The sequence below is a fragment of the Xiphophorus maculatus genome, chromosome 21 (assembly GCF_002775205.1).
Source record: "Xiphophorus maculatus strain JP 163 A chromosome 21, X_maculatus-5.0-male, whole genome shotgun sequence".
Classification (NCBI taxonomy): Eukaryota; Metazoa; Chordata; class Actinopteri; order Cyprinodontiformes; family Poeciliidae; genus Xiphophorus; species Xiphophorus maculatus.
The window spans coordinates 22,676,627-22,820,805 of NC_036463.1; the positions used below are offsets into that span (position 1 = coordinate 22,676,627).

The 144,179-nt window shown below is 39.3% G+C and overlaps 1 protein-coding gene across 1 annotated transcript; it reads left to right on the forward strand.

Moving 5' to 3' along the window:
• Positions 1–26,905: 26,905 nt before the first annotated feature.
• Positions 26,906–101,127, forward strand: LOC111606287. The gene is made up of 6 exons (XM_023326801.1): positions 26,906–27,025; positions 27,649–27,714; positions 31,298–31,469; positions 31,647–31,774; positions 31,993–32,265; positions 100,810–101,127. The coding sequence occupies exons 1-6, from the start codon at positions 26,906–26,908 to the stop codon at positions 101,125–101,127; spliced, it is 1,077 nt and encodes a 358-aa protein (XP_023182569.1).
• The last annotated feature ends 43,052 nt before the right edge of the window (positions 101,128–144,179 follow it).

The following is a 144,179-nucleotide window of genomic DNA, read 5'->3' on the forward strand; positions in this document are numbered from 1 at the left end:
ATTGTACAAGCTAGATTTGAGGGGTTCTTTACATGGAAGCTTAAATTAATTATTTGGATTTTTTTTAGGACACAAGCTGCCCCTCAGTCCTGATGCTTTACACCTTAGACCTTTGAATCTCTGCCAGATGGTGTGAGAGCGAAAAGGCTCTGATGTTCATTAGTGCCATGTTCATAGATGATGAGGATGGTATGTCCAGAAGTTACATTAATTCTGTTTTGAAAACCACACAGGAGTGCAACCATGAAGCTTTGCCAAAAAAAAAAAATGTTGCAAAATAAAATTGATTTAAACTGAAGAACTATTAATAGAACTCAACTCTCAACTAACTTCATAAGACAAATTTCTTTTTAAACAGCTGAAAACGTTCAATTCTGGGCAAACTGCCATTTGAGTGAGCCATCTTGGTAACCCATTCTATAAGCACCAAAACGAACAACTAGGGGTGCACTGATTGTACCGTAGTTTTTTGACCAATCGTTGATTACGCTCTTTAAAGAACCTGACCTGCTGATTGCAATTTTAGCCACCACTGATTTTTTGTCTGAATATAGTGAGAAAGTGGCTGAGCTGGCAACAGTGGGGTGACTATTGTTAATTTCAAACATGCAGACATGAACTGATGAATTGGTATGTCTGTCCAACCTCTCACCGCAGAGCAACAGAGGACGGTAGTTGATCTTTAGACCTTTGTTGTGGTAGATAAGATCATACATAAATCGGCTTCACATGTAAATATCTGCCAATCACCAATCTCCCAAAATAAAGGAAATCTGGGCCAATTTATCAGTGCACCCCTGTACACTTGGTGGTGTTCCACATAGAACACAAAATAGTACCACTGAAAAATGTATTGCTTTTACTAAATACTTATCAGAACTGAATAGAAAATTGTATAGGATGGGTGTCTCAAATTCCGAAAATTCTATTGTTGATATGAGAAAATAGCATTTGAAAACGGTATTTTGTTATTAATCAGGTTGTTATTAAAATTTGTTCCAAATACATTTCATTGTGAGAAATTAGCAAATCCAGAAGAAATCTATAGGTGGCAAATACTATTTTACTTCAGGTGAAGCATGCATTCAACATTTACATTTTCCTCAGGTCTTGTTATCAAACTTCATGGTAATATATATCCTTCCAATAAATCGTCATAAACAGATAAGCCAATCTCCATTAAAAAGGTCCTACTTGATGGCAGGAGTCCAGTTGATAACACATCGTCTGAGGGCGTTATTTACCAGGGCGTTGCTTGCTTTATGATCAGAGGTCACTCACACTTCCTGTGTGTGCTTGCCAGATCAGTGAATAGTGCTTTGCATGTTAAGCAGTAGACTATTTGCTTCTACAGATTGTAATATTTACAAGCAGGACTGGGCAGCAGCAACACTTCTAAACTGGGATTCAAAACAGTTGCCAGTGGGGTTGATTTGTTTTAGGTCCATGCAGGGTTTAAAGGACAGCCACGACAAAAACTTTGTGTCATTATAGACAAACACGCCCCGCCACCCATGTCGTCTTTACTTCAAAATTTTAATTTAAATGATTTTGTCCGTTCTTGTCGGTACGTCCAGTTTCAAGAGCAAGGGAAGTGTCCTTGGAGCTTTATAGGTGGAATAAACTGGCGACAATGAAAAAGGAAGAGGCTTAATTCATGAATCCACCGATCCAGACAAAGAAAGCTTTATTATGAAAGCCAGAATGAAAATGAGGATAAACATAATGTTTACAAATACAGCTGTCCTCAATAAAGATTATTCTGCTAATTTCTAATATGTTAGACTGTTTGTGTAGGTGTATGTCATACAAAACTGTGATGTTCACATTGTACTGTTTTCTGTTTGAGCCAATCCTAGTCACGCCCCTCATTTCCGTTATTCCTCGCACCTGTGTTGCTTCCTGATTGTCTCCCCTCTTAAGCCTCTCTCAGTCGCAACCACGCTGCCAGATTATCGAACGCTTTCAGCAAGTAGTTTTCCAGCACTTTTACCTCGCCCTCATAGCCACGACCACGCTTTGTTCCTCAGACCTGCCCCTTTTGCCTTGCCCTTGTCGGACTGTTACTATCGCACTTCTGGATCTCGACCCACGCCTGTTTCAGTTACACCGCTCTCGCCCACTCCCTCGGATTCTGCCCTTAGTCCCGATCGTGCATGACCTCGGCCCGTCTGACTAAGGATTCGGATCTGGATTTGGTTCTTCTGCTGCCTAACTAGTTTGTACGCTGCCCTGCATCAGCGCTTCCCTCCCCAGGCTCTTCCTGCCGAGCTCTGCGTCAGCACAGCATCTGCGCTCCTCCTGGTTCCTCAGCCGATCACTTCAGTTACTGATCGCCAAGCCAGGTTAGTGTTCCCTTCACACACACGCAGTAACAGATCCTTTTGTTGCTATTTGTCCAGTCACCGATCTCTCCTCTCCGCCCCCCTTCGCAGTGCTGCAGCGGACGATCCTGCGTGCCCGGTTTAAGCTGCCTTTTAATAAATATCAGAGTTTTCTGCTCACTCCTGTGTCGTGGCTGATTTTCTGGGTCCCTCTAGTGAACCATTACACAAAACCTGTCTTTTATTTTATGTATGCTCATTATTTAAGGAGCCTAAGAACACCAGTAACTTTCTTTACCAGTAGCATCAAAGTGGACAGACGTCACATGTGGAGTACCCTAGGGTTCAATTCTAGAACATCATTGTGCTCCCACTAGCTTAGGTAATAACAGGAAAAAAGATTAGCTACCCTACCATAACTACGTGGATGATACACAGCTCTACATTACAATGTCACCAGGTGACTTTGAAACCATTCAATCACTGAACAGATGCGTAGAAGAGATAAATGTGTGGATATGAAAAACTTTCTCCAACTAAATGAGAACAAAACTCAAGTTATTATCTTTGAACTTACAGAGGAACAATCTAGAGTCAATGCACAGCTTCAGATATTACAGCTAGAATCTAGAGATCAGGCCTGAAATCTGGGAGTAGTGATGGACTCTGACCTGAACCTTCAGAGTCACATGAAAACAGTTTCAAAGTCGGCCTTCTATCACCAGAAGAACATTTCCAGGATTAGAGGACTAATGTCTCAGCAAGATCTGGAGAACTTCATTCATGGGTTTATCTTTAGTCACATTGCTTACTGCAACAGTGTATTCACAGGTCTGCCTAAAAAATCAAATAGCTGCAATTGATCCAAAACACTCTTGCATGGGTTCTGACTAAAACTGGTGTGATGTGCTCTTTCTAACTAGGTTTAAAGTACCTACACTGGCTCACTGTTGCTCAGAGAATAGACTTTAAAATACTGTTGTTAACTTATAAATTCTTGAACGGTTTAGCACCACAATACATTAAAGACCTGCTGTTGTTGTATCAACCTTCCAGACCTCTCAGGTCTTCTGGTTCTGATTTTGCTCTGCATCTTCAGAACCACACCCAAACACGAGGAAGCAACATTCAACTTCTATACACCACAAATCTGGAACAAACTTCCTGAAAACTGCAGAACAGCTGAAAAACTGTTCCTTTAAATTCAGACTTAAAACACACCTGTTTAGAGTTGCTTTTGAAACCTTACATATGAAATATTGATAAACATTCAGATGTGTAATAATGCCATTAGACGAAATGTTTTGCTTCAGTTTTTGACTGTCTTCATTGGCTGTATTTTTGTGTGTCTCTCACAGTGGACACGCGCCTAAGATGAAAATTTCAGACCCTTCATGATTTCTAAGTAGGAAAACTTGCAAAGTAGCAGGGTTTCAAATACTTATTTTCCCCACTGTGGTCTTCCTGATTTTGGGTTAAACTCTTTTTTCTTTTTCTTGACTAGTTTTTTGACTCGATAAGAAATAAGCTGTTAATTAACCACCCAAACATTGTCACACTGTTGTCACTATCTTCCTTGTGTTTTGTTAGCACTGTAAAATAAGCATTCCTATGCAATATTAAATAACATTCCACAGTCTCATATGTGAAGATGCTCGGTCTGCAGTGCACCAATGAAGATTTACTCATAGCAACATGATGGCAGAATGTTTGAAACTAAAAGTGATTCTGACAGCGTGTTCTACATTTTGTTTAATTAGGTTGATATTTTTATGAACACCTACAGGCTGTCATAAGAATTGAAATTTTATTTGCAGATAGACGGTTGATCATTACAAATAAAATAAATTAGATATTATAAAAGAATATCCAAAGTAACATTCTCTAACCATAGTTAATCACTGTGTATTCCATACAATTGGGCCCAATTCACATGCACTGTTCAAACAAGGAGTGCAATAAAAATGTCCATTCACTGTGCAGAGTTACACCAATGTACGTTTGAGAAAGTCCTCCTCCTTTCCTCACATTTATACCTGTTTGACATGTTCTGTTTAAACTCTGCATGATTTGCAAATATGTTTTAATTATTAAAAACATATTTTGAGTTATAAACTCTAGAGCTTAATGGTGTACAGGACAACATAATTAATTCTACATCCATATTCTAATCTTGTTTTAATAAGGCTTTTGCTTAATGAAAGACTTTTAAGCAGGCAAGGCAATGCAGATAAAAACAAAAAAAAATCATTTATGTCCACAGATGCTCCAAGGAATTATGTAAAACCATAAATCTAAAAGATAAATTATGAAAAAGACCTACTCTGCGCATTCAGTCTGGTCTTTAACTGGGATAATGAAATGAAGGTGATGTAAGCTGAAAAAAAACAAAAAAAAACGGGAGCCTTTTAACAAACCAAAGCGCTAATGTTCAAACATCATACATTCTATCCTAAACCATAATGGTCATTTTCAGATTTAATGTTTGTAGAACTACTTGATGAAACCTTTCTTAATACCTTTAATTGAATTTCTGTCTGTGTATTTTTTCTTATATGACATTTTAAACATGATGGAAAATGAGCCTTTCAGAGAAACACATCTTGATTTCTTCCAATGACGTTTCGCAAAAGCAAAATGCTGTAATGCTTTTTGACAGTGCAGCTGTCTCATGGTTACAAATGAACAGTGAGTAGATAACAGGAGCAGTGGTCTGGACCATGTAGTTTGTCATTGATAACATTTAATTATGATGCTTTGCTTTACAGCGCAATGCACAACCTGACACTGGATTTCAACCTTGAGATTCTAAACACTAAAGGCTTCTCACATTAGCCAACTACTGTGAGAGAAAATTACTGATGTCGTAAAGAAATGATAAAACTACTTTGCATTTCATACACAGCAACCACCGTTACATCTGCAGTGTATTGCTGGGAAGTTTTGAAGGACAAATTAAGGTTGTCTCCATGAAGTCACATAGCTGCATGGCCACTAGCAGAGGGAAATAGGAAATATCCAAAGGCTATCAGTCTGCACACCCATGATAAAATGTCATGATTTTGCGATGTAAATTTAGTTAGACTTTGTTAAATCATACATTCTGGATACACTGTATACATTTATCTATACAATTCAATTGGAAAACATTAAAGTTTAAAAACTAAGAAAGAATATGCCATTATATATGGGTCATTACTGAATATGTAATGACCCAGGAATGGTCAGAAAGGAAACAGAAAAAAGCCAAAACACAAACATCCATGGATAACTTCCACGTCTTTATTCCTGGGAGTTATCCATGGATGTTTCAGATTCATCTGTCTGCAGCTTTGCTGCACAATTGTGCAAATTGATAGCACCATGGTGGCCTTGACCTCTGGTCAAAGATTGGTCCTCCAAAGATCGCCCAGTACTTGATCCACAACAAGTCCATTCTCCTCGACGTCCTCCTCCAGCAATCGCCAGCATCTGAAACCCAGTTATTCTGCTCTCCTTGTGTGTTTGCCAACACAATTTAGCAGTAAGACAAACTCCAATGAAATGAACACTTGAGTCTGGATGCAGGTTCTTTACTCCCACTTTATTTTGGTGACCCAAGTACTCGTATGACATGGAGTAAACTGTAACATAAATAAAATAGCTGCATTTATTATGAGCACAAAAAAGTCACAACAAAGAACACACTCCTGACTAATAAGGCATTAAATAAAATCTACTCTTAAATACTAAATGAAAACTTACAGACGGTGATGTCGATGGCATAAACAATAGGCGGATTGTGATAGATTCACCTCCTCATGTGTGACTGAGCAAACAATCCCAACAAAATGGCTCACTTCCTGTCCCAGACCCACCTTGACCTTCAAAATAAAAGCCTTACTACTCCAACACAAAAACCAAAACTCACAACAAATTGAAGAGCAGAACACTCCCTGCCTGGTATCTCCCAAGATGCCACATAATACTTAAAACTTATAGACCTGTTAATCTTCATTCTTTAAAAGCATAACAACTTCTGTAATATGCCTGAGAAACCTTTTGGCGATTCCATCCTTGATGACCTTGACCTCAATCCTGCGGACCTTGCCATCGTTGCCTGGGAAAGTGTCAGTCACGAGAGCCATGGGCCAATCATTGCGACATGTACAATCATCCTTCAGCAAAACAACGTCACCCTTTTTAATATTGGGACTTGACTCCTGCCATTTGTTGCGGAGTTGTAGGGTGTGAAGGTATTCGTGTCTCCAACGATGCCAGAATTTGTCGGCCAATCTTTGAACTTGACGCCACTGTTGCTTATACAGATCCTTTTCAGTGAACACCCCTGGAGGAGGTAAAACACTCTGCTTCTGAGTGAGAAGCATTGTTGGGGTAAGTATCTGTGGAACATCTGGATCTGACGAGACAGAAACTAGAGGTCTTGAGTTGATGATGGCTGTCACCTCTGCCATAAGGGTGCACAGGTCTTCATGAGACAAGCTGGAGGAGGGAGTACGAATCAACATAGAGTCTAAGATTCTCCTTGCGATTCCAATCATGCGTTCCCACACACCCCCCATGTGTGAAGAGTGAGGTGGATTGAAACGCCACATACATCCTTGATTGTTTGCATACCTCTGGACTTCTGATTCCGTCACCATTTTGTGTAAATCCAGCTCTCTGCAAGCACCAATGAAATTGGTCCCACAGTCTGAGTGTAGCTGCTTAGAAGGACTACGGATTGCAAAGAACCTTCTTAAAGCGTTGATGAATGAAGAAGTGTCTAAGGAGTCAATGACTTCAATGTGAACTGCACGTGTGCTCATGCAAGTGAACAATACAGCCCAGCGCTTGCTCTGAGCCATGCCTCCTCTTGTGCGCCTAGCTGTCACACTCCAAGGACCAAAAACGTCCAGACCAGTGTAGGTAAAAGGTGGTGAAGTGCTCAGTTGTTCTTGAGGGAGATCTGACATCTTCTGCTTCTCTCTGTTTTTACGTAGCTTTCGGCAGATGACACATGCATGAAGAACAGCACTTATACAACGCTTGCCACCAACTAACCATATGCCAGCAGCTCGAATGGCGCCTTCAGTGAATGTCCGACCTTGATGCTCAACCTGCTCATGATAGTGTCTGATGAGCAACGTGGACACCTGGTGTTTTCCTAAAAGAATGACTGGATGCTTTTCTCTGTCGCTTAAATCAGAAAGTTTAAGCCTTCCTCCAATCCTTAGCAGGCCTTCGGAATCAGCAGTCGGATTTAGCTTAGTGTTAAGGAGAAAAGTTATCATGTTAGCTTAAATTTTGGAAAAGCATGGCTCTCCTTTTCCTCCTGTTAACCGGGTCGAGCGGGGTTCTCCGCCAGCGTCCTGCAACCGCGTGCTGCTAAAAACGAAACAACAACAAAACGTGTTGACGTCACAGATCACGGAGTTTTAATCTCAAACAAAGCAATCGACAACAAAGTTGCAGAGATACAGAGATATGCATTTTCTCATGAAAATAAAAACACACAAGGGGAAGACAGACAAACACAAAACACATAAGACAGACAAAGGCGCCCAACGTGGAGTAAAAAGATGGAAAAAACTCTAACTCCGTTTTCTGGCCTGGAGTTTTTAAACAGAAGAGGAGTTTCCCTATTTAATATATGCAAAAAAGGCGCTCCGTTCTTCGTCCAATTAGAACTCCCTCAGGCCCCCTGATTTATAGCAAAGGTGCCTGTTTTTTATCTAAGCAGAGGGCGGACTACCCCGTGGTCATCTCTGCCTGATACGGAAGATCCCTGGAGCCAAACGTCCTAAGATGAGATTTCACAGACACCTGCGTAGCCCCCACTCCCATTGGAATGCAAATTTATTGCTCTGTTGTGTCAATGGGGAAGAAAAGGCCCTGTTTTGTTTGAATGTCTGCTGTTGTGAGCTCCCCCATGCTCCACAGAAAACTGTTCCAAATAAAGTGTTGGCTATCCCTTTACACATGTTGTAAGATTAAGTGTATTTTTAGCATTAAATAATCATTTTCCTTAGCAATCCCCCTTTTGAGGTCTTTTTCAAAAGACCTCAATAAAAATTGAGTAAGCCTTCTAATACCGAACCAAAACTATGTATGAAAAAACGAAAAAAACGAAAAATAAAAAGACAAAAGAGTAACGTACCCTAATTACATACAATCCCCCTTTGAAACAAAACCCAAGGTGTAGAAAGACTCAACCTAAAAAATATAAAAACATAAAACAAAATTATCACAATACAACCAACACAAGACAAACCAAAAACCCAAAGTATACAATAAAAAATAAAGCAGGGACACACATATAAAAAACTAGTAAGAAATGCTCTGCAACTTCAAAGACAACATTCATCACAAAATTACAAACCATCGAAACAAGAAACACACAAAATTACAATCTGCTGCACGTCTTTTCTGTTTTTTTTTTTTTTTTTTTTTTTAAATGTCCATCGACAGTCTCTCAAAAAAAAATATGAAGTCTTCGTCAGGAATCGTTCAAAAAATGCGCGCAAAAAACAAAACGACAGTCCTTGTCAGAGTTCACAACGAACGAAAAACACGCAATAAAAGTTTATGATGATCCTCTTGCAGCTTGATCTTCTTCGGTCAGAAACCTCAGGCTCCCACCTGAGCGTCCGTTGCTCACTGAAAATTGGATTATTATGCCAATATAACCGTGAGTTTCAAAAAAGAAAGTGAAATCTCCTCGTGAGGAAATTAGATCCTAGGAAACGACCTGTCACAGGTTATTAAAACAGACATTTTGTTTTCAACATGAATTTCATTAGCATCAGAAACACAATTACAACATTCTTTAATATCATCTGCATTACTGTCAGCATAATCAAACGATGGTTTCACCTAAAAATAAATTTGTCTTGTTATTTTCCATCCGGGGAAATTATTTTAATCCTTTTTATCAAAGAACGCAGAGTTTGAATGAGACCACATCCACAGGGCACCAGGAAACCAAACTGAAACGACAAAACAGAGATCAGATTTTTCAAAAGCATCATTCATTTGTGTATTTAACACAAACATCTGCAATTCACTGTGTGTTCAAGTGAATCCTCCAACGCTCGTGGCTCTGTGGCTGCTATCTTCGAAATAAGTGTGAAGCCGCTCCTCCAAGCAGCCCCACCCCCGCCTCGCATGACAACAGCTTGTGTGACAGAGTCCAAAGCCCCACCTGGAGCTCAAAACTCCAGGGCAGTCTGCGTGTGCAAAAACCACGAGCAACTCATCCCGTGAGGCCTTATCTCCTACTTTGTCCAGTTCTGTTCATCAAATGGTGGATGTGATCCCTTCAATTTACGTTTCTATTATGTTAAACTATTGTTCCTACCCGATGGAAAACAGCAAAACCTTGTAATCACCCGCTTCAAAAGACATGTTTCCAAAGTAACGTTTTGCCAGAATATTAAACAAATGCAGATCTTTTCTTAAACCAATCTTGTAAAAATAGGATCAAACAAACGAAACAAAACAAACACAAAAACCTAAAAAATGTAGTTGTAAAGCTTACATTTACCATCAAAAATGAAAATCGCCGTGAATTAAACCGTCCCATTTAAATTACTTTTATAGAACAAACTAGATCCTATCGGTTATTTGTCTAAATCATTTTACATGCGTTTCTCAAATAAAATTCAAAAAATTAAACCTGGAGAAATTATAATGTAAATGTATGCCTTAACAAATCCAAACATTTTCAAAATATATCAATTTTCACCTCGGCTTTTACTCGTCGTCGAATTTAAAGTTTTATTCAAAATCGTTTTAAATGGATGCAAATCAAAACAAAAATCAAGTTTAGAAAAACCATTATAATCCCACCTGCGTACTTTCACTGATTAGTGATAACTTTAATCAAGAACAGATTCTTCAAAACATTTCGTAAAACATTCATGCTCCATTAAATTAATGCTCTGAAAATGGCTGACACATTAATATTTGTAATTTCTATAATTATTTTCCCAAGTTAATTAACCAAAATATGCTTCATTATCACTATAAATTTTCCTATTGATTTCAAAATACTTTAGCCCATAATCAGAACATCTTTTAATGTAGAACAACTCAAATCCATTTAAAATAAGCACATATTTCACCAGACAATATCTTTCCTTTCACTTTTATGTGTAGCACAGATCAGACATGTTCCTCAAAAATTTGTTTAAGTATTATAAAAGATAACCCATAACATATTCTCCCCCTTTTTATGATGCATTATCAGCTAATGCATCATAATTCCTATGATGTGAAATAACGATGTTGATGAAACAGGGTTATTATTTTAGCCGAGAAAAATCCACCCATATTCAATGCTGCCCCCGTCCTAACAGGCAAACATTTCAAAACAAACAGAACAATTTATGTTAGCATGCTTCAAACCTTCAAGATTGCTATTTTCAAAAAACATTTCACATTACAGTTTTAAAACTCAGTATCCAATTTTACTCTCATGATTATCAAATAAGTCGTTGTAGAAAACTTCTCAAAAAATTTCAGCAGTGTTTGACAAAACATGTGTACCAATTAAGACTCTGCGAAGGTTTTGCATAAACGAACCAGAGAGACGTTGAAAAAAAATACAAACACAGTTAACAAAGAAAATCCAAAAATAATAAATTGGGCCCCTACTGAAATCAACAAAACAAAAAACAACACAGGTAATAACAGAACGACGTAAGCACAAACTGACCTAACAAGACATGAGGGGAACTTAGATAACGGCTGATCAGACCATTAACACACTAAGGGGTAATTAAACACATAATCCTAAAATACTGGTCAGTATATCACTAAATCTACAAATGAAAGAAATTAAACTAAAGACCAAATTTCCCCCTCCCCTTTCGAACGGGTCAAGAGGAAACTGGTGACTCAAAAGAAAGACAGTAAGTTGTTATATTTAACAAATAGACAAAGAACTGACACAAATAGCTAAATAAAAAATCAGACTAATGAAAACAAATTTAAAGATAAAATCTAAACCACTCACTACTCAATATATAAAGTAATATGAGAGGAAAACAGAAAATCATTACCAAGAGTGTCAGCGTGTGACAGTCGACTCAGTGTTTTGACGCTAAAAACTTATATTTAACATTTTCCACATTATTCCTTACTCACTATGTATTTGCTTGTTTAAACTATCTACTTTAAAGAGAAAATGTTTCACTAAAGCTAGGAAACCAAACTGCATCAAAAATCCTGTCTCATGTGATGAGAAAAGACTCTCTACTCCTACCTATAATCTATAATGTGAAACAATACCCTAAAATTTAAACAGCCAATCTCTATGTTCCTTAGGAAAAAGAAAAATTAAATCCTTTTGAATTTTTAAAGTTTATAAGTTGTATTTTTAAAGTCACTACACTTATCCGAGCAACGTCTTCTGCCAGAGCACAAAGCAAATCTATAACCCCACCATAAAACCCCTCCCTCACCTCTTGGAGGGGCTGATTTTATGGCAGGAAGAGAGCCGATAAGGATTTCAGGAGGAACACCTAATTCTTTATTAGGCTTTGGCACTGGAATCATCAGATATGTTTTAGTTCCTCCTACTTTTAAAAATGAACTTACATGCAGATATTTTGTCAGGAAGTACTGTAAACGATGGGAGAGAGTATAATTTGCCTTACAGCTGCTGGTGCTCCCTTGCTGAACTTCTGTGAGCAGAGGTTGCTTCGCACTTAAAATTAGTGGTATACAAAGAGGCTTCACATGTTAATTAGTTGAATCTAGTGGGGGTAGAGGTTACAGCACAGCTGTAGCTCGTTCTCCCGTGCTGAACTTCTGTGAATGGGGTTATAACTTCTCCTTGAGCTCCATTAGTCTCATGTCTAAATAAACATACTTGTCGCTTCTTCTTGTTTTGTTCTATTTATTTATTTTCCTTAATTTTCTTATTTTATTTGCAGCCCCCTCGTCTGTCAATAGGCACTATTTAACCATCTCTTATTACAGTTTAATATTGATTCTCTACAATAGTTCCATATAATGTGTTTTATTAACCAATAAGTTATTTTAAACTTAATGTTATCCTTCAACAACAAATCTTGTAAATTTTAGCAAACATTTCTATATTTAACCAATTTCTATTTAACAAGAGAGTGACTTCTAATTTATCCTGTCTAATTATCCGTAAGTCCTGTAGACTTAACAATATTTTATCCATCTTAAAGTTTTGGTCTGTTTGAAAAAGACTGATTGTGAAAATATCTAGAGTCAGTTGCATATTGCAGTTTGTTGTTATCTGAACAATTACCTCTTACAGTTAGAGCCTGTTTCTCTAAAAATCTTCGTTTTTTCTTATCCTCAACTCATGAAAAAAAAAAGTCCTATTTTACTCATTGTAATTTATTCCATTTTCCTACTACCTTCACAGCCTTAGAAGGAATAATTAACATTATATCCACTATGTAGTTCTCAAGTCTATATAAATTTTTATTTAATTTATTTGATTGCTGTACCTAATCAGTTATGTATTTATCTATTCACCCATTCACCATATTTATGTATTTAACTATTAATTTGCCAAGACAGCATTTCTAGAATCCTCTGTGACCTCATATTCTTGGCTCATTCTTTCTTATTTTATTTATTTATTTATTCAACCTCAGAACCCATAATTTATTTTCAATTTGTGCAGATGATGTATTTTATCAAGATTCTATCCTTTAATCGCCTTCCAAACTGTACACTGCAGGTCACATTTTACTGCTGTTATCGCTTAATTTAATAATTTAGTCCAAGTTAACACAGAGGATGTTTGTAAAAACTGGAAATTTTGCACCACATAACAGCACTAGAAAATTGCTCTGTATTTTATATGACATGAAATACCCAGTGGTATTTTATCTCCAATCACACACTCTCTCACACCAACATGAATTGCAACACAATACAAAAACACAAAACATGTTACAGAAAACACAAAACACACATCCGGCCAGGTTTCATAGTCAGTCAGAATTTCATCAGTCCCCAAGTGTCAGTCTGTGGTCATTATTCTATCAAATTTTACTGTAATTTATATCAATTTTACTAAAGTTTATATGAAATTTACTGAAGCTTCAGGAATTGTCCAATGTTTTATTAACATATTTTCATGTGTCAATTTAATTAATTTTAAACTCCAATCGTCAGGAACCTTTTAATTCCCCGTGCACGTTTAAAAAGAGAGATCTCAAAGTTATGCTAAAATCAAACCACAACCAATAATTTTGTTTTCTGGTACCAGTTTAGTTTACTTAACTGTTATTTTTATTTTTAGTTATTTATTTATTTTTAAACTAAAAGACCACGTGTCGCCATCGTCCTACTTTCCCGTTAAGACTCTTCTACGAACCATAGCGTATAGCACGTGTCGCAACTCAGTGTCCATAATAACTTCACAATAAAACACAGCAAAATCAATGCAAATTAACACAAGCAGCGCTATTTAAACACAGCTTCTCACTCTGCACAGACACACAGCCAGCCCGAACTCGCGCACGCACACGGCCACATACACACACACACACACACACACACGCAGATACACACATGCACACATACACACATACACACACCCAGAGCTCTGGAGCAGACAGCCACGTGTCGCGGCAACAAGCACAGATCGCCACACACAGGGAAACACAAAGAAACACAGAGAAACACATAGACACAGAACACAGTTTTTGAGAAAAAACAGGGGGGGAAATAAAATAGAAAATATAAACCCGGCGCCGGTTACAAAAATATAAGATGCATCATTTTACCCGGGTGCACTCAGTCCTTAATTCTACCACAGAAAAGGTGATTCAACCTGCTTTTAGTCCTTAATTCTACCACAGAAAAGGTGATTCAACCTGCTTTTAGTCCTTAATTCTACCACAGAAAAGGTGATTCAACCTGCTTTTAGTCCTTAATTCTACCACAGAAAAGGTGATTCAACCTGCTTTTAGTCCTTAATTCTACCACAGAAAAGGTGATTCAACCTGCTTTTAGTCCTTAATTCTACCACAGAAAAGGTGATTCAACCTGCTTTTAGTCCTTAATTCTACCACAGAAAAGGTGATTCAACCTGCTTTTAGTCCTTAATTCTACCACAGAAAAGGTGATTCAACCTGCTTTTAGTCCTTAATTCTACCACAGAAAAGGTGATTCAACCCAGACACAAACTTTCCCAATTTTTTCGAAGGGACAGAAATAAGCCTTCAGGAAAAATTCACTTAAAACCTAGCCTTATAACAGCGGTAACGTTAATCCGACTGCTTGGACCTGCCATGGTCCTCTGTTCCTGTGTCTATTCAAATCTATTAACAACAAAGTCTTTTAGAAGTACCTTCATACATCTGCAGTTTTCCATCCCTGTAGTCACACACCAAAACAGTCAGCACCGATCGTCCACGTGTCGCAGACACGGAAACAAATCAAAGAGTCTTACCCGACTGTAGCGTTCGAGCCGAACCGGGCCAGCGCGTGACAGCTCCACCCGCTCAGAATCCGTAACCGAACGAGCCCCCAAATTGTTAAGGAGAAAAGTTATCATGTTAGCTTAAATTTTGGAAAAGCATGGCTCTCCTTTTCCTCCTGTTAACCGGGTCGAGCGGGGTTCTCCGCCAGCGTCCTGCAACCGCGTGCTGCTAAAAACGAAACAACAACAAAACGTGTTGACGTCACAGATCACGGAGTTTTAATCTCAAACAAAGCAATCGACAACAAAGTTGCAGAGATACAGAGATATGCATTTTCTCATGAAAATAAAAACACACAAGGGGAAGACAGACAAACACAAAACACATAAGACAGACAAAGGCGCCCAACGTGGAGTAAAAAGATGGAAAAAACTCTAACTCCGTTTTCTGGCCTGGAGTTTTTAAACAGAAGAGGAGTTTCCCTATTTAATATATGCAAAAAAGGCGCTCCGTTCTTCGTCCAATTAGAACTCCCTCAGGCCCCCTGATTTATAGCAAAGGTGCCTGTTTTTTATCTAAGCAGAGGGCGGACTACCCCGTGGTCATCTCTGCCTGATACGGAAGATCCCTGGAGCCAAACGTCCTAAGATGAGATTTCACAGACACCTGCGTAGCCCCCACTCCCATTGGAATGCAAATTTATTGCTCTGTTGTGTCAATGGGGAAGAAAAGGCCCTGTTTTGTTTGAATGTCTGCTGTTGTGAGCTCCCCCATGCTCCACAGAAAACTGTTCCAAATAAAGTGTTGGCTATCCCTTTACACATGTTGTAAGATTAAGTGTATTTTTAGCATTAAATAATCATTTTCCTTAGCACTTAGTCAGTGGGCTTCCTTTGGGAAATTCATCTCCCTTCGAGAGAATATCCAGTTCTTTAGAGAGGAGACTCGCTGCACAGCAAGAATAATTGCTGTTGTGGCTTTCAACAACTCATCAGTGGTAAAAGGTTTTGGACACCAGTGCCAACCACTACATTCTGTTGTCTTTCTTTCCTTCTTGAAGGAATCCTTAACATGAATGAGTGTTGCGACTGCTCTTTGTAAAGACTTCCAAGAAGAGAATTTTGTAAACCTCTGAGGATCCAGTTGGTTGATCTTTTGACTTGTGACACAGCTTGTTACTTGTGGTCGAATTTCCACATCAGAATCTGGATTGATGAGCTCAAAGGTCTCTTGCTGTTCAATGGTCGTCTGTGATTTGGGTAAGAACGCTGGACCTGTGAGCCAGCTGATCTTAGTGATCTTTGAGGCTTGGACTGACCTAGAAGCATGGTCAGCTGGATTATGCTCCGTAGGCACATACTTCCATTGGTTTGGTTCTGTAGACTGGCGGATTCTCTGTATCCTGTTGTGGACATACACATAAAAGCGTTTTGACTGATTATGAATATAACCCAGCACCACTTTACTGTCGCAGTAGAAGGTAACAGCATCAACTTGAATGTCGATCTCTTGAACAATTAGTTCGGCCATTTCCACAGCTGGAACTGCTGCACAGAGTTCTAACCTGGGTATGGTTGGTTCAGTTGGAGGTGCAAGTTTAGCTTTTCCAAAGACAAAACCCACATCTATCTGGCCGTTTTCGTCTGTAGTCTTCAAGTACACTACGGCACTGATTGCTTTGGTCGAAGCGTCTGAAAACACACATAGCTCTTTCCGATTTGCATTTGAGCAAGAAGTAGTATAAGCTCGAGGAATGTCAAGATGTTGCAATTGCTGTAGCGAATCCTTCCATGTCTCCCAAACCTCAGCTTTGTCTTGAGGGAGTGGGCTGTCCCATTCGGTTCCATCCATGGTGAAGTCCCTGAGCAACGACTTGCCTTGAATGCTTATAGGAGCAACAAAGCCGAGAGGATCGAAGAGACTATTTATGGTGGAAAGGACACCACGTCTGGTAAATGGTTGGTCACTGATAGATACTTGGAAGGTGAATACATCCCTTTTGACATCCCAACTCAATCCAAGGCTTCGCTGTGTGGGTACTACGTCTCTATCCAAGCAGAGGTCTTTAATGCCCTTAGCATGATCTTCAGTTGGAAAGGCTCTTAAGACTTGGATGCTGTTGGTTGTGATCTTGTGAAGTCTTAAGTTTGACTCTGAAAGAGATGCTTGGGCTTTCTGTAACAGAGAAATTGCCTCTTCTTCTGTTGATGTGGAAACAAGGCCGTCGTCAACGTAGAACTCCCGCTCTACGAAGCGTTTGGTTTCTGGCCCATACTGTTGCTCTCCCTTTATTGCAGCTCTCCTGAGACAATACGTTGCCACAGCTGGAGAAGGGCTGTTTCCAAATACATGAACCCTCATCCTGTACTCGATGATGTCCTTACTGGAGTCATTATCTCGATACCAAAGGAAGCGCAAATAGTCTCGGTGATCTTCTTTTACAACAAAACAATGAAACATCTGTTCTATGTCGGCCATGACTGCTACTCGTTATCTTCTGAAACGAATGAGAACTCCCAATAGACTGTTATTCAAGTCTGGTCCGCTGAGCAGCACATTGTTTAGGGAGATGCCATTGTATTGAGCACTTGAGTCGATGACAACCCTGATTTGGTCAGGTTTCCTCGGATGATAGACTCCAAACATTGGCAAGTACCAGTACTCTTTTCCTTTTGGTAGTGGGGATGCTGGCTCTGCGTGATTGTTGTCGAATATCTTTTGCATAAAGGCAAAAAACTGGTCTCTCATTTTTGGCTTACACTCTAATGTGCGCTGAAGTGAAGAGAGGCGATTCATAGCTTGTTCACGATTGTTAGGCAACGGCGGCCTAGGGGACTTGAATGGAAGTGGGGCCACCCAACTGTTGGAGCCGTCCTGAAAAACCTCATTGTCCATTATTTGCAGAAACTGTTTGTCTTCTATTGAGAAAGCCCGCTTATTATCATCTGCTGTTCTCTTAAAGACTGTGAGGCCGAGTGAGTCGTGATCCACCACAGCAGTGTGGTAACTGTGAGATAGTCCATTTACTGGACTGAAGTTGACCGTTTGCTTGAGATAGATGTGTTTCTCACAGGGTCTGAACAGTGAGGGCCTTCCATCTTCTAGAATGTTTGTCTTACAGTTATGGACAATAGGCTTATGGACCTTTCCCAAACAAACATCACCCATTAACACCCATCCGAGGTCAAGCTTTTGTGCAAAAGGAGCATTGCCTGGACTATTGATCTGTTGTCTCACCTTGTGAACCCGGAGAACATCCCTACCAAGGAGGAGAAGAATCTGTGTGTCATTATCCAATGGCGGAATTTCACTGACAAGGCTCTTTAGGTGCAGATGATGAAATGCAGCCTCTGGCGTTGGTATTTCATCACGATTGTCCGGTAAATCATCACATTCGATCAGTGTTGGGAGTGGAAAACTAGTTCTGTCATTCACTGCCTTAATTTGGTAGCCATTTGCTCTCCTGCCAGAGGTTGACACTAAGCCAGCGCAAGTCTTCAGGGTGTAGGGATATGAGTCTGCTTTGATTTTAAATAAGTTGAAAAACTCTGACCTGGCCAGAGATTTGTTGCTCTGGTCGTCAATCATAGCATACATTTTGATAGCTTGTTGTGGTTGTTCTACTGGGTAAACCTTGACTAGACAGATTTTTGAACAGGATTTTGAAGTGAAGCGGTCGCCACAAACTTCAGTGCACAAAGGATTTACAACTGGTGCTGGTATAGTGTCCTCCTTTTCAGGCTCCCCGCCGTCATCTATCACAGGCTTGATGGACCAGTGGGAAGAGCTGCGATGTGCTTGTCGCTGTCGCATTCATCACATTTCAGTGCGACTTTGCAGTCACGAGTGAGATGAGTAGTGGACGAGCAGCATTTAAAGCAGATTCCTTGATCCTTCATGTAAGCCTTGCGTTTTTCTATGGTTTTTAAGCCTGAAGCCACGACACTTCTTCAATGGGTGAGGTTTGTTATGGATGGGGCAATGCTGGGCCACATCACCTTTAAGTGGTACTTCGTTTTGTATAACTCCAGAAGAGACTTTAGTCTTGTGCACTGAAACTGGGGTTCTGAAATTAATGTGACGTGAGAATGGATTTTCTGTCACAGAACTGCTTCCAGAAAGGGCAAAGCTAGGATCGTTTCTAGTTTTTGCTTGGTAGCAAATGAAGGAGGTGAAAAAGGAGAAGGGTGGATAACCAACCTTGTAGTCCTCTTTATACTTTGACCCCTGAGTGATCCATTTTTCTTGCAGGTTGTATGGCAACTTTTCCAGAATGGGTTTGATGCCGCGAGCTGTGTCCAAGAATGCCAAGCCGGGCGGGTAGCCATCCTCTTTTGCTGAGAGTAGCTCCATCAGCAGATCCCCAAGCTCTCTTAACTTATGATTATCTTTGTTTATTATTTTAGAAAAGTTATCTAACTTCTTGAAAAGAGCACTTTCTATGACTTCTGGAGCACCATAATATTCATCCAGCCTGTCCCAGGTCATTTTTAGTGCAATGTTTGGGTTGTCAATATGAACAGCTCTTAAGCGTTTGACATATTCAGAAGACTCCTTACCAAGCCATTTTGAGATTAAATCCAACTGTTCACTGGCAGTGAGATCCAAATCTTTGATAGTGTTTGAGAAAGAAGATTTCCATGCTCTGTAGGACTCTGGACAATCATCAAAGTGTGTTAAACCAGTGCTCACAAGCTCTTTGCGTGCCAAATATTTTGCCATGTTCATCATTACTGAAGACTCTGGCGGGTTCGTGTGAGAAGTGTCAGAGTACTGTGGAAAAGCTAACTTGGTATTTGGCCGAAGTATATTGGACTTTGGTTCTTGTAACTGTACCTCACTTTGAACTGGGAAGCCATCTTCTCTAGTTAGCTGAGCTGGTGTAGTCTAGATGCGAGCGGTCCGATATGGGTTAGATGCTTCTGAACTTGGTTGTGGCTGAAATGGTGGAGGCCAGCAGTCTTTCACAATATACTCCTCTTTATTGATGTTCTTGGTTGGTGGTTGTGGGTTGTTTTCAATGGGATACTCTGATATCAACGACATGTTGACAGATTCAGTGTGTTGGTTAAGCTGCATAGATTGGTCTTTGATGTAGTCACTTACACGTTCATGTGTATTCTGGACCACGTTGGGAAGGCTTTTCCAACTATGGTGTTCTTCATTCTCTAAATCTGCTGCTGCTTCCAAAACTTCGGCTTGGGCTATAGCAGCAGCAGCTTCTTTTTCAAGATTAAGAGCTTCAAGGTTGGCTTCTAGTCTAGCTTTGTCAACTTTAATGCTGATCTCTCTCTGTGCGTATGAAACACGTGCACGAGCTGCTTCAGCTTTAGCCTGAGCATATGCTGCTGCAGCACCAACTGATGACGTACTTGAGCGTTTTGAACTGGAACCACCACTTTTACTGCTTTTAATCGACGCCCCATCTTGAAAAGGCTTTATGTCTTTTGGTCTTGCTCCTTCGAGGTGTGCTTCCTCCATATTTTTTAACGTAGCCGCTTTAATGCTGTTCAGCCAACTGCGCACCGTCTTTTACTATTCTGCTCTCCTTGTGTGTTTGCCAACACAATTTAGCAGTAAGCCCAACTCCAATGAAATGAACACTTGAGTCCGGATGCAGGTTCTTTACTCCCACTTTATTTTGGTGACCCAAGTACTCGTATGACATGGAGTAAACTGTAACATAAATAAAATAGCTGCATTTATTATGAGCACAAAAAAGTCACAACAAAGAACACACTCCTGACTAATAAGGCATTAAATAAAATCTACTCTTAAATACTAAATGAAAACTTACAGATGGTGATGTCGATGGCATAAACAAAAGGCGGATTGTGATAGATTCACCTCCTCATGTGTGACTGAGCAAAACAATCCCAACAAAATGGCTGACTTCCTGTCCCAGACCCACCTTGACCTTCAAAATAGGGTAAGGGGTAAAATAAAAGCCTTACTACTCCAACACAAAAACCAAAACTCAGAACCTACTTCACTACCACCTTGTTACCATTGTCAACATTCTCGTGCCATTCCCTCACCCAACTAGGTGCTGCATTTAGAAAATCTTCCAAATAGCCTCATGTCCAGTTCAGTGAGAGTCATTATCATGTTATTCTCTGTCAGTTGGCACAGTTGTAAATCTATATGAATTAGAATCAAACTCACTAAACTGCACCCAGTGAGTTTGGTGCAGCTCGGCTTGAATCTGTGAAATTTAGAGTCAAACGAATGATAACAGCGTCTAATGTGACTTCGCCACCACATCCACATCCTTCATTGAAATGGGTCAGTGTTGGAAACTAGGTCAAACCAACATGACACAATTTCATGTTAATTAGGTCAAAGGGGTCAGATTGGGGCCGATCAGGGTAAAACATTGCACTTCCTATTGTCATTGGGCGTCATCATGTCATTATGTAATCATTTGACCACTGGGTGTTATAGGGGACTGGATGTTGATCAATTACTGAAGGCTTGGTGTCTCTAAGATTTTGTGTAGGACTTATAACAGCTTCATGTTTCATGGCAAGCAGTCAAATTTTGAGGCTTAGCCTCGCCCCTCCAGCATGCATGAAAGCTTGTTTTTGATAACTTTGATTTGGCAATGCCTTATGAACAAACTGACCAAGTTTGAACCCGATCAATTAAAATCCCTAGGAGGATTTTGATTAACTGTTGACCTGGAAAATGTTTTACAACTAAGGTCAATATGTCAGCGAAATTGATATGAAAAACACTAACATAATGTTTCAAGGTGCTAAACATAACACTAAAAAAAACATAAATAGTTATTGAAATAATGTTCCTTGACAGAAATTACAAACATATTAACATTACTGGCAACATTGTTTTGCATGCCACATAAAAAAATAAAAAAATAAATAATAAAAAACTTCAAAAGAAAAATCATGGGAATGTCGCAGAATGATCAACTTCAATAGCATGTGTACCTTTCTGTCAAAGTTCTTTACTCGTGTGTTGTCAGCCACCCTGATGAGTGGCCTTTATTTAGGCAGCTTTCCTAAAACAACAAGACAACTCTTTCTTACTTTAAGGTAAGACTCCATAGATGCAATTAGGTATCAAGTGGAAAGCACATATCTAGCACATATTTAGGACCTAAGCATTCATATTTCAGCACATCACAGTGGGCTTGTTAGACACCACATCATGAAACTACTGAAAGTTAGGCATGTTGCTTTATATGTCTTGACAGTGTATTTAGGCAGCAGCATCAATTCTTTAATAGCAGAGATGCATGGAAAATTGAGCTTAACTTCAAAGTATAGCTTGTGGGTTTTCCATGTGTTTCAGTTGTCCATTATTATTGTTAGTAAAGATGAAAGGAGAGTTTGATCTGAAGAGCTTTTAGGGTCTCTGCTCTTATCAGAGGGTTTCTCTCTTTAGCTGTATGTGGTGAAAAATCTTATGTTTTAAGTAATACTTTTCATTTTGCTTAAATATAAAAGAAAAATGATATTTTCCACAGAAAAAAGGAAATATAAGTATTCTTAAATGCCTTCTTTAACCAAATAGTTTTCTTATGTCCATATTTTGGGCAGTATGCCTTTTTCATGCAAAATTTCTTTCTAGCCTCTAGGGTGAACATGTGGGCTTTTGTCAATTTTGGTAATAGGGAGCTAATTTATAATATTGTTATTATTGTGGTAGAAAACAAGCTTGAAGCTATTTTTAACCTTTTATGGAAAAGAGAATCAAGTCAACTAGCAAAGAGGGGAGGGGCAAAAATATTGTTTATTCATTGTAATTTGACTAGGTTTTTGATTTATTTCACTCACTGAAACAATCTGGATTTTTTTTCAAATTGTTTGTTGTTTTAAGTTACATAAAGTATTTGGGATTTTTTTTTTCTCGTTGCTTAGGCAACTGGTAAATGAAAATAACATGGATGATGGTGACTGGCCTAAAGATTTCATATCAGACAGTGAAGAACAGATTCAGTTTTTTAGACAGTGCATGTTTCAGCTTTATGTGTAAAAACCATGTATTCTCTTGCTGGTTTCAAAGTCAGGTCAGAACTGGTTCTTAATGTTTTACCTGGTAAAGCAAATGAGGAAGAAATGAGTTCATAAAGATCTGTGTTAACATAATGCCAATAAGGAAAGATATCAGCAATAACCAGAATAAAGTGACTGCTTCATATTAGTGTGACTCTGTGTGCAAGTGTAAAACATTTGAGATATTTCATAATCCAAAGGTTTAATATCAAACTCTAGGCCTCAGCTAGTGTGTTAAATGGTCAAATTTATGACAGGAAGAAAAAGACTCAAAATATGTTTTTTGTAAGGAACGGTCACCAAGTAAAAATCTCTCCATTTGTTAGTACCAAGAAACCTTTGGACAGATAAGAATACATTTTTGGCTATAATACACAGCAAGACATTTATGAAATGTCTTATTTCATAAATTGTGATTGTGATTTAGAGCTGGCTTCCTCACTGTCTCTGGGTCTAGTTAGAATATCTAGAGCAGGGGTCTCAAACTCCAGTCATTGAGGGCCACTGTCCTGCAGTTTTTAGATGTGCTACAGGTACAAAACGCTGGAATCAAAATGGCTTAATTACCTCCTCCTTGTGTAGATCAGTTCTCCAGAGCCTTGCTAATGACCTAATTATTCTATTCAGGTGTGGTGCAGCAGAGGCACATCTAAAAGTTGCAGGAAAGCGGCCCTCGAGAACTGGTGTTTGAGACCCCCGATCTAGAGGTTGGTAAGATGTGCCTGCAAAACACATCCACATGATCATCCCTCCACTACCAAGATAAGATGTTTGTGTGAGTTTATTTTTTTATTATTTCTTTTTATTGGATTTATGCAGCATGAACTTTATCTGATAAAATGGTAAGTTTAAATGAAACATCACAAAGGGCAAATATGAACACAAATGTTTTGTTTGTGTTTTCTTTTACTAAATAATATTTTATGCTGTTGTACTCTGATATCCGATGTTGTTTAGCACAATCCTTTTCTTTTTTCACTTTCCTCCACTGTATTTGATCAACACACACCTGGATGCTTTTGCAGTTTTGACGTTCTTCATATACAGGAGGATCAGCAACTACAGAATTATCTGACAACACTCAAATATAGCGACCTAATACAATTTGGATAAATCTATGAAGATTTATCCAAATTGTATAAATTTGGATAAATTTATACATATGATATTTGCATATTCACTGATAACAACCTTAAAGTAAACTGCAAGGGTGATTTACTGTTCTAAAACATGTCTTACTTCTTCTTATCTCCTCAGTGGAGGAGTGCAACAAACTACAGGATTAATTCCTATAATACTGAGACTGGATTGAGAGAAGAGAGATGATCAGGAGGACACATAAAAATTATGACTTGTGGGGTATATAAATATTGCCAAAAGTATTCACTCACCCATTCAATTACTTTCATGGACACAAGTGGATAAAATCTAGCATCATACTGTTTTAAACTGACTGTTTTAAAACATTTCTGAAAGGACGGGTCGCTTTCAGCAGCTCCATTCAAATTGAGTTCCAATTAGGCCTGTCACGATAGCAAATTTTGCTGAACGATTACCGGTAATTGTTTCAAAAGTTATTGTGATAAACGATAATATTGTTTGAAGACCTTTTTACACTGATTTAATGGAAATGACATAATAATGCATGCGATTTCCTGCCAAAGATAGATACACTTTATTTTCAAAAGAATATTTAACACTGGAACTGATCAACAAAATAAACAAAACAACCAAAAACAAAAATAAAATGGATTCTCAGTCTCCATCAACAAAAAACGCACTTGGAAAAAAACTAAACATAAAGCCACAGTGGAAATAAATACTGCATTCAACCAAAAGAGTACAGATTATGAAGTCTGTATACTAGATTGCCCTTCAGTAATCATTAGATTTAAATAGAGAAAATGGGCACATCGACTACCTGATGCAATAGTTCACACTACACGATTTTTGCTCCTATTTTTCCCCTTACAACAATCTTAGAACGTTGGTCTTTCTAAGATTGTGTGGTGTGTTATGGTAGATCGTCGTTGCCGCTCCGATCCAAATCAGGGGTTTTCCCCGACTGGAAGCGTTAACTCAGCCTGTTGTATGTGACAGGCAGCCAATCAGAAAGCGTGGATTCTCCTCCGTGCTTTTTGAGGGGAAATTACAGAGGGGAATCCCAAACAGCTGACATGTGGAAACAACATTAATATTTATTCAACATGCAAAGAATATAGAAATGACAAGAGGAGGAGTTGGAGCGAAATTGCTACCGCAGTAACTTTTCAGCTGTTCTTCGTTAATGTGAGTAAATAGGTTATAATGATTTTTCATTCAGTCAGGACTGACACTAGCCACATGCATTGCAGGTAGATTGTAGTAAAGCATGATTAATGCCTGGTTTTAAAATTGGTTAACTGGACTTGTAGTCATTATTTTGTGCTAGGGTGGCCATACTTTACTGTGGGAAAACCCGGACAATGCATTAAATACAAAAATAAGACAATCTTTTATAGAAAATGGTTTGATAGGGGAATATTACTTGTAAGCCAATTATTAAATCCAAATGGTTATTTATTGTCTTATTCTGATTTTATGTTACATTTCCAATTTCCTGTCACCCCTAAAGAATATGCTGTGGTGTTTGACGCAATCCCCAGTGGGTCATTAAAGCTTTTATCATCTTTACCTCCAGATCCAATTCACACAGTGCCAAATTTTGATCCATACTCCATTTATGTTGATTATGATTGCCCTTTTTTAAGTAAGAAAACAACCAACAAAATGTTAAGAAAGATTCTATTATGAGATGTTGTTTTTTCACCAGCTTGTATATTTTATTGGTCCAACATTTTTGAAAATATAAATTGGAAGTGGACTTGGATACTCCTAAAAAAATACTTAATAAACAATAAAGTAAGAGAAATTTCTTATAAAATTATTCACAATGTTTATCCTGTTAAAGCATTATTGATAAATGGGATTTGGACCCTATGTGTACTTTTTGTAAAAATAATGAGGAAAAGCTTGTTCATCTTTTTTGGGATTGTAATTATACCAAAATATTCTGGAGAGATATGTCAATTTTTTTTATCAAAAAAATCTCAATATTATAAAGATATTTTGTTTGGGATGGAGAAATGTGAACTTGTCAAAACAGAATTTTTATATGTTGTCAACTTTTTTATTATTTATGGTAAATATCATATTCACACCTCCAAACATTTACAACAAAAACCTAATTTCCAGATTTTATTATCTTCTATTAATATCTATTTAGAATCCTTAAAAATCAGCTCAAATGCTAAAGCCATTCAAATCATTACTGCCCTTAAAGAACTGCAACCCTCGAGCACCGATTTGATTTTGACATTGTAAAATAATTGTTCTATGTTCTGTAAAGCCCATTTATGTTGTATCTGTTTGTAACTATTATTGTTCTATGTTGTTCACATATGTTCTTTGTTTGCAATAAAAAAAAAAAAAAAATGCAATGTAAGCTATTTAATGTGTTTTGAGGCAGTTGACCAAAATCCCGGACGATTTTTAAATTCCCCCCGGACATCTTTTTAGGTCTGAAAAGTAGGACATGTCCGGGAAAAAGAGGACGTCTGGTCACCCTATTTTGTGCCCATTGGACACCACACGGCAGGAACGAACCGATCGAACCGTTATACCTAGGATTTCTGTCGGCTGTGTGGTCTGTCAGGGTTTGAAAATGGGCCGACAATCGGCTGACAAGCTGTAAGATCGTGTCGTGTGTGCTGGGCTTTACACTAAGGAAATGAGGAAGGGAGAAGTCAGTGGAGAGCACCGGAGTTGAGCCTTTTTTCATTCAGTGTCATCAACAGAAAGAGAAAAAGGCTGGAAGAGACGATAATGCTGATAATTAAAATGAGGTAGATAGTTTTAATTTATCTACGATTAATTGATTTATCGTTTATTGCGACAGGCCTAGTTCCAATTAAATTTAATTGAATCCAATTCAGTTTAGTGCCAACTCACAAGAAATGTAGCCTTAGAGTACTTCTCACACACATATTTGCATGAATTCCGATCTGATCCTAGTTCAGTTTGTTACATTAACTGGTGATAAGTTTTCTGTCAAATTGTAGCATGTAGCAACAATCAACAGCCACTTGCATTACGTTGTACAGCAATCCCTAGTGCATGCATCATGCATGTAGAGACGGCGACGCAAAGAAACCTTCCTCCAAACCAGGATCAGAGTAAGAGGTCATCAGCCTCACCTGGTGGTGGTCACCCGGTGAAGCAGATGCATAGCAGCCTCGCCTGTGTCAGACCGCCACAGTGCAGCTATTGCTACAATCCAGTAGCTTGCCAACATCACATACAAATGTGTGTGTAAATGATTAAATATAGTGTGAAGTGCTTTGGGGTCCTCTGGACATGACAAAGCAAATACAGGCCATTTACCACGAGGAAGAAATGGCAGGAGTAGCTCCTTTAGCGGCTTCAAAGAGGGAGGTGTAACAACTTTAGAAAATGTGCTTTATTTTTTATTATTATAATGTTTGAAATTTCACCAAATCCTTATTAACACTGAATAATCCTATTTCTTTGTTGTATTTTAAGAATTTCATTATGTTACTTATTTTGATAAGCACTAGTACCTGTACTGTCACTTTAAGAGAGAGTCTTATGACATCAGCACTGTACTACCTTCAGTTGGCGCTAGGCTGACTAAGAAGAGGTAGGAACTTTTCTTTGCTTTAGGTTACGCTCACGTTTTATGAAATATATAAAATAATTGTAAGTACATGCAGCTGTGAATGTTAATTTGTTTAAATCCATACAGAGGAGCATTCTTTTTGACAAGTTAAAAACATTTTTCTTAAATGTTAGAGCAGATATTGTTATTAGTTAGTCACAGGGTTTCTCCATGTGTTTGTCTGCTAGGGGAATTCCGACTCCTGTGAATGGAAGAGCTGCATGTTAAAGGGATTTTTATTTCTATTTGTGCAGGTATGTGCATTTGGTTCTGTTGTTCTACAGTGTTTAAGCTGGTTGTGTTTAGGGAACAAAACATCTAATTTTTATTTTTATTTTACAAGAAATCTACATTTTTTATTATTGTGGATTTATTTAGGAGAACAATAGTACTGTACTAGCTTGAGGTGGCGCTAGGCTGCCTGAGAAGAGGGGAATTCCAACTCCTGTGAATGGAAGAGCTGCCTGTTAAAGGGATTTTTAAAGCAGAGAAATTATTGAATCTTCCAAACAGCTGGAGGTCAGGAGAGTAAAGTCTCAAAGTCTCCATTAAACCACTATTATCTGCCTCATGTAAAATATCCACAAATAACCTTCTACAGAGGTTATCCAGTCGGGAACATGGATAACAACAGGATCAACTTTACAAATGATCTCCTCACTGATTTCAGTCGCTTTTTTGTCACATAATTCTGGCACAGCAGCACAGATGTGCACCCATACACACTGTATACCCTTCAATAGATGAGCAGTGCTGAATTGCCATGGCAATGCTGAACTAAAGAGATTTCCAAGTAGCAGCACGATGGCAGGAATTCAAAGAGAAGATAAATCCAGACATCTTCAGTAAAACAATCAGAAGCTAAAAATGCTTCCAGTAGTTACGGCAGAACAGGAACCGTGTCAACTAAACGCTGTTTCATTTCTGAAAGACTTGTGCAGTTCTTGTTATTTAAAAGGAACTCACCTGAGAAGCAAGTACATCCTGTGCTCTTAAGTTTACATGCCCTTGCTTAATTTGAGAATTTTGACAATGTTTCACAAAAAAACATATTTATAATACAAAACCTGTTTGTCACTCATGGTTTTAAATATTAATGGCAACTACCCAAACCACAGTGATCTAAACTTTACATAACCTAGATATTACTGCTTGAGACATGCACAGCGTCTGCGCTGATGAGTTTATAGTACCGTATTTTCCGCACTATAAGGCGCACCTAAAAACCTTCAATTTTCTCAAAAGCCGAGAGTGCGCCTTATAATCCAATGCGCCTTATATATGGACCAATATTGAGCCACAACAGGTCTCGCAACTACGGTAAGCAGCCGCCGACTTCATTTTCCCCCGTAGAAGAAGAATCGCGCTGTGCACACTGGGTTTTGTGTAAAGACCCCAAAATGGCTCCTATTAAGAGACACGCTTACGACGCAGAGTTTAAGCTCAAGGCAATCAGTCATGCAGTAGAACACGGGAACAGAGCAGCAGAGAGAGAATTTAACATGAACGAATCAATGGTGCGGAAGTGGATATATATTGTGATTGCACTAACGTTTGATTTACCGTAACAGTATCAGACTGTTTTTAACGTGTTTATTGAATCGAGGAAAAGTTCCCCTCCACTATATGTTACACCTTGCTGTTATTAAAAGATAAACTGTGTCACGAAAATACCACGTCACTTACTTTACCTCAGGGAAAATAATAAAACAGCTGTTTATTCATTTTGGGAGTGAACAGAGTTTTCAGAACGCTGGTTTGTAATTATTAATAAAGTTTGACTGACCTATCTGACTATTTTGTTGACATTCCCTTTAGCGCAGTTCCATCTAATGTATGCATAACGTAACCCCAGCCTCTACTGTAGCATCTATTCTATGCGCTTTATAATACGGTGCGCCTTATATATGAAAAAGGTTTTAAAATAGGTCATTCATTGAAGGTGTGCCTTATAATGTGGTGCGCCTATAGTGCGGAAAATACGGTAGTTGAATATTAATGTTGCATCAATCTTGTCATTAATTTTAAATGTAACACATCAACAGTCTTCCTCTGGGTTTTATGTCAGCAGTGATATACTTCTCCTTCTAGGCCTTGTTGACGTCTCTCCATATATCCCAAAATGACATATGGAGAGAAGTCAACCAGGCCTTTATGGCCACTTTTTGTGGCCATAAAGGGTAACTTTGTTCCAGACGTTTTCAGGCTTTTCTGCCAATAAAAGCCTATTTTGGTCATTGCTATTGGCATAGCAATGACTTTCTTATGACTTTCTTGATCAATTTCTTTCAGATGTCACCTTATTGTGCATCTTGAAACAACCAGACCACTCTTTTTTTCTCAGACTTCTGCATATTAACTGAGGTTACTTTACGTAACATGTAAAGTGTTTGCCTCATGAGTAATGTTGGAACAGCTGGGAGGTTAGAAGCCTGTTAGCGTATCTACTGTGACCTTTAGTAATAAGCAAGTCCAGCACACAATTCCATTTTATTCCTTTCAACATCAGTTAATGTCAGTTTTGGAGCCAACACATACTGGTGTGGTGCACTTCAAACTGGCTTTCAGAATCATTCTGATGAATGATCCCAGCACAGGGTCAGCAGTGGTTATCAAAATAATACCCTTGCCAAGGTAATGGTCTCCCGCTGGTGCACCTACAACTAGGAACTGAAAGATGACAAAAAGAGGGCTTAGAAAATGAAGTCAGAAAGAGGAACAGGATAATGCAGAGATGTGGCTACAACTACGGCATTATGGCAAGCTGTATGTCATGAGTTAGTTCTAGAATATTTTGTTGGATTTTATATACTTGTTGGAGTAGCTCTGTCACAGTCTTTGCTATTTCTTCTTTTTTCCACTCGTTTTTGCAGTCTACACTTTTTCTAAAAGAAACAATATTAAGTACACAGGAAAAATAGGAGAGTAATTTTTTCGGAGTTAACATCATTTTCATCTAAAAGAGTCCTGTTTATACATTAAAGAGTGAAATCATTTCCATTGGTCAATAGAATCGGAGTAAAAAAATAGAGGAAATTATATCGGAGTAAAACAAGAACACGCCCACTGAAGTTCCTTAAGTTTCGTTTCTTCCACCATCTTGTTATCCTGCAGTGGAAACAGAGGCAACGATTAGCTGTGTGCCAGGTAAGTCCCCAAATGGGTTGTAGATATATTTTACGTGGGGTTTTATGATTTTTTTTTTATTATTAAGACTAATTATGATGACGTGCTGCTGTATGGTAGTGGGGGACGGAGGGGTGCAGCGAGGAATTAACATGGTTGGCTAACTAGTTAGCATGTGTGCTTCAGCTAACTTAATTTAGCCGTTTACAACAATGTAAGCAGAAAAAAAAACATCAGTGTTGTACAATTCTACGTCCATTATTTTATTTTCACAAGTCAAGGCTGCCGCTATTTTTAAGCTGAGAAACGGAGTTTAAAAGAGGAGCGAGCTGTACTATCGGAGCTAGCTCTGCTAGCATGTGGAGTCAGTATTCCGCCCAGAAAATGGCGCGGGAGGACTATGCTAGCAACTTTTCATGAACGTAGAGCAAAGATTAAAAAAAAAAAGAATTAAAGTTGTGCTTTGTATGCAAACTGTGTAAGTTGTCAGTAAAACATTTTTGATTTACTATTTTGTCCATAAACCCCGTTTATATCGAGTTGTATGGAGCTGATATGTTTTTTTTTCTGTTTTAGTTGTGGTAATTGGCTAAATTCAAGTAAATCCTGCAACCAAACTGCACAATAAGTTCCCAAGCTTTATTTATTAAATCCTAAGATGGATGTGAGAAAGTTTAACAAAATGATTTTTAAAACCTTCACTTCATCTAGGTTGAGCAAGATTTTACATTGATGTTTGGGGAAGCCATCTCTGCAAAGTTCCTGGAGAAGTGGCCCACTGTCTACAAGCAGAAAGTCCTCAAACAAAGTCGTGGTCTCACACAGTCTGATGACCTTAAGAACCTTCTTGACAATGCTGAAGGCACAACAGAAGAGGAAAATGGTAAGTTGCAATGACTTATAAAGAAAGTGTTTACTGTAACAGAATTTTATATGAATTGGTTCAATATAAGTGCACCTCCTCCTGCCCTCAGTGTTTGGTAAGCTTACTCTGGAAGTATTAACATCGTTGCAAATAAGAAGTTTTGGTAACTTATGTTTATTTTACTTTTTCTTCTAGGATGGGACATTGACATGCCATCCATTTTGATCCTAGTGCACCTCCTGCCACCGTCACCTCATGGGCGCAAGAGACCAGGAAAACTCTCAGCCAGACAAGCCAGTGAACATCTTGTGAAGTTTGTCAAGGTAAGGTTACAGTAAAGGGAACATTTATGTTGATCAAAATTCTCTATTTTTCCCTTTTTATATATATATTTATTTATTTGTATTTATTTTGAAGTTGGTCTTAAATTTAATTTCAAGTGACATTTAAAAGATGCTGAAAAGTAATTTGCCTTATCTATTAGAACCCTCTCTTCTTTGAAACCCAAGACTAATCATGTTTTATTCTGTTTTTGCCACAGACAGGAACCAGCATCCAGGAGCACCTTGATGGCATCGCAGAAAGCCGTCAACCATACCTGCTTGCAGTAGGGACTCAGAGGAGCGTGATTCACAAGTACTTCATTGTGATTGACAAACATGCCATACCTTGTAAATCACAAGGTTCTCTTGCCTGTTTTGATGAGCTTTTTAAAGCTCACTTTGTGTTCGGCACTTCATATGATCATAATCTGGTCAATGTGTACAACTTTCTGCAGACCGCCATTTATGAGATAGATGTTGAGACAACCAAAGTGAATCCTAGGGTTGCAGAGTTGAGGGCTCGGATGCTGCGTTAAATAGTTGTTTTGCTATGATTCAGTTACCAATCAACACCAAGGTATTAAATGTAAAATGGGCCAAACATCATGGAAATATGTATCGTGCAGATTTAGTTGTTTGTAAAGACGTTTTTTGTGAAATGCCAGTTTTCCATAAGATCTACAATGTTGTTGTGAAAGATGAGAGGTTACTGTTTGTTACATTTGCTCTGCAAACAGTGTGTCTGAATGAGCATTTCAGTGCTTTTCAAGTTTTGTATACAAGAGACGGACCTCATGTTATATATGTAGAAGAGCTTTACTGTTACAAAGCTTTTGATTTACAGGTGTCATACAGTCATGAAGATGCAAATGTTTATATTGTTCCATACTGTTTCCTGTGAACAATAAAAATGGCTGTTCAAATACTGATTTCTGGTCTTTGCATTGTACTCTTACAAACTCAGCTGTGTATTATAGCTATAAAACAATTGCTTAGTGGGTGAAATAAAGTTAAATTTGGCACTGCTTTAGAATTTAATTAAATGTTTAACTGCACAATATGGAATTAAATTAAATTAGGAGTAAAATTTTATACTATTAAGAGCACAATTTTACACTATATGGAATAAAATGTTCTATTTTGTGTAAAATTTATTTTTAGTTAGACTAAAATTTTTCTCTACTTAGAATAGAATGCAATTCTCTTTAGAGTAAATTATATTCCACTTGGAGTTAAAATACGGTAGAGTACTTTTTCTTTTAAACAACTTGGAGTAAATTCTCTTGGCATTGATTAAAATTTTTGCACTAAATGGTGTTGATTTTAATCTGTAATTTCAACTCTTCCATGAGAGTAAATTTTACTCTATTTAGACTGGGACCAAATGTTGTCTTTTTTAGAGTAAAATTTTTTTCAAATTGAGTACATTTTAATCTGGAAATTTTACTGTGTATTTTCTAGACACAAAGCACTATTTTATAGCACAATATCGCTTTCTGCGATGCCATCAAGGAACTATGTTAACTTTGGTTGTTATAAAAATGCTGTATATTAGCGATGGGTCCGGCAACACCAATGCGTCGGCGCATGTGTCAAGCCCATAGACCAAAACCCGTGTCGATGCGCGTATTGATTTCAGCAAGTCACGTGATCGATACAGAAACTGTTTTGAAATGATGTTGATGCGCCAAACTGTGTTTATAAGGAAGCGAATCTGTCAACAGGATGCATTTACCAAAAAGATTCTTTCTTTTATTGTACGGCGTCAACTATGGAGCCTCAAGGCAAACGAAAGTTTTCCGCAGTGTGGGACCATTTTGAAAACATCAGAAAACAAGGTATTTGTTTTCATTTCGTTGTTTCATCCGGTTCTTTTCAGTTTGTACTTGATCTATCTGAATCCAAATTCAGCTGAAATTGAGTCTTACTTTATTTTCATATTATGTTCTGCAGGTTAAGTGTCACACATGTTTGACAGAAATGTCTTATTTAAATAAATTCACCTCCTCAATGCTGAGGCATTATAGGGCAAAGCATGAGAGTGAAGTCCCAGATACAACTAGGATAAATTCAGGTATACAGCCATTCTACAAATTACTCAGTTGCTTTTTATAAATTATTTCATATAAATGTATTGTTTACTAAATTTTTTTCTACAGCAGGAGAAGTTGTGTCAAAAAAACAGAACAGACTAAATTACAAAATGTTGGAAAAACTTATTTTTTTTAATGAAAATGTGTGAAAAAAAAAAAGTCCACAAGCATCCTCATTCCAAACATGTTCACTTTCATTTTCATCACTTGGTACATGTTCACATTATTTATTGACTATATGAAAGAATATAAAATATATTTTGAATTTAACTGAAGATATGAAATAATACAATATATAAAATACAATGACTTAAATCTTATTGTATAGACTAGGTCATCAAATCAGTCTGTCAACTAAGTTGCCTGTAGAGATTTTTAATGTCCAGCAGGTGTCGGTATTCAGTGACGCAGCATTGACAGTATCAATACAGTTTTGCTATGGGTCGAAACAATACATGACGCCTCATTTACCCACCACTATTTTTTAGTGTTTTTTTGCTTCCCTGTACTCCTGGTGCTAACACCTGATCTTTCTCTCCAGAATTCCTGCAAACACCACTATCAGGAGGCAGAATCTCCAGTTGAATATGCTTTTCAACTAACATCGTCTTAGAGTTTTCTCAAATCAACACATTTTTTCTTCATGCAGCTCCTCTGGAAGCTTCACACTTATCTGTTCCAGCGCTCTACTCACCTGCCTGTACACTCTCTGGTGATTGGACCACCCATCAACTGCATCCTGAAAGAAAACAGAACAAAGAAAACGTCAAACTACCAAGCTCCAAAAGCTGGAGGGGAGTCTCGCCACCAAGTGCAGTTTGTCTAGTTTGTCTGGTTTGTCAAGCTGCCAGCTTGTTCGTAGTAATATGAATAATTGCAATTGTAAAGTTTATGGAACTCTTGAACTGATGCCAGCTGCTTCTCAAAGGATGCATAGTTTGGTAAACTTCTGTAAGGTTGATGGATATAATGTGTATGTGCATCAAGGCAGAACTGCAGTTAACTCTGCCATGTAAATCTCATATGAACCCGAGACTAATAGAACACACAGTACTATGAATAAAAAAGCAGTTCATTAATTTTCCCCTGAGTTGCAAAAATAAGTAAAGTTCAAGGTATGGAGCTAAAATAATCTTTTATGTGAATTGTCAGTATAATACTAGTTTAATGGTCCTGACTATTAAAATAGGTTGAAAAAAATGGTGCACTTTGCCAGAAGGCCATTTAATGCCTGTGTGGTCAAATTAACTGATTGGAATAATCTGGCTATCAGAGATATTAACCAAATATTTTTTGAGAATTAGTTCTAAATTAGTGACAGAAAATGCTGAAGGCCATCAATCACTTTGACAGATTACAGTTCACAAACCCTCACCACTTGGTGCAGATGTGGAGACTTTTTTTTTAAGGTTTTATCGGCTTTATAGTGGCCAGAGTGGTTAGACAGGAAAACAGATTGTGAGAGAGGGAGAAGATATGTGATAAAAGGTCATTGGGCTGTGACTCTGACCCTTGTTGAGGACTAAGACCTCTGTATGGAGGTTGCACACTCTATGCCTGCGCCACTGCAGTGCCCTTGCAGACATTTTTAACTTTACCCACTCAGTAGATTGTGGTGGTAACTAACTCAATCCAAACAAAAAATAAAAATTCCCACCAGAGGTTTATCTTTGACCTGGTCATCAAGAGCTGGCAGCGCATTGAAGAGTTATGAGAGGAGACTTTGAAGAAGTGACCTGTAGTGATCATTGATAGGTATTTTTCCTTTCGAACCTACATAAAAGAAAGAACCACAGACAACGTATATGAATTTCATGTCAAGCTTTTGCAAAAGGAGAAGTCTCCGTCAACTGCTCCTACGAGCAATTCACAGAGCGTTCTGACCTGCTTCTGCATGAGCTCCTGTTTTTATTGTCAAAGAAAAACAGGCAAGGGGGCAGTCAGGAAAAACAACAGAGGTCGTAAACCTTCTAATCCAAACAACTAACAACCCAGTTCCAGATGTGATATCTGATCAAAGGTCTGAGCCCGGTTCAAATCTCGGTCAATACTGTCAACAAAACAAAATACGACTGCTCACAGGTAGTTACTAAATTAGGAGGTGTTCTTGCAAAAGGATTTAAGGTCTGAGAAACTCAGTGTTAACTATTTCTCATGAAAATGAACAGACAGTAGTGACCTGCAGGTCAGTTAAGGAAGAGAACACTTTAAACAGAAAATCACAATGATCTATAGGCTGAATGTGAACTAAAGTAATAATAAAATGATAATACCAAAAAATCTCTAACAATCATAGACCGGTGCAACTGAACCTCTGGTGCAGAAGCAATACATGCTGTGGGATTTTCTTTCACTAAAGCTTGGAGTTGTAGAATCAGGAAAGACCTCATTCAGGTAGTTTGAGTTCAAACACAATGCTAAATGTTCCCTGATTTCAAAACTTAGGCTGAAGTAAGCTTGTAATTCCAGTCTCCAGTGTGGCAGGAGAGCGTGAATTCATCCTCCAGATCAACATCAGAACAGACATGAGACGTCGTCTGACCAAGGCAAATGTTCAAAACTTTATGACAATAGCCAATGAAGCAATCCCTCTTGAGACATTTGATTACACAAGTTGGTGAACAATTTAAGATCATTCAGACGAGGAGGACGATATGAGACTGAGTTCAGACCACAGCAGGTGATGCATTCATCACTTCAGTGAATCCTTTAAATTAAACATGGGGCCAGTCAGTGTTTTTTTGTCACTGCGTAATGACATGATGGGGACTCTATGTTCAGTTTTTGGAGACTGAATACAAATTAATTTCAATGAAAGATGTAGGAGTAAATTTAGATGAGTATTATCCATCAATCCATCAACTTTGTTTGAGTAGCACATATCAGCAATAAGGCAGTTCAAAATGCTTTACATCATAAAAACAAGTCGTAGAACACACAGTCAACAATTGAAACACTACATTTTATCAAAGAGAAGCAATGAGAACAGCATTTATTATGCATACCACTGGGAAAATTCCCGCTGGGAAATATGGTGGAGGTGCAAACATGCTATGGGGATACTTTTAATTTCTATGACTTTCATAACTATTTTAGAGTTGATGTAAAGATGGATGGGGTTAAAACAGGGCAATCCTGGACAAAAACGTGTTAGAATCTAAAGAAGATTTGAAACTTACATGGATGTCCACCTAGGACAGTTACCCTAAACAGAGAGAGCTACCATAGAATGTCTAGGTCAAACTTTATCAATATGTTAAAATGGCTCAAAGTCCAAACCAAAATCAAATTCAAAATCGATCACAAGACTTGAGAAATTTGTGTTTAGAGGGTATAAAATACTATAAATGTAAAGTTGGAATGTCACAAAATGTGTAAAGTCATGATTATTTGTGCTTTTGCAAGTCATAGTGTCTTTATGCAAATGCCTGAATCTGTTTCATGTCCTGCCTGACCTAGCTGAGGCAGAGGGCTGCCCAACTCGAGTGTGGTTGTACATATATATCACATAAGATAAAACAAAATTCAGTTAATATGCAAGTGACTTGTAACATATTTCAATTCAGATTGTCTACAGATCCATTCCCTCTCTCCTGAAAATTGAAACCTGAATACCCTTTTAAGCAAGGTCTGAAGGATAGGCAGAATATTTAAAAATATTATTAAATCTATAAACATCTGACAGCATTTCACTCTCCAGTTGTTAAACAGCATGGTTCAACTTTCAGCTGAAAGGGAATCCATTAATCAAAAGGCTGGTGGTGGTCTCTGAACTGTCTTTGAAATGTCTTTGATTGGACATAAAATGACTTTTTCTCCTAAAATAGACAGATTTAACTGTTAAGCAGCAGCATTAATTAGGACAAGTTTTGATAAAAGGTATTCAAATCTTTATTTTTAATCTTTATCTGAGTGTATATTTTCTTACATGTAAAATGGAGTTAAATGAAAGAGACCCCATCATAATTCTGTTAAAGGAGCCTTTCAGTTGTAACTAAGTTTTTTATATGTGCCACCACGCTACTAAACTCAGCTGTTCATCCTACAAATACTTCCAGATGTGGCACTGTTTAATGGTAAATATAAAGGCATTCCAAGAGGAATAGGTTGAATTCCTATTTATCTTGTAAATTTATCTTGACAATTTTTGTTGTGTAAATTGTCAAGATAAATTTACACAACAAAGAAAAACAGACAAAAGCAGAAATTTCCCTGTGTTTTGTGTTATGTTAACGTTATTTGAGTATATCCAATCAAAGATATTCCATGTTTAAACAGCAATTATAAACAGAATCAACAGTCACTTCTGTGTAGAAGAGGTCAACATAAACTAACAGCTGTCACATGTATCAGTCAACTCATCTACAGCTAAACATACTCAGAACTTTATGAATTCAACTAACTAGCTCCAACTAACTTGCTGTAAATCTTGGATAAATATTTCAACGGTTTTTGCAGTTTCATGGCTGAGGGAATTTTATTTTTATTTATCTCATTTGCCTAAATTCTAGGTAACTTTTAGCCAAAGCCTTCGTGCATTTCTAATGGTGGAGTCAGTCAGTTTGTTTTTTAATTTTAAGGACCTTATGTAACCATTTTATATGCATGTTACTAAGCAGTCAAAGACTGGCACATGACTCTTAATGTTTATATTTTCAGTGTTACATTGACAATGAAAAGATCTGTGTTTAGTTTCAAAGGTTTAATAATTGTCACACTCTGAAGAAATAAGGCCGTTTGGCCTTCGACTCCCCACAGAAGGCCTGGAACTGATTTACTTCCAGTTGGTGAAGTTGTCAAACACTTCAGTTAGACTGTTTCTTGACCTGTGGATTGGATGTGCAGCAAACTGATATCTTGTGGGACATCAAACAAAAGTTGTTGTAAAGGTTTGTTCTGAACTTCTCTAAGCATTATAAAAAGGGTTTGGATCTAGTTCAAAGTGGATCTGCCTTTGAACATATCTATAAGCCAAAACTAACCCCAAAAACATATGGAATAAATGAAAAATTTAGCAAATTTAAATCTTTATTCAGAAACAATGACTGGTTGAAAGAGTTTGTCTTGTTTAACTGTCTTTGACTCATTATTACCTCGTAAATGTTGTTAGGACCACTTTGTTATGATTATCTCAATGCACAAAGTCTGATAATGAAGGTAATTTCTGGTTCTGAATGCATTTCTGCTTTAATTGTTGAACACCATATTAGGAATCTCAAACACAATGTTTTCTAAAAGTAAAACAATAATAGCAGTAGTAGCTCCTATAGTGGACAAACAGCTAGACAAATCAGCTGTGCACCAGTTTTCAAAACTATTGGATGAAAAAGAGCACACACAGTCAGTTACAGCAACAGCTCAGCCAATAGCTTGGTCTAGGAGAGAGACAGGGCTAAAAGAAAAATTTTACTGGATAGAGTTGTTTAGCTCTGGTCAATTCAGCATCCTGTGAGTTTTAAACAAAACTTTCCAAAGCAGCTGCTTCAAATAGCTAAACTTAGGACTTAGTAAAACAGAATTTCATCAAGTCCTGCAGAGGAGTGGCAATGAGCAATTCATTTGAATCAGAAAACCTCTAGTTGACACAGGGCACTGGCCCTCAGGGTTAAACACTCCCTGTACATCAGTAGTTGAGCTTCATCAGGTGGCTGATGATGTTTGACTGAACCAACCAGTAGGACTTGCTCTTTTTTTGTTGCTGAAGCCTTTTAATCTGAATTTTCATAATGGATTTTTTTTTCTTCACAGTCGAGCCAAAAGTATTTCATGATAATAATCCAGGGAGTTGGTATTGATTTCAATATGTCTTTGATCTTCCTCCTGCCTCAGTGGACCACAAGGCTTTCTCCCAAATAAAAATTGTTGTATATCAGGATGAGGCAGAAAAATCACCGCAGTTCCTCTGAAAGAGTCTAAAGTTCAAAGTGAACTCCAGCCATGTAAACACTGTGTTACAGTCTCATGTCTGACCAGAATGATAAACTTACATCAAAGGGCGCTGGCTTTGACAGTAGTCCAGCTAGATAAAATGCCAAATTATTTGATCAGAGAGATAATGTTGAATCCTAAACCTCTTCATCGTACTACAAAAAAAAGTATTTGCTCCTTTACAGATTTATCATATACTTGCTCTTTTTTAGTCAGACCTAAATGGTTTTTTGGTCACTGGAATGAATGAAATAACACACAAAGTCAACTTGGGTTAGTGCAAAATGCAGTTTCTAACAGGTGATTTCATTCATTAAGGTGAAATAAAACTATCAGCAGCAGCCTGGCCCTGTGTGAAAAAGTAATCACCACCTAAACCTAATAACAGCTTGTACCATCCTAGGGGACAACAAGTGCTATCAAGGGGTTGTAATAAAGCCAGTGAGTTTTTCACATCACTGTGGAGGAACTTTGTCCACTCTATCTAATCTATTCAGACTTGTTTTAATTGAGCCACATTCAGGGGAGTTTGAGCATTAAGACCCTTTTTATGGTCCTTCCACATAATCTGAATTGTCCTTAAACCCAGATTTTACCCTTAACTAGTGATGTTACGTGATGTGCCGAGGCTTCGAGGCGTGTGTCGAGTAATGAAGGGGGCGTTTCCGTAAAGCGCGTATCGAGGCTTGCTTCATTTAGGGGAGGAGCCGAAAACGATGACGTCCGAAGCCTCGCTGCCTGGCTGTACCACGTGACTGCTTCGGGAAGTGGCTCAGATGTTGGCGTGGGGTTTGACAGCTTTAGAAACCCCGCAGGCTCCATTCAAAATGTGGGTTGTTGTAGGCGAGTTGCGGTCAGTTGAGAGAGTGGATAGAGTTTTGATAGTTTGGATAGCAGAGTTTGGATAATGGTTATTTAGTTTGAGACAGTTAGTTCGGTGTTTGGAGAGTTTAGTAGATAGATAGATAGATAGATAGATAGATAGATAGATGATTTAGGAGCGCGAGGGTAGGAGTAGGAGTAGGATGGAGCCGGCGAGAAAGAGGAGGATTTCCCCTATGTGGGAACATTTCGATTTGATAAGCCCTAACAAGGTAAGGTGAACTGAACATTTGCAGATGCATTATGTTTGCTTATGAGGAACTGTATTTTTCACTGTTTCTTATTTTCTGTAAAGGTGAGGTGTTTATTGTGCTCCAAGGAGTTGGGGTACAATAATAACACCTCATCCATAGTGTCAAAAAAGAGAAATCGTTTGAAACCAAAAATTGTGGAGAAATTGTTGTTTCTTAATAAAAATGCATGAAATCATCCAAGTTACACAAGCATTAGCCTATTCACCACCCCCTCCCTAGTTCCACAAGCACTTTCACTGTCCTCTGCCTGATTAAGCCCAGGCCATTTTTCTAGAGTCACAGAAAAACTTTATTACACAACATGCCATATCACATGACACTACTATTTTGGGAATAATTACACACAGAGGATACATTCAAACAATATTTTATTATACACATATGTGTATACATAATTTATGTAGACAAATGATTTCGTCCTACACCTTTTGTGACGTCATTCCCAAGAGCCATAATAGACAAAAATTCAATGCATCACACGTGTTAAGATACAGCTGGCTGTGATTATACACCTGGCCAGTAGGTGGTTTCGTGTGCACATGAAACCTCAAGAAATGAACCCTTTCTCGAACCAGTTGGCTCAAGTGGTTCAATGCCTCATGAGGCTTCATCTCACCATCACTACCCTTAACTATCACTCTCAAAACACTACATGTAAGTCAATGGTTCCACAAGGACACTGGTGTCATCATGACAGTTAGGGGGTTAAACTAGGTCATTCCAAAATCCTCATTTTTTGTTTTTTTGTCATGAATTGCGGTGGTGAGAGGTGGTGAGGCAGACACAGATGACCCAGGTGAGATGAATAATGGTTGTTTTAATGATAAATAAGCATCAAAAACAGTCTAAAACAAGTCCAATAACACAGGCAGCACGACTGAGCGGAAACCAGGGCTCAACGCTGGTAGCAACTGATTACGACTGGACACACGAAGGACTGAGCGCACATTAGACGAGGACCCAACAAAGACACAGACACACAGGTGACACTAAATACACAGGAGGTTAATCAGGGAATGAGAAACACCTGGGAGTAATCAAAGGGAGGACAGGACAACACGAAGACTCGGGGACACAGAAAACTCTAAATAAATACACAGAAAAACACAGAACATGACATTTTTTCTAACCTTTCCAATGTGAAATTGATGATGTTTTTCAGATATCTCTATTTCTCATATCTTAGAGTAGAATTAATGGCTCAATAATTATGGCAGTTTGTCCACAGACAAGCAGCCACTGACCCTTATACTTCCATCATCTGCTTTGACTTGTACATATGATTCTCTTTTCTTGAAACTGAATTAGTGCCATAGATAGACTGATGGACACCTTCTAGTTTTATCTCATCAGTTTACATCATATATTTTTTTATTTTTTGCCAAATCAGAGATGGTTGCTTCCTCAGATCTTTTAGCCTACTTCATTATGTCAAAATGATTCTGTCCGAAGGACTTCTTGATTCCACAAGTCGCGTAGCAATCAGGACTTGGTGTATTTTATGAAATGAAACATTTTCAAAAAAGAGTTGATTATTGATTTAGCAAGAAGGGGATATTACATTTTCACATAAAACCAAGTTTGTTTGGATCACTTTTTTGCCCTAATGAATTGCATCATTATCAGAGATTGCTTTGTGTATTTATGCAAATCATCTTTGTCAAATATGAAATTAGTTTGTTCAAGGTTGACAAGACAGATAAAAATGGGAGAAATCATTGCAGGAACAAATACTTTCCCCAGCACTGCAGGACGTGTGAAAAATATGTTCATCAATAACTATATTCCAGAATAAATGTAAAGCTAACTTTAACTCAAACAAACCTTGTTTCTCTGAGTGTGCCAGGCATAAAATCTACTGGCCCATGACCAAATCTAATTGTAACCCTTGGTCTCAAACACAATGCTAAAACAATTGCTAGCTGATTATTTAAATGTATATTCATCCACCAGTATTCTTCTTTCCAAGTGGATCATTGAGAGAAGCCTGCGGGCCACTAATCCTAATCTTTTTAGAGGATTATCGGAGCTGGCATATTGACAGGCAGCTGCACAGACACACATCAAAATACTCTAAACGTAGCACTGAACTCTCTGTCTCTCTCATACACACACGCGCACGCACGCACATGCCCCTCTCACCTCCCCACACGCCCACACACACAGAGACTTTCAAAAGTGTACGCTTATATTTCTTTACTTTGGTCCAGAGGTGAAAAGTCAGTCTTAACTCTGATGCAAATCCCCTGAACTCATTATGCAAAGAGGCAAGAGAATCACCAGATTTATGGAAGTAGGGAGCACAAGTGCTGCATGGAATATTGGAACACTTTGATCCTGAGACTAAATCAAGTGTAATTGTGTTCACACTTTGAATTGATGGAGTTTAATGTGACCGACCATCAAGTGCACTATAGGCAACCTCTTCAGAAGGTTTCAGTCTTTAGTTCTGTCCTGACACTTGCATATAAAACATCCAGGGTATGTAGGGAATGCAAAACATTGATCAAAGGGACAGAGAACAAGGTTGTTTCATATATGAAAACTGCCATCAGTATATGTTAACTGAGATCCATCTATACGGAATGTGAACACTGAGTCTGAACTAAGGTTATGTCTCACATATAGAGAATATAAAAAATATACAAACTTCTGATAAAATGCCAAGCATTTATCATTTGTCAGAAAGCTTGTTCCACCTTAACCCATTTAATCCCAAATTTTTCCCAGACATGAAAATATTAAATCAGATGTCATTTATGGCCCTATGAACTAATCAAGGGGTAATAATTTTTGAAAATGTGGAAAAATATATAAAAAGGTGTGTTTTATGATTGGTCACAATTGTGACCGGTGGGATAATATGGTGCTCTTACTAAGATGAGATAAAAGTGTTTTTTCCAAATAGAAAGATCATAAAAGGTGAACATTGTTTCTTTATTTGAATATACCTTGCCACTGCATTACTTTAGTGCAACATTTGCTCTGTAAAGTACAAATTTGTCTATCTGTATATTCTAAACCAGGGGTCTCAAACTCCAGTCCTCGAGGGCCGCAGTCCTGCAACTTTTAGATGTGCTTCTGCTGCACCACACCTGAACAGAATAATTAGGTCATTAGGGCTCTGGAAAACTGATCTACACAAGGAGGAGGTCATTAAGCCATTTCATTCCAGTGGTTTGTACCTGTGGCACATCTAAAAACTTCAGGACTGTGGCCCTCGAGGCCTGGAGTTTGAGACCCCTGTTCTAAACCAATGTAAATTTGAGAGTTTATACATACTTATATTGAACTTAAGTCAGTTGTAGTGTTATGTTATCCCATTAACATATATCATAAAGATAGCATCTATAGTAGAGGCCTTCATTTATATTGCTGAAAATTATGAACATCTGTCAGTCACACTGTCATAAAGTAATAAACTTAGTCCAGGGGCCTTCAACTCCAGGGATTTAGGGCCGGTGTCAGGCATCATTTCCATCCATCTCTGCTTCAATGCACCTGAACCAGGTGATTAGCAGGACTCTGGAGAACTGGACTGCATACTGAGGAGGTCATTTATTTAATTCAGGTGTGTTGGACCAGAGACACACCTGAAAGCTACAAGATACCGGACCCCAAGGCCTGGAATCAAAGGCCAGTTGTTTGGCTCTATCTTACCATTTGGTGACTTTGGTATTCTCAATTTTGGGTTATTTCATCCCCTCCTTAATTTCCATGAACTTTATTGAAGCACTCAATGTGCAATAAAACCTTGAATTTCTCCCAGGCATGGGTGGTGCAAAAGCAACATATCTGGAAACGATTCTTGCATTGACTGACCAGTAAGTGTCTTGGTCACATCTTGAAAAGAAGTGTCCATTTGAGATCTATTTCCATGACCTACTGACTTTGTGCCAAGCCTTTGCATAACATAATAAGCCACAACACGTGAGAAGGTCAGCAAATCAGTCGTCCTTCCTATGACACATTTTTAAAATAATATCTAAAAGGTAAATGTCCTGTATTTATATAGTTCTTTATTAAGTCCAAATGACCTGAAAGTGCTTTTCTCCATATTTAGTCATTCACCCCTTAACGCACACATTCACACACTGATAGCAGTAAGCTACTATATTGTAGTAGCTTACTGCACAGTTTAAGCTTTCCTGGCACAGTCTGACAGAAGCAAGGCAGTCATACCCTGGCACCACCCGATCCTCTGACTATCACCGGCAGGCATGGCGGGTGAATTGTCCTCTTGATCAAGGCCACAACGACTGACAAAATTAGGGTTCCAGCAGGTAATCCACCAGGTACAAGATAAACTCCTACCTCCTAAGCTACAGTCATCCTATGTTCAAGTACGCTTTTGAGATGGGCCACCACCACTTCTTGGACTTGATCATGACTCTGTAGCTTGAGGGGTTTTGGTCATGAAGGTCTACACCTCTCAAGTGCTCATTGATTTATTTGACATCAGTTTCTGTGTAGTTCTTTCTCATCTTTGTTTCTACTGTGAAAATATTGTTGTCTTTCTAGTATTTTCTCATCTTGTGTCAGAACCATATTTGGATCCGCTTCAGTTTTAAAGTGTACATCGAAGAGACAGTTGTCCCTTCATCATGAACTTTGCAGGTGGTAAAGGAGTGCCACTGCAGTCCCACTGGTGAAGTGGGAGATCATCCTCTTTTCCCATTAACTGATCATATGCATTCAAAATCAGGCATGGAAAAAGGCCTATTTTCCCCTTTTAGTCCATGTCTAAGCCATCACTACCAAAATCAGTACGGATTCCATCCTTTGCATAATGTTGTAAGCTTTGTCTGGCCATCACTAAGTCCAACAGATCAATAACCACACTCAAAATTAATCTTAAAAAGGAAGAAGTTTGGAATTAGAAGAATATGGTATGTATTTAAATAAACATACCTAGGTCAAATGTATTGTCACGCCGGTCACTATTGTGAGTGTCAACATGTTTACACACCCTGCTCACACACCAAACCAAGTTATGTAAATGCAAAGGTCAATATCATAACTAGACACTTTAAAGATAACGTGCACCAAAAATCTTTGTCGTATGTTTATTTCAACCTACATTGCTAGCCTCTTTGGGAGGTTTGTGGCACTCTTCTTCTCGCCAAGGTGCAACCAAGATATAAATGGCTCTGGTCATGTGATAATTTTCTCTAAAAATTTGATACTGCATAAGTATTATCCAAACACTCTAAACTTTCAATATTTACTGAACATTAACCGAAAATTTAATCAGTAAGCTTTTGGAGTCCTTGAAATTGAAATAAATTTCTCGGGCACTATTGTGACCGGTGGGTTTAAATGGGTTAAATGTGGAAATACCATGTGCAATTTAACTGAAAACAATCACATCTATAAAACATAAAACCATAAACTGTGCAACAACCTGTTTTCATAGCGGTGGCTTCCCTTAAACTCAAACAGGCTGCAGGGTTCCAGTTCTGGTCACTCACATGTGCAGCGGAGCAGGCTGAAGTCTGCAATGGACAACAAGGCCTAGGCACCGCTAATCTGGAACACACTTCAAGCCAGACTACCTCCAGAATTTGGGAGTTGAGCTCTGAGGAACGAGTTGCCTGCAACACTTATGGGTTCAGCTTGAGCATGCTTTTCATTCTAGAGTCCAGTTTTCTAATGGATTAAAAATGAGCAAGATCCAGAAATCAGACCATAATCTGGGGATGGTTGAAAGATGTTAATTTACAATAAATGGAATATGCAAAACGATCGACTGCTTCCTCTTCAGATCAGCAGTCTGACCTTCTTCTCCACCACAGATGAGGTGAAGAGGAAGGTCAAATTGTGACAGTTTTCTTCATATTTATATTCTATTCTTCATATTTATATTCTCATAATGAATAATAACACTTTGAATTTATGGAATGTCAAGAGAAAATGCTTTCAAAGCTCAGCATATCCGCCCAGCTCCAATTTTTCTTTTCAGATCTCAGCTTTCCATGTAGACCTCCATCCCTGGTCAGTCTTTGTAAAGACAGGTTGGCTTTCTTTTTCCTGGTGATTTGTTCAGCAAGACTTTGTATTTGTAACTTTCTGGAACTTTATCCCACTATGAAGGGAGTGGGATAAAAATGCGGATTGTTTAACAGTTTGAAGCTCTCAGCGGAGATTTACTTTCAGTGAGGTAACATAATAAACTCCGTTAAAATGCTCTCAACGCTCCAATAAAATCCGATTTTTGATGCTCGCAGGTTTGCATCCACAATATTGGATGTAAAGAAAGATCACTTTCTTCTTAGGCTTCACCTTGATTCTGACTGAGACTTGAAAACCTTCAACAAAACATTGACTCTGTCCTCCAACACACTCTGTATCTGCTGCACTGTCTTTATATCACATCTCAAGAGCCTTTCTTCAATGTTTTTTCTACAACATCAGTGGAAATGCAATTTGCTTAAATGTTTCTATATATTTTTTTCCCCTTAGTGTTACCTCATGCTAACTACTAGAGGCAAATAGTGAAGGCCCTGGTGTGCTTTAGCCAAAGGTTCCTTCCTACTAAAATAACTCTCTTTGCAAAGAGGCAACTGTTGAACAGTAGAGTTTTTCCTTTGAAAAAAAGTGCAGTTCAGTGAGGATTTATTTGCAGACTCTAGAAGTGGTTTAATCAGAGCAACTCAGTATATTTGCCTATTTAATGTTTTAGTTTATATCTGTCTCAATGCTCTGCAGGTTTTGTGTATGTCTCACCTCAAGATAAGTACTGCGGAGTAATTTCTTTCCCAGCAAGTAAGTATTTGGTTTAGTGAATGTATATGAATGCTTTAGCCTGGAGTGAAGTGAAATCAAATGAAGAGATTAAAATTCTGATGCAAGTGTTTGTGTTGCTCATAAAATGTGGAAAATGTTAGATGTACCTTGGGTATTGGTGAACACAAACACTCCTTAAAGAGATAGTTTTTCATTTTAGACTCGAAGCTAAAAAAAGATAAAATTTTGAAATGAACTGACACTTAAGACTTTTAGAAATAAAACAGCACAAAAGTTCATAACGCAACTTGAAAATGAACAGCTTTGAATTAAAGCATATTATTTTTCAGCAATGAGGAATTTGTGGGATTATTAATAGATGATTTCAAAATTTTAAATATGGCTCTCAGAATCTTAACGTGTAAACAAAAACAGATTTAATTTATATTAGATACTAAATATCTTAATATTGAAGTCATATTTCAGAGATTGTGAATGTGTGATTGAGAATGACTGATTTCATTGTAACACATCTCTGCCCTGAAAAGCCCTAAGTCTGAAGTTATTTCATTATATTCCATGTCATGAACATGATACCAGCATTTCATCTATTTATTGTCTTCAATCTGTCCAGTGACCTTTTCTCTGCAGCTGTGTTTGACATCTGTGAAATAGTCTGATTAGCTGAGTGTGACAATGGGAGCACAAACTACTTATGTTTCTGTGCAAAATAAAAGCATGGGTTTTAAGCTGCACCTTAGAGTTTAGAGTTGCCTTACTAAGTGTGTCATTGATCAACATAAATGATTTGTATTTGCTTGATCATTTTAATACTTGACCAAATCTAATGTTTATTGCTTGTTTTATAATTGACAGTATGATGGTTTTACGATGTTAAGCATGTTGAATCGCCTTGTTGTTGAAATGTGTTGAACAAATAAACTTGACTTGACGACTGTTAGACACTCTGGCAACTACCTGTAACAATACTGCTTCCATTCAGTTCTTTTCTATGAATTGTGTCTATAAGTACAGTTAAGTAAATCCATATTCACCTATCTTTCTATTTAACACACATCAGTACTTTCTTTGCCTCCACTGACATTTCACATTCTTACAGCGTGTGCTGTTGCAGCAAATCCTGGACATTCCTAATGACTGTGAAAATGCCGGTTTTCGTCCCTGTTTTAACCACCGTGTGATTGAAAATGCATATATGGCAGGAAACCGTAAAATTTTTCTGTCCATTAAAACTACTCCAATTCACATAAGTCTATGCTTCTAGAGAAAAATGAGTCCTCCAGATGTTTATTCTGTCCGTGTGAGCACGACTAATGTGCATTGTGTGTTTAATGACGGCTGGTAAAACTTTGATGAAAGCTGTGCAGCAGTCAATGACCCCGCCTTCATTTGCTTTTAACTCTCCTTTTTTCCCTATCTCTGCTGGCGCAAGATGACATTTTTGACTACTGACAAAGCTTTCAATAAATTAACATCTAAATAACAAGATGTTCGGAGTGAATGCCCTGCATTCTTAATTACCTTTTTTTCAGAAAGCTTTTTTCCCCCACACATCAAAGATTTTTCTTTACTGTTTCGCACAAATAAATGGTGCAAGAGGGATGAAGTAATATTTGCTTCTATGAAAGATGCCAGAACAGTTTTTATTTGAATAACTTCCACTCACAACCGATTCATCCTGTGGAAGCATAAGCAATTTGCAGAACTTCAGTCTTAGTGGGAACTTTGAACAGGCTCTAAGAGAAGGCTGACCCAGGTCTTCTAAGACCTTATTTATGAGACATTTAGTTCAAAGACTGAATTGCTTCATAAAGAGAGGTTTCTCCACAGTGTAACCATGCTACCATGACAAAGTTTGCCTAAGTAAAACATCCTTCTTGTGTCAAAATCTTCATGTATAGTAAGTAAAAAAAAAATTCGATTTGTTATATAGATTTTCAACCTCAACATGCATTCTAGCATTTCATTACATGGCTTCTTTGCCCATGGCACTGAAAAGGAGTGTAATGATGCATGTAAAGAAAATAGTGTTTGTTATGCAGCTTTGGAAAAGGCAACAAAAAGCCAATTAACTGCCAGAAGCAAACACTGCTCTGTGTTTCTCCAAGGTGTTGTAATGGAAGCCAGGTTTGGACAGAAACTCAGCAAATCTCCAAACATACAAAACGAAACAGAGACAAAAATATGTTTTGACGGGGGGCTTTGTCTGATCATCACATGTTGACAATGTAAGAAGTTTGGTTCATATTATCACCCAGACCTAGCGTACAACTTAAAATGCCTAAATCAATCAATCAATTAATCTATTTATTGGTGAGGTTACCACTCTGTCATATGGCCACAGTCAAACAGTAAAACTAAAGCGATAACTTTAAAAAAAATCTGAATCATGATCCATTCATCAGCTGGTTATACAAATACCAACTGTAACTACTGCTAACACCTGCACTGTTTGGTCCCTTTAGTCCAAGGTTCCTTGATAGATCATTGAAAGCTGTTGCTTGTATGTCCAGCATTCCAGGATTCTCCCTTTTTGCTTCAGCCACAAATGATTTCTACCCATTCTCTGATCTCTGGACGTCTCATTTCAGTCCCCCGACCATGAGTTTGGTCTGACTCTTTGACAAGTGTTCAGATGTCTGCCTGTCCAGACTCATCGTTCAGTATCACTAGATTTTCTGATATTTTCATACCAACCCTGACCTCTCTTTCGTTTCTTTTCCTAGTCACCTGTTGTGGCATCATCCTGTTCACCTGGCGCACCCTAGTTTTTTAGTGTTATCAACATTACATAAAAGAAAGAAAGAGTTTTTCCTCTCTCTGAATGAGTTCATGCATCAATCCCAAAAAGATTACCACCTTCTCTTTTGAGTCTTTATATATTCCCTGACTCTTTAACCGCTACTAACTTGATTTTAATCACAAAGCTTCCTTGGATGTTTCCTGATTATCACCATGTGCAAATTGTTGTTAAGTTTCTTTTAATGTCCTCTGTATTTTCAGGGCTCTTGCTATCTGGGACATTATGCTAAACCTTTTTGACTCCTTGTTACTTTGGCAAAAAGTATTGTTAAGTTTGTTATTAATGTATTCCTCTTTATTATTTGCTAATTTTTGAAACACCAAATCATTTCTGGTTCATAAAGCAAGCTGGACAGGCAACAAAAATCATAGACAAAATATATCAAAGGACATAATAAGAGCATAGAGAACATGTGAAATGGAATCAACAGAGAGAAATAAATATAGTATTGATAAGCTACAGCTGAAACCAGATGTTTAGATAAACCTTCACTGGAGGGACTGACCCCCTCAGACTGACCTGGAGGATGTGATGAGAAGAGGGATTCTGGACCTGTTGCCTGGATGGATGTCTTTGGGCTTTGTGATGGCTCCTTCTAAAACATTGACAGTGTTGCCCTTCATAACTTATAAAGAAGCTTTAGTGGACAGAGTCAAACATCTCCACTTGGACAATCTCATATCCAGAATGGTGCTGGTAGGACAAATGATTTGCAAACAGAGGTAAATTGTCTCAAATCTGAACTTAGCAGCTCTCACTCTCAAATCTCAGATTTACCGTAATAAACTTATTTAAAGAAAGTAAAATGTAACATCAAAATCAGCAGTAGGACCGTAGTGTCTGATAAAGACATACTGTACATCTTTATGTGAATTAGGGATAAACACTTTTCATTCATTTTTCTATTTTGTTTATTTTTTTAGATCCATCAGATGACACCTACTGAATGACTTATTGACTTTGTAATCTGTTTTGAAACATAAGAGCTATAGTTTCTCAGATTCCCTTCATTTTAGGTTCTACTAAATAATAATGACACACAACAGAGAATTTCACCCCAGCTGATTAAGCTGTTAGATTCCTGTTGTACGTTGTAGGTCACTAGTAGGAGTAGTTGTGGTTTGATTCTGCTTCCTCCTAGATGTCAATGTGCCGTTGCGTAAGGAACTCAACTCCATGTTGGCACAATACTGAACTGTGTGTAGGTGTATGAATTTGTTTGCATTAAGTGAGTGTGGCTGGGTACATCTGGTTCTAACTTTGACTGGTATAATTAGAAAGGTGCTATGTATGTTCAGTTCACAGAAAAATTTTATTATTTACATTGTTTCTTGTACTTTAGTAGATGTTCTTAATCAGAGTGACTAACCATCAATTGTTGATTGTTTTAGAGAACCACTGTCCACCCCCCCATTGCTGCACTTCGTCGAAGCTTGAATTCCAGTTATCTAAAAAATGTGTATATTTCTCAAATAATAGTTCTTCATATTATATTAAAATTATTTTACTATGTTTATATCGTGAGATGTACATTAAGTTAATCACAACTGCCCAGTGTTGTTGCATGCTGCATGTGTTTATGTGTTTTTTCTTGCTCAAAGATATACTGTATCTCATAGGCTTGTATTATTAAACTGTGGCTCAGTGGTGAAGTATATATCTTGCAAGGTTATAGGTTTGATTTGAGCTTCCATATCAATGAGCCTCTGAGCAAGGAACGTCACCCCTAGCTGCTAGCGAATCTACATAAATATGTATAAATGTGTGCACCCTTTTAAGTGTGGGTGTGTCTCCATATGTAAAGTGCTTTTAATGGTCAGTATGACTTTAAAGGCCACACATAGTTTCAGTTCATTAAAAATCTGTAGATAATTAAAAACATTTTTGACTTTCAATCGGTTTTAATTCAGTTTTAGAGCTTAACCTCTGGGAAACTCACAAATGATGGTTTTAGATCCTGAGATGAGGTCCTCTCTCCTTTTCTCCTTCCTGCAGTCAAATGTTGGACTTAATTTGATTCCACCTCTACATTTTCATATAGTCTGAGTAGCCCTCTATGCCTTTAAGACATATGAAAGGACAATGCCTTATACCTGCCTGTACTGTATTCCTCCAGCAGTATTGCCTCCGAGGGCTTCCTCAACCCTTCCCTTGCTTACTTGGATTGGACCCACAGCTCTCCTCTGCATGCTCCTGGATTTCCCTGCTGGCATAAATGTACATCCCAGTATTGTATAGGTCAATGCGTTTGGTGTACAAGTGTAAGCCATATCTGAGATTCAGCTGTAGAAAAACATTGAAAACCACTTTTATTTTAATGTGTTAACTTGGATCTGATTCTTAAAAAATATTTTTTAGCTTAACTCTCATTAGACTTGACATTAACCTTCCATTTTCTCTGTGCTCCTACCATAACATTTAGCATTCTCTTTGATTTCATTGTAAATTAGAACTCATTCATCCAGTCACTTTTACTAAGAAGCAGATTTTGGCCAAGTCAAATCATTTCACTTTTTGTGCAAAAATCATTTTAAGTTTTGGATATTCAATGATTTGCACATCTCTTTTGTACATTAAATTTTAACTATTTGGATACTTACAATATTATTATGTTAAGCAGGTAAAAAAAATAGTTTACTATATATTTTTTGTGATATTTGTTTTAAATTTTTTTGTGTGGCTATTTTGGCCCCACATGATGAAAAGTTTAGATGTTGGTGGCTTAGATACAAATCATGAACGGCTTCTTCAGCCTTGACTTTTTGTGGCCTACACTTTGACTACACTACCACACTCTGACTGGTAGATAGATATCTGTCTTGTCAGCAGTCCTCACTAGGCTTGTATAAATCATAACATGATCACAACTTAACATTTCTGTGTTAAAATCATCCTAATTGTAACATTCTACTTTTCTAACATGTTTCATTTTGATCTTTCATTAGCTGTAAGACATAATTACAATCGATTATCATGCTGGTAATACATGTGTAATTAACCCATGTAGCAGAAGATTTTCCCTTTTTAAGCATCAGCACAGTACATAACTTCTTTTGACAAAGTGGAGATGGATATATTATCCTGTTTTGGGCATACATTTTATGTCCCATTGTCAAACAGTTCTGCTCTTGAATTCTTGTTTCATTTGTGCAGGGCATACAATTATTTTAGGTTTACCTTTGAAAACTGATGTTCTGATGCTGAAAGTTGTTAAGATGTTTGTGTAGATACAGCTGGAGCGCCACTCACTATCTTGTTCTATCTTAAATGAACTTCAGTAAGCTCTAAAAAGCAGTCTGCTTCCCTGCTGCTCTCTGGGAAAAACAGAGCAACACAGTTAGACCAGACATGCTCTGTTTGTCCTCACTCAGCTTTAGCTACTTCATGTTTTCTCCAGAATAAATTATTTTTCAATGGTCACCATGCAGAACTAAGCTCAACATCAGTTAGAAAAGCCTTCTGATTTCCAGTTGGTATGCCTTTAAGGAAAGAGCTGACATGAATTTTTTGAGTTCTGCATCTCTTGAAGTCATTACAAATTCCTGTGATCACTGAGCATGTTATATGAGATAATTTGCTTTTATCTGATAACAAGGAGTGTAAGCTTAGGACAGATGAATGTTTTGCATTGTAAGAGCAATATCATTTTGCCTGCAGTTAGTCTATCACTTAAAACAATTAGGTCAAACCTAAGTCTAACATCTGCAATTAAAAATGTCTCTTTCCAAATCTGTAAAGATGTCAAAGGAAGCCTGAACACCTGGTACTTCACTACTTACTAAAAATTTAATTAATTACTCTTTAATGTAGTGTAAGTTTTTTTTTCAGCTCCAGTTTGTGTTCAGCCGTCCGTTTTTTAAATAATCTCCTTTCTCCATATGAGGAGGCTACTGGTCTCCAGGGTTCGATTCGCTATAAGTCTTCTCCAATTCTCTTTCTTTCTGTTTGCTGCCTATTATAATTCATTTTTACAGAACTTTACTTCGCTGTTAGGTGATTAGAAATGCTTTGCAAGCTAATGTAAATTTGTCTATAAGCAGTAGAGATCAGCTTTGGTTTTGGCTGCTCTGAGATGGGCCTTTGCTTTAGTTCGCTGGACTAACTAATCTGGATTTAAAATAAACAAAAACATCAAGATGGTTTTAACTAAACTGAAAGAATAGCCCTGTAACATGATCTGAGAATTACTTGAAAGGACTAAAAATATATATTTCTGTGCATATGTTGGAGCTAAAGCCTTACCAATAGACTAATAATTTTAACAGATGAAGATAAAATTAGCGATGGTGTCAGGATCTAACATCTTTATACAATATGGTCAGTTTATCTTTGGAAGTTGGTTGCCACCAAACTACATCCAAAGGTAGATTTGATGCACCATGTCCCATTTTAAAAATGTTTTAGTTCTTTAGTTATTAGCCTATATTTAATTCTGACAAAAGGGAAGAAAAACAACACAGTATTCTAATGCAAACAGTTTAGTGGTGAAAAAGTGCAGTAAGGTTTTATCCACAGAGAAAAGGTTGGCAACCTAAAGTCAAGCCAAACCAGTCCAAATTGCAATTTAGATAGGTGAGATTTTAGATGATTGATGTAAAAAGTAGTAAAAAAAACTGTGAAGAGGAAGGTGCATTTTGCATTCAGCCCTTATTTACCTAATGGACTCTTGTAGGAATTGGTCTATTCAATTTTTCTAAAGGTATTGGAGTAAAGTGAGTTGGTTAAAAATGAATAGACCTTATTTTAGATCTTTGTTAGTAAAAATCTTTAAAAATGTATCAGTTTAATTCAGTTTCACAACCACTCACTATGTTGGTCCATCTCAGAAAATCACAGTAGAATTTATTAAAAGTTCATAATGTTTGAATACTTTTGCTGGGAATTGTATCCAATGTTGAGATTGTAAAGCTTGAAAGTTGAACAACCAGTCATTGACATTCAATTGTTAAAATCTTTAGAATGACCTTCAGTTTAGTCTACAGCTGAAATGATCAGAGGTAGATTATACATTTTATTCTGTACCACTTGTTGCCTCACAGTAAAACTTATTTTATTCCTTTTCATTATTTATTTTTTTTATTTGCAAGTTTTCTGTTGAATTTGTCCTTCAGTGGCATTTGTATGTTCTCACTGAGGTCAAAGCAAACCCTGCAAGAATTCTCCAAAATGCTGCATTCATAAACTTAGAGGTTGTTATAGAGCTGCTGTGGAATGATCTTCAGATGAATAGATTCATATATTGTACTCCTTGCTGCCTCTATAAAATAGATTTTTTTTTACTTTTTCATCATTAATAGTGATAAAACTTTGTTCTGAATCAAGCTGCATACTGTGGTGTTCAAGTCACAGATATGGACTTCGGTTGCATGATTTTATGCAAATGTTTTTTATCCCTTTAAATGACCTTTTAGGCCTTGTTTGGACAGTCGACCTTGACTTTTGTGAAATTGTGGTCAGGTCTATTACACAGGATGTCACAACAATATTACTGCTCAGATGCAACTCAAGTCATGCATGATAATCCTGTTAGCCACGCTGACCTCCTGGCTAAAGATCCTCTCTCAAGACTGGAAAACATGTTAAATCTCAGGCTATTTCCACCTTGGCCAGGCAGAAAATGTCCTTCTTCACAAAACAAATGCTGTATTGATTTAACAGCTTGCAAGGAGGGCTTTGTCTTTTTTCAATTGTAGGGCCGTTTTTCTCAGTGTGTTGCTGCAGAGACCAAGCAACTGTGTGCACTTTTTTTTTTTCTGGTACCTTGTTCTGCTTGTAACTGTTGCTGTAGGAAGATGCAGTGTGTTTTTTGAATTAGCTCTCAAAATGTTAAACATTACACTCTGAAATATGGCCCATGGATCACTTTAATGTCTTTTTAAGAAATATGACAAGCATCCAGGAGGTAATTGTTACATTTAAAGTCTGTTTTATGATTAAAAAACATTCAAAAAGAATGAAAACCAGTTTTAAACAAATACAATTTATTTTAATGCTGAATGTATTTTTGTTATCTTTCATTGTGGAGGGTTTACTGTGTCTTAATAAGTAGCCACTTTTATTAGGTACATGTTTTCAGTTTCATAGCCAATCACATGGCAGCAACTCAATACATTTATCTGTCCAGGTGTGGTAAAGATGACTGGCTGAAGTTCTCAGTCAGCAGCATAAAGGAGAAGAAGTTCCTTTATGGTTAGTGTCAGGTGAGAAATCAGTGAGCAAACAAGAAAATATTATGTGAGCCGAAATGTCTTGTTGATGGGAGAAGAGAACGGGCAGACTGGTTTGACAACAGACAGGTTATACAAATGGATATACATTACAATAATGAAATACAACAGAAAATATAACACTACAAGTTCATTTCTAATCACAATACACAAGCATAAGTACAGACTTAATCACTGTCACGCACACATGCGCACACCCGGCATACAGTTAATTATTACATATTACACAACAGTTTATATTTATGTAGCTAACAAAACAAATCCAACTAAATTATTTTGTAAAGATGAAGCTAAATTTGCACCAACAAGAATCAGATTTTAGAAGCAAATTCAAAATAGTTAAACACTGCAATTAATTATAATTAACTAAACATCGGGAGAAGTATACAGTGATGGTGCTGATGATTAAATTGGATGGTGGAACTGTATATTCCGACCATAATAATTGTATTTTCACACCACAAACCAACTACGTAATGCATTCCATAATGTAACCTTCCTTCTAAAATATTTTCATCTTTCTGACTGAAGTTATCTATATTCATCTCCCTGCTTGGCTTAAAGGACAGTGCAGGGAAAAGAGTCTAATATAATTTGAAGTTGACAGCATGTCAGTGTGTTGTGTTTATGTGCCTGGCATTCCCAGTTGGTATTACTATAACATGCAAGCTAGCAGACTGAGAGTTTATGCAAATGAAGCTCTTTTACCAGAGTCCCTGGCCTTCACCAGACTTGCCTCTAAATGCAGCACTGCAAAGTTAACTTATTGCGAGTTCACTGTGGGTCCCCTGTTTTTCCATTAATTATAATCCTGTCAGCGACGTCCCAAATTTGAGAAGCGAGGGATACTCCCGTTGGCGGGTGCCTTAACAGCGTCGCCATGGATGCCTCTGTGAAGCTGAGGGAAGTGTGGGCTAGATTTGCTCCTCTACACTGGCAGGCAAGGCTTGCATTATGCTAATGTAACTACCAGAAAAAAAATAGGGTGGAAAAGAGAGAAAGAGAGAGAGAGAGTGAGAAAAGAACAGAAAAAAAATCAGTGTGAGGAAGAGAGGGAAGGAGCCATGGTGTGAAAGCGAGCGAGAGAAGTCACATAGTCTACACATGCGGGGGCGAACATGTTGTCATCTCTTGCATTTAAATGCTCCCCACTCACTCTTCTCCACACATCATTTAAACTGGGTCAGAAAAGTGGTGGGAAACCAATTCAAATGCATTTGTAGAGACTGAAACCATCTGAGTAAAGCAAAGCCACATTTCAAAGCTAATATCCACGTAGACATAGTCTCATTCTTATCACACTTTCTAATCCAACATTTGTTTGCTCCTTTTTACATTCACTTTGACCTTGGCTAGGATGTTTCCAAGCTGCTGGTGAAGCCACACAGATTTTGAATTTACTAATGGCATCATGAGGCACAGTGAGGCACAGTGAGTCACATATTGCTATTATAAGTGCCCTCATGAAATGACTTTTATATTCCCTCCCTTTTTCCCCAGGAACTAAAGCATGAAAGCATTGTATGACTCTATCCAAGTGCTGGCTTATTGTAGGGCATAAAGCAGGGGTCTCAAACTCAATTTACCCAGGGGCTGCTGGAGGTAGAGTCTGGGTAAGGCTGGGCCTCATTCACACACACGGTCTCCTCAGCCGAACTTTTCTGATTGCTTATTACCATATTTGGCCGTAGTCAGGCGCTGTAACAGCCGTAATTGTGTAGTGTCTCTTTAAGATACTCTAGTAGTGCTAATGATGTCAGAAGTATGCGCCACGGCTTCTCTGTAGAGAGCGTGGGAGAAACGTGCTAGACGGACATGTTAGCTCCCTAACTTTTTAGTAATGTTACGGGTTGTTTGGACACTGCTCAATTTTCATATCTGATAATATAGCAGCCGGTCACCCGGGCTTTGTAAGGTTGGTGAAGACCGTATTTATTAAAGGACAACACTGTGGAATTCCCAGTACCAGTGTGGTTGTGAGTTTTTGACCGTCCTGACGAATCTGCCGCCTCCTCTCCTCCCTTAAACACAACCCAAGCGTTACAGCGCCTAACCTTAATTACGTTACACTGATCAGCAACTTCCGGGTCTAGACTGGATGCTGAAGCACGTGAAGCGGGAGCGGCCGCGGAAATTGCGCATGTACGGCATGCAAATAATGACAAATAGAAAATGCAAATAGGCCTGGCCGATGTCCCGCCCCCGAGAGCAATATACTCCACCGTGATTGGTAAGTTAGTGCAGCTCCGCACACAACACTGAAAAGTGCCAATTATATCAAACTCGTGGGCCGCACTAACATTAAACTTTCATATTAAGGCGGGGGCCACAAACTATCGTCCCGAGGGCCGCAGTTGGCCCGCAGGCCGCGAGTTTGCGACCCCTGGCTTAAAGAGAATGCAAACTGAGGAAATTGTTGAATATGTGTCAAAGTAAAGGATAGTTTGGTAAGCACATTCTCAGCAAGAAGCAAACATTGGACCAATGGACTGGTGAATAAACTTCTGTTTCTGTGCCATCAATAATTTGACTTAAATTTCTTCTCATGTACATTCCTACGTCAATTATAAACGCTTCAAAATGTTACAAAAACTTCAAGATTTTCATCAATAACCTTGAGTCAACCTGGTGAAGGAATGAATTTGAAACTACAAGAGAGAAGAAATTCTGGCAAGCTTATTAAGTCTGAGAAATTAAATAAAATAGTCCAAATTTACAGCTGAATTATCCCCTGAATAATCCTTCACAATCCTCAAATGAAGGATTTTGGCTTTACTGATGAACAGTGAAGTTTATTGGGAGTAAACCTTGAGTTTCACCGTAAGAGCTGTATACACAAACACTAAAGGACAGTGTACCCTACAGAACACGCTCTTACAACCGTATCAACTAAAAATAACGTTCACTACTAAAATATTGACTCTTATACAAAAACCAAACCAGTATTCTTATACAATAAAGCAAATTTACAATTCCAATCAATCAATAAAAGAAAGATCCTTGTTTACAAAATAAACATACCTTGTGCCTCTATTAAAAGGGCGCAAGAGTTATCTACATTTTATTAACTCTGTTGCAACTTGTCTCCCGTTCTGTTGTTAAGCTGCCGTTTTATAATATAAAAAACAGAAGATGTCTAATCAAAATAAAAGCATCAAGTTAAAAACTGGAAGTCAATCATATATTACACAAAATAAAATGATGTAAATGCAATAAGTGCAAAAAGTGGAATACAACAAATAATACAACAAATACAACAAATAACCCCAAATAATTTGGGGTTAGTTACAACCATCTTTCTCTAACTTCTGACATGCAGTGTAGCTACTGATGGAAAAGACAAAAAGGGTTATACTGTATGTATGTAGATAAATGAAGGATAAAATTAATGAAAGAAATAAAACAGAATTAAATGGAATAGTGAAAAGTAACTTGAACTAACTTAAACTAATTAAACAAGACACAAAAAGGATTAGCATGAAACCCAATACATGTAAAAACACAGTCTATCACCCGTGGTGTGACGGATGAGGTGGAGGAAACATCATTGGAATTACTAGGACTACATAAAATCAAAGCGAAAGTGTCTGAGACAAAAGGAATGAAAAAGAAAAGAGAGAGAGAAAGAAGAGAGGAAAGCCAAATTCAAAGTTGTATCCTGAATCCAAACATCTCAGACACAGACGTTTTAAACCAGCACAGCAACAAAACACCATTAGAATATTCCAGCACATCAGCAAATTTTAAGCAAAAAGTATCTACATTTAAAATATTACTAAACGCCTTAAACATATAAAACAAAAATGACTAAGTCATCTTATTTACCTATTTGGTCCTTAATTGATGCTGTATTTCCTACGTGTGAGATGATCGGCTCACTCAGGCTGGAGATAATGTCTGGGTCCAGAAAAATTATTAACATGTTGAGACAAGCAGACAGTCACAGCGCTATTTTACCCAGTCTGTGAAAGAGATCAAAGCTGAGCTTCAACTCAAAATATTCTTGGATGGCTATGTTCTTCTTCTTTTCTATTATGGCAGATTGCAAGCAACTTTAAGGTGCTGCCACTTACTGTACATAAATGTGTAAAAGCATTAAGTCATATCCATTAAATTATGTTTTTTAATTTTGTATCACAAACATAAATAAGTAATACTTTTGGTAGCAATGTTTGCAGCTACCAAAAGTATATAAGTTTAGAAGTTGTTTAAAATTTTCAACAACAGCACTAAACATAAAATATTTTCCAGTTCTATAGCCAAAAGTTGAATCATCCAATCATCCAGCAATGTCTCAGGTTTCCCACTCGGATCTATGTCTTCCATTTTGTTAAAGTTATTGTTTTCTTCATTTGTAGGCGTGCTTAGTTAATGTCGTGTTTTGCACAGTTTTCCTGCTAAGCTCTTCCAGCTCTGTCAGGTTGCTGGGGGATAAGCTGTAAACAGGTCTGGGCTTTGACTGGGACACTTAAGGACATCCACCTTGTTGTCTTCAAATCATCTCTGTGTAGCTTTAGTTTTATGTTAATGGATTCTATTGTATATTTGTTTTTGTCAGAAAAGTCAAATTTTGTTGTCATGATTGATTTATAAAAGCAATAAAAAGGATAAAACATCAAAGGGTGGAATACTTTTTATAGCTTATGCTATTTTATGTGCTTACTATGTTTTGAATTCAGTTGGTTTCACACTCTATAATTCGCTTGAGGTCTATAATGACTTTAAAGAAACTTTGCTGAAACATTTCAGGCGTTATCTAACTGTCTGATGCTGTGTATCGTCTGCATAAACCTTCTCTTCTGCTTCCTCTGCTGATCAGTTTGTTTTTCATGATGTCTCTGAGTGCTTTGCGGTGCTTTGTTTACCATCATTGCAGGTTAGATGGTGTCTGCATTGATGGATGTGTCCTACAGGAGTCTGGTCCTAAACACACCCCAATACACACCAGTGTGTACAACAAGGACAGCTTGATTGATTCATTTTCATCCTGATTCCTTAATTTGTAATTACTATTATATTTTTACATCATTATCCCGAGCAGCTCCCCCACCGACCGGAGGATAATACATCTTTATCCACTCTTGCGCTTGGTCTAATTGTATCTCTCTAATTTAAATTCGCTCAGTTTATTAGAGGCTGAGTTCCCAGAGAGTGATAAAGGCTGGCCTCCATGTAGCCTGTCAGTTTTATGATTGTTTGGAGTATGAGTTAAAGTACATTAGCAACTTGTGAGGCTGTTGCTCTTCATTTGAGTCTGACAGAAGTAATGCAGATGACAGTTCTTTTTGTTTTTTCTTTGCCTATAAAAGGGCTGTGGTAAGCTCATTTGACACAATTCACTCAGCATTTTTCACAGGAAGCTCTGAAGAACAAAAAGAAGAGCAAAAACAGATATTTAGCTCATATTGATTGAATTGAAAAGACAATGATTTGCTAATTAATGTTTCTGCCAGCCTCTGAGCAAAACATGCAGTTGAAGCCAGATAATTACATACCCTATCTAAAAGGATTTTTTTTTGTTCTGTCTTACAGTAAATCAGACTAAACTTTTGCTGTTTTAGCTCATTTAGGATTATAAGACATTTTCAGATTACCAAATTTCCAGAGTAATGGGAGATATGATTTTTTTTAAAGTAATTGCATACATTTACTTTGTGTATTATGATTTTCTTCTGTTACTTTAATCAACTGTATTTGTATATTTTATTACATTAGCACATTTCAGATAAGTTCAGTTTCACACGATAAAAACATAATGAAACAAGCAACACACCTTGCATTTTGCCAAATATAATATAAATAATCAAGAATAATAATCATCCAATATATTATTCACTGCTCCAGTCCAGCTCTAAACTAGTATGGGTTTTAGACTTAACTTAAAGATGCAGTATGTAACTTATATATGTTTTTCACATATTTGCTAAAACTGTCACACAGTATGAGACAGATAATTGGTTTAAAAAAAAAAAAAGCTCTTTTTTTGCTATGGTCCTATTGCCATCTGTAGAAATTAGCTACTGCCAGTAAGAAACAACCAATCAGCGAGTCAGGAGGAGGGTCCTAGTGCTGTCAATCATGTTTGTGTACCTTATATGCCAAGTCTTAAGCCATCCATTGGTCGGGTAGAGAATATTATGAAATAGCACTGAAGTTAATACAAATGTCTGCTTATGAACTTGTACTGTTGGTTTATCTGCTACAATCTAAATAGTTAACTAAAGTTAAGATCATTAGAGCTTCAACAGTCTGTGGTTACAACTGTGTCCTGTTTGTCCATCTCTGTGTTGTTTGCAATGAGAAGGGTACTTGATTTTGGGTAATGGTGTGATCAGTGGTGTTCAAAGTCAGTCCTTAAGAGCCAGTATTCTCCATGTAACAGATCCTTCCTTTGTGTAGCACACCTGAATCAAATGATGGTTAGCAGGCCTCTGCAGAACATTGACATGCTGAAGAAGTAGTTGGACCATTTCAATAAGCTGTGCAGGAGCAAAAATGCCGTACATTGCACAGAATTTGAATGTGACACTGTACAAGTGTGGTGTGAAAGTAATTTATGCAAAGCAATTAAAGATTTAACCTGGGCTATCTTTTACCTAAGGACCCATGAGTCGGTTGGTGGTGCATTAGCTGGACTGAATGAAAAGACCAGTACAGTAACAGAACAGTAATTCAACCTCACGACAGAAGACTTTCCTTCACAATGAACGATTTTGGGCCGAGAAATTTAGATTCATCAAAGGAAACTTTCTGTAGATCTCTGGTCGAGCTCCATATACTGAAAAGTCTGACTCTTGCACATTCACTTGTAGGGACTGGTGAAAGGTTTAGAACATAAGTAAAAAAACTAGAGCTGTCAGAAAGAATTCAGTTTCTGCTGAGTTCCTTGTTTTAGAATGTTAAAAATAAAGAAAAAACAACTTACTTTCAGTTTCCTTTTGTCCAATTTTCCACTTCTCCTTACATATCCAATTCTCCCATCCCTGTGGTACATCTACTGCATTGCCGTTGGCCTCATGCCTTAGCAAGACAGATGAGCTGAGTTTTTGATGTATGATCCTGCAGGTGAAAGCACAGCCAAGAGAAGTCTGACTTGCCTAAATAAGAATTTAACCGATTCTAAGCTTTAAAACAGAGAAAAGCAAGCAGGAAGACTTTCTTCTGTGTGGGGTTCTTTTCCTGGGTGGGGAGTGGGGAAATCATCACTCCTAATCTGCCACTGCCTTAAAGAGCAATGTTCACCGTTCTGTCGTTTTTTCTACTCTACCTGTTTCAACAGACAAGGTCAATCTGGCTTGTCAAGCCCCCGTCTGGGCTCTGGATTGAAGGAGAAGCCACCTGAGGATCTCAGATTGGCTGAAAGATGCATCACACCCTCACATGCCACATGATTTCCAATTCTTCCTTCACCTGTGACAGCACAGAGTTCATGTTCATGTGCAGCTCCATGCGTTTGGGTGATGAATCAAGGGGAACTAAGTGTGTGTGATGGAGTGTGTAATTGCAGGGTACAAAAGGCCACTAATTTCAGCCCTTGAACAGCCACTTGCTCAGTCCATCCGTTTCTTAAAATGCCCTTCTGTTTCAGTTTGACCTACATCGCTCAAGTTAATATCTCCCTACCTTCCTCTCTGTGAATAATTTCTCCATGCTCACTTATATATTTAATCACTTAATGCTACCATTTACTAGCTCCGACATCAACGGCAGTAAAAAGAAAAAAAAAAGGGGTTGTGAAACACTTAGCTGTTACTACTATTATTGAAATTTAGCATTGTGAAGGAGACAACATTTTTGACCATCAGTAGACTAAATGGCTGCTGACTGGGCTGTCTTAACATAGATGGCTTTAGGCGCCCATGAATCCTGAGAAGTCTTATTTATCACAGTCACTTAAGGGGGCACACAACCTTTCTTCTCAGGTTCCAATAGGCTTTCAGCTCAACTCAATCTCTGCTGAGTTTGAGTTGAGATTGAGTTAAGTATATATATATATATAAAATTCCCTTCTCACCCACCGCAGGTGGTTCTTATCCTCTGAGCTCGGGTCCTCTACCAGAGGCCTGGGAGCTTGAGGGTCCTGCGCAGTATCTTGGCTGTGCCAAGGACTGCACATTTCTGGACTGAGATGTCTGATGTTGTTCCTGGGATCTGTTGCAACCATTGGTCCAGTTTGGGGGTGACTGCCCCGAGGGCCCCGATGACCACAGGACAACACAGGACTGTTGTCTGAGACAACAGGGAACGGAGGTATCCGTAGATGAAAGCCACGGATATATATATATATATATATATACAGTACAGACTAAAAGTTTGGACACAACTGTGAATGTTTCAGACAGGCCCTAAACACCAGAGCAATAGAGGCCCAGATCTACCACACCAGACAAGACCCAAGGTGTAGGTTGTGCAAGGAGGCCCCTGAGACAGTCCAGCACATAACAGCAGGGTGCAAGATACTGGCAGGGAAAGCGTACATGGAACGACATAACCAAGTTGCAGGCATAGTGTACAGAAACATCTGTGCAGAATATGGACTGGAAACCCCGAGATCAAAGTGGGAAATACCCCCAAAGGTGGCGGAGAACACCAGAGCTAAGATCCTGTGGGACTTCCAGATCCAGACAGACAAAATGGTAATGGCGAACTATGTCGTAGTGGATAAACAACAGAGGAAAGCCGTTGTGGTGGATGTAGCAATACCAAGCGACTGCAACATCAGGACAAAGGAGCACGAGAAACTAGAGAAATACCAGGGCCTCAGGGAGGAACTGGAGAGGGCCTGGAAGGTGAAGACCACAGTGGTGCCTGTGGTCATCGGGGCCCTCGGGGCAGTCACCCCCAAACTGGACCAATGGTTACAACAGACCCCAGGAACAACATCAGACATCTCAGTCCAAAAATGTGCAGTCCTTGGCACAGCCAAGATACTGTGCAGGACCCTCAAGCTCCCAGGCCTCTGGTAGAGGACCCGAGCTCAGAGGATAAGAACCACCCGCGGTGGGTGAGAAAGGAATTAAATATATATATATATATATCCTCTAGATCAGTGGTCCCCAACCACCGGTCTGCAGACCAATTGGTACCGCGTCGCGCAAGAAATAATGAACTACTTCCGGATCTTTTATTTTGAAAATCCTAAACAGGATTTTACCGGTTACGTCTTGCGCGTCAAAATTGAGCCAACTTGCAGCAGAATGAGTAACAAAACAACATCGGAGTACAGTGAACCCTCGCTATTTCGCGGTTCACCTTTCGCGGTCTTGCTGCTTCGCGGATTTGCATCGTGCTTTGTGTTCTGCATTCTGATTGGCTAAACAGTCTGTCCGCTTCTTCTCTACCTGTGTGTCAACAACGTTGCGGTTTAATATGTACACGTACGTAAAACAGTTTGCCAAATTTAACGTAATCGATAGTGGCATGTCGGTTTATAAGAATCTTTTTGCCCAGAAGAAAAAAAAGCGACAACAACTACCGATAACTATGTTCTTCTCTCAAAAAAACACACCTGCACCGTGGGCATTAGAAGAAAAAAACCCCGCTACAGAGCGGAGTCAGGATTCAGCGGCTCAGTCAGAAGAGCAGTGAAATACACCTGAGTCACTATTTGTCCTACTGTACTTTGTTTTTTTTCATAATCATTTTTTATTTTCTCCCGTTCTAATCCAATAACTTAGGTCGCGGTGGGGCGGCGCTGATCTCCGCAATTTGGGCACGGGAATCCACCTTCAGTTCATATTAAAATTATTATTTTACAGTACAGTAGTTATTTGTAAAAAAAAAAAAAGTTTATACAGTACTTTTTATTTGTTAAACAAATGTTTGGGCCTGTAAAAAGGTTTTGTTCTTTGGTTTCAATGTATTATGGAAAAAATAAAGGTTCCTACTTCACGGATTTCGCCTTGGAATGTAATCCCCGCGAAAAACGAGGGTTCACTGTACTGCACCCCCCACCCGGCTCGATACTTACGACGCGCACCCCTCCCCCCACCCCCACCCCCGTCCGCAGCAAAATTGCGAAGGGCTGACCGGTCCGCGCGAAAAAGGTTGGGGACCACTGCTCTAGATGACCCTCCATCTTGAGCTTCCAGAGGCACCAGCAGCTTCAAATAACTGTTTACTGCTTTGTAAGGGCATTTAACAGCTGCTCTCTTAATCTGATGAATTTGTCTAACAGAAACCTTCCTCATTATTCCTGTATCTGCACAAACCCATCTTTGCTCAAAATCAACCACAAATCTCTTCACAGTACGATGATAACGCTCCAGTTTTTGTTAAATATCTAATATTTTCATACCTTGTCATACGGCACTACACTATCTGATGATTTTTGTCAGCAGAGATCCTTTCTCTTTCCCATATTGCTTGAAACCTGTGGCCTGCTTAATAATGTGGAACATCCTTCTTAAGTAGATTTTCTTTAATTGAGCTCACTAATCAACCCAGCTCTTTGAAATTAATTATAGTGATTCAAAGAGCCCTGACACACAATACCATCTATAAATTTAATAGCGCAACAAAAAAATAAATCTTTATGACATTTTAATCCAATTTGCATAATAATTTGGAACACAGTGTATATATATAGTACAAACACAAAGAAAAAAAGAATGATTTTAGCTATTTTAGACTCAGAAGGGAAATAAAGGAGATATTCTCAATATATTATTCATGATTATCAAAGATTATTATTTGTCACCTAACCAAGTACTTATATGTATTGGTATTAATTTGATTTTCTGTACAACTGGAAGTAAACTGAACCACTTTTTCTTGTAAGGTGCCTTAAGATCACATTTGCTGTAAATTTAAAATAAAAATGTAACTACTTTATTTGCAAATTTTAAGAACCTTAAAAACTGAGTATCAATGACCATGTCCATCCATTTATGACTAAATAAAGGGATGACTGTTTAAATGACTGCTTCTCTGATGCACCATATGTTGCAAAGCTCTATGACACTCAACTTTGTAGTTCAATGGCCTCCACAGTCACTAGATTTCCACGAGCACTCCTTTGAAATGTGATTCAATTGGAGATTCACTTCATGCATGTGCAGATTACAATTCTGCACTGACTGAATGATAAGATGTCAACATGGTACAAAGTCTGTGAGGAATGTTTGGAACACTATGTTGAAACGTTAAGTAATGTTTCTGACATCTTTTTTAATCTTTTCCACAAATAACAAAAAAGAGAGTTCAGTTTGCTAAGGCATACCAGCTTCTTTTCTACTTTCAATATCCAAGTTAATGTTGATCAGAATGTGGGCTCAGCTTTGATAAAGATCCTTACTATGTGTTACGGCCCTGGGCCTTATGGGCTGGGTTGTAGGTGTCTTGTTGTCTGTCTTTGTGCTCCTCCCCTTTACAGGTGCTGCTGATTTGTTAAATGCGGAGGATGTAAATGGCCAAAATGCTGTGAAAATTGGAACTACAATCCAAAATGGTTAACTTCTTGTTTGGTGTAGACCATGGCTACAAGAGACTTTTCCATACATCTTGGAGAGTTGTACAAGCGTACAAAATGTCATGCCTCTATAAATAAGGTCAATGAGCAGATTATTTTTGAAAGATGCCAGGGGGCACCGTGGAGCCGTTTCTGTTGCAATTTTTGCAACAACCTTAAAATGCGTAATTTTGATGCAAACTTGATGCATCTGCAAAGTTTATATATATGCTGAAAAAACAACACCTCCTAATTAAGCACCTCCTGTTGTCATTTGTCAGGCTTTTTGTACAAGAAATTTAAGATTCTTGTCTCTCTAAGAAATTTTAGATTCTTTTGCAATAAAAGTCACAGGTTGTGCGGCTTTAGAAATATTTAAATAGAAGGAATTTCTCACTAAACCCCTTCCAAAATCTACATGGAGAAGAAAAAAAGATTTGGGAAAAAATAACAAGTAAACAAACTAGACACCCAAACATTTTTTTTTGAAGAACTTAAATGGCTCGATTTTTTTAATTTTTTTTTACTTGATTTCAAGTAAGGTTGCCTAAGTGCTGCAGAAGTAAGAAATATTGCCACCTGCAGGTTGGAATTGGCAGTCACTTAAACTCAAAGTTTTTTACCACTTTTGCGAAAAAAAAAAAAGTAAAATGGTGAATTGCATTATTGCAATTCACATTTTGTTCCAAATTTGTTCCAATTTGACGTACTGACTGTTTTTTGCACTTGTCGAACGAATAAATTATTTTCCAAAAGATGTCTCTTATCAGTAGACAAGTACGAAATCTTGCATCCATTGCCAGCCACACAATATGTCACATTAGTTATCCCCTGAGACTGCAACATCAGTCAGGTCAGCATTAATGATCTGTTTCCATCTGGTTGTGGCTCATTAGGCTTGATGTGTCCGACCGCAGAGTAAACGGCCATCTGATGTGACCTACCCTGCAGCAGGCAACTTAAGGAAAAGACAGTTAGTCCAGTCTGACTTGCCATACTTCACTTATCCCTGCTACCACTGTCATCATGTAATGGAGGAGTGAGGATGGAGGCAGACAGCTCAGTACAGAGCCTCTGCAGACTGGGACAAACTCCCCAGTGAGTCAGTCAGACAGGCTCCAAAAAGTTGGACACTAACTTAATTAGAGACTTATTAAATTATAGACCAAGGGAATTGATATTCTGCCCTGCAGCTAATGCAATCATATTTTGCATTTCAGGTTTTTTTCTCCCCCTCAAGCAGCTTGACTTTTGCTTGGTTCATTTATTTTCAGAGTGGCCATCTCTTCCTGTCTTTGGTGGTAATGAACCTCTACAGGGTATCCTTGTACTGTGTCTTTCTTGCCATGTTTTATGTCATGTTCAATTATTTGCTGTCATTCTTCTCGGAAAAGCTTTCAGAAAAATCTTTGCAACTTATTAAGAGTCATTCATTATCAGTGACTCATTGATATGATGACTTTCATAAGTAATTTGTTTAATTCAAGTACACATGCACATTAAACACCCAGAAACAGGTGAGCAACAGAGATTGGTCTGCAAATATGAGACTCTTTCCGAACATGAAGGAACTCCACCAAAGTTTGTGGGCAAAAAAGCTTACCGTAAATTACAAATTTAGAAATGATAAAGAAATGGAGTGGGGGAACTAGATCTGAAATATAAACAAATAAATAAAAGTATTTGAAGAAATACGCTTTATGGTTTTCAAAAAATATATAAAAACATGAAAAGCATAGTGTTTGGATGTATACTGCAGGTCAGACTCAATATTGTTCATGAAAAGGTTTTTGCCCACTGTTCATGTTCAGTCAGCCGGAATAGAGAGGAAAATCCAATGTTGAGAGCAACATCCAATGTTACTCAACATTGGATGATTCAACATTAAGCATTTTTTGTTGTTCTAAATTGTTATTGTAAATTGTTATTGTTTATTTACGAAGCACACATTCATCAAACAACTTACTACGAAATAATTTTGAGGGGCACATCATACATTGAGAGTGAATACTACCGTTATTAAAACAAGAAACCCAATTAAGACAACTCTGAACCTTTACACTACAACCTACAACCACCACTGTGCCACATATATGGAAATAACATACTCAATTACTGATTATTTCTGTACAGACACAATCAATCATCCTGTCTTTACGTGTGAAGACTTTGTCATAGAGCTGAACTCTTCGTTTCCATACATTCTTTTCTATGGTCATGGAGGCCAACACTTCAAGAAACCTTTGTCCTGCTATATTTCTGGCATACAGTAGAGAATGTCCACTCTGCATTCGCGGTGGATATAGAAATAAACATGACCAGAGCTGGAGCTCAACTCTGGCTTTGCTACATTTTCTTAAAAGCACTCAAAAGTCTGGAAATGGCTTGCTGTCATCCCGCTGCCTTGGTCAGATAACTCAAATTGGCAAACCTTCTGTTCCTCCAACCACTAAGTCATTCACTTGCAAAGACATTCCCAGCATTATAATTTGCTCCTTAGAGGCGGTCAGTCTATGGTACTGGTACCATTGGCTGCTATATCTTCACAATGTCCAGTTCTTTGGAAAAAGTCAGTCTTGAAAATTGATTTTTATTGATTTGAGAGGTCAAGTCCATTTTTCCTTCTTCATCTGCCGCTCTGGGCTTAAAAAAGGAAAAAACAAAAATGTACAAATATTGATATGCGCATCGCAGATTGCTGAAGCCTCAAGTTTGGGACTTGGGACTAATTTGTTCACTCTGACCATCCAGTCAGAGGGCACAAAACGTCTGACATCATTATAGGCCTTCTAGCAAGTTCTGTGAGGTGAATTTGACAGCTGATGGGTTAGTCAATGTAGGCCTGCCTTATGGATTCTGAAGGCGCTGAGTAGATTAGATTATCCCTTGCAGCACACAGAGATGGAAATCTGATTGGTCAAAACATTGCTAATCCACACTGCCAAGAGAAATGCTACAAGAAAGGATAGATTATTGGCAGTAAATTAATAAAATTGAATTGAACAAACATTCTAATTTAGGTTGTAAATATACTGTATGTTAAGGATTCTGAAAATGTTCTGGTCTATATTTGTGTAAATATGAATAGTCTTGATCCAGGCACTCTGACTGTAGGGTGTTCATCAGAGAGACAACCTGGGGGAAGAAACTGTCTCCATGGCGACTGGTTTTCTTGACCCTGGACTTGGAAAAGGCCCTGACGGACAGAAGGTCACCTCTGTTCATCCCTTATTGTTTGTTGCAGTTTGGAGGTGTCCTGTCTTGTGGATGAGCCTAAACACACAGTGATGGATAAAGATAGAACTGACTGAATAACAGAGGTGTAGAGAATGACCAGAAACTCCGTTGCCAGGTTGTGCTCCAGACAAAACAATTAGGTTGCAAACCAGAAAAGACCACTTTTCTGAGTATAAAGGAGAGTCCTCCCCTCTGTGCTGGAGGTTTGGAATTTCATTAAAAACAAAACATGTGCTCACAAAACTTGCGCAGGAGGTGACAGTTTCTGAAAGTTCATTTAAATCTGTTCTGGAAGCTTCAAAAACATTTCAATCTGTACTGAAAATGCAGACATATAGAATTTTTAATTTCTGCATATGGGTTGGAATGAAATGAAGCAGACAATAATCAGTTGGAAGACGAAAGTAAAAAAAAAAAAAGTATTAAGTACTTAATATTTGATGACTTTTTATTTTATCCAGCTACTTTCAGGTCTTTTATTATAAAGGTCTTACTGTATGGAGCTGAGGTTGTTCTGCTGCTGCAGGATCGCCGGTAGCAGAGAAACCTTACTTCAGCTTCTGATCTACAGATGAGCCAAACTCACTGCACTCACCCAAGGCAATACCACTGGGCTTTCAATAAACTAATGATTCATGGTACTTTCACAGCTCGGAACAAAAGGAAATTACTTTCCTTGTATGTCCACATTCATATTCTATTATATCCTGATTTTTATGTGATAAGCCACAGTCCTCAGGGCCAGTAGCTAATCAAGTGTGATGATTAACCACAAACACCCCTGCAAGCTTTCTGCAATGTGTCATTCTTCATGTTTCATTGAGTCCATGAGCTGAAGATAGACTGTCTCTGCTTTTTACTTTTAACTGAGTATTCTCACTGTGACCTAAGGTGTGGCTGGTGGAACATATGGCTGCAGCCACTGGCTTGAAACAGATTCATAATCTAAAAGTCAGAATGTACATTTATATTTCAAAACCTAAAGAGATCTTCAATTGAAGAAGTAATGCTGAAAATGTCACCTGTAATCATTCACAAAATATTTTCTTGTATACGCATGTTTTTTTTATTTCTATTCACACCAATATAATGTATTGTGACAACACTGGCCAACAGATAGCTTTCATACAATACCCTTTGGTAGAAGCAGTGTTGTATAGTAACGAAGTAAAAATACTTCACTACTTTACTTAAGTATATTTTGGAGTACTTCATACTTTCCTCGAGTATGAAAATTTTTGATGACTTTCACTTTTACTTCACTACATTTCCGAACTTAATTGCGTACTTTTACTCCGATACATTTTCAATGTGTGGTTTAGTTACTCGTTACAAAAAAGCAAGAGAGAGAAACGAAGTGTTTTGACCCCACCTACTGATTAGCAAGTAGCAAGCAGGCTACAGAACAAAGTCCGTAGCCTGCTTGCCTGGGCTTGTTCATCACCACCAATAGGATACACCTGTTTCGCTTCTCCCATTAATCACAAAGCAAGTCTCGCAATCACCAGTAGCCACATGGAGGAGGAGACGGAGACCACAACGACTGCAACTACGTCGGACACGGCTCCAGGGGAACCACCAGCTGGTGATGAGAGCCCATGGCCTTATTTAAACACAATATACTCTGTCGTGGGTGTTAAAGATTCGTCGTACCGCATGCAGTTTATGTTATTCCTGCCCGAAGATGTGGAAATTCTATCTTACAAAAACTCCCCGTCCAACTTGAAGAAACACATCAAGGTAACGTCTTATGAAATGGTTATTATCCTCCTGTTTCAGTAACTATAGCTTGGTCACTAGGCACTATTGTGAAATCTTGAGCATAACCTTACCCGTATAAATGAACTTTGTTTGGCATTGTTTCAGTTCCACACGTGGTATATTTAGCTGAGGCCTAATGTTGACTGTAGCAGGCTACCTAGACTCCTCTGTTCAAGGGGGGGCAGAAGCCATAGCGATAGCAATTTAGACTAAATTTAACAAATATAGGAAAGGCATGCAAGTTCAAAACCAGGTTTACAGATGCCAATAAGCTGCATTTCCCTCCCAGTTCTTTTTTTCTTTTGCATAATGACCAGTTGTGTGCACTACCTACTGACTGTAGCATTGACTGATTCACTGATTTGTGAAGTAGAGTAATCGTAACAGCTCTTTTTCTTCAGGTTGGCCGCATTTTCTGTACTATTTATTTTTCTCATTTTCAGCACTGACCTTACTTGAAGGGAAAACTTAAGGCTTACAAAAACTTTGCATTTTCTGTCCTGGAGGGTATACTAAGAAGCTGGTTCAGTTGTAAAGCAGGTTAAGTTAACCTTGTGCTATAGGTAAAGCACCTAATTTTCTTAACTAAAGGATGCCTGCAGGTATATCTATTAGCAGGTTTAATTTTGCCTGCACTTGGTTGGGTACATTATTTTAAGTGTATTTGACAAGTTTACCAAAATATAAAAAATGTCATTCAAACTGCATTTGCTTTGTTTTACTTTTTACTTGTACTTTTCATTACATTACTTGAGTACATCCATTTTTACAGTAATTTCCATACTTAAGTACAAGAAGTTTCAGATACTTTAAGACTTTAACTCAAGTAACATTTCAGTCAGTGACTTCGACTTTTACCAAAGTCATATTTTGGAGAGGTACTTGTACTTTTACTTGACTCTGAGATTTCAGTACTTTATACAACACTGGGTAGAAGACACCTCTCTGAATAAGGTTCAATGTACAAGGTACCTACATTTAAATCTGCAGTGTGTTACTTTTATAAACATATATATATATATATATATATATATATATATATATATATATATATATATTGCACATATATATACCAGTAGGGTAATCAGATACCCTGCTGGAATAATTAGCTGGCCAAAGGAGGAGATAAAAGCCACGGATATTAAGACTAGAAAAGTACTAACAATGCATGGAGGGTTCCATCCCAAATCCAGCACCCTGAGACTGTACACGAGCCGCAAGGAAGGAGGCAGAGGACTAGTGAGTGTGAGAACCACAGTCCAGGACGAAACAACTAAGATCCATAAATACATCAGGGACAAAGCCTCAACAGACAATGTGCTCAGTGACTGTCTCAGACAACAGGGAACGGAGGTTGAGGTGCCAGAGATACCATCATGGGTGGACAAGCCCCTACATGGGATGTACCACCAGCAAATAACCCAAGTGGCTGATATCAGTAAATCCTACCAATGGCTGGAAAAAGCTGGACTCAAGGACAGCACAGAGGCCCTCATCCTGGCCGCCCAGGAACAGGCCCTAAACACCAGAGCAATAGAGGCCCAGATCTACCACACCAGACAAGACCCAAGGTGTAGGTTGTGCAAGGAGGCCCCTGAGACAGTCCAGCACATAACAGCAGGGTGCAAGATACTGGCAGGGAAAGCGTACATGGAACGACATAACCAAGTTGCAGGCATAGTGTACAGAAACATCTGTGCAGAAGATGGACTGGAAACCCCGAGATCAAAGTGGGAAACACCCCCAAAGGTGGCGGAGAACGCCAGAGCTAAGATCCTGTGGGACTTCCAGATCCAGACAGACAAAATGGTAATGGCGAACCAACCAGACATTGTCGTAGTGGATAAACAACAGAGGAAAGCCGTTGTGGTGGATGTAGCAATACCAAGCAACTGCAACATCAGGAAAAAGGAGCACGAGAAACTAGAGAAATACCAGGGCCTCAGGGAGGAACTGGAGAGGGCCTGGAAGGTGAAGACCACAGTGGTGCCTGTGTCATCGGGGCCCTCGGGGCAGTCACCCCCAAACTGGACCAATGGCTACAACAGATCCCAGGAACAACATCAGACATCTCAGTCCAGAAATGTGCAGTCCTTGGCACAGCCAAGATACTGCGCAGAACCCTCAAGCTCCCAGGCCTCTGGTAGAGGACCCGAGCTCAGAGGATAAGAACCACCCGCGGTGGGTGAGAAGGGAATTTTTATATATATATGTATATATATATATATATATATATATATATATGTGCGTGTGGGCGTGTGTGTGTGTGTTTATAAAAGTAACACACTGCAGATTTAAAGTTGTGCAAGAGAGTTAGTATATATAATATATTTTCTTAGGATATAGTACATGCTTTATCACAATAATAATAACTATGCTTTATCGTAATAATATATTTGTTGTCAGCCTAGTGCAAATATCTCCCGTTGTTTCAATTTTGAAATCTTAAACACTTTTTACAGCTTGTTACACTTGAAGCAAAAGCCTAAGCAACATTTTTAATGTTTCAATCTTACTCTTTGATGTTTCTGTTGGCACCTGCGGATTTTCCCTCACTTCTAGAATAGAAATAGAAATAAATTCATCTCAGCATCTCGAGCCAACGGACTGGTCAGACCATCCATTCAAAGTGACCTCTGTCTCTCTGCATTTCTAACCTCCCCACCACCAATCAAACTGATGAGAATTAGGTGCCACCCTTTCAGCCATGCCTGTCTCCTCTTTAATTGGCATTTGATATTCTGCGGTTGTCATTTCAAGGTGGAGAACAAGGGGTTGCCATTCAGCGCAGCTCTTGTGGAGGGAGGGGTTGAAAGTGTCATCCCGTCTGATGGCTTGGTAATATGTTTTGGGTTACAGACATTCCTGAGCCATCCATCTTTCCCCTTATTCAGAGGACAGAGACTTCATTTAGGCACCCTGTCCATCAGCTAAATGCTGTACTCTTAAACCTTTCACTCATAAGCCGACTCATTTTCTTGGATGTCCAAACGTATAAGCGGAAATTCTTGAAATGTTTTCACCTTTGCCTCTATGATTAATACACCCAGCTCCTGCCAGAACTGCTTTGCTATTATATCAAAAATAGACTTAGTAGAAACTTCCTTTGGTCCAGAGAGAATCACAGCTCCTAATGTTCTCAAAGTTTAATTTTAGCAAAAATTAGATCTTGCTAGGTGTTTGGGAAATGAGAATGCAAAATGGTCCCCAGCATTGTTTTTAATAGCAGAAGGAATTGCATTCTGTGAAGGTGCATGGTGAAATTAAATTAAACATCAACCCACTGCCTTCTGGGAAGCCCACCATTCTAGTACCCAGTCTTGTGGGTGGACTGCTTAAACAGCCATTTGAGTTCTGCTTGAGCTATCAAGCATGCTCATGTCATAAAATGGAATAGGGTAAAGCTTCCATGTGGCCAGAACTTTTCCATATTTCTAATATTTGTTGAAGATTTACCTAAATGTATCTGGAATTAAAAAGCAACAGAGACTAATACATTTACATAATGTTATTTATAATCCCCATCTTTAGCTTCAAGATCTAGCAGGGCCATCTTGCCTTACATAAATTAAACTGCAAGCAATACTCTATGTGAATATGTAGAGCAAGGCTCTACATAGTCACAATAACGACCTTCACTTGTGTCTTACATATAAATTGTATCTTTTCATCTAAACCTCCTCCCTATTGGACAGAATACTGAGAGTTATCTTTACTCATAATACAGCAATTACTGATCTTGTTGTCATGGTGATTATCTTTTGATTCTTATTTAATTCCTTCAATGACTTGCACTAATAGAGATATTAACTGACTGCCTCATTTTTAGCATAACTGTGAATTCAGTTGCAAACATTTGCTGTAGAACCTCTCACCTTGGTATCGTATAACAATACGTCCTGATCGTTTTATCGGATAGATAAAAACAATTTGCCTGATTGTTTTTGTGCTTCAGCAGCATAAAAACAGTCCTTGATTGTCACTGCAGGATCTGGGCACAGTATTCCTATGCTATGACCCAATCGTGGTGGAGTTACACGAGTTTGGTTTGGTGTTCTAGCTTAGTGGCCCTGTCCCAAAAGGGCCAAAAAGCAACCAGTAGTTGTGAAAATACCAGACAATGGGCAATACTGTTTTTACAAGTCCTGTCTAATTTGCTGCAATGTCTGCTCCACCTTTTTCAGTTCTGAGCATGGATACCAGGTTTGTCCAACCCCATACAAATGAAATTTTTGAGTTGATGTTATCCAAGACTGGAAATGACAAAAACTAAGTTCTAAGTGTAAGAAGGTATTAAAAACTCTCAAATTGTTGATTTTTTTTAATCTCATAAATGTTAGTTGGTGGATTTCCAGTACATGAAAAAGTGTTTACGCGGTGAGAATGACAAGATGTCTGTTTCATAAAATGTTGAAACAAAGTAAACATGGACAAATAAATGGCTTGTGCTTCCACTTTCACTCCTGGGAAAGTTGGGATGTGTTAGGATGGATAAATCCACAGAGATCTATTTTCCCTTTTCAATAACTCCCTGCTTTTACTCCACAGCCTCTATGGAAATTGTTAGAAAATATTCTATAAAGGTTCATCTGGCAGAACAAAACACCAAGATTAAGATTCAAGGTTCTCATAATAGCAACAGAGAGGAGGCTCAGGAATAACAAACTAAAACCTTTATTACTGGTCTGCTCAAATAATAGTGGTGTCAATTACCCAGAAACACAGCAGGTTTCTTTTGAGGAACACTCATTATTAAGAACCTCATTACCAGGTATAATTTACTTCCTCATGAGTAACATACTGAAGACTGTGTTCAAACTAAAGGACTCCTTTACGCTTCCTTCAACTGACCTGAAAAGGATTCTACAGGGCAGTTGAAGGAAGATAGAAGAGATCCCACAAAGATAGAAAAACATTTAATTGGCTTAGTTCCCTTGAAAACTAGGGAACTATGAAAAAACAAGTCCCCTTACTTTAAAAATCTAATAATGCATGTGTCAGATAACACTCAGCATAATAAACATCAATGGGAGTTGGAACCAAATGTCAACATGTTGGACATTTCATTATGCTGGCCGCCACAAAAGAATCAGGAGTCAACTTAAGAATTTGGCTGGAAGTGCAAACGTACAGTCTATGTTTTCAAACCTTTCTCAAAAGTTTTCTTTCAAAGAATAGTCACCCACAACTTCTGGCTCTGTCCTCTCATACAATATTTTTGTAAAAGTGTGCTGGAAAGAATACTAAAGGAAAAAAACTTCCTTTTGATCCTGTTTTTTTTATTTATACTGTGTTTTCTGACTTATGACCCAATTAATTTGCTACATGTTCCTCCAATGATAGACAGGAAGATGATTATGGTCAAGTAGATGAGGATCAACCAAGCAAATGTGGATCATTGGATACAGAAAATCAAGCTAAAATTTAATATGGAGCCATTAACTGCTCAATTGAAAGCTCAGAGCTTTGAAATAATGTGGAACCCTGTTGTGATTTTTAGGTTCTTTTTATGTTACTCTTTTCCTCTCCTCCTGCACTTGTCTTGCCTGCCTCTTCCCACCTCCCCCTGTGTGATGACAAATGGGAAATTTGAGATTCTTTATCTGAATAATGATATGAAAGTCTCAAACAGAGGATGAAGTTGTTTGTATGCAAATTGCTTGTTTTGGGTTGATAATAAAGTAAAATAATTGGTTATTCCACACTAACTGGAGAATATTTAAAATCCAGGTTGGGATTTGTAAAACCAACTTGAGAAAAGTTCATTGAAAGTCCTCCATTATAAAGGGCACTGTGACTTTCAAAGCACCTCTAAAGTAGCGGTGTTTTACAGTTCAGATTAGCATCGCCCGTAGCCCAACCCCTCGACTCTGACGGCCGAGTTTGACAGATAAATAATTTTATGGTGAAGCTGTAGAAACAAAAACTGTGACAAAATTAAATGCACTTTTAATTACTTATGTGCATCAACTAATATAAGTTTTCATTTGCCATGATTTCATGACCTGTTCAATTTATTAAACTGCCTGTACAATAAGTTATTTTAACATTTATGGAACATTTATTTTATGGTACATATTACTTGGTGTAATTAATGATTTATTGATGTATTTAATTATTTTATTTTGATTTATAAGCATATCTGGTAGATGTGTTTTTTAGCATGATAAGATCCTGGAGTGTCCAGGTGGGAATTGCACTGTGCCTTTGCTTCAATCCTCACTGGATCAAACAGCTTTACTGTTCAAGAGATTAAAAGCATTTAGCTCAAGACCTGTTCACATCAGATAATTATGCGTCCTCTGTGAGCCAATAACAAGCTGACAACCTTTTGTATTGGCACTCACACTTAACAGTTTAATTTATTCTGTGTGCTAGATAACCACTTACAAGTGAAGTGTTCAACATGTCCACAAAAATGTTTCAACAATTAAAATAATGCTTAAAGGATAGATGTAACTTGTGTTAAAGACCTGGCTGTTTCTGAATGGGGTCTGAGTGAGTCGGAATAAGACCTCACCTTATTGACAATCATTAATATCAATATATCCTACATTTTTGAAAATGTACCATTTCAAATGAACAAAAAATTCTTATGTTTCAATGGTTTAAATTGCTTTAGCTAGAATAATAAATAAAAGTGGCAAGGTGATATAAGCTGCCCACTTCCCTGTGTTACTGCCGGTCAGCTGGCTGAAAGAAGGCTACCGTACTTTCCAAATGTTTTCAAAAAAGACAAATTTGGCAGTTTGGAAGCTGCCAAAACTGTTAATGAAGAAGATTTTTTCCAACAATTCCTTAAATGTAGGCAAAGTGATGAGGAAACAAAGCTTAGGTGAGACACCTTGAAGTGTTTGGCCAGCTCAGGGGCTCAGGAGGAGAATCAAGAGTGAATTCTCTGACCCATGACAGCAGTTGGGTGAATGGAATGTAGAATGGACTTGGAAGGTTTCAGGGAGATTCAGTTCCGCATGGGCCAGTGAATCTTGGGGAAAGTTTCTTAAAGGCTCATATCAAGGGGAAATCTTTTGAAGAAACGTTCTAACCTGGCAAATACTGACGTGCTGGGACTGTCTCACTGTTAGCAAGGCTTTTGAAATAAAAAAAAAACAATATCTAACAACAGTAGCATTAAGTTTGTACAATATCTAGTAAAGTAAAAAAAATAGATCATATTTTGAAATACATCTATATACATTTTCCTGAAAAACCATTGAAGTTAAACTAAAATACAAGAACAGCTACACACATTTGGAGAGAGTTGCAGAAAATGTCTTGGCAAAAATCTTGGCAAAATTTCAAACTGGACCCAAATGTTCCACTGCCTATGAAACTTTTTCATTGCCTTTTAAGTGTTGCCTTATTGATTACTTTTAAAAATCAACCATCAGCTTCAAAATATGACGTTTTTGACAAAAAACATACAAATAATGTCAAAATGAAAACTGATTTCAACAAAATGACAATTAAATAAAAATACTGAACATAAAATAAATGAATGCATAAGTATTCAATCCCCTCCAGCAGTATTTAGTATTTGCCCCTCTGGCTGCCATCCAGGGAGTCTGTCTGCATTGCTCTCAGTCAACCTGCAGTTTTCCTCCATTCTCCCTGCTAAACTGTTCCAACTCTGTGAGGTTGGTGGGGATCTGCTACGAACAGGTCTGGACTTTAGGCCACTCCAGAGTCTCCAGTAATTGTTGTCTTCAAACTGTTTTCTGTGTAGCTTCTACTGGATATGCTTTGGGTCATTGACTTCCTGCAGAGCAAATGTTCTCTGAAGCCATAGTTCTCTGGCAGATGGAAACTGTCCTCAGGGATTTCTTTGGATTTTGCTGCATTGATTTTTACCTTCTGCGATTACAAGGCTTTCAGGGTGTGCTGCCAAAAAGCATCCCCACAGTATGATGCTTTCACCACCATGCTTCACAGTGGTGTGTTTGAGGAAATGTACAATGTTTGGTGTCGTCTTGTCTGATGGTCAAAAAGCTCCATTTTGATCTCATCAGACGAAAGAACTTTCCTCTACTTGACCACGGAGGCTCTTCCCACCTGCCTTTTAGAAAACTAGTTGAGATTTGATCTGACTTTTCTTCAACAGTGGTTTTTTCAATGCCTCTTTCCCATAAAACTCTGACTGATGAAGAACCGGTAGTTGTCGTCTGCAGAGTCTCTCCATCTCAGCTGCTGGAGTTGGGAACTCCTTTAATGTAGTCATTGTAACCTGGTGTCTTCTTTTATTAGTCTCCTTTTTGCACAGAATGTGAAGACGGCCTCATGTAGTCAGATTTACACATGTCTTCATGATGATTTAACTCAACTCTATGAATGTTCAGGGCCTCACAGAGGTTTTGCCTCCATGTCCTGACTGATACTTTTTAGTTACATTTTATCTGACTGGCTGGAGTCTTTTGTCTTTATGGTAATAGTAGTCAGGAATCCTGATGAACTAGTGAATGGAAAAAAAATATAACCTCTGACTGTTTGGTCACCTAATGAATTAATTTATTGGATGACCACTGAGTTATGGACTGCCACAGCAGCCTTTGGCAGGTTTTGCTTCCTTTGGCTCACTTCTTTTCTTTTAAACCTTTAACATTTTTCTTCATTTCAATCATGTAAATGAATGGAACTATCACAACACGTATGCCTCACTGAGCCTCACTTAAAGTAAAAAGTTCCTTATTAAACATGTGACTTGAATTTGCAAACAGAACAGAAATACTCATACAAAAAATTAATAATCAAAATAAAAATTATGACATTTTTGTGCATTTAGAAGCATTATTTCCTTGCCACTGACAGCTGATGTCAAATTGTAATGAGTGTTTGGATAGTAACACATTTCTTCACAGTCAGGTGGTGGTACAGCAGGATAGGCAGGTATATGCGGAACCTTCACTTTTCATTTCCCTCATGTTCCTGTCAGCAGTCAGAGCTTTTAAAGGGCCCAGTAGGAGCTGTCAAAGTCTACTTAAAAGTGCCCACAGAAAATAGTTTGAGGCCTCATTCAGTATAGCAGAGGAGTTGGAGTAATACACATCCTGGCAACCAATAAACTACATTGGGCCTTGATGCAAGTCTTCACTAACACACAGAGAAAGAAATCAATGAGTATTATCAGCCTGCTCTGTAAAACCTTACACTTACTTATTCACAAGAAAATTTTTGATAAATGTTAGAAATATTATGTTTTGTTATCTTTCTTACATTAGTAGTTTTATATACTGCTCAAAAAAATAAAGGGAACACTTTAAGTGTTAAACACCTGTTTAAGTGTTCCCTTTATTTTTTGAGCAGTGTATTACTAGTTGTTTTATATTTAAAGGTTTAGTGTTCCCACCCCAGAGAGGAGGAACTTGTTAAACTGTGTGTAAGACATAACTAAACTTTTCTTGACCTCAAGCATGTTTTTGTAGGTGCTATTTTAGGAAAACTTCCTGAGATACTCCTTAGTTGCCTCTAATTGTCTGTGTGTAGAATTTAGTTTCTGTTTTCCCTTCCTTGTTATCAGGGTAGGCCCCCCTTTTTGTTAAGATCACTCTCCCACATTCCATTCACTTCCTTTCCCTGCTAATAAAAAGACAAGTTCTGCAGCATAATGGCAGAACGCAAGGAAATCGGCTTGTAGGAACTGATCCTCTGTGTCTTCTCAATTCTTGCAAAAATTTGGTTGAAAACTAAGTAACGTTGTCTGTGGTTCTTTTTATATAGATTGAGAAAATACCTATCAATAAATAATATAGAAAACCAAATTATCTGTTTTCATATAATGTGTCTTGTATGTAACTATGACCTGTTTATTGCCATAAGCTGAGCAAATAGTTAATGACAGAGAGGCACTTTATGGGTCTCTGAGTGAACACATAAGTTACAGGAACTGTGGCCTCAGGAGAGCAATTAAAATTAAATAACAATACTCTGAGTATTATAACACCGTCTGTGACAATGTTTGTTCCTGCTGTCAAATGTTTGCTGTTGGGCCGGTGAATTATCACACCAACCATAAGACTGTGCATTTCTCAGATGCCTCTGCTGTGATTAAAAGTTTTGAAGGTACCAAAGCAAACAAACACATTTGCTGAAATCCCATGCAAACCTCAGCTGTACAGCTGAAAATGGTTCTGCAGCAAAGGCACTGCACTGGCCAGCTGGGAGTTTAACCTTATTTAATCCAGTAATGTAGTTATATCTAGATTACAGTATATTTTAAGTAAAAATATGTGTTTTGAGCGATGCCTAAATTTTACACAAAGTAATGTTTTGTGAACACAAAAATAGGTTGGCACAAAAGTAGCAGCCAGGGCAAGGGCTTCTAGAATGCAGTCAGGCTCAAGCCTTGGATTTACTAGCCAGTACACCAACAGGTGCTGTTCTGTTGACGTCCTGCAGCTTTTCTCCAGGGATGTAACAGAGTTTGTATGAATGGAAGCATGGCAATACTTATTAACAATTTACTTAAGTACTTTCTCACTAAAAGTAAGAATAAGGTTGTGATGAAACCTTCCAAGATATGGCCGTTCATTTATAGAGACAAGCCCAGCAAGGAGAACATTATTCAGAAAAGCTTCCAAAAGGTCAATGATCTCCAAGAAGGAACTGCAGATAACCACAGTTCTGGTGTGATTGGACAACTATTAATAATGCACTGTAAAAAGCTGTCACTCACTGAAGTTTCGCTTTAAATTTCAGCAAGTCATCTTCACTATATCCAGATGCCTAAATGCATTGAGTTGCTAATGTTGTATTTTCTTTCTGTTTTAGCCAGCAGAGAGGTGCATCTAATAAAGTGGCAGGAAATTATACAAACCCTCTAACCCCAATTTTTTTAGCTGTAGTTTGTAAGAAAAAAACCCAAAATAAAATCTGACTTTATTGGACATTTTTCTAGGCGAGTAACGTTGTCTGTAACACGATAAGCATTTGCTCATCTTCCCTGACAGCTGAGATGAATCAGACAGAAGAGCATTTATGATTGGGGACTCACATCTCTCACTGGGCAGGTATAAGTATGGGCAGGATATAAATCACTTTGGGGATTTTGGGAACCTTTTTGTTTCATTTCAACCATGTTCCTGTCAGCAGACACCACTGTAAAGAGCCCTGCGGGACCTGTCAGTCTGTATCAAAGTGCACATAAACCTGAAGTCAATACTTGACACAGTTTAGCACAGAAATCAGAGAGTTGAACATATTTGCACAGTAAGGATGCCCAGACATTAATAACAATGGATATAACAAAAGGTAAGTTTCATAGATAATATCCAAGTGTCATGTTTTTTATTGTAGAATACCTTTACTATAGCATTTAGATCTTTCTGTATTGTGGATTTTAAAACACGGTTTTACACTTAGAATGCACATACGGTATGCTTTGTAATTTGTGCATTTACCAGAAAATTGACTCTTAAGTAAATTATTTCACACATTTATTGTGTCTTTAATTCCATGGTTCTATTTCAGTGCAGAAAGGGTCATCTGCATTACAAAGAAGACGTGAAAAAAATTTCAGAGTTTGGTTGTGACTGGTAATGGAAGGTTAATTTTATAATGTGTCTGACACTTAATTTCTAACATGTATTATTTTTTGTGACAAACATATGCAAGTTTGAAAATCCCCAAAACAGTACAGTAAAAAAACAACCAAAAATAATAATAATCATAATGAAGAAAATATAAAATTTAGAAGCTTTCATGCTTACTATCTGTTAAAAATTGACTAATATAACTCTGTGTGTTTTAAGAGTACTTAAAGAGCTCAGGAAGCCGTCTGAATAATGTTTGCTGTGATTGGTTTATTGTAATCTCAAGCTGCCAACAGCCGTTGTTGTTGTAAGAGCACATGTTCAGTGTTAGATGAGCAGAAAGTTTGATGAAGTAATCGTTAGAGACCGTTCAGAGCTGTTTGTTCAAGAGACTGGGAGCGTGCAAATGAATAAAAGTAAGTTTTTTCAGTATTTAAGCAGGATTTGTATATCTGTGCAACTTATATATATATACAGACCAAAAGTTTGGACACACCTTTTAATTCAATGAGTTTCCTTTATTTTCATGACTATTGACATTGTAGATTCACACTGAAGGCATCAAAACTATGAATAACACATGTGGAAATATGCACTAAACAAAAAAGTGCAAAACAACTGAAAATAGCCCTTATATTCTAGTTTCTTCAAAATAGCAACCTTTTGCTGTGATTACTGCTTTGCACACACTCTGCATTTTCTTGATGAGCTTCAAGAGGTCGTCACCTGAAATGGTTTTCACTTCATAGGTGTGCCCTGTCAGGTTAATAAGTGGGATTTCTTGCCTTATAAATAGTCATGAAAATAAAGAAAACCCATTGAATTAGAAAGGTGTGTCCAAACCTTTGGTCTGTACTGTATATATGACAATTTAAAGAGTTAAGATTATGATAATGTGGTTTGTGATTTATTTGTGGTCTCTGCTAGACAAATTAGAAATAACTGTTTATATCAAGTGAAAATAATAGCTTTTGTAACCAGGATAATTTTTCTATACTAGATTTAGTTATTTTATTTTTTATTTTGTTAGATTTAATTTATTTTTATTTAAAAGTTTAATTAAAATCCCCCTTTCTTTAATCTATTTAACACCAACCAGGCGAGAACAACATTGTTCTCGCGCGGGTTTGACGTCATGTGACAGCTGCACGTCAGCGTCCTAAATTGACGTTTATTTAGGACTTATATGGCTGCTAATCGCACCTTAGGTAGAAAACGCTGTCGGACCCTGACGTACAGACGGGTGATTAATCAACCGAACGTTGTAAAGATCACAGTTGGTCAAGAGGGAATTGCAGATCCCTCGCTCAAGGAGTGGCTGAAGGGTCTAGAATACAGCAAGGATTGTCTGGCTTCATGCTGACCAGACTGGCGAGCTAACGTTTAAGCGGATCCGGAAATACAACACCTATTATCTGAGGAAACTCTTCCGAACTGGTTGGAGATTCAGCTCAACAAGTCTTCACTGAAGGAACTGGATTATTATTATTATTTTGTTTTTTCCCTTTTATCATCAACAAAGACTGGTTGACTTCTTTGGTATAAGGAACCCTTTTGGACTTTAAATTGTGGACTAACTTGTATATATTGTAAATATTAATACAACTCACCAATTTTTGCACCACCTAGCTGTCTCTGTGTTTTTACAAATTGCCACCTCCTCCAGCAGACGAACCTAGTTTTTAAGGGATCACTTGGATTGATTTTAATTTGGATTATTTCAAATCCTACTAATCCTAGAATGCAACACGGGTTACACTTTCATTTGTTTTGTCTTCTGTATTTCTTGTAGACCACTCTCAGCTCTATTTAAGAAAGTTTGGACCTGAAATCTCTCCTCTCATTCTTTACCAGATGCTCGTGGTGGATGTACCATTTAAAAGAACTAACACTATATACTCCCTTTATTATACTGTATATAATAAGGAATATTATATTAATATTATATTATACTGTATATAATAAAGGGAGCACATTATCAGCAGGTAAATACTGAAAAATATTGTACATTGAAAAAGCTGCAGCAACACTTATTTTCATCTAGAGTTATATTAGACAAAAGGAATTTTGAAGCTGTACTTTATGACCAGTCGGTTGTACAGCCTGTAAAGATACAAACAGAAGCTTACTGTAACCCTGTGAAGGTTTTACATAAACCAGCCAGAGAAATGTTGAAGAAAGTTCAAAATATAATCTTAATTTATTAACAACAAAATCCAAAAATGATAAATTGGGCCCAAACTGAGGTCAACATAACAAAGTACAACTCAGGTGGTAACAGAACAAACTCAAGCACAAACTGACCTAACAAACAAGACATGAGGGGAACTTAAATAATGGCTGATCAGACCATTAACACAAACTAGGGGGTAATTAAACACACAAAAAATCTAACAAATACTGGTCAGAATATTACTAAATCTGTAAATGAAATAAATATCAGAATTTAACTAACTTTCAAAAAGAAGAAACATTAAATAAATGGTAAAATTAAACTAAAGACCAAATTTCCCCCTCCCCTGGTGAATAAATGGAATGGCCCGCTGAGGAAGTTTGACCGCCATGTATGGACATCAATCAGCTGGGGCTCATCTCTAATTTTCAGCAACAGGTCCAGAGGAAACTGGTAACTCAAAAGAAAGAAATTAATTTGCTGCATTTAACAAAATATACAAAGAACTGACACATAAAGTTAACTAAATGGGGTGCAGAACAAATAATTAACCAAAGAGTCAGACTAATGAAAACAAATTTAAAGATAATAATCTAAACTACTCACTAATCAATATGTAAAGTAATATTAAGGGAGAACAGAAAACCATTACCAATTCTGTCTGTGTGTGACAGTAGGGACAGCTGTCACAAACCCCAAAGATATCATCATGCTGTTACATAGCAGCCCCACCATGGTGTAAAACAGTTGGTATCAAAATGCATTATTGCCACCTACTGTTAAGAGTGGATAGACAAGACCTCTAATGATTTATTTATTTTCCTCGGCTTCTCTGCCCAGCCAAAGGCCCAGGACCCACTGAGAGGTTCTTCAATTCGATTTTGTTTCAAAACCCTCCATTTTAGAAAGATTGAATACTTCTCTTTGTTGGCCAGTTTGAAGATATTCTCTGCTTTCATGCTTTAAGAGAACCTGAGACATTTACCTTGAAAAAGAGCATATGGTTGCTGTATACTAGCTGCTGTATATGAACTTTTCCTGTGCAATGAATACACTCATTTATTCCCATTAACTGGGTCACTGTTGATAAACAACTTGAGATTTTTGGGGATGATGCAACTTTCTTTTACAGTACAGCTTAAGAAGCAAGACAACCAACAGGGGCCTAGAGATTTTTTGTATTTGGAATGCACTCATCCCTACATTCCTACCACCCACTGAGGAAATTCAGACAAGTCTAGTAAAATGTTGAAGAACCACAGAACGACTTTTTGCCAGTTTTAGAAGGAGAAGTGGGCAACCAGCAAGTGGGAGGTTGGAAATTTGATTCCTGCTTTTGCCTTTGGGCCAGGCACCTTATCCTATTTAGGGTAACATTAGCATTTTGGCTAATTTTAACTTATACACTAATTTTAACATACTGAATGGACTAAGTCCATGTTAGTCAAAATTCTTGTGATGCTATTGACTACATTTTAGCTAAGCTTAGTATTGATGCTAATGTTTAGCATCAGAGTGCTGGGTTCCAACCAATGGGCACACTTTGGCAGGCCCAGTTTAAATTTCTTCAGAAATTTCCTTGTTATCCCTTCATGCTGTCCACATCTTGTCTGATTTTGTAATAATGGCTTGAAAAAGCTGCAGTACCAGTTCCATGTAGGACATACACACCAGCATGTTGACTCATCAGTGGGCAGAGTCTTGTTGGATTATTCATGCCTCCTCAGCGCCTCACAGTTTGCAAGTCATGGCTGTTTAACATTAACTCAGAAGGAAGATTAGGATATGTGCCAGACTGACTCCAAATTGTTTGAGGTTGTTCCACTCAGTGTTAGAAGGCTGAGTGCCTTTTCCTCATTTAAAAAGAAAAATTGCTCTCTATTTAACTCCCTCAGGACTGCAAGGTTTAATTGCACTATGAACAGAGCTTCTGCAGTTAAACACTTTAGCGCTTCCTTTGTCTTTGTTTTTCTGGTACCTTTTCCAAACTCCTTATATGTTCATCAAGTCAGCATGATGAAGCTGAAATGCCAAGTCCAAAGCATTTAAAGATGCCTAAACAACAGCGAGGCAATTCAGGAAAGAGTTTACCAGACATTAAAGACCTGGTATGGGACAGATTAGGCAGTGCTAGAAGCTGCCAAAATCCTCCATATTTAACCTATCAAACTGCGAGCTGGACAGAGTCTACAGCATGCTTTGCATTTGTGTGCAGACTTCTCCAATATTGTCTATGTAAACAAAACAGGCTAAAACCAAAAGTGACATCAGGAAAATTCAGAGGCGGTCTTCATATTGCTGTCAAATCAGCTCTAAATTCACTGGTAAGAACATGGCTGCCTGTTCAGCATACATAACAGTCACATACACTAAACCTGCAACTTTTTTACCTTTATGGAACACGTCTGTGAAATATTGTTGTTGATCTCCGGTGGTTCTGCAGGCACATGGCAAGGTTGCTATGGCAACACACTTCCAGCAGGTGAATCAAAGCTTAATTTCAAATCAGACCACATTTTTTACAGGAAGTAATGAAAGTATCTAATGGAAACCACAGGAAACCTGGGTAAAATGGGCAGAGGAGATGAAAGACTCTTAAGTTATTAAGTCTCTGACATGATCACCCCTATTTGTCATTACATAGTCTTTGTGACAGAGTCCAGTAAAAAAAAAATAAATAAATAAAGAACATGGTACAGTTTTTATGAGATTATTTTAAGGTATTTATTTTGTGACAACATCTTGTAAGAAAATGAAGGGAGCCTCAGACAAAGATTATTGCTGGTCAAAATATCAACACACGCAGAAATCTTACTTTATTGTCTTTTAACAGTTTAGTTAGCAGGCTTTAGTGACTTAAAGGTCATTTCTTATTTTAGTGTAATGTTTTTCATGTATAAATTCCGGAAGCACCAACAGGTCTGTTACAGAGAAAAATATAACAATACAAAACTGCCATAACCCAGTCATATAGGGATGCTCCAACTTAAACTCGTGTTGTTGAAGCATTTAGTTTTGACACTCAGTCTTCTTGAGAACAAACTTTCCTCAGTTCTGATAAATTAGAAGATTTGAGTTAGGAATTTACAAACATGTCTATTTGTAGTTTTTAGCCTATAAAGATTCAATTAATCTCCATGTACAAAGACAGAAAATCTAGACCAGACTAGACTCTCCTGAACCTTGAATTTATCATGGTCTGAACTTAAGGGCCATAATTTTGTAAAGAAACAGCACTGTGGTTCACTGTGGTTGCCCATAACAATGGGCATGGTATTGTGATGGATTGAAATGTGGTTATTTCAGAGGCTGGCTAGTCTGATTTGGCTGAAGCAGTGGTCAAATCCAACCAGCAGGGGGAGTCTAGCGCTTGCGCTAGCTATAGTGAAGAGCACCGGAACTTCCTCCTTAGTTAATAATAACCGTTGGAGCAGAAGCACCGTGTCCAGCTCTTTTATTAAAACACTCCCCTTCTTCAGGTATGAGTATATATATATATACACACCTGTATATTGTAAATGAGTTTATTGACTTTCAGAAAGCTGTGAGTTCTTTTGGCACTCCGAATGTTAAATTCTGTTGTTAGCTCCGTTGTTAGCGCTGTTGCTAACATACTGCTGTTAAATCTAGTTAATAATAACCGTTGGAGCAGAAGCACCGTGTCCAGCTCTTTTATTAAAACACTCCCCTTCTTCAGGGCATTTACATTTGGAGGCACCGCTCGGATGTTGATGGTGAGGCGCTGGAATCCTACAGTAGAGGAGAACCCCCCATATCAACCATCCCATTATCAAAACCCAGGTAGTGGAGAGTGCAGCTACAACAAGGTGACGCCCAGCCAAGAGGACTGTGTATTCTGAGGTGCAGAAAAGCTACTAGGAAACAACAGTTCTGTGGTAACTGGCAAACACTATTCTTCAGCACACTTTACCACTGACGTAGAAGAAGAAAAATATATATGAAAAAAATGGATTCAGAAATGGACAATCTACAGTTTGAGATTAAAGGAGCCCTCTTCCAACTTACCAGTGACCAGCTGAGCGAAATATGTGATTTCCTGGGAATTTCAGGAACAAGCAAAGACAATATTACAGGCAAAAGTCGTAATATTCTTGTTTCAATGATCAGCAAGTATATTGAAAGTGACGAACTGAGACAATTAGAGGATGAAGGAATGTCAGCTTTGCTGAGTTTAATGGACATGATAAAATCAGTGCAGACAGTTGTCAAAAACAGCGCAGCAGAAAAAGAAAATGAGGAGGAGGAGAAATTAAGCAGAGAACTGGAACAACTAAAACTCATAGTTCAACAGAAAGAAACTGAAATGAAAACCCTGGCAAACAAAAATACAAAGGACATTAGAACAGCGTTTGCCCAGGCTTCCCCTGCCCATGAAAACAACCCCCCATGGAGAAAAGAATTTAAGATCTCAGGTCAAATTGGCGACCCTGGACAAAAGGACAGGTTAACATTTTCCAGTTTGGCCCGCCAAATAGACAATGGTCTTAGCAAAGGTTACCCTGAACCAGAGATAGTGGATGCTGTCATTAGGGCAATAGTACCTGGCCTACAACTGCGCAGCTACTTAGAAGGAAAGAGTGACCTGTCCCTTCCCACTCTTAGGAGAATCCTTCGTTCACATTATCAAGAGAGAAGTGCAACTGAGTTATATAAACAACTTACCACAGAAGTGCAGAGCAGCAGAGAGACAGCACAGAATTTTGTGATCAGAGCAATGGACTTGCGCCAAAAAATATTGTTTGCTTCACAAGAGGCTGAGTCTGGCCTTAAGTACGATCCTGCATTAGTGCAAAGCATGTTCATGCACACGGTTCTCACAGGCCTTCAGAGTGATAACATAAAGACTGATCTCCAACCTCACTTGTTGAAATCAAGTACTTCAGATGAGCTGCTCTTAGAGGTTCTCAATACTGCCTCTGCTAATGACAAAGAGAGACAGGATAAGAAGAGAAACACCACACAAAGGTCCACCGGTGTGCACGCAGTTCAGTCTAATGATACAAATAATGAGAGGAGACATGGGGGACACCAAAATGTTGCTGCACTTTCCCCAGATGTGCTGTCTGACCTGAAAGAAATCAAAGCAGATATGGTTTTGCTCAAAGATCTCAAAACTGAAGTTGCACAAATCAGAGAATCCATTTACAACAAAGAAGATAAAACTAAATTACAACCTGATGTGTGTCAAGAAGCAGAATATGGTTTTCCCCACCACAGGGCTTATGCTACTCCACAGCTTGCTCCCTGGAGCACCGAGGGTGCAGCTGCTCATCATCAAAGAGGACCTCTGCAGGAATATCAAGGAACCTATGATCCGAGGTCAATTAGAGGAACTACTCAATTTCAACAGAGATTTGCACCACAAAGATACCCAGTGCCACGCCCCAGACCAAGGTGCCTTGCATGTCAGCAGCAGGGAGAAAATTTCTGCCAGCACTGCTACAGGTGTGGAAGCAGCGAACATTTCCAGGCTGGATGTAGAGGATATCAACGCACGCCCTCCACTGCAAGGGAACACCCTTTAAACGAAGGAAGGTTGCCCCCGAGGGACAGGGAGTAACCATGTGCACCAAAACGTCCCAAAAATGTGTCAATTGTGGAAGAATGGAAGGATCCCAAACGTTTGGACAATGTTCAGTGTGCAAAAGAGTACTTTACTGTTCCAAGGAGTGCCAGGAGAGTCATTGGCCAGAACATAAAGAGTGTAAGCCACCCACAAACACTGAAACAACTGCTGAAAACATACATCTATGCACAACTATGACAGGTAAAAAGAAAAACACACTGTCACAGAAAGACTCTACATTAGTTGACCTTGTTGGGAAGAAGTGTCTTGTTAGCTGCTATCTACAGCAGAAGAAAACACAGGCGCTCTGGGATACTGGTTCGCAGGTTTCTGCAATTGATGAAGCCTGGAAAGCGGAGAACATCCCAGATGCGAAACTTCGAGATATAGCAGAAATTGTTAACTCAGATGATCCCCTACAACTTGAGGCTGCTAATGGCACAGAAATGCCATACATAGGATGGGTAGAAGTAATGTTTAAACTAGCAGCTGGTCTTGAAGGGTTCTATGTTCCAATGCTTGTTATGAGAGGCAGCCATCTTCCCCGTCCCATAATAGGCTTTAATGTTATTGAACGTATTATTATTAACAGACAGAAACAAATGAACTATGAAGAGACAGAGGAACTTTTAAAAACAGTGAACATGGCTTTCCCAAAACTAAAAAAAGGAAATGAAAAAGCTTTCATTAAAGCAGTGAGTGTGGAGCGAACAAGTGAGTACCTAGTTAACACAGCATGTCAGAGAATGACTGTACCAAGCCGTAGTACCGTCCAAGTAAAATGCAGAATAAATGTCCGACCTTTCAAAGAGGACACAACTCTAGTGTTTGAGCCAGATGAAAACCCACTGTGGCCAGAGGGACTTCAGTTTTGTGACACACTATTTCGAATACACAGAGGTGCACAGCCCAATGTTATCCTTAGTGTACAAAACCCCACTGATCGTGACATTACACTAACAAAAAGAACAGTTATAGGCACAGCACAGTCAGTTACATCTGTGTATCCATTCAGCCTAAACGACGATTCACATTTGTCTGCTTCTGTAAATCAGATTCAGACCCACCATACCAAAGATGACGCTCCCACAGAACCCTGGGATCCACCGATTGATCTCAGTCACCTGAATGAGACTCAAAGACAGATCGTACGTGAGATGTTAAGGGAGGAGTCAGATTCTTTCTCCCTATCAGACAGTGATATTGGCTGTATAGAGAAACTACAGTTAAAAATTAAACTGAAAGATTCTGAACCGGTTGCTCGTACCTACATGTCTGTTCCTAAACCATTGTACGATGAAATGAAGAACCACCTAACTGATTTGATTGTGCAAGGATGGATTGAGAAATCTCACTCATCCTATGCTTCCCCCATTGTTTGTGTCAGGAAAAAGTGTGGTTCGTTGCGTTTGTGCATCGACTACAGAGAACTAAATCGGAAAACTTACCCTGATCGACAGCCAATCCCCAGAGTTCAGGATATTATGGATGGACTTGGTGGAAACACCATGTTCTCACTGCTTGACCAGGGAAAGGCGTACCACCAGGGGTTCATGGCGAAAGATAGTAAGGAGTTGACAGCTTTTGTCACGCCCTGGGGCTTATATCAGTGGGCTAGGATTCCATTTGGGCTTATGAATGCCCCAGCAGCCTTCCAACGCTGCATGGAAGAGTGCCTAGAAGGGCTGCGTGACAAAATATGTGTACCATATTTAGATGATACACTAGTTTTTAGTAAAACATTTGAAAGTCATGTTAATGATGTTCGAAATGTTTTGCAAAGACTCAGACAACATGGGATAAAACTAAAACCCAGCAAATGTGAGCTGTTTAAGAATGAAGTCCGTTACCTCGGGAGGATTGTATCAGCCGAGGGAAATAAGATAGATCCTTCTGACACTGCAGCTGTCCAGGTTTTAAAAGACAAAGAACCAAAAACAGTCGGTGAGTTGAGGCAAATTTTGGGACTGTTAAGTTACTACCGTCAGTATATCAAAGATTTCTCCCGCATTGCTGCCCCTCTGTATGATCTAACTAAGGGGCCAGTTAAAGATCAGAACCAGTCGTGCTGTAAGGGGAGGAAGTCACCAAACTGCAGGAATGCAAAAGTAGTGCCATCCCACACTCCAATTGAGTGGACAGACAGTCACCAACAAGTTCTTGAGCAACTGATAAATTGTCTGACTCAGCCACCCATATTGGCATTTCCAGATTTTTCTCTCCCATTCGTTCTTCATACAGACGCATCCAGTAAAGGCCTTGGAGCCGTACTGTATCAAAAACAAAACGGAAAGTTGCGCGTCATTGCATATGGATCGCGAACACTGTCAGCACCAGAAAAAAATTATAATCTTCATTCAGGCAAATTAGAATTTCTTGCTCTTAAATGGGCCATCACAGAGAAATTTCGCGATTATTTATACTATGCCCCCTTTTATTCACCGTTTACAGTGACAACAACCCCCTAACTTATGTGTTATCAACTGCAAAGCTGAATGCCACAGGGAGTCGATGGGTTGCAGAGCTCGCCGACTTTAATTTCACAGTTAAATATCGTCCGGGCAAAGAAAACATTGATGCTGATAGCTTGTCTCGGATGCCACTGGATGTAGAGAACTTGATGGCTGAGTGCACAGAGGAGATGTCTTATGATGCTGTAGGAGCGACTGTAATGGCAGTAGAGACACAGTTCGAGCCAAATGCCTCCTGGTCAATGCCTACCTCTATTTGCAGTATGCTAGACACTCAGGGGAACTCTGTTTCATTAGCCCCAGCAGCTATACAACAAGACCAAAAAGATGATTTACTTATTGGGGTGGTGTTGCAGTCCAAATTGTCTGGAGTGAGACCCCCACGACATGAACTAAACAGGCTTGGGCCACAGGGTCGGTGTTTAGTAAGGGAATGGGATAAATTGGAGTTGGATGAATCTGGGGTGCTTTGGAGAAAGACTGTCCACAGGAAGCAATTAGTTCTTCCAGAACAACACAAAGCAAGGGTCCTAAATGACCTACATGATCAGATGGGCCATCAGGGCACTGATAGGACAGTATCATTGATCAGGGATCGTTTTTTTTGGCCCTACATGCGGCGCGAAATAGAACAGTATGTAATGAGATGTACCTGTCTGAAACAGAAAAGACCTAGCCGTGAGACAAGGGCTCCCCTTGTAAACATAGTCACCACACAGCCCTTTGAACTTGTGTCAGTGGACTTTCTCCATCTAGATAGGTGTAAAGGTGGCTATGAATACATATTAGTGATTGTGGACCATTTCACACGATTCGCACAGGCATACCCTACAACATCAAAATCTGGAAAGACAGTAGCTGACAAAATATTCAATGATTATGCACTAAGATTTGGGTTCCCAGCACGGATCCACCATGACCAAGGTGGCGAGTTTGAAAACCAACTTTTCTCTCAGCTCTCCAAATATTGCAGTATGGCAGGATCAAAGACTTCCCCATACCACCCTCAGGGAAATGGTCAAGTCGAACGCTTTAATCGGACACTGATTCAGATGCTCAAAACCCTCACAGACAGGGACAAGACAAACTGGAAAGACTCTCTGAATAAACTTGTCTTTGCCTACAACTGCACACGCACAGAGGTGACAGGATTCTCACCATTTTATCTGTTATATGGCCGCTCCCCAAAACTACCCATTGACTTGTTGTTCGGTCTACCAGCAGAAACCGGTAACCAGGATCACCATGCTTATGTTGAACAGTGGAAAGAAAGGATGCAGCAGGCGTATGCCATTGCACAAGAAAATGTGCAGAAATCTGCCCAAAGAAACAAAAGAATCTATGATGCAAAAGTAAGGAGCTCAATGTTGTTTCCAGGAGACCGGGTGCTAGTGAGGAATTTGACTCCTCGTGGTGGTCCTGGTAAACTCAGGAATTATTGGGAGGATGTCATACATACCGTTGTTCGCCAAGTGGGAAAAGATGTCCCAGTGTATGAACTAAGACCTGAACATGGGAAAGGAAGATGTAGAACACTTCACAGGAATCACATCTTGCCTTGCGATCACTTACCACTGGAAACTAGGACAAACAGACCTGTAAAGAATAAAAGAAAAGCTACAGCAAAAGAGGACACTAGGGAGGAATGTGAGGAAGAGGACGATGAAGATGATTATTATCCCATGAACTTATTTCATTCATCAATTCAGCCAGCGACATCAGCAAGTGAGGCACCTGTAGCTACACCTGATTCTTCTGAACCAGCACCAATGGAGCGCGCATTGGAAGCTCACCAGCTTGACTTTGATTCTGAACATCAGTCAGGAAACCAGGTGATTCAAACTCAACACTCACCTGATACTGGTGCAGCGACATCCATGACCCCAACTGATCACACTTGTTGCTCTCCTGAATGTGAAATGGACATAAGACCACATCGACCACAAAGACTGCGTCGGCCCCCAAAGACACTAAAATATGATAAAATGGGTTCTCCATCGTGTTACAGTATTGCTGCACTTCCCTCTTATGCAAGACTTCCAACTTGGATGCATCCTGTACAGCTATGCAACAACCAGCACCTTTACTTGTATGGACTGTAAAATGAAATATGTGGACTTTTTCCAAATGTGGCATTTAAGAAGTGATAAGGAAAACAGACTGGTTTTGAGGATGCTTAAGGCACCAGAAGTGAGGACATTATAAACTTGCTTATATGATTTGTAAGAAATACTGTGAACTGACTTATGTGGAAATTTAAAATTTCAATGTTCTTTAGCAGTGTTCGTGAGGCATTTACAGTATTACTTTCCCTGAAATAAACCGTCTCCACCTGTGAGAATCATGTTCATGTCATAGAAAGGCATACAGAGCCATCTTCTTCAATATGAATACATACATGTAAAAACCAACAAAAAAGTCTGCCTCCTTTATGAGATTTTCTAAAAATGCTTATAACATCCTATTTTACCAGTTCAAACACCAAACATATTTTAATATACATTAATGTGCCCAGTGGAAATCCTCTTAGCACTACTGCTGAAGCTGTGACTATATCCTTCTTTATCTCCTCTCTTTGGGGTACAGTCAATCAGTGCAAAGGGAAATGAGTGGTGCTTTTTGATTGGTTGACTGGTCTAATCTTCATTTAGACATAAAAAATGGAATTTACATTTTTAATGTCCACTGAAAAAAACCTAGACACAAAAAACTAGAATTTCCTTGAAATTGATCTTTGGTAAAAAAAAAATTATATTACACTTTTTTTTTCACTGGGTGATCTTTATAATTGAATTTGAGACACACATACTGTTCTGGGTCAAATTGACCTGCTGATTAAAATCAAGATAAATGAATCATGCAGAGAGTATTTATGTTTTCCTCCACTTCTGCTGAGTGTCCATTCAGTGTGGGTGGAGTTTGCCACGGGAACAGAAAAGATTCCTGTCAAAAGTTGTGTGAACACCTGCTTTCTCGCAGTTTCCTAGTGAAGTAAATAGAGTAGTGAGAAAGTGGGCTTGTGTGTGTCGGGGTGTGAATGTACAGTATGTGTGTGATGATATATGGTTCATAGCTGCAAGGAAACATATAGAATTGGACATTTTGTCATCTTTTTTTGCACTTTAACCTGACTGCCGGGTCAAACTGACCAGAACAGTGTCTATGTAAAAGGTAGACCTAGGGGTTGGTACAAATGTGTAACATAAATACATTGTCAATTTATATGTAGGGGGCACCTATTAAGACAAATAGAAAAAGTTTCATGCAAAAAAATACTTCCAACTATTTTAAAAATATTTTTAAACTTTAAAATGGGTCAATTTGACCTGGAACATAACAGGAGGGTTAAATGCATTAGAAACACATCCTATTACCCACAATGCCTACAGGGCCATATCAGAGTGTGAGGATGAAACCCTAAGGCTTTACACACAGTGCTTTTGGAGTATTGATCATTCTGACCTGCTGTTTAAAAAGGAAATAATAGTTAGTACTCCTTCTCCTTGTGAAATCCAGTTATAGGAAATTAATAAAAGTGGTCATTTGAAAAACTTTTTCAGTAAAAACAAGCTTTAAAGAAGTGGAAGGCAGCATATTAGAATACTGGTTATCTGAAAACCAGATTTCTGACAAGTTAGACCTTGCAAAAGCTAAACAGTTAGCCAAGAACTGGAATCATCAGAGAACAAAGAGTTTTTCTATCAAAGTTCAGGATCTGTAGGGCTCTAATTGAACCGTTTTGGGGTTTTTTTGTAATAATAAAAGCTATGCGCTTATCGGCGACCCTCTCTGCATTACAGCACCAGAACAAGAATTCCTAAAGGAACAAGTGTTTCCAGGATGTGTATTTCAATCTGTTTGACCCCAGAGTCCACTGTGAAAATCTAAGGGGTAATCTAGGTTTTATATTCCTAAAGATTGTTTTCTGTGGAAGGCTATTTCATTTCCACCAGTAAAGCACAAGACAGAGTCCAGCAGTTTTCTGTGCTTTTATTGCTTTAGATTTTGTTGGGACCTTCACAGTTCCTCCAAATATATATATATACACTGCTCAAAAAAATAAAAGGAACACTCAAATAACACATCCTAGATCCGAATGAAAGAAATATTCTTATTGAATACTTTGTTCTGTACAAAGTTGAATGTGCTGACAACAAAATCACACAAAAATTATCAATGGAAATCAAATTTATTAACCAATGGAGGCCTGGATTTGGAGCCACACACAAAATTAAAGTGAAATAACACTACATGCTGATCCAACTTTAATGTAATGTCCTTAAAACAAGTCAAAATGAGGCTCAGTATTGTGTGTGGCCTCCACGTGCCTGTATGACCTCCCTACAATGCCTGGGCATGCTCCTGATGAGGTGGCGGATGGTCTCCTGAGGGATCTCCTCCCAGACCTGGACTAAAGCATCCGCCAACTCCTGGACAGTCTGTGGCACAACGTGACGTTGGTGGATGGAACGAGACATGATGTCCCAGATGTGCTCAATCGGATTCAGGTCTGGGGAACGGGCTGGCCAGTCCATAGCTTCAATGCCTTCATCTTGCAGGAACTGCTGACACACTCCAGCCACATGAGGTCTAGCATTGTCCTGGATTAGGAGGAACCCAGGGCCAACCGCACCAGCATATGGTCTCACAAGGGGTCTGAGGATCTCATCTCGGTACCTAATGGCAGTCAGGCTACCTCTGGCGAGCACATGGAGGGCTGTGCGGCCCTCCAAAGAAATGTCACCCCACACCATTACTAACCCACTGCCAAACCGGTCATGCTGAAGGATGTTGCAGGCAGCAGACCGCTCTCCACGGCGTCTCCAGACTCTGTCACGTCTGTCACATGTGCTCAGTGTGAACCTGCTTTCATCTGTGAAGAGCACAAGGCGCCAGTGGCGAATTTGCCAATCCTGGTATTCTCTGGCAAATGCCAAGCGTCCTGCACGGTGTTGTGCTGTGAGCACAACCCCCATCTGTGGACGTCGGGCCCTCATACCATCCTCATTGAGTCGGTTTCTAACCGTTTGTGCAGACACATGCACATTTGTGGCCTGCTGGAGGTCATTTTGCAGGGCTCTGGCAGTGCTCCTCCTGTTCCTTCTTGCACAAAGGCGGAGGTAGCGGTCCTGCTGCTGGGTTGTTGCCCTCCTACGGCCTCCTCCACGTCTCCTGGTGTACTAGCCTGTCTCCTGGTAGCGCCTCCAGCCTCTGGACACTACGCTGACAGACACAGCAAACCTTCTTGCCACAGCTCGCGTTGATGTGCCATCCTGGATGAGCTGCACTACCTGAGCCACTTGTGTGGGTTGTGGAGTCAGTCTCATGCTACCACGAGTGTGAAAGCACCACCAACATTCAAAACTGACCAAAACATCAGCCAGACAGCATAGGTACTGAGAAGTGGTCTGTGGTCCCAACTGCAGAACCACTCCTTTATTGCCATCGCTTCTCGGCCTTTTGGCTAAGACAGCGGTCCCCTCCTTTGGGTGGTGATAGCGGTAGTCTTTGTGACTTGGCTGTTGCCACTGATTTAGAGGTTCAGTAAATTTTGTCCCCGGTTAAGATATTGACCACTAAGTAGTGGAAAATATCTTTTACCTTTTATTTGTATTTATTGGTGTTTCTTAACTATTTATTGGTTTTAGTAAAGGTTTTAAACCTTTAACTGGTGGTGCCTCCACCATGGCGGCTAGCAATGCCGGCATGCGGAGGCACCACAGTGTTCGATTTTTATTTAAGGAAAGAGAAGAAGAAAATAGAATAACGAGATTGGACTTTTCCAGGAAGCTTATTCAACAGGTGCTGAAGTTTCGGCCAGATGACCTGAATTGTATCCTTACCCTGCCTTTCAATAAGAGATATGACGTAAGTTTTTGCTCTGCCGCACTTCTTAAGGATTTTTGGACACGGTTTGAAAATGCTAAGACCCAGTTTTCAGCTTTTGACGTCGAGAAACTGACTGACAACTCCCTGAAAACGGTGATTGTCAGGATGTTCAATGAGACTGTCAGTGCTGAAGACATTTGTATGTGGCTGGGTAGATACTGCACTGTGAGAGGCCAGGCTATGAAGGTGCGGGATGTGGACGGCATCTGGAACTGTGCTTGGCGGGTCCCCATTAAACAATGGGAAGACCCCCAAGGCTTCCAGGGCCTGAAGCATCTCCCCTCAATGATAGTCCTGGGGGAGAACAGAGGCTACATTCACTATTAAGGCCAACCCAAACTGTGCCGGAAGTGCGGCGAGCATGGTCATCTGGCCGAAACTTGTGAAAAAGTTTTCTGCGGTAAATGTCGAGAAGTGGGACACACTTTTGATGAATGTACGAACGGGCGGAAATGTAATTTGTGTGGTGGACAGGATCATTTGTTCAGAGACTGTCCAAAATCATTTGCAAATAAATTGAAAAAAGGAAAAGAGACGTTAACGGAAACGGCTAATGAGCGAGTGGAAGCAGCTGGGTCGGAAAATTCAAATCTCCCGCCAGGTCCTCTGATTGGAGGAGAGGAGGAGAGGGCGGGAAGCGGGGAGGGGAAGGAAGCCCCCCCCCAGACCGAAACATCCAGTGAGGGGGGGGGAGATGCTAACCGAAGGCGGAGCTAGCTCGGACTCTGAGGAAGAACAGACTGACAGCAGCGATGATGCCCCCCTCCCCGACGCCCAGCTGGCTAAGAGGCTGGCATCTGAGTCACCTCCCGACCTTACCCCCAAGGTAGGGAAGAGAGGAAGGCTGGAGGAACTCTTCGGTTCTTTCGGACAGGAATCCAGAGCCTTCCTCGCTGGCTCATCCAATGAGGTCTTGTTCCTAGATTTTGCTCACCAATCAACCCCGGAGGACCCAAACAAGGTACCGGCTTTAGAAAGACGGCCGACACCGAGAGTCCGAAGGGGGAATGGAGCTCCAACCCGACCTGCACCACCATGTGGGAAGGAAGAGCTCTGTTCACAGGACAGTCTCTGAACCCGCCTTGTTTTAACGACCGCACGTTTTTTAACATGGTTTGAACTTAGTCTTATCTTGTTTTAATCCTTTAAAATGTCGTACTTGATTTTAGCCATCATACTCATGACTCTCACCTTCTCAACCATCAATGCTAGAAGTGTCAAGTCGCGAGTTAGAGCCCAGAGTGTTTTATCCTTTTTAACCTCCGTACAGTCAGATGTGTTTTTACTACAAGAATGTTCACTCCCGTTTTTAAAGAATTACACCCGGTGGCAGGACTTGTGGCCATGGCCGTCTATATGGAGCGGCTCCGATGAAAATAAAAATGACGGCGTGGCCATTTTAATAAACAACCCGCACATCTTGGTGAAGGGGAGCACCGTGGTGAGAGAGGGATGAGCACTTTTAGCAAATCTGACTTTTAACGGACAGGATTTTAACCTCTTAAATATTTATGGCTTTAATGACAAACACGACAGGTATGACTTTTTAGAGGAACTGCAGCCCCACATGCTGGGAACAAAACCTTTAATAATTGGGGGGGATTTTAATTGCATTTTATCTAGAAAAGATAGGAAAAGAAATAGACAGGATTTTAAGGTAGACAAAACATCACTTTTATTACAGAGAATCGTTAGGGATTTTAAACTAGTGGACTGTTTTAGAACTATGCATCCTGGAGAGGAGGGCCACACCTGGTTCAGTGGTGACGGCTCTATGGCCTCTCGTATTGATTATTTCTTCATCAGGGATTGCGCCCTAACTGATGCTAGATTGTCACCGGCTTTCTTTTCTGATCACCTCCTTCTGTCCTGCACGCTTTCACTTCCTTCAGGTGCGACGACCGGGAGAGGTCTGTGGAAACTCAACCGCTCCCTGCTGGAGGACCAGGTTCTGGTCGGCCAGTACCAGGAGCGGTACCACGGGTGGCAGACCCTCCAAGACCTGTACGAAACACGAGCACAGTGGTGGGAGATGGTGAAAGGTAGGACCCAGACTTTCTTTAGACAAGCAGGGAAAAAGAAAAAGGAGAAAGAACAGAGATGCATGATGGGGCTGCAAAAAAGATTACAAAGATATTACTTTTTAAACCAAAAGGGAATGGATTTTAATAAAGAAATAAGAGAAATAAAAAAAGAAATGAACATTTTAGCAGAAATAAAGTGTAAGGGAGTGATTTTAAGAAGCAGAGAAAGAGAAATAGAAGAAGGAGAAAAATGTAACAGATACTTTTTTAAGAAAATTATAAACAATCCAAGTTTTATTTCTGATTTAAAGTCAGAAAATGGAAACATTGCTTCTAACATAGAAGAAAAGAAAAAAGTAATTGAAAAGTACTATAGTGACTTATACTCAGAAAAAATGGTAAAAGAAAAAAAATATAAAAGAAACTTTGAATTTCCTTGAGAAAAGTATAGAAGACAGCAGTTTTTTAGAGCAGGATTTTACCCTTTTAGAGCTTTTACAGTCTTTGAAAAGTTTTAAAAGAGGAAAATCTCCAGGCTCAGACGGACTCCCTGTAGAATTTTATTTAACCTTTTACGATATTTTAGCACCGGATTTACTTACTGTTTTTACTGATTTTAGCAAACAAGACACACTCCCCGATAGTTTTAGAACAGGAATAGTTACACTTTTATACAAAGACAAAGACAAGACAGATCTTAAAAACTGGAGACCGATTACCCTTTTAAACGTTGATTGTAAGATTTTTAGTAGACTTTTAGCAGCCAGGATGCGTCGAGTGTTGGGGGATTTAATCCACCCGGATCAAGCCTGCGCCGTCCCGGGAAGGAGGATCACGGACAGCCTGGTACTGATCCGAGACACCATCTGTTTTGCGAGAGACAGAAACATTCGGCTGATAGTCCTAAATCTAGATTTCGAGAAAGCGTTTGATCGGGTCTCGCACCAGTACCTCTTCCAGGTACTGCAAAAAATGGGTTTTCCTGGGAGGTTCGTAGCGTGGGTGGGACTGCTGTACCGAGACATCTCCAGCAGATTCATGGTAAACGGGGTTCTGACAAAAGCAGTGAAAGTGAACTGCGGTGTCCGTCAGGGTTGTCCGTTATCCGCCCATCTCTATGTGGCCTGCGTCGAGCCGCTGGCGCAGATCTTGAGAAGGGACCCACAGATTTTAGGTGTAACGATACCGGGGAGTGGAGGGCAGGTAGCGAAATGTCTTTTATACATGGATGATTTTAACATTTTATGTACAGATCTTTTATCAATAGATAGGATTTTTCAATTAACCGATTGGTTCGGGAAAGCATCAGGGTCAAAATTAAACAAAGAAAAAACAAAAGCACAATTTTATGGACCATGGAAAGAGAATGAAAAATTAGGATGTCAGTTTCAAGTAACGGAAGAAGAACAAAAAATACTGGGAGTAAAATTTGACAAACATGGAGAAGGAAAGACAAACTGGATGGAAATAACAAGAAGAGTAAAACAGCGACTGGGATTCTGGGGGATGAGGAACCTTACAATAGAAAGAAAGATTTTAATAGTTAAAGCTGTGATTTTACCAGTGTTTTTACTCACCAGTGCTGTTTTTATTCCTCTTAGGAGAGTGCTTTTAGAACTACAACGAGCCATTTTTTTATTTCATATGGAACTCTAAATGGGAAAGGATAAAAAGAGGAATAATGTACAAACCCAAAGAAAAAGGAGGAAAAGGAGTCCCAGACCTTTACTTGTTTTTAGGCAGCCACTATACGAGCACCCACCTGAAACAAGCCATGAACCTTTCCAGCAATAACAAAACAAACACGATGACCAGATTCTGGTGCGGGTCCTATCTAGGGGTTGAACGACTACATATTTTTTAAGGTCGACTACATCATGATAATAGTCGAGTCGATGTCGACTAGTCGCGGTGACGTCATAGTGACGTAAGCGCAAAAAACCTTCACAACTACTTGGAGGCTTTATTAGCTATTTTCACGGCAAATATTGACACTCCCCCCCCCCCCCCCACACACACACACACTCTCCCCTTCTCCTGCTTTTACTAAGTCTATTATGGAGATTCTTCGTGAGCAGCGGGGAAAAGTTTGTTGCACAAAGTCGGGTCTGACTTTTTTTTTCTAAACACCGGCTGATGCTGATGATCTCTGGATAGTTACTATAGGAGTCAAATTATCACACTGACTACATGGTGCTTTTGGAACATCACAAGCCAAACCTGTTATGAACGGATCCCGTTTGGTTACAGCTGAATTCAACGAAACCACCTGCTTCTCCTCCGCCCGATGCGCGGCAGGAAGCTCTGCTGACTCAGCAGATTGAACGATTTAAGATATTTTCTAGTCAACGTCAACATGATAAAAGTCGAGTCAATGTCGAGTTGACTAGTCGTTGTGACGTCATAGCAACGCAAGACGCAAAGCTTTGGAGTAACGTACAGGCTTTATTACCCGTTTTCACGGAAAAATACGGCATTTACACAGAACAGCAACAAGTGAAACAACAAAACATCGGGATAGTTTATGATAAATAATAAGTTGCTGGGAAACCAACATTCAAAAAGGAAACGCACATCTTTTAGATGGCATGTAAAAACAATAAAAAGAGGTGGCACGGGGGGTAAATAAAGTTCACTCGCTGTCAATATTCTCTTCGCTAAGAGTTGTTGGGGTTTTTTCTTGGTTGACATGTAGGAAAACAAGGGCATCAACATGAGCCGGATGAAGGCTTGCCCGCTTTCTCGTAATGGTATTCCCAGCGAGAGAGAAAATCCTCTCGCTGGGAGTGCTGGTTGCCGGAACAGCTAAATATTTTCTGCTGAGGTTTGCCAGACGGGGAAATCTGCCCTGGTTGCTGGCCCACCACTGCAGCGGGTTCGCCATGGTGGGGATCTGCGGTAGCGAAAAAAAATCAAGGATTTCTTCGGCAGCAGTGGTGCTGTGTGCTGCTGATCCCCTGTAACTCTGGTAATGTGGCCCAAAAAGTTGCAAAAAATCTTCTTTACGTGTGACTTTTTTCCCGGTCACCGGCTCGCTCTGATCGGGCACGTCCTCCACCTCCTCCCCTTCCTCTCCTACAGCTATAAATAAAATAAATAACGCTAAGTTCATAAATTTTCACTTCATTTGGACATTATAGACTAAAGTTATCGTAAACTGTTCAACCTAAATCAACAGCTGTCATTACCGCAGATCTTTATTTAATCAGCAACATAACATCATAATGTATTAGTTAGATCGTCGTGACAAAGACACTCACGAGCCGGCTAAGTGACATCCTTAGCGGGAAGGGGGCGAGTTTTAGACGGCTCGTGTTTTATAGTGGACTGCAGCTGCAACTCCATCTCCTTTTAAAAACACTGTAAAACCACAAATATGCATCCATCTACATATCATTTAAACTAATGTATTAACTTATTTTTCTTGTGTCTTGTGACCTATACTGTGCTGTCAGATCAGCACAGGCTGTAACCACCGGCAATCACATGACTGCGACTAGTCGACATGAAATGTAAAAACTCGTGAGACGTCCTAGAGTCGACTAGTCGACTAGTCGACTAATTGGTTCAACCCCTAGTCCTATCTTAGAAAATTAAAAATGATAAAAAGCGATTTTAGAACTCCAGTAGCTTTTAACCTTCCTCCTGCATATGCTTTTATACGGAAATTTTTAGAACGTTTTATACTAGAAGGAGAGGAGAGCAAGATTTTAACTAATCATCGTTTTATTATTCCTGTTGTGCAGGACCGGGAACCAGTGACTCCAGTGCGCGGCCTCCTGTACGGAGACGCCTCCACCGTTTGGCGCAACGTGAGCCATCCCGTCCTTCCAAACAGACTCCAGGACCTGTCATGGATGGTGGCTCATGGGATCCTGCCGGTCAGAGCCGTTATGCACTCCCGCGGCATGTCTGCAACGGCCATCTGCCCCCGACCCGGTTGTGGCGCGCCGGAGTCGGTGAGGCACCTGCTGTGGGAGTGCAGCGCTGCTGTGGACCTGTGGGCGAAAGCCGGCTCCTTGCAATTCCCACACTTGCCAGCAAGGGAGGTCCTCGAACCACAGCTAGTGCTGTACGGGGTGAGCCAGCAGAAAATGACGAGAAAGGACTTTGCTGAGATGTGGCTCACCCTCGCCACCATCAAAGACGCCATTTGGACCTCCAGAAACTTGCTGGTGAGCAGGCGCAGGCAGATGCCCCCCGTGGCTGTGATCCGGATGGCGGCAGCAAAAAGAACAACATCAAGGGCTGCAGGTGGCGCGCCAAGGACACAGTCACCAAGAAGAATCGCCTGCGCCTCCGTGGACGAAGGAGCCGGCGCTCCACGAGCAGAGGTCCAAGCAGCGGCGGCCTGGCTCTCCGGGTGAGGCAGGAGGGAAGGAGCTTCAGGGCAGGTTTCCCCTCTGAGCACCAAGTGCTGTCTGGAAGGACGGGACGGCTCCGGACTTTGGAAGGAGTCACCCCGGTCCTGCTCAACTTTTAACACACAGAGATTTTGTGTTTTATACCCTTGTTCTTAGCTCCTTTTAGCATAAATTGATGAACTTGAAAATTTTTTTGAAAATTTCTGTATAACTGAAATAATGTAATTTTTTTAATGCTTACAGTAACAATAAATATTTTTCGAAAGAAAAAAAACCCACTCCTTTATTGAGTGTGTCTTGCTAATTGCCAATAATTTCCACCTGTTGTCTAATCCATTTGCACAACAGCAGGTGAAATTGATTGTCAATCAGTGTTGCTTCCTAAGTGGACAGTTTGATTTCACAGAAGTTTGATTTACTTGGAGTTATATTGTGTTGTTTAAGTGTTCCCTTTATTTTTTTGAGCAGTGTATATATACAGTACAGACCAAAAGTTTGGACACACCTTTTAATTCAATGAGTTTCCTTTATTTTCATGACTATTGACATTGTAGATTCACACTGAAGGCATCAAAACTATGAATAACACATGTGGAAATATGCACTAAACAAAAAAGTGCAAAACAACTGAAAATAGCCCTTATATTCTAGTTTCTTCAAAATAGCAACCTTTTGCTGTGATTACTGCTTTGCACACACTCTGCATTTTCTTGATGAGCTTCAAGAGGTCGTCACCTGAAATGGTTTTCACTTCATAGGTGTGCCCTGTCAGGTTAATAAGTGGGATTTCTTGCCTTATAAATAGTCATGAAAATAAAGAAAACCCATTAAATTAGAAAGGTGTGTCCAAACTTTTGGTCTGTACTATATATATATATATAGCTTTGGGGGCTTTAGGCATCATTAATTGGAATTTATTGTGACAATGAAAAATCAAAATTCTTATCACGATTAGAAATTTATCACGATAGATGATAAACAATACAGTAAATGCCCCTCCTTACGGTTCCTCCTGATGTCCAGAAAGTAACACTGAAGATGGTAGTTGAAGCAGCTATATCTGCTCCTTATTGCAGTTTACACTAACACTGCATCCATTTTGCTCACTCCTGTCCTTGTAGTAGAGAGATATATGAGATTTAAGAGGACAATGTAAATAAAAAAAAGTGGGTGGTGAGGAGTATACAAAGGCAGAACAAGGCTGACAATAAACCATTTGTTCCAGAGATTTAACTTAGATTGTATAATCTATTTCCTATACAAATAAATATGGTGCTACATCTCAGCATACGATGATAAAAAAACAGCAACAACAAAAAACACAACATTTTATATTATTTCCAGTTCTTACCAACAAACTTACTATTCAATATTTTCTTCTCAGTGGCTGACTTTATGATCCCCAGGGCCTCACACTGATTGCACAACTTCCCTTATTATTTCAGAGGAAGGTTTTGCCTTGTTGGTCTTATCCCACAGCATTAAGATAATGTCTCTTGTTTCTGAAGCAAAACAAAAAGTTAAGATTCTTTGTAACTTTAGATCCTAACTGCTTTAGCAGCTTTGGAAAAATTAAAGAGAAATTATCTTTTGATTTAGATGGAAGTACAAACACAATGGAATGCAATACAAAAGCACAAAAAACTTATTCAAGGATTCTTTATCAGTCTGGCAGCAGTGATGCTTTTGGCTTTTGATTGTTATGGTTAGTAGCAGCTCTTATAGATAGAAATAAACAAAGCTATAACAATTTAACCATGTCTCAGTGATATGTTCCCTCTCAGCAGACAGAACAAAAAGGGATTAGGGATAGAAAGCAGACTGATAGTAAGTCCTTCAAATAAATCAAATTGATCAAATGAATTGCCTATACAGAAAAATGTAATTTAATTTCATATAATTTCACATTAGTAAACACAAAGTCAGTCATAAATTTTTGTCTGTGTTCATAGACAAGGTTTTTCTACTTGAATGGGTTTTCTAAATATTTTCCACCTTAAACTACAAAAACATAAATACATTAAGACTTTTTAATCAGCCAATGGAATTTCAGTTTGTAGTTGCCGGTGTAAATCATTTTTCAGTCTTGGATTTTTAGTCATTTTTTAGATAGTGTAGCAGCTCCCCAGCAGTTGAATTACTCAGCCAGTCTCGACGGGTGAATTTAGCGTTTTATTTTTCTTTGATTCAGATCCACCATGATCATCACAGTCACCTCAGTCACTTCAATCACCGTGAAAACTAAAACATATACAAATATTAGAATACAAACATAAACTTACAATAGAAACAACAAAATAAAACGTACCTCGCTGCTTTCACTGGGGAACACTAAGTGTTGATTTCTTCATGCCAAACAGCTTGACAGATCAAGTCATTCATTAGCACAATGATTGAACCAGCTTTATAGGGCCTGCCCTCATTAGCTACGGCAGCCCGTGAGGTACATAAAAAAAACCCCCAAAACATTACAAAGTGTAAATACCATTAAACAAAATAAAATAAAAACCACCAACAATGCTAATCAAAACAGACAAACATCCATAAACAATCTGCGACATTTTTAATTTAGAAAATTCACTTTTAATAACTTACAATAAATAGTCTACAAATATAAATTATTTGGGCAATTTATTTTAAATAGTTCACTATCCGTTACAGATAGCAATATGCTGAACTCATTCCTCAGACTGTGCTGCAGTCACCAAAGCTTCTGTGTGGAACTGGTAAAGGTTAACTAATGCTGTACCACACATTAATACACCAGAAGTAATCTTCACGTAAAGATAACGCATTCAATATGAACATATTATTGACAAATTTATCCAAATAAACATGATAGATTCAGGTTGAGTCATATTCTTGTGAATAAAACAATGCAAACTATGTAAGGAAACATCATCTCATCACAACAAATGTTTACTTTTTGCCTTTAAACTTCTTTTTAATCATTTACATTTAAATTTTAATCTCTAATTTCTCGACAACAGAGTGTGGTAAGGTCAAACTGACTCTTCCTATTCCCACTTCATCCTGATGAAAAGTGTAGGTGAGATGAAATGAGTCATTTTCTACCAATGGCATCACCTTGTGAAATTAAGTCATCGTCAACTCTCATCTTGTTGTGGTTCCTCACAAAATCAAGGAGTGAACTACATGCCTTTTTCAATCTGTAAGTGGGGAAAGGTTTACTCTGTTTTGCATCTTGAATGCCTGTGTGAACTGACATGTCTTCACTGTGTTAATCATTTTCCTCTACAATGTAACATCAGGTTGTGAAATAAATTAGATTTTCAGTCAAATTTTGCCATATTCAAATAGGTATTTTGTCACAAAGAATACTTGCAAACAGCATTGTGTAGATTACTGGATGAGCTGTGTTATGTTTATTGTGTATAATATTGCTAGTGTTATTATTAGTTGAAATACGCCACCTTGTGGTCACTTTAAGTTATTGTTTAAGTTAATAGTAGAAGAAGAATATGGACAGGAAGTGCTTTGCCCAGAATCAAATGGCCGCTCCACACTCCTCCTAGTTCTTTCTTGGTGTTTGTTAAAGCATTGTCTGTGAGTATTACTTGGTAAAAACATTAAGACACCTGTAATGTTACATGATATGATGGTATTGTGTAAAGTTGTATGTTTATAGCCCGTTATTATTATGCTAATGAGTCCGTTTTCATATGCTAATTTTTTGTTGGTAATCGCTAGCTAACATCCTCATTTCATTGAAAGTCAATGCCATGTTGGTCCTTTCTTTTATTTATATCACTCTGTAAAGCCTAGATTGTAATACATTGCATTTCTGTATGTTACAGTTTCACAAAAAAGGAAGGAGAAGAAAATTATTGAACTATCACTGAAGTAAACTTTATTAACCAGTCATCGCCGTCAGGATTTTCTTCATCTTTCAAGATTGTTTAGCTGTTTGGATAGCTAGTGCGAGTATCTAAATAACAAGCTGCATTCATACATATCTACTCTATTAATGTTGCTTTCTGAATTGTAATTGACCATTGTCCAAAGTTGGGCCATGATGACATGTGGAATAAACTGATGGTGTTAAAAACCACTGAATACTCAAGGTTGTCTTCCTTCCTGTCAAGGAAAGCTCATGCTGGTGCTTGAATTTCAGATTAGAGGCAGAAGCAAAGCAGCTTTAGTACCTACTACCTACTGTGGACCATATTTTAACCTTCAGAGTTACTGGTTTGGTCATGAAGGTTGGACTGTTTAGTCCATCTTTGCTTTGCAGATGGGGTAAAGCTCATGATAATACCCAACAAATAATTGTGGGGGACATAGTCACTTACAAAACATTTTCTATTCTATGAAGGAGAGAACTGAGCCCAGAGCAAAGCTTATTTCTAGTCGCGTTGGTCTGTGTCTTGCCTCTGATTCTGCTGGGAGTATACAACTCCATCGATGGGAAGGTGGGTTGAAAAGATGCTTGACAACCTGCTGCTGTTCTGACTGTAGTCACAGATTTGTATTGGTTAACCTCAATGTAGGCAGAAGGTTCAGGAAAGTGAGGTGGTGTGATGGACTGAGTTAAAAACAGGAGGAGTCACAGGACATATTTAGAAAAATAGGGATTTTTATTTTAACCCAAAGATTATAAATAACAAAAGATAAACTGAGCTCATAAAAGAGGTCAAAGAAACAAAACTGAACTCAGGCAAAAGTGTAAACGCATACATTTTGCCATAAATGCATACAGCGCCACAGCCCTGCACCCCCTTGGCAGGTCGGACCACATCTTGGTAAGGATGACTCCCAAGTATATCCCCTTAGTGAGTAGGCAGCCTGTGCGCATCAGGACGGTGAGGAGGTGGACACAGGAGGCAGCTGAGGCACTGCAGGACTGCTTTGGGTCGACAGACTGGGATGTGCTCAGTGGGCCTCATGGGGAGGACATCGACAACATGTCTGACTGAATCACTGAATACATCAGATTCTGTGAGGACACTGTCATGCCAGCCCGGACCGTGCGCTGCTTCTCCAACAAACCCTGGATTACCAGTGACCTGAAGGCACTTTTAAACAAAAAGAAGATGGCTTTCAGGTCAGGAGATAAGGAGGAGCAGAGGAGAGTTCAGCGTGAACTCAGAGAGACACTGAGGACATGCAAGGACAACTACAGGAGGAAGCTGGAGTCCAAACTCGAGCAGAACAGTGTGAGAGATGTGTGGAAAGGAATGAAGAACATCGCTGGAATGAAGGGGAAGGACACACAGATATCTGGGGGCCGGGATAGAGCAAACCAGTTCAACCAGTTTTTCAACAGGTTCAGCTCACCTCCTGCTACTCCCCTACCACCACCAGCCCCCCACACATCCACACTGCCCCAAGTTGTTCAATCCACCTACCGGCATTCTCCAGCACACCACCTCTCCTTCAGCCCCCCATCCCCCCACCCCCTCATCCCCCATCTCCACTGCAGACAACAACACCTACCCCCAGCTAACGGTGACTACAGGCCAGGTTGAGAGACAGTTGGAGCGATTACACCAGGGGAAGGCTGCAGGACCTGATGGCATTACACCACGGATCTTGAAGACCTGCTCCATCCAGCTGGCCCCTGTACTGACAAACATGTACAACCTGAGCTTGAGGCTGGAGAGAGTCCCGCTGCGGTGGAAGCATCACATGTGGTTCCTGTTCCCAAGAAGCCAAGGCCAGCCGACCCAGCGGACTACAGACCAGTTGCTCTCACATCTCATGTGATGAAGGTCATGGAGAGACTGGTCCTGGCCCAGCTGAGGCCTCAGTTGAGGACGTTTCTAGACCCCCTGCAATTTGACCCCCTGCAATTTGCAGGGGGTCTAGCATCTTCCTGCTGCAACGAGCACTGTCACACCTGGATGGTGGAGGAGACACTGTGAGAATCACATTCTTTGATTTCTCCAGTGCCTTCAACACCATCCAGCCTCTGCTGCTGGGTGAGAAGCTGCGGAGGATGGGTGTCAACGACTCAGTGATCTCCTGGGTGACTGACTACTTGACAGGCAGGCCACAGTTTGTCCGTCTGGGCAGTGTCCTGTCTGATGTGGTGGTCAGTGATGTAGGAGCTCCACAGGGAACTGTGCTTTCTCCCTTTCTCTTCACCCTGTACACCACTGATTTCCAGTACAAATTTGAGTCATGTCACCTACAGAAGTTTTCTGATGACTCAGCGGTTGTCGGGTGTATAGGGGACGGAGGGGACGGGGGAGTACAGGACACTGATGGACAGCTTTGTGGAGTGGTCTGACCAGAATCACCTGAGGCTCAACATTAGTAAGACCAGAGAGATGGTGGTTGACTTCAGAAGGAAGAAGATACCTTCACGGCCACTAAAGATCAAAGGGGAAGTGGTGGAGGAGGTAGAGGATTACAAATACCTGGGAGTTGTAATCGGCAACAGACTGGACTGGGCATCTAACACTGACACTGTGTGCAAGAAGGGGATGAGCAGACTCTATTTTTTAAGGAAGCTGAGATCCTTCAATGTGTGCAGCAAGATGTTGGAGACCTTTTATCACAGTGTTGTTGCTGGTGCCATCTTCTTTGCTGCTGTGTGTTGGGGAAGCAGCATCAGAGCCAGCGACTCTAATAGACTACACAAAATCATCAGGAAAGCTGGCTCTGTACTGGGACTAAGGCTGGAGTCCCTGGAAACTGTGGTGGAGAGGAGGACACTGAAGAAGGTTCTGTCTATTATGGACAATAAACAGCACCCTCTCCACCACATAGTGGACAGACAGCGGAGCACCTTCTCACATAGACTGCTCCAGCTCCGCTGTCGTAGGGACAGATACAGGAAATCCTTCCTGCCACATGCCATCTCACTGTACAATAAAAGCTAAATCATTGTTCTGCACTAATCAGTCCAATTTTGCACAACTGCACTGTGGCACACTTGCTGTACATATATTTACATATAGCTACATACTGTAGCTGCATTTTTTGAATCTTTGCAAGGACTGCTCTAAGCTGCTCTTTATATTGACAGCATGTTATATTTTATTTTTATTTTGTCTACAATTGCTACTCAGTGGTGGTTGTTGTGTGTCTTGTCTCTATGCTGTTGTAACTGCGAAATAATTTCCCTGCTGGGATGAATAAAGTTATTCTATTCTATTCTATTCTATTCTATTCTATTCTATTCTATTCTATTCTATTCTATTCTATTCTATTCTATTCTAAACAAACTGGCTGCACAAACAAACATAACTGACCTAACAAAGAAATGCCACACAGGGGTTTATATACTGACTGATCAGACCAATTAAGACACAACAGGGTCACTAAACAGAATACAATTACAAATAACACAAAAACAAATAACAGTACAGCTAAGTTTGGCTAAACTAAAGACCCAAAACTGAAAATCAAAAATATTAAACTTTAAATACTATTATTTACTTAAATAGAAAACTTATCTAAACAAAGAAACTACAAATTCCCCCTGAAAGCAGGAACTAGTGGTGATAGGTTTATTTTAGGTCCTAACCTGCATAGAATCAACCAGAGACACAAATTACTTTGCTGCAGAATAGGAGAGCTGACAACAGACACGGATAGCTGCCGTCAAAGACTGTCTGTGATCAACTCTACCAGATCTTTCTCTGCATTCCTCTTTATTATGTATAGAAAACGGAGGTTGGGCTTCTTCACACAGTCACACAGAAAATTGACCAACGATCTTTACTATAGGATGTTGTGGAACCTTCTGTGGACATGCCCTTACAAGGGCATGAGGCTGACCGCAACCAATCAGTTTCACAGGAAACTGATAACACATGAATCTTTTAACGTTTTTAGATTCCAGGCAAACATCCTAAACAAAGTTAATAATGTACTACAAAAGATTAATAAAGTACTACAAAAGAGAGAAGTCAAGTAAACATAAAACAGAATAATAATATGAAAACATAACTGTTAAAATAAACTCATAAGTAAATGAACCTAGATAATAATTCTTCTAAGAAGTGGTGCAGTCCATTCAGCGTTTAAGCCTGCTGAGCCCTGGCCCCCATTCTTTGTCTGGCAAACTCCAAGGCAGGTAAGACCGGTGGGAAAACAAACAGAATTAATCTTAAGCAAACAAAATTAACTTTAAGTTGATATAAATACATATGCTAACTAAATTTGCGTGCTAACAAATAGAACAAATGCATTCAAATCAACTAATAAATGTTTTTATTGAAACTAAAGTGTTGTTGTGTTTATATGAAAAAATAAACTGTGCATAAAAAAAAGAGTTACAGACATCAGAGTGTGGCCATGGATTTGGCCATCACAGGTAGGAATGACCTAACATCAGGACCCCACTACAGCCATGTATAGCATATGTTTTTGCCAGTAAACGGTGTTAAAAATGCTCAAAGGTTCATCAAGTCAGAACAAATAAATGGACTTACACCAACGGTTGCTTATTCAGTGGGAATTATGCTTGAAAACTGTCAAAACAGATGAGGCCTTGCAGTGATTTCAACAAGGATATTTGTGACACCGAGTTAAATCACAAATGAAGACCCTGGCACAGTTGTAACTTGTCCAAAGAACATCTGGTACATATTAAAATGACAAAAAACACATTCTACCCCAACATATAGAGACATATGAACACAAATAAAGTGCATCAAGCTCACTACAATAAGATTTCAGCAAATTTATCAGTAACATCCAAAGTCATTACAAAGTTATGGCATTCCTGTCTGATAGTCCAGAGTTGATGACATTTGATTAGATCTAGGCTCTGGCATGGGGCAATAACTGGAAGTGTGTGACTGGAAAAAATTACAAATAATGTTTTCCAATAAAGTCTTACATAAAACATCATTAGTTCAGCTAAAGATTTTGTAATCATTCTTATAATATAAATATTTTTATAAGGGGGTATTTAACTTATTTATTCACAATGCTTTAAATTCACAAAGCAACACAGGACAAACTTTAAACTTTTGCTCTGGCCTTATTTGTAATGCTCTTTATTAACCTTGCTGAGTCCATTGCAAGCCTGCGCAAGATGTAACTGGGTTGATTTATGAACAACCACAAGCCGTTCATGTTTAATCATTTATAACAGAACTGCTTTATATAAGAGGTTTCTGCGTCCAGTATGTATTTTGTTGTTTTGGTCAGACAGGATTTTACATTGCAGCTGGATACTAAAATGGTTCGATGACAGGTGAATCTGCTCTGATCAGATCGGAGTTTGGGTCATTTACACACTGATTGTGGTTGAGGACAGAAGTGAGTTTGCCATGACCAAAGGTCCCTCCGACCTCCAGCAGGGAAGGTGGGTGAAGTGTCTTGACCAAGGACACAACAATAGAGCCAGTTGGAAATCAAACCAGCAACCCACCAATTGTGAAGCAAATTCCTGCCACTGTCACCAACATGTGAAAGCTTATCCAAACTCTGGTGCTGCGCAAACAAGTAAAGTTTGATTCAACAGAAAATGTGAGTTTTCATGTCCCACTGAAAGCGAGTTGCCCAGAACACTTCCACATGAAAGGAGACCGACAATACAGCAAATGAAAAGAAGAAATTTAAGCAAAGAAATAAACTGATACATTAATTTATGACCATTTTTAAAAACTTGTCATTTTTAATTTGTTTTTAAATTAAAAACCAATTACAAACCTTCGAAACTTTCCTCGCTCTTTCCATGCTCTAGTCTTTGTAACTAGAGCATGTCATAGTCTTGTTATATTGGTGTGTCCCTGGATTAATGAAAAGGGTTGCTGGAAACTGAGATGTCTGGAAAACTGGGAATCTCTAGGACCAGTTACCTTCACAACCTGGCCATTCATTGGTAGTAAGTAGGTTAAGTTTACTAACTGCTTTGTATCATTTGGATTATCTTTAGCAGAGATTATTGCCCTGCACAAAAATCTCTCTATTCCCACAATGACACTGTGGTAAAAAACAACAACAAAAAAATTATATCTCCATTAAGTACCACAAAATATTGGCACACCCCTCTGTGATTTTAGCTCTGGTTCTAAAAGGAAAGAATATGAGCACAGTAAGCAATGTGATAGAAAGTCAGGATGTGGTCTGACTCATTACTCTTTTTGTACATTCAACTTGTACATTGGATCGCTACAAGTGTAATAAATGCAAATGCCGTCATTCTTAACTAAAAAGCTAATTAGAAACTTCGGAATGCATTTCTATTATTCAGCTTCTAAAGCCTCCAAACTAAAAACTTTTGACTTTTATGCTAATGACTCATTATATTTACGTGGTACAGGATTTGTAAAAGTTAATGTCTTCTTTATGTGCTGAGATGTAGCAAAAATTAAAAATTCTACTGCGCACAATTAAAGACATGCTGGTTGATGTATGCATAAATAATGGATGAAAGACTTCCAAGGGAATGAAAAGTCAAATCTTCTCTGAAATAGTGGAACACTACAGAAGCACAAGCAGTGAACAGTTAGCTGGATTTGTCTTTTCTCAGTCATTCTCATTCTGGACAATTTCTAACAAGTTCAGCCTCCATCACTTCAGCATTAATTTGGAGCACAGAGCATTTAAACCTGGCCGTCTCCACCTTCTGGGTCGCCTTGAGCGTCCACTCTGCCGCTTGATGCTTGTGGTGTGTTGCCAGGCTCAGCACCCCTCCTTTTGCACATTTGAGTTTGGCTTTGTTTTTGCACTTCAACACTTCCATATGCACTCATATACCACATCCAAGCATTTGCATTACACCACTGATACTGACATCCACAATCCATTGTTTGAGTTAATAAATATTCCTTTTTATGCACTTTAACCACTGCGTGGTCTCCCGTTTTTCTTATGACCTTGAACCAGTCGTAACACTATGCCATCCACTACAAAATATATTTTTAGGGAATTGCTCAGAGAATAAACATGTCTGCATGTCTACATTTCAGAACTTGCCAAAATAAAACAGAATAAAAAATGAAGAGTTGAACAGGGGCATTAATGTTCCACAGTTTGTTGCCGAAGTGCATACTGAAGGGAGAATGGATGTGTTTTATAGACATGTCATGGGAACTGCTTCAGATTGATTTACAGCTGCTTTCTCAAGCTTTGTTTCATTTCTCTTACCCCTTTTGTGCTTAATTTTGAGGTTCTGCTCCTTGTATGAAGCCAAGTTAGACTCAGAAGTAAATGTCCTCCATATTTTATTACCTGCTCCCAGATCACGTTTCATCCATTTTTGTCTTCTTTTGTTGCCCATCATGTGTAGCTTAGGGGCTGCAAATGGTAACACTGTTGCCTTGCAGCAAGAAGGTCCAACTGTCCTATCAGACTCCAAGGGGTTAAGGATTCCTTCAGACTAGTAGAGCTGAGGAAACAAATTGCTGCCCTGCAGCAGTGTTGTAGCTCCAGAATGGCTAAAGAAACCCACAAACTCAGACTAACTTAACCTTGATAGCTTCGGACTATAAGGAAAGCTCAAGTCAGTCAAAACTATGTGAAAGTGTGCAATTGTAACACATTTTTAAGAAAATGCTGATGGAGAGGAAAGAAGGAGCTGTTGAAAGAAAAAAAAGATGTCCAGATGTTTTGTCCACACTTTAACTGCAATGTTCACACCTGCAGAAAAGGTCTGGACCAATGGGGAACATGAACATGCACTGTTATCCTTTGCTGTATTTTCTACAGCTAAATACCACAAAATGCCCAGTAAAACTACCATAAGACATCTTTACAAGTAGTTACTGTAATTTGCATTGCATTATGGGTATAGTACATAGTATTACAGTAACTTACTGTATGTTTTGAATTTGCAGTAATTTACTGTTTACACATTACAGTAGTGGTACTGTACTTATAATATACAGTAAGAATTATATTTGATTCCCAACGGTCATCATACACTGTTAGCCTTTGCTGTATTTTTTACAGTTAAATACCACAAAATGCCCAGTAAAGCTACCATAAATAGGGTGACCATATTTTCAGTTGGAAAAACCAGGACACCTTGTAGCGAGGGGGGAGGGGGGGGGTCTGAAAGCGGGGAAACTCTTTTGTAAATAGTAGGTAAACATACATTTGCGCTTTCGTATGTTGTTGGCTACTGACAGCCACGCTATCTATCTTCTGATTAAGAACAGGGCTGCCCGCACTGACGCGGCTCAGGGATTACGTCACACGCAGGGCCGTGCGCAGTGCCCTAGTGCCTGTAAATATAATGGTCCAATGAAGGTAATTTAAAAAACAGGACATTTCCTCACTTTCTAAAAAAAAAACCCGGGACGCCCGGGACAGGACGTGAAATACGGACATGTCCCGGGACATACGTACGTTTGGTCACCATACCATAAGACATCTTTACAAGTAGTTATTGTAGTTTGCATTGCATTATGGGTATAGTACATAGTATTACAGTAACTTACTGTATGTTTTGAAGTTGCAGTAATTTACTGTTTACACATTACAGTAGTGGTACTGTACTTATAATATAGAGTAAGAATTATATTTGATTTCCAACCGTCATCATAGCTGCTTCATCGTGGTTCCCTGTTTCTGTATTTTTACTCCTTTAGTGGTTAACATATTTTTAAGGCAGAAAGAGAGCATGTACTTTTGTTTTTTTCACATCCTAGCTAACATTAACATGCAGTTTATCTAGCTACGTCATCAAGCGTGGCTTCGCTTCCGACTGTTTTCTGATGACGTTTGTTTTAAACTCCGAAGCTTTTTCTCTCCAAGTGCAAGTGCAGCTCTGTCTCCGTGCTGTGGGCTCACACTGCTTCAGCTCGTCAAGACAGGTAAAAAAAACACTTCTTAGAAAACTGATTGAAGCCAAAACCTAGTCTGGAAATGTACATTTTAGATGGAGTTAACGTAGCTTATAGCATCATGCTATAACTTAGCATTACAGCATGAGCTGGTTTGTGCTGGTTAGCCTGGTAACATAACGTTATCTTTACGTTACTAACTCTGGTGTTTTATATAACTGGCATATTGCAACGTTATAAGTTACGTGTCTGTAAATGAGGTGAAAGAAAGGAAAATATGATGTTGTTATTTTTTTTAGCTGGTTCGGAATTAACGTTAGCTAAGGTGCTAATTTTACCGTTGAAGGTTTTAGCTTGACTTTTGCCGCTTAATCTTCCTCGGGCGGCTTTAGGTTGAGATGAGCTCAGTGCTGAGTGTCTGTTAGCATTGTTGCTACATCCTTTGTGGAACAGTATAACCTTAACTGATAATTGATCCCCCCCCTTCTCTTTTTTTATACATCTAATGACTGTTCATTTGTTTAAACCATGATCTTGCAAATGTTAAAAGTGCAGATTAGCTACGTAGGTCAGCAAGGATGAATTTCTAACATTGTTCTTTTTTTTTCTTTTCTTCAGATGATTTTTGTTTTAACTCCCAAGCTTTTTCCCTCCAAGTGGCTGTGCAGTTCTGTCCTGCTGACTGCTAACATAGCTTCATCTCTTCAAAAGACAAGACAACAGGTAAAAAGACAGCTCTTCAAACATATTTGAATCCACAAAATAGTCTGGAAATGTAGAGGAGCAGCTAACCTAATCTATAACTTTGAGCTTGCTACAGCTGGTTAGCCTGCAAAAGTACCATTACATCTCCAACATAGTGTATAAGAGTCTGTAAATGAGGACAAAGGTGAAAAAAATTAAAGTAGTTTCTGTTATTTTTTGAGTTTGTTCAGCCACAGTGGCAGGTGGACAAAAAAGTTAATTTCCAACCCTGGTTACATATAAGGACTGTTCACATGTTTAAACCATGCTCCTGCAACTTTAAGGTTAAGTCAGTACTAACAGGTGCAACTATGTACAGGTGTAAATTCTGCAGCATTTGTACTTCAGAATTTACTGAATTTTGTAGTCATGTGAAGAAACATCAACACACAGCTAATTATCGGTTTGCATGTGGAATAGAGCAATGTCCTGCTTCCTTCAGAACATTTTCTGCATTCAGGTCCCACATGCACAGGAGTCACCGCCATAGCAGAAGTCAGACTGAACACTTGTGGAATGTAATGCTTTAAAAAATGCATTTAGCCCCACAAACTGTCATTCACATCCGCTGTTTCAGAGTGGTAGCAGGATGTAGGGGTAAAGTCTAGTCTAGTCTCCGGGATGAGGTTCTCAAAAACCTGTTGTAATCTGGGTGAACTGGCCCTTTAAATATAAATTACTACCAGTAATTCATATTTAAGAGAGTATTCCTTTTATGTTTTAAAGGTATCTTCCACCAAGATGTCTGTTGAAATGGAAATGACCTTACCCACTACACCAAGGGTAATCATGCTTGGTAAGAGGAATATTTTCTATCACTATAATTTTTTCGTAGCAATGTATGTAATTGTTATGGTAGTCTGTACTTTTACTCACTAGCGTTAGCCTGACAAGGGTTTGTCTATTTTAGGAAATAGCTTGATGTCTGCAACCCGGTGGATGGTCAGTATGGAGGAGAAGGTATTTTTCCAGCCTGAGCAACTACATGACTTTGCCAGCATCCTTGCTGTCTTTTTTGGGTCATATTATGTCTTCAATCTGGAGTATCAGGAGTCAGCATCCACCACGCTGGAGATGATACAATGACAAGTACTCTACACCAAACCATTTATGAATTAAATTTAATGACAGTTTGACTGATGATGAAGAACCATAGCTGATTGCTGTATTGTACGTCTTCATTAAAAAATACAATTAATATATTTTATTTCTGTTAAAAGATTCTTTGTGAGGATCAATCCAGATGTTGGTACCAAATGCACAGCCAAAGTCGGTACAAGCCGCAAGACGGGAAGTCTTGTCAAGAGGAAAGTAGTCAGTGTCAACTCCCAGATCACCACCTTCTTCCAACAACTTGCTGAATTTGAATGGAGGACTTCCAACTAGGTAAGTATTTTACCAAATGTAAATGTTTATTATTTTGTTGTCTTTTCCTCCTATCTTGCATGCTCTGACTTTACTTTAGCCTTTTTAATATGATTTTAATGATTATTTATAAATGGCATGTGATTCCTACACAATAGCCCTTTAGAGTAGCCTGCATCTTTTCTGTGTCCGTGGTAAAAAGTGGATGTCGCTGCATCTCTTAATAAATCACAGAAATGTATAAGTGTGTAGTCGTTTAAGTGTGGTGTATTTTTATACTATGCAGTTTTCAGTTTATTAGGCACACCTTTGCAGTAATCCGTCAGCACCAACAAAATGACTAAAAAGATTGTTGTACTTCATTGTCCGCTTGGGGACATTTGTAGTACGCAATCTTTTGAATTACTGAAGACTGACTGACTGCTTTTGCCATAAACAATCCAAAAACCTGAAGTGAAGCCAGTCCTGCTCATTCTTTATGCAGCTTCTATTATCACTTCAGTCCAATTGATTTTTTTAAAACAAATTATCAACTTAATGCTGCTTTATGACAAAGATTTTATGCATGTGAACATTGTCACTTCAGCTTAATTTGTCAACTTCCTGTCGATTTGAAAATGTAGATAACTTCCTGACCATCTCATGACCTCCCACATTGTCTGTCTTATTCTTTACAGTTCAGCTTCCACAAGATGGATCCCACTGATTTTGTTTGACAAATGGAATAAAAGTTCTTCTGATGTAGGAAATGTGTTCTATGGTTTTGTTGTTTTACAGCACATTATATTGTATTGTGACATTGTTTTTTATGACATTGCGAATATGTAAATGGATTTTATTTCTACAAATCTGCTGAAAATAAATACCTGTTATTCACAGTACTTGGACTAAAATTTCTTTTATGAAATTTTTCGGTTTATGGTAAAATATAATTATCTTAAAGAAATGTAAACTTTAATTTACAGTAAAACTCTGACATTATGTTGTGAAACAAGTTTACAGTAGACCAGCTTTACTATAAAATACAATTACTGTATTATACTAGAAACTACATTTACAGTAATGCAGTTATAACTGTAAAGCACACTCACAGTAAAAATTAACTGTGAAATATCATAACAGTAAAGGTACTGTAGAATGGTAATTACAGTAACTGTTGCCAGTAAGAGTACTGTAGAATGGTAATTACAGTAACTTACTGGCAACACTGTTGCCAGTAAGGGTACTGTAGAATGGTAATTACAGTAACTTGCTGGCAACAGTGTTGCCAGTAAGTTACTGTAAAATTACAATAAAAGGTCTAACAGTGTGTGCCGGGTGTGAATACAGCCTTCAGGTTCTTCTAACATATTTGATAAAAGGAATATTCAATATCATTTTGAACAATTTTGTGAAATTGAAACACTGTGAGTAAACAAAACTAAAGATTTAAAAATATTAATGAAATTCAATTAATATCGAATTTCTAGTGAGGAATAAAATAGGATAAATCCCCAAAATCTAACTAAAAAGTGGTTTCTTTACTCTCTAAGCATTTTGGGGGCCACTGAAGATCTAGGGTGCCTTAACACTAGAAGTGTTCTAGTGTTAAGCCGTATTGTCAACATTGTCTTCCAATAACACAATTACCTAGTTATATATTTTAATTTCCTGACAACTTACATTTTTTAATTCAAAAAGAAAGGGGGCTGCCGGTTGACTGCCCCCACGCCCCGACCATCAGACTTGGAAAGTTTTCTGGGGGAAACCTGGCTACTTCAGTAATTCTTTGAATGACAAATTTTTAGTTCCACTTGAGCAAAATGTATTGACCTAATGTTAATAACAGTGGGTTGTTTATTTATTTTGCTTCATATCCTTCTTCTTAAACGTGAGGAATTTCTTCAACTGATGAGCTGAAAAAAAGCGATCAATTTGTTTTAAGAAATGTTAAGTAAAACTGGCCAAGAAACTTCTGAATCATTCTACATGCCAGATGGTGCATATGTTGATCTGCTTACCGTATATATGTCACCTGATGGACATTCTCAGGTATGCTTTCCAACAGTTGAGACAAGGGTGAACCCCATGGTGAAATCCAAATAGCTGTGTGAGGCCATCAAAAAGAAAACTGCAGCAGCTTAAGAATCTCATAAGGATTTAAAGAGGTCTTGACATAATTCCTCATAAGCATTCCACTATGAAAAATTATGTAGAAGTAGAGAACATTCCTTAAGCTGCCCAGGTGACAGCCTAAGTCTGTCAATTAAGCTCACTCTAAAAGCAGAGTAAAAGGTACATGAAAGAAGTTCCAAAACTCTAAATTGTCAATTAGATGACCAAAACAAGATGCCTGTCACGATGTTAAATGACAAAAGACCCAAATGCAGTGGGGTGTTGAGTAGTTTTTGTCAATTTAATGAAAAAAATGAATAACAAAATCTTACAACAAAAACCATGGAGGACACAGGGAGTCAGAGCAGAGCAACAACCAGATTTAAGATGAAAGGACGGCATAGAAACGGTGGCCAGTCCCCAAGAGGAAATAAAATTATATTACAAAAGAAAATAGTAAAACAAAGTCATTTCAATAAGTAACTGTAGTCTGTCTACTGGATTTGAAAAAGCAACGTGTTAGATTACGTGTTACTGAAAAAAGTGGTCCGACTTCAGTAACTCGTTACTAAGTAACCCACAGACAATGTTTATTAATTTTCAACCAAGCTTTTACAAAAGGAGAAGACACAGCAAACAGCTTCTACGAGCTGCTCACCTTGCGTTCTGAAAACCTTCAGTTAGGGCTTATCATTTATTAGCAGAGAAGGGAGTGGGAGAAAAGGAAAAGCAAGTTTTTATCTTGAAAGCAGGGAGGGGAAAACAGAAACTAACTTCTGCACACACACAGTTTCACAAGTAACAGGACATTCCAGTACATAAGGAATCAGCTGCAAAAACATGTTCAAGGTTAAGGGTAGCTAAAAGGAAAAACACAGATACCTTGATAAATGTCAATGTATCTGCCTATAAACCTACTCAAAAACACTTCCCGGTTCACGGTACTCTCATTCCCTTGATGTCCTATTTTGTTGTGGACACTCTCCAGTACCTGGTCTTTGAGACAAACAGGTAAAAGTAACTGCCAGATCGACCCGTAGGTGCGTCTGGAAAACAATGCCTAAATAAAAGGGTAATAGTAAAGTATTACATGCAGAAATTATTATTTCTGATATGATAATTTGTCTGTCACATCATAAATATTTAACGCAGTTACAATACAGTCCAACCTGCAACGAACAAAGTGTATCTTATAAATCAACTATCACTGTATCACTAAGGTTGCTGCATACCTCAGCATCTCATCATGTATGTTACTACATCTGATTAGATTGGGGTATTAGATGAACAATACCACAAAAATGGTTTATTAAGCTAGAAGGGAGTAAATGTTCTTTTATGAATTCTTGTCCTCAAATAACTACTCCACAAAACAATCCAACAAGAAGAGCCAGAGCACTAAATATAAAGACCCTGACGGTGTAGCGAACAACCCTGCTGTGAACTATCTGCAATGAGCTGGCACTGGAAACGGGACTATTTTCTCTCAGTTGTGTGCCTGAGTGAAAATAATGGAACCAGTTTTGAACCAGGGAAAAATAATGCCACCAACATCAAATGAATGTCACAGGAAAGGTGTGAAAGTAGTTTGCATGAGAGGTAAAGTGTTAACGGTTTGAATTTTAAAACCAGAGTTTATACACAACCAGGGCATGAGCTTCTGTTCAAAAAGTAGTAATTTGTGTTAATAAATGTAGTTTCTTTGTCTTTCAAAGAAGCATTTGATCTTTCAGCAGAAGTTGGGCCACATGGGAAGGTTTTTTTTTAAAAAAAGGGGCAACGTTTTTAATGTTTAATTAGAAATTGCATTTTCAGACATCCTGATCAGTTTTCTTTTAGCTTTTTTGGAAAGTGCAGCCCTCGCATATGATTGTGACAGTGACCCAACCCCAAACAACAACAATGGTAGATTACATGTTTGTGGCACAGCTACAACTGCTGCAGAAGCTCATTAAGACAAAACAATGGGCAAAGAAACTCCACTCGAGCTTTGTTGGTCACCATTGTTGTTTTCTTTTTGTGTTTACCGCTAACTGCAGGTACGCCTGTCCCATACTCCATGCTTAGCGCCACTCAGGTCTGGGGTTAAAAGCAGCATTTGGGGATGTTGTCTGTGTTTCATGTCTGGAAGAGTTTTTGAAACAGATTACAGGTTTCAGAATAAGAAATGCTCCTGTGTGGATGGAACCTTAGAAAATGTAAAAAAAAAATAAGTTGGCCGTTACACATTTCCTGTAAGATGTTTTCAGAGAGATTTTGGCCCCTTCCTCCACACAGATTTTGGAGGAAGAGGCTTCACTACTGATGAAGGTTGTTCTACAATTAATGTTATACGCAAACGTCACAGTAGCATAAATTGGAGTCCTCAGTGTGAACAAAGCACCCACCAGTCAGACTGTTTTTCACACAAGTGGTAAACATACAGTATGGTGTTTTTATTAGCTTTCCTTTTGCCCAGAACACTGTGGTGCTGAGGAAGAATCAGTGTATCAATGCCAGAGGCAGAAATTGTTGCAAAGAAAAGAACAATTTTTCTCTAAGCTGCTACTACCAGATAATGATAAATAATGATAAATGATCAACAAAGTTATTGCGACAATAAATAATATAGTTATTTTTGTTAGGTTGGGGTTCTTTTTCCTGTTTTGCTTTTGTTTTTCCTCTTCTGTTCTGTTCTGGCTTTTCTGGGAAGCTGCCATTTCCTTTCACAGCCACCAGATGTCACCATTGAGCGGAGCCCCTGGAGAAGTGTGGCGGCCAACCTGTAGACGCACCTGTGTCTAATTTTCGAGAGCTGCGGAGGTGCTTCATAAGGACCGCCTAGCTGACACTCCAGTGCCTGAGTGTTTGCCTCATCTGGTAGACGTTTTCCTTAGAGAAAAGCCTCCTAAGATTGATCTCGTGTTCTGATCGCTCCTTGTGTTCTTCCTGTCAGGATTCCTCGTGGCCATCCTGAGACCCCTCGAGGTGGACAGGGCGTTCCCGTCTGGATTTCCCTTTGGTTTTTCTCCCGACGCCATTGGTGTTACCAATCGGCTACCCTCCCTCGTGTACTCACCTCCCTGGTCCCTTCCCGTGGTTTCCCTGCGCCTCGCCACAGACTGGGCCTGCCGGCGCTTCATGTCCCGGGAGCTAATCATCGTAGTCCCCGCTCGGAGGTCAGCTCGCTCCCCTCTTCAGCTACAGGGCTTACCTGCTCGCTCTCCAACGGTAATCCATCTCTCCAGCCGCCGCCACCGACAAGACTTAGCTCCGCCTTCAAGTAAGCACGCTCTGAAAGATTCTCGGAATTATTTCCTTAGATCTGTCCCGTGTCTCACTTCACCTTTGTCCTACAGTCCGACCAGTTTTCCTCCATTCCCAGGTTCCAGGACTGTTTCCCCAAACCCCCCACTACCTCTCCCCAAATAAATATAATTGTGGTCATACCGCCTCTCTTAGTGTGTTCTTGCATGTGGGTAACCCGTCTAGCACCCAACATGACAATTTTGAGACCATTGTCAAGTATTGTTATGGTAATGGCTAGATAACACAAGAGTAGATTCTCAAATAATTCTAATGAATATTTAACTCTGCAACTAGAAAACATTTTAAAGATCCAAAATGAATAAACAAAACAACAAATGAAATGAACTATGAAGTGCAACATTCTCTGTATTTTGGATTTATTTTATTTTTTCCCCTCAGCTTACTGTGCCAAAAGATAGCTCACCATTTCTATTTTAGCTTACTATGTTCACAAATCAAGTCTTGATGCTCAGTTCCATTTTTTTTTTTGCTGAAATCTAATATTTTTTGGTTGCTTATACTGCTAATAAAATTATGAATGGTGCAGAACAAGAACGTAGACATCCTACACCTGCGCTGCTGTTCATGGAATGATTAAGGCTGCCATTTATTGGTCAGTTTTAGAATTATTTTTCAGTGCAGCCTACAGACAAATAAGCTGAAACAAAGCACAACTACACTGAAAAAAAGTGATTTTGGAGAGTGTATATGATTTGTATATGATCTATACAAATTATATAAAATTAATTTTTTTCAGTCAGCCAAGGAATTATAAAATAATGGGTAAATTATACACATGCTACCCACTCGTTAACATTAAAAACCATTACATAGGAAAATACAGTAAAATATACCCCTAAATCTTAAGTCCGTGCTCCAAAGTTGTGCATTAGTCAGACCGCGTTTTTGAATGAGCGGGACTGGGAAGTCTGCATCCTCTCTGCCATCGAACCGTGAGCTAAAGGTAAGCTATTTACATAGGGGTGCTGTGAATAATAGCGCAAAGGCAAATTGTAATATTTGAAATGAGATATTACACTTCACATAAGTGAAGTGTAATATCGATGTTCATCTGTGTAACATGCCATTACTTGAAATCAAAGTTTGAATCTGTCCCTGGCGCCACCATGGCAACTGCAGGTAAGTTGCAATGAAATGTGTTCGCGGTGTGCTTTTTACAAGATTAGCCAACATGCATGACTGTGTCTGACCGCTGGTTTTAAGGTTAGAAACTAATCAACGCCAGCTTTTTCTAATATATTGAATGGGCGGATGTTTAGGCAACACATAGACTGTAAAGGGGATAGTTCAGCTTTTGCCGAGTGGTTAAGGTATAATGGTCATTAAATATCTGCAGGTCTCTGCTCCCACATCACGCTGCACCAAGACACAGGCAGTAAATACACTGCTGTCAATGAGGAACAATTCATTTGTGTATTTTCGCCGCACATGAGAAGTCCCGTCTTAAAATACTACTATACTAACTTTTTTTTTCTTTCGAAAAATTTTATTGTTACTGTAAACATTTAAAAATTTACATTATTTCAATTATCCAGAAATTTTTCAAGAAACTTACAAATTCATCAATTTAGGCTAAAAGAAGCTAAAAACAAGAATATAAAACAGAAAAACTCTGTGGGTTAAAAGTTGAGCAGGACCGGGGTGACTCCTTCCCAAGTCCGGAGCCGTCTCGACCTTCCAGACAGCGCTGGTGCTCAGAGGGGATCCCGCCCTGACGCTCCTTCCCTCCTGCCTCACCTGGAGAGCCAGGCCGCCGCTGCTTGGACCTCTACTCGTGTAACGCCAGCTCCTTCGTCCACGGAGGCGATTCTTCTTCGTGGCTGTGTCCTTGGCGCGCCACCTGCAGCCCTTGATGTTGCTCTTGTTGCTGCTGCCATCCGGATCACAGCCACGGGGGGCATCTGCCTGCACCTGCTCACCAGGAAGTTTCTGGAGGTCCAAATGGCATCTTTGATGGTGGCTGGGGTGAGCCACCTCACAGCGAAGTCCTTTTTAGTCATTTTCTGCTGGCTCACCCCGTACAGCGCTAGCTGTACATGAAGGACCTCCCTTGCTGGCAAATGTGGGAATTGCAAGGAGCCGGCTTTCGCCCACAGGTCCACAGCAGCGCTGCACTCCCACAGCAGTTGCCTCACCGACTCCGGCGCGCCACAACCGGGTCGGGGGCAGATGGACGTTGCAGACATGCTGCGGGAGTGCATAACGGCTCTGACCGGCAGGATCCCATGAGCCACCATCCATGACAGGTCCTGGAGTTTGTTTGGAAGGACGGGACGGCTCACGTTGCGCCAAACGGTGGAGGCGTCTCCATACAGGAGGCCGCGCACTGGAGTCACTGGTTCCCGGTCCTGCACAACAGGAATAATAAAATGATGATTAGTTAAAATCTTGTTCTCCTCTCCTTCCAGTCCAAAATGTTCTAAAAATTTCCGAATAAAAGCATATGTAAGAGAAAGGTTAAAAGCTACTGGGGTTCTAAAATCTCTTATCATTTTTAATTTTCTGTTTCTTTTTCTGTCTAAAAAGTCATACCTGTCGTGTTTGTCATTAAAGCCATAAATATTTAAGAGGTTAAAATCCTGTCCATTGAAAGTCAGATTTGCTAAAAGTGCTCGTCCCTCTCTCACCACGGTGCTCCCCTTCACCAAGATGTGCGGGTTGTTTATTAAAATGGCTACACCGTCATTTTTATTTCCATTTAAACTGCTCCATATAGACGGCCGTGGCCACAAGTCCTGCCACCGGGTGTAATTCTTTAAAAACGGGAGTGAACATTCTTGTAGTAAAAACACATCTGACTGTACGGAGGTTAAAAAGGATAAAACACTCTGGGCTCTAACTCGCGACTTCACACTTCTAACATTGATGGTTGAGAAGGTGAAAGTCATGAGTATGATGGCTAAAATCAAGTACAACATTTTAAAGGATTAAAAAACAAGATAAGACAAATTTAAACCCATGTTAAAAAAACGGGCGGTCATTAAAACAACGGTGGGTTCAGAGACTGTCCTGTGAATAGAGCTCTTCCTTCCCACATGGTGGTGCAGGTCGGGTTGGAGCTCCATTCCCCCTTCAGACTCTCGGTGTCGGCCGTCTTTCTAAAGCCGTTACCTTATTTGGGTCCTTCGGGGTTAATTGGTGAGCAAAGTCTAGGAACGAGACCTCATTGGATGAGCCAGCGAGGAAGGCTCTGGATTCCTCTCCGAAAGAACCGAAGAGTTCCTCCAGCCTTCCTCTCTTCCCTACCTTGGGGGTAAGGTTGGGAGGTGACTCAGATGCCGGCCTCTTAGCCAGCTGGGCGTCGGGGAGGGGGGCATCATCGCTGCTGTCAGTCTGTTCTTCCTCAGAGTCTGAGCTAGCTCCGCCTTCGGTTAGCATCTCCCCCCCCCTCACTGGATGTTTCGGTCTGGGGGGGGGGGCTTCCTTCCCCTCCCCGCTTCCCGCCCTCTCCTCCTCTCCTCCAATCAGAGGACCTGGCGGGAGATTTGAATTTTCCGACCCAGCTGCGTCCACTTGCTCATTAGCCGTTTCCGTTAGCGTCTCTTTTCCTTTTTTCAATTTATTCGCAAACGATTTTGGACAGTCTCTGAACAAATGATCTTGTCCACCACACAAATTACATTTCCGCCCGTTCGTACATTCATCAAAAGTGTGTCCCACTTCTCGACATTTACCGCAGAAAACTTTTTCACAAGTTTCGGCCAGATGACCATGCTCGCCGCACTTCCGGCACAGTTTGGGTTGGCCTTAATAGTGAATGTAGCCTCTGTTCTCCCCCAGGACTATCATTGAGGGGAGATGCTTCAGGCCCTGGAAGCCTTGGGGGTCTTCCCATTGTTTAATGGGGACCCGCCAAGCACAGTTCCAGATGCCGTCCACATCCCGCACCTTCATAGCCTGGCCTCTCACAGTGCAGTATCTACCCAGCCACATACAGATATCATCAGCACTGACAGTCTCATTGAACGTCCTGACAATCACCGTTTTCAGGGAGTTGTCAGTCAGTTTCTCGACGTCAAATACTGAAAACTGGGTCTTAGCATTTTCAAACCGTGTCCAAAATTCCTTGAGAAGTGCGGCAGAGCAAAAACATGCATCATATCCCTTATTGAAAGGCAGGGTAAGGATACAATTCAGGTCATCTGGCCGAAACTTCAGTACCTGTTGAATCAGCTTCCTGGAAAAGTCCAATCTCGGTATTCTATTTTCTTCTTCTTTTTCCTTAAATAAAAATCAAACACTGTGGTGCCTCCGCATGCCGGCATTGCTAGCCGCCATGGTGGAGGCACCACCAGTTAAAGGTTTAAAACCTTTACTAAAACCAATAAATAGTTAAGAAACACCAATAAATACAAATAAAAGGTAAAAGATATTTTCCACTACTTAGTGGTCAATATCTTAACTGGGGACAAAATTTACTGAACCTCTAAATCAGTGGTAACAGCCAAGTCACAAAGACTACCGCTATCACCACCCAAAGGAGGGGGCCGCTGTCTTAGCCAAAAGGCCGAGAACTACTATACTAACATGTCGCCAACATATGAAATGACTGACGTGTTTTCTGTTGTTTGCCTGTTAGCTCCGTTAGCTCCCTTAACATGGCTGCTAGAGTCGGTCTCCGCCGCCGTCCGTTTAAAAACAAAATGATCCGATCTCCAGATTACCTGCATGCCTGCGTACGTGTGTCTCTGTTGTTAAAGTTTAGCATTACTTCTCAATGTTTTATTTTTACAATCTCATGAAGACTCATGTAAAGATGACGTCTCGCACGTCTTTTCCGGTCAGTCGTCATGGAAACAGGACGCTCATCCAGCGTGCTGGATGTGGACCAGAGTGGAAACAAACATGTTGTAAAATGAAAACAAAGTACCACTGTATCCAAATCTTTATGTGTGTAAACACCCACTGTTTACACAGTGGGTGTAAACAGCACTGGGTGGGTGTAAGCTGCACCTAATTTTTTAAAGGAATTGTGTGTTCAAGTAAAACATTTTAGAATTGATTTTATATTATATTGGGTATTGTTAAAACGTCAGTGCTTAATAAATGTTTTCAGAATCTTGTAATATTGTTTATGAAGCATATTACATCTATGAATATGATCTATGAAGCTAATTCTATGAAGAATGAATATTAATCTATGCAATTGCATTGCCTTTATTTTAGTGAGGTAAGTACAGTTATTTCTGCACAACAGACCCTTGTCAGAAAAAACAGACAGACCGCTCTGATCAGAGGAGCACAGAGAAACTATGCAAAATATTTACCTTATGTTTAGTTTCTACCTTCATTAAAGAGCCTCAGACTAATTGTGATGTTAGATAAATGACTTGTAACTTGTTGGTTGTTAAAGGGAGAGTGGAGGGTCAATTCCACATCATGGTTTAAAACCAAACCTGCATAATCAGAACCTTGGACTCGGTGTCACAGCTCTCGTCTCTGCGGCATCACAATTCTGGGCCCCATAATCTCTTGTTTATGAGGTTGTTCATGAGGCTAACATGAAGGTAATAACCTCTGAACTATACATTAGCCCTTATATATTTCTTCTCCCAGGTACATGTCTGATCATTTCTTTTTCTCTTATTTCTGTTGCAGCCAGAGTCTTTGTATGTGGACACTCAGTATTTGCCCTCTCTTCAGTTCCTCTTGTCTGTCCTCCACAAGCAGGGACTCACTGATAGACCACTCTGCTTCTAGGGCTGACAGACTCTCCCACGTCCCCACACCCAGTGTATTCTGTACAGGTATGCAAGTTTGCTAAATAAAATAAATAACATTGACCTTAAAGGTGTAGTTACCTTAACCAAACACCTCAGTTATGGGAAAATGAACTGGAAATGCAAGTTGTGCAACTTCACAACATCAAAAAGATTAGACCTGCTGAAACACAGGTTCTGCTGAACATCTGCTCTCCTTTAGATAAGTTGAAACGTATTGAAACAGCATCTTCATTAAAATTAAAAATGTGTATCTTTTTTGTTTCTTTCTTTTTAACATGTAGGAATGTGAGGACTACAGACACAAAACATTGAAGGTGATCATGATGCACAACATCATGGCTGAGGAGGATCCATTAGATGTGTCGATTGTGATTGAGGGAAACCAAGTGATGGAAAGATGTGGAAGCCGAACAAAGGCATGTGTACTGCTGATGGGATTAGATTATTAGATAGCATTTATTGTCATTGAACAGAATTCAACGAAATTTCCATTGCAGCTCCCGTGCAAAAGGTCAAATATATACAGTATAAATAAGTAAACACACAATAATAATAATAACAATATATACAACTAAATTAACTAAAGGCACTCAACCACACCAAAGAAGTAGCAGCAGGTCCAATTATGGCAAAGTACAGATAATGTGACAGTGCAAAGTGCAGAACAATATGGCTGTGTGGGGGTGGGGGATATGTATGTGTGACTGCGAGGTTATGATATGTGTGGGAGGGGGGGCGGCAGGGAGTAATGGCTCTGACGGCTGTGGGGAAGAAACTGTTTCTCAGTCTATTTGTTGTAGTCCGTATATTCCTGTACCGCTTGCCTGATGGCAGCGGCACAAACAGTCTGTGGCCCGGGTGGCTGGAATCCATCGCTATGGATCCAGCTCTCTTCTTGACCCGGTCTGTGTAAATGGAGTCCAGGTCTGGGAGGGGGCATCCCACAATGCCTTGTGCTGTTCTCACCACCCGTGTCAGTTGTTTCCTCTCCAGTGCTGTGCAGCTACCATACCACACAGTCATGTTGAGGCAGAGGATGCTCTCGATCATCGCCCTGTAAAAGTTCACGAGCAGCCGTGAGGAAAGTCCAGCCCGTCTCAGTTTCCTGAGGAAGAAGAGCCTTTGTTGTGCTTTCTTCACCAGGTGGGAGGTGTTTGTGTTCCAGGAGAGGTCAGAAGTGATGTGGAGGCCCAGGAACTTGATGTTGTCCACACGTTCCACCACTTCTCCATCTATGAGAAGGGGAGTGTGATCCGTCTTCCTGGACCTTCTGTAATCCACAATTACCTCCTTGGTCTTCCCTGTGTTCAGCACCAAGTTGTTGGCTGAACACCACTGAGTGAGCTGCAGAATCTCCTCTCTGTAGTGGGTCTCGTTGTTGTCTGAAATGAGACCCACTACTGTTGTGTCGTCCGCGTACTTCACGACTGTGTTGGTGGGGTGGATGGCCACGCAGTCGTGTGTAAACAGGGTGAAGAGAGCTGGGCTGAGCACACAGCCCTGCGGCGTGCCTGTGTTGAGGACCAGTGGGGACGATGTTGAGCCACTTATTCTCACCACCTGAGGCCTGTTGGTGAGGAAGTCTCTGATCCAGTGGCACAGTGAAGCGGGCAGCCCCACCTCGAGTAGCTTCAGCACCAGCTTGTCTGGGATGACGGTATTAAATGCTGAGCTGAAGTCTACAAATAGCATCCTGACGTAGGTGTTGGGATGCTGCAGATGGGTCAGGGCTGTGTGCAGAGTGATGGAGACAGCATCCTCTGTTGACCGGTTCGCTCTGTAGGCGAACTGAAGGCTGTCCAGGTTTGCGGGGATGAAGTCTCTGATGTACCTCAGAAGAATCCTCTCAAAGCACTTCATGATCACCGGGGTCAGAGCGACGGGCCGGTAATCGTTCAGGCTGGTGATGGACCTCTTCTTCGGTACAGGGATGATGGTGGAAGACTTGAGGCACTCAGGAACCATGGCGAGCTGCAGGGACAGATTGAAAATGTCCAGAAACACTCCTGCCAGCTGGTCGGCGCAGGTTTTCAGCGTCTGGCCTGACACCTTGTCTGGTCCTGGAGCTTTGTGGGTGTTGATCCTCCTCAGGGTGGACGTCACCTGATGCTTCTGTAAGACGAGGGGCTGGTGCTGCTCTTCCAGTTGGGGTAGATGTACGGCTTCTCTGCTGCCCGCCGTGTCAAAGCGGGCAAAGAAACTGTTTAAGGTGTCAGGCAGGGTGGAGGAGCGGCTGGTCAGCTGAGTGCTGTGTTTGTAGTCCGTCATGGTTCTAATGCCTCTCCACATGCTTCGGGGGTTGTTGTTGATGAAATGTTCCTCAATCTGCTGTTTGTACTGGAGCTTGGCCTGCTTAATACCTTTTTTCAGTTCCGACCGGGCCCTGCTATAAGCCAACCTGTCTCCAGACCTGTAGGCAGCATCCCGGGCTTTCAGCAGGGCCCGTACTGTGCTGTCCAGCCATGGTTTCTGGTTTGGAAACACTTTTATGGTCTTAACAGGGAGGACAGCGTCGGTGCAGAACTGAACATAGGACAGAACGGACGATGAGTATTCCTCCAAGTCTGCGCCGTCCCTGAACACACTCCAGTCTGTATGCTCAAAGCAGTCCTGAAGTGCAGAGGAGGCCTCCTCAGTCCAGACCTGAACTATTCTGGTGGTCGGCTTAGTTCTGCAGGCCAGAGGCTTGTAGACAGGAATCAGCTCCACTGAGATGTGGTCAGACATGCCCAGATGTGGAGCTGCTACAGCCTTGTAGGCTCCGGGGATATTGCAGTAGACCTGGTCCAAAATGTTATTGTCTCTGGTGGGAAAGTTTATGGATTTGTGGAATTTGGGAAACACAGCCTTCAGTTCCACGTGATTGAAGTCCCCCGCCACAATCACGGCCGCCTCCGGGTTGGAGTTCATCTGCACGCTGATCAGGCAGTACAGCTCCTCTAATGCTAGCTTAGCATTAGCCCTCGGTGGTATGTAGACGGCCACGATCACAATGGACGAGAGTTCTCTCACCAACTTGAAGGGTCTGCATTTCACCGCCAGATATTCCAAGTCAGGAGAGCAGAATGTTCCGACAGAGTGTGTGGCTGTACACCAGGCATTGTGTACATACAATGCCAAACCTCCGCCTCTGCCCTTACCCGAAGCTGCAGTCCGATCCGCCCGGAACAGAGCGCGCCCCGTTATCTCCACCGCTGCGTCCGGGATGTTGTCATCCAGCCAGGTCTCTGTGACAACAGTCACACAGCTGTCCATCCGGCGAGAAGTAATCCGGAGTCGCATCTCGTCGATTTTGTTGACGAGGGACCTGGCATTGGCGAGGAAGAGGCTGGGGAGGGCCGGTTTATGAGGGCTAGCTTGTAGCCTAGCACGCACGCCGGCTCTCTTACCCCTCTTTTGTTTGCGCTGCCTCCTCCGTCGCCTTGGCAGCAGGGGGGGAATGATCATAGTCCCAGGTGTTCGTAGCAGCTCTGGAGGAATAAAGTCCAGCTTGGTGGGTGTGTGAAGTCCAAACTGTGTTCCTATGTCCCACAGTTCTAATCTGCTGTAAGTTGTAACGGCTTCCAGTAGTGTGTTGAGCGAAGACATCAATAAAAACAGGCTAAAAAAAACGAAAACACGGGAGCTCCGAGCCGCAGCGTCTACACGCGCCGCCATCTTGTTCACTTGATATGTGCCCTCAACCTTGACTATGCAAAGCAGCTCAAGAACACATTTGAAGCTTTTCAAAAACTTGTTTTGGAACTTGATGGTGCAAAACTACTGAAGAAGATCCACAGCCTCAAAAACAAGCTCATGCAATAGACATACATTTCCCCTCTTGTTCCAAGAGGATCTTTTGTCTGGACAGAGAGTTTTAATGAAGTATAGTTTTATATTTTTGTTCTCTTTCCTCCTCTGCTCCACACACAGACACAGAAATATATGTACAGATGGATACATAAGTATGTTGCAGCCTCTCTCAGCCCACTCCATTGTTCTCTGATTTCTCCACATTGACAGAAATGGAAAAGCAATAGAAACTGGCCAGTCTGGTCAATACCACTGAGTGAATCCTGAAGAATTTTGAACTCATCCTCGTTCCCTCCCCATTTGTTTGTTTCTTTTATTCTCATCCTATCTCTGAGAGTGAGAGCAAGCACAGAAACTAAAGAATGTTGATTTTCTGATCTGTCTTTATCCAGATGTTTGATATTGTACACACACAGAAGCAATCTTGTAGAGTTTGTGTGTGGGTTTTGTGGCTTTTAAAATAGAATAAGGGGCCTCTGAAACTGTTGTTTGCATTGACTAATTATAAAGAGAACATTTGAAGCTGTTAGCTTAGTGAGTTATAAAACGGGTTTATTCATTGAAATGTTGTGTGAAGCTGTGTACTGCACTTTATTCATTTTTTGGATAATTTAGTGTATTATTGCTGCATATAAACAAGGCATTTCAGTTATTTGTTGTGTATAAATACACCTGCAGATTTGCTCAGTCACTGTTGTGTGAGGCCGAAGAAACACAAGTAAGAGTTTAGATACAAGAAAATCTTTATATGATTGGACATCCCTTGCACCCCTGCTCTGATCACCTCACTTCTCCTTTTCTCTGATCTACTCCTTTCTTATTGAGCAGTCTGGATGTCCTAAAACAGGGATATGTTTTATTGTCCAACGTTACTGAAACAACATTTGAAGTTGTTAGGTTATAACGCAGGTTCATTATTTGAAATGTTGTGTGACACTGTTGTGCTGCAGTTTATTCTGTGTTTTTGTTTTTGATGACTTTATGGATTAAAAACATTGAGAAGGTGTACAATCTGAATGTCTTTTTTGGGGGTACATCTTACCTTCTCTGAATAAGTAATGGTTATTAACTGATTTTAATTAACTTTGATTTGTAATTATCAGGTATTACCTACTAGCAAACAAGACATAGTTTTACCTAATTTAACTGAGTAAGTAGCTGTTGAATATGTACATAAGTATGAGGTAAATTTTACCCAATTTCTTTAAGTATTTTTATATATTTTTGTTCAGTTATTTTATACTCAATATATGGAATTGAATCGACCCCAAAAGAGTCGATGCAAATTGTTACCTCAGATTTATTAGGTAAATTCTATAGGTTAGTTTTTTCAGTGTAATAGAGACAGTCTTTTGTGGAGCATTTGCTCCGTTTCCATTAACCATAAAACCGCACAAATAGAAATGACAATAATCAATTTGAAAGCAGTTAAAAAAGCCAATTTAAAAAAAAACAATGTTTTTCAATGAAAAGTTTTCACACTATGATGTTTTTTCAGCCATATCAAAATAGATGTATTTTGCAAAACTGCAAACACTTTTTAAGCATCACACGTCTCAACATGATGTTACTACTGGCAAAAACAACAAGGAAGATGACAGGAAGCAGTAGGAGGATGATGCTTTGTTTTTGTTTTTTTCTGGCCCCAGCAGAGCTCTCACAGCGTCACACAGCTAATAAAAAGTTCTGTGTCATTCCAACGTCATGAATCCATAGTTCTGTAAAATCATTAACTGCAATTTCCCCAAAGCTCTACATATACATAGCCACTCGCATATAGACGGGGCTTGTCACTCCAACGCCTGAATAAGATGCCGATGTATTCTCTGATTTGCTAATAGATGATGAGCTCTAGCCACATGGCTGAAATATGAATATATTGCATGTGAATGTTTTCATGTCTCCACCATGATTTTAATGACTTAGCAAGTTGATTCATGTGTGATTTTTGGTTCATTTCTGATTTTATGGAAACAGTGCAATTGCAAAATTATGTGGGTTTTTTTTGTTTTTTTTACATTAACAGAATTTACAGAAATATTTGAGAAAATGCATCATGAAAACGTAGTTAGTTATGTTTTTGGACTGTGAGAGGAAGCTGGAGTACCTGGAGAGAACATACAAACTCTGGCCTGAATTCAATCACATTATGTATATAATGTGTATAAACATTATGTTTATACACATTATGTATAAACATAATGTGATTATGTTTATACATAACATTTTTTTATAGGGAGAAAAATGCTCTACATAAGCGTGATGACTGAAGTGTGAAGCTGTCAGTGTAGCTGTTCTTTCTTGTTCTAACAGTGAAGCATTCAGTGAATCGCCAGACACGCTGCCTTCGTTTCAATAGAAGCCAACTCTTCCTCCCCTCTGAGCCAAATGCACATGTGAGGAAACTACTTAGCTATAAACATAAACAGAAACATTTTGGCTCTCCCACTTCTTACATGAAATAGCATACAGAACTACTGATCTCATTGCACTGTCATTGCATGGCCTAGTTTAATTCTGCAGCATTATGATGAAATCATCTAGACTTGGAAAGCAATATTTGAAAGAAATGGAGAAAGTCCACATACTTTTCAGTGGTTGATTATAGATGACATTTTAATCACAACTAAATATGTTTTTAAATGTTTTTTTTTTTTTTATGTTGAACAGTATAATAAATTCCCCACAGGAAATACAAAAAAACAACTCTTGTTTTTTTTTTGCTTTCACAGAGATCTGAGTGAGCTGCCTAACTGCACTGCTGGCTGCAGGGATCTGACCATGCATGTTGTGCCCGCTGGTTGAGTGTGTCCCACACTTTGTCATACATAGGAAGAAACTGGTGCAGCTCCTGGTTCCAGTGTGACTGTTACATATATACTGTTAAACATTTGAGCTGCAATTATTTGCATGTAGCTTCTACTCTTTAAGTCAAATAAATTTAGCGAGTTTTAGATTTTGAACATAAATCTGTGAGTTTGAGAAAGATAAACTTACAGGAGTAAGTTGTGTTAACTTTTTATTAATTTTGTCAAACCTACAAGAGTTGAATAAAGCAGAGTTTTTAGGTTAGCACTTAAAAAAACTGAAAGACAAAAAAGACAGGAGTGGGAACTATTTCCCAGAGTGCTTAGCGACATGTTTTTGTATCCTGTGCTGCACCGTGAGTGAGATGGACGTGTGTTACATTAATTTGACTCTTGTATGCTGTGAATTAATGAACTTAAGAAATGATGTTTAGACCACTTGTCTCTTCTTGTTAAATCAGCTTCTACACTTAAATTTTTGAGTTAAAACTAATACTGTTTTCTTGATGACTTAAACTGCATTTTCAAAGCAACATATAGACCAGGGATCTCAAACTCCAGTCCTGCAACTTTTAGATGTGCCTCTGCTGCACCACACCTGAATAGAATAATTAGGTCATTAGCAAATCTCTGAGAACTGATCTACAAATATTCACATTTTCTGTGCTGGGGATGACTGTCAAACAACAAAGATGGATTCTTCATAAAAAGAAATGTACAACCCTGCACATCCTCTTCATGGCACTGTCATAGAACATGGTGCCTTCAGTAAGAGGTTTCTTTAGATTATCTGTAAGACAGACTGCTACAGGACGTCCTTCCTGCCCAAAGCCATCAGCATTTACAACAACTCTGAAGATACATAGATAATGAGTTTCAACATTTTTTTTCCCTTTGGGATTAATAAAGTATTTTTTAATTTTAACTAAGTTACATCTTTTAAATTAACAATGATGGTTTGTATAGAAACATAAATCAGTGTTGGTTGTTTCAGCCAAACAATTTTGTGTTTGTCAGCCTGGTCCTTAATTGATAAATGTTTCCTTTTTTTTGGTCTTTACAAATGACTCGCAAAATCTCCAATTCTGCACTGACCTTAATGCCTGTCTACTATTGCTGACTAATGTTGATAAGTAGCCCAGTTGACTTTGCTTGTTTGATTCCTGCTTCTAATAAAAAACATCCAGGTTTCTCATTTCCTCCAGTTCTTCCCAAAGCAGCTGATCCATACAGAACCGCCTTCAAAGTTAAAAATGTTAAGTGGTTGGCTTGAGGCTGACGCAGAGTCCTCATCACTTCTACTAGTGTGGTTTCATAAAAGTAATTCAGTTATTGATTCCCTAGTCAAAACTGATATGTATGGAAGGCTTGAGGGCTCCACAAGGTTGATCTATAGAGGAGTGCAGCAAAAAGAGACACAAGAGACTGAGGCGGGGAAGGGAAGAGAGGGGGAGATTAAATGATTAGGCCACAAAAGTCATGTTAACAACAGGGACTGACAGAGATGTGACAGCAGCCCCATTTTCAGGGGAAAAAAAAGATAAATTTGTCTTTCTTCATCATGAGCAATCGTTTTTATAGATTCAAAAAGAACAGGCACCACAGAAAATTTCATTACTGGGATTAGAAACTGGACAGGTTTTCTGCATGTATCTTAAATAATGTATTGTTAAAACAGAGACTGATTATCTGGAAACAGAGATCAAAAAGGCTTCAAAACCAGAAAGCTCCATCACATCAACATGTGATGGAGCTAAATGAGTGGAACGAAACCAAAGAGTTTGTGATATTGCTGACTGAAGATGGCCAGAGGGTGCCATTATCCACAGTCAAATGAACTTGTATCCCTGTTGGTGAAATTAGCAGCATGCTGCATAGTCATGGACAAGGTGGTTGACTCAGCTAATTAACCAGCCAAAACCAGCATGTTGAGAACACAGCAGCAACAAGGACACAATAAACACATCACCACTGAAACCTTGTTCACGTTAACCAGACATTTTAGAAAGCTGTTGTTTTTTGAATGTAATAACTCTTTACACTTCCAACTGCTATTTATAATTAGAATTTATTTGAAGTAGTGGGAAAGAGAAAGTTTAAAGCAGAATAAAGAAACACTGTCTTGTGATATTCAAAGAAGAGTTGATGAACACAGTGAAAAATTGAGTTTATATATTCATCTGAAAATGGAAGCACTGACCTACGTTTTCTACATAGAAAGCAATATTAGAACAAACAGCAGAGAGACAGTGAATTCTAGCATTAAAAATTCATTTATTGTTTTTGTCCTAAATTGGACAGATTAGAAGTGGGTATAAACTGGGAGTTTTAAACATTAGCCTCAACTTTTTTTCAATAGGTAATAAATTATGCTCATACATTTTCACACAGTTGAAGAAGATGAATACCATTTAAAGAGCATGGCAACAACCTGCAGGAGGATAAGAGATGGTGAGCTCATGTTAAGTGACACTAATCTGGAAATTTCAAATGTTGAAATTCTGACTGTTTTTGTTTTAAACTATTCAAATTAAAAACAATTGGTAGGCACACTTTTTATGATGTGCTAATAGCAGAGCTAATGTTTTCTTTAGTGTTTTTGAACTTTGAAAATGTTTAGTGCACTTAGTTTCCTTAATTTTCATAGATTAAATTCAAAAGCACTAAAGTGCTAATTTGAAACTGTTTATGATTAGCGCTTTAGGGTTAGCTCAACAAACTTTTTAGTTAGCAGTGCCCACCACTGTCAAAACCACAGTTCCCAGTGGTGCAAACAGGCCAGCTCTAGAATCAGTTTGTAGAAAAGAACCTCCAGAGTGACCAGTTAATGCAAATGATTGAACTGTGGAAAGAAACTACAATAAAGAAGCAACTTGTCCACAGTTGGAACTAATAAACCCAGAAAACTGAGATTTACAGTAAACCCTGGACCATAAAGCATTACAGCTTCAATCATTCACTCATGCAGCCCTGTGTCATTTCAGAATTTTTACACACAAAAAAAAAACACAATACACACAATTATGTGAATCAAATGTCTACCCTGAGAGAGGCTGATGGAGGAAATGTAGAAAATAGTCACTTGAAAATAATGTGTGTTTGACATAGAAATTTTGGAGTATTTTATTTCTAAGAAAAGGATTCTAAAACTAGAAAGTTGGCAATCACCTGAAGGATGATGCAGTTCAGGTCCTGTGGCAGGTCTTTGCCAGAATTTTCTCATTATTTCCTAAGCACATGCGTTTCTAACCCTACAGTTCATCAACTGTAGATATTTATGTTTTTCTCCTGACATTTGATCCTCTGTCCTACATGTGTCCAGCTCCCTTGAGTTATTTTAAGGCTACGTGGCACACTTTGCCGAGATATGCCAAGTCTTGCCTCACAGCTCTCAGAGAATTCCCGTGCTGTTGCAAAATTATTTGCACAGTCTATGAGCTGAAATGTGTCCAACGCAGAGCCATCCAGAGGGAAATACAAAAGAAAACTTTGAAGGGAATATGTTATTATTATGTCTTTTTAAAGAAAGTATCAGCTTAAAAGGCTCCAGATTTACCTGATTGAGGACAACAAATCCACATGTATGAGTGGAAATCAGAGAAAAGTTAGGAGAAAACACAAAGAGTAGATTCATTCCCTGGTGGTTAAAGCAGAGTCCAAACTGTGAGATCAGATGAATCTATTGACCTGCTCTGCCGTTGTGCAAGGCTTTTTCTTGTGCCTCCACTTCCTGATAAGATTGATCCGGGCCGTGTATGACTGACATCCAAATGTGATTCAGGTTTCCTGTCAGGATTATTGATTGTGAGCATCTGATAACAAACCGGCAGGGATTGGCCCGCAGACCATGCTGCTTCAGCATGCAGTCGGAATCCTGCAACGTATGATTCCAAAGATGTTCTGAAAGATTCTATCCAGCAGGGAATGTCTTGAATGAAAACTGAGTAAGAACATTTTTTCTGCTCAAGATACCAGCCCCAGAAGGCCATTTTTATTCATTTAAGAGACTAGGAAATGAATAGACAATAAAATATAAGAACAGAAATAAATTAAAGGAGGTCATTTAAGGCAGTAAAGTCAGGGCCAATAGAGCAGGATCAACGGGACAATTGTTCAAGGCCCAGGGCAGAGAGGTCGCCCACAAATTATGATCCAGATTTTATGTATTTATTTATTAATATTTTTTTTCAAAATAGGCCTGTATGTGAATAAAAGTCTAAGAATAAGGATGAATTTACAGCAACATTTTTAAAATGGTCTGTCAGCTGATACAACTTCTGACTTGGAATCTATTAAGCTGCTCCAGTACAGTATAAAATCCTTGGTGTGCAACACAGAAGAAAACATGCCTCCTTTAATTTATTTCTGATCCTATATTTTATTGTGCCTCCGCTCTGGGTCAGCCAGCTGCTTCATCACTGTGAACAAACAGAACCATGTCAAG

Coding starts and splice junctions, on each gene's coding strand:
- LOC111606287 (XM_023326801.1), top strand. CDS start 26,906: ATGCATGTAGAGACGGCGACGCAAAGAAACCTTCCTCCAAACCAGGAT. Junction 27,026..27,648: donor TGCATAGCAGCCTCGCCTGT/GTCAGACCGCCA, acceptor TTTGTCTGCTAG/GGGAATTCCGACTCCTGTGA. Junction 32,266..100,809: donor TAGATGTTGAGACAACCAAA/GTGAATCCTAGG, acceptor GCACTTCTTAAG/GATTTTTGGACACGGTTTGA.